Source organism: Symphalangus syndactylus, chromosome 13 (assembly GCF_028878055.3).
Source record: "Symphalangus syndactylus isolate Jambi chromosome 13, NHGRI_mSymSyn1-v2.1_pri, whole genome shotgun sequence".
Taxonomy (NCBI): domain Eukaryota; kingdom Metazoa; phylum Chordata; class Mammalia; order Primates; family Hylobatidae; genus Symphalangus; species Symphalangus syndactylus.
The window spans coordinates 23,200,391-23,321,924 of NC_072435.2; the positions used below are offsets into that span (position 1 = coordinate 23,200,391).

Below are 121,534 nucleotides of genomic sequence, written 5' to 3' on the forward strand. Positions count from 1 at the left end.
GGTCAGGGAAGAATTCGTCCAGTGTCTGGATGGGGCCTCTGTGTCTGGAGGTGCATGTCCTCTCTCCACCCACCCATAGGTGCTGCCCTGACCAGGAGGGGTAGAGAAGCTGTGTGTGGTGTGTGTGTGTGTGTGGTGTGTGGTGTGTGGTGTGTGCGGTGTGTGTGTGTGTGGTGTGTGGTGTGTGGTGTGTGTGGTGTGTGTGTGTGGTGTGTGTGTGTGTGGTGTGTGGTGTGTGGTGTGTGTGTGTCTGTGGTGTGTGTGGTGTGTGTGGTGTGTGCAGTGTGTAGAGTGTGTAGGGTGTTTGCAGTGTGTGTGGTGTGTGTGGTCTGTGTGTGGTGTGTGTCTGGTGTGTGTGTGGTATGTGTGGTGTGTGTGTGGTGTGTGGTGTGTGTGGTGTGTGGTCTGTGTGGTGTGTGTGTGGTGTGTGTGTGTGGTGTGTGGTGTGTGTGGTGTGTGTGTGTGGTGTGTGTGTGGTGTGTGTGGTGTGTGGTGTGTGTGTGTGGTGTGTGTGGTGTGTGTGTGTGGTGTGTGTGGTGTGTGTGTGGGGTGTGTGGTGTGTGTGTGTGGTGTGTGTGGTGTGTGTGTGGTGTGTGTGGTGTGTGGTGTGTGTGGTGTGTGTGTGTGGTGTGTGTGGTGTGTGTGTGGTGTGTGTGGTGTGTGGGGTGTGTGTGGTGTGTGTGGTGTGTGTGTGGTGTGTGTGGTGTGTGGTGTGTGGTGTGTGTGTGTGGTGTGTGTGGTGTGTGTGTGGTGTGTGTGGTGTGTGGTGTGTGTGTGTGTGTGTGTGTGTGTGGTGTGTGTGGTGTGTGGTGTGTGTGGTGTGTGTGGTGTGTGTGTGTGTGGTGTGTGTGTATGGTCTGTGTGTGATGTGTGTGTGTGTGGTGTGTGTGTGGTCTGTGTGTGGTGTGTGTGGTGTGTGTGTGGTGTGTGTGGTGTGTGTGTGGTGTGTGTGGTGTGTGGTGTGTGTGGTGTGTGTGTGTGGTGTGTGTGGTGTGTGTGTGGTGTGTGTGGTGTGTGGGGTGTGTGTGGTGTGTGTGGTGTGTGTGTGGTGTGTGTGGTGTGTGGTGTGTGGTGTGTGTGTGTGGTGTGTGTGGTGTGTGTGTGGTGTGTGTGGTGTGTGGTGTGTGTGTGTGTGTGTGTGTGTGTGGTGTGTGTGGTGTGTGGTGTGTGTGGTGTGTGTGGTGTGTGTGTGTGTGGTGTGTGTGTATGGTCTGTGTGTGATGTGTGTGTGTGTGGTGTGTGTGTGGTCTGTGTGTGGTGTGTGTGGTGTGTGTGTGGTGTGTGTGGTGTGTGTGTGGTGTGTGTGGTGTGTGTGTGTGGTGTGTGTGGTGTGTGTGTGTGGTGTGTGTGTATGGTCTGTGTGTGGTGTGTGGGGTGTGTGTGGTGTGTGTGGTGTGTGTGGTGTGTGTGGTGTGTGTGTGTGGTGTGTGTGTATGGTCTGTGTGGTGTGTGTGGTGTGTGTGGTGTGTATGGTCTGTGTGGTGTGTGTGTGTGTGTGTGTGGTGTGTGGGGTGTGTGTGGTGTGTGGTGTGTGTGGTGTGTGTGGTGTGTGTGTGTGGTGTGTGTGTATGGTCTGTGTGGTGTGTGTGTGTGTGTGTGGTGTGTGTGTGGTCTGTGTGTGGTGTGTATGTGTGGTGTGTGTGGTGTGTGTGTGTGTGGTGTGTGTGTGGTGTGTGTGTATGTGTGGTGTGTGTGGTGTGTGTGGTGTGTATGTGTGGTGTGTGTGGTGTGTGTGTGTGGTCTGTGTGTGGTGTGTCTGCGTGTATCGCTGAGTTTGAGGGAAGGTGCGCCACTGCTCCTGCTCTCCCTCCCTGTCCCCCTGCTGGAGTTGTCAATGGCCCGGAGCTGTGTCTCCCTGGGTGTGTGCACCACGTGCGTGCAGTTGGAGGAGCCAGTGGGACTCTGTCAGCAGAGGGAGAAGTAGTGTCCATGGAGCCTGGCGGAGGCTTGGCACAGAATGCGGAGTGAGCAGAACTGCCAGCCCATACAGCAGCCGCTGTGCAGATGAGACAAAGGCACCCCCCACCTTGCCCAATCAGCTCTCCCAGGTCTGTGGTTTGGCAGGCAGATGGCACCCTTGTGTGAGCTTGAAAGGGGCACTCCTTACCCCAAATGGATGCAGCCCCGCTAGCACACCCCCTGGGGAGGAGAGCCCAGCAGGATTTCAGCCTCTCAGCCAGACCCCCTTGTGCAGTGCACGACCTGCCCAACCCTACATGGCAGCCCTCAATGAATGAAGGAATCTGCAGTGCTGTATGCATGTGCCACTTCTGGAAGGGATGTGTCTCTGTGTGGGGGACAAAGGCATCCATGCTGTACAGTGCTCAGAGACCTGAGTTCAAAGCCCAGCCCCACTCTTTGGGCACCTTGGGTCTCAGGCAAATGATGTGACCTCTTGGAACCTCAGCATCCTCATCTGAAATGAGTGTGTCAATACACATATATGTGGCCAGCAAAGATGACAGCTATGAAAGTTGCAAAGCAAGTGAGGAATTGGGAGCATGTCTGGGGCTGCTGTTACTGCTAGGACAGGGAGGCTGGCTGAAATGACATGCCAGGGACACCCTGAAGGAAGGGAGAAAGGAGGCAGGTCAGAGCAGGATCTGTGGAAAGGAAGGCGCTCCCAGACGAAGGAAACAGCAGGTGCACAGGCAGGAAGGTGGAGCGTCTTGAGCATGAACTTGGAAGGTATGAAGGGAAAAGGAAAGGATGAGAGGAGCTACTGGCAGAGTTGGGGTTTTATTCCAGGTGTGACAGGAAACCAGAATGTGGACAGGGGAGTGGTTGATGCCATTTGACCTGTTTCCTTTTTTTGTTTGTTTTTGAGAAGGAGTCTCACTGTCACCCTGGCTGGAGTGCAGTGGTGTGATCTCAGCTCACTGCAACCTGAGCCTCCGGGGTTCAAGCGATTCTCCTGCCTCAGCTTCCTGAGTAGCTGGAATTAAAGGGGCCCGCCACTGCGCTGGGCTCATTTTTGTATTTTTAGTAGTGACAGGGTTTCACCATGTTTGCCAGGCTGGTCTCGGACTCCTGACCTCAAGTGATCCACTTGCCTCGGCCCAAAGTGCTGGGCTTACAGGCATGAGCAACCATGCCCGTCCCTGTTAGCTTTTTAATTGTGGGGAAATACACCATTTAACCATTCTCAAAGTGTTTGATTCAGTGGCACTAGCGTATCCATGAGGTTGTGGAGCCATCACCACTATCGAGTTCCAGGGCATTTTCCTCGCCACACGAGGAAGCCTGGCCACTCTTTAGCGGTCACTCCCCATCCCCCTGTCCCCAGCTCTGGGCAATTATTCATCGGCTTTCAGTCTGTGGATTTGACTATTGTGATAGTTCATATTAATGAAATCGTACCCTACGTGAGCTTTATGGCTGGACTTTTCCACTGAACATCATGTCTTCAAGGTTCGTGCATGCTGTGGCTTGTATCTCAGCCCTTGGTACCTGTCATGGTTGAGTAATATTCTGTGGCATGGGTAGGCCATCGTTGGTTTGTCCGTTCCTCTATAATGGGTGATTGCACTGTTTCCAGTGTTTGGCTGTTGTGCAAGGTGCTGTTATGAACAGTCAAAGATAAGTTTTTGTGTGGACACATGTTTTGAATTCTTTGGGGTAGACACTGCAGAGTGGAAGTGCATGGTAATTCTAGTTAACTTTTTTTTTTTTTTTTTTTTTGAGATGGCGTCTCACTCTGTCAGCCCAGGCTAGAGCGCAGTGGCGCGATCTCGGCTCACTGCAAGCTCCGCCTCCCGGGTTCACGCCATTCTCCTGCCTCAGCCTCCCGAGTAGCTGGGACTATAGGTGCCCGCCACCACACCTGGCTAATTTTTTGTATTTTTAGTAGAGACGGGGTTTCACCGTGTTAGCCAGGATGGTCTCAATCTCCTGACCTCGTGATCCACCCTCCTCGGCCTCCCAAAGTGCTGGGATTACAGGCATGAGCCACCGCACCCGGCCAACTTTTTTTTTTTTTTTTTTGAGACGGCGTCTCACTCTGTTGCCCAGGCTGGAGCGCAGTGAGTGCAATGGCATAATCTCGGCTCACTGCAACCTCCACTTTCGGAGTTCAAGCGATTCTCCTGCTTCAGCCTCCTGAGTAGCTGGGACTACATGTGCACGCCACCATGCCCGGCTAATTATTTTTGTATTTTTAGTAGAAACGGGGTTTCGTCATACTGGCCAGGCTGGTCTCGAACTCCTGACCGCAAGTGATCCACCCACCTCGGCCTCCCAAAGTGCTGGGATTACAGGCGTGAGCCACTGCCCCTGGCCCAATTCTAGTTAACTTTTTAAGGAACCGCCAAACTCTCTTCCACAGTGTGGGGTCAAGCCACTTCTAAGACTCCCATTAAACACCCACGAGGAAGTGTCCAGTGGGCAGTGGGGTATTCTAGCACCGAGTCAGGGGAGGGGTCCAAGCTGGAGCTGAAAAGGAAAGGTGAGGCCCCATGCAGGAGGGTGATGGAGCTCACTGAGGCTCTGGAAGGTTCACCTTCCAACCCTCTGCCCATCCCCACCAGCAGCAATGTTGTTGACAGTGGTGTGGTCCCTTGACACACACACGATGGAAAGAGGCATATAATAGAAAATAAAACCGAGTGATATTTATTGACTCAATCCCATCCACCCCCTCCATCCCTTTATGCTGCTTGCATTTCTTCACGGCTTCCTTCATCATTCGTTTTTATTTCTTCACAATTGGCGTCAACATGTGTCCCATTCATTTGCGTCCATCTGCTGACTGTCCCCCCTCACTAGCACGTAAACCCCCGTAAAGGCAGGAACCCTGTAGGCTTATTCACTGCTGCATCCTCAGCCCAGGGAGGCTGCTCAGGAGACATTTATTGAATGAAGATTTGCAGAACGAATGCACATCCCGCGCATCATGCCGGCTCCTGGGAAGCTCTATGGTAGCCTCCCGGCAGCTCGCTCAGGGCAGGGGCTGTTCAGATCAGGTTCTTGCAGAGAGGAAACGTAAGACTCCGTGCGCAGTCACCCCAGACCCCTGGGGGGTTCCTCCTGCAGGTAGAGCTCAGAGATTTCCTTCTCCCGGAACCCGAGGCCAGGCATCCTTTCCACCCCTATCGTCCCTCTAGGTCCACGGGGGTGGGCGTGTCTGGGACTTGGCTGGACTGTTGCCATAGAAACAGCTGGAAGACCTGCCCACCGCCAACTCCCGCCTCTCTTCTCCATCACCTTTTCTCTCTCTTTTGAGACAGGGCCTCACTCTGTCAACCCAGGCTGGAGTGCGGTGGTGAAATCACAGCTCCCTGCAGCCTTGATCTCTGGGGCCCGAGTTATCCTCCCACCTCAGCCTCCTGAGTGCCTGGGACTATAGGTGCGTACCACCATGCCCGGCTAATTTCTGTATTTTTTTGTTTTTTGTTTTTTTTTGTAAAGACAGGGTTTTGCTGTGTTGGCGAGGCTGGCTGGTCTCCTGCTTGAGCGATTTGCCCACCTTGGCCTCCCAGAGTGCTGGGATTTACAGGCGTGAGCCACCGCACCCGGACGACCCTTTCTCAGCCTGTATCTCCCTTCTGAAATAGTTAGCAGCAGCAGCAAACACTTTCATATTTCACCTGCAATATGCCAGGCACTGTTCTAAGCTCTTTACACATATTTCCTCAGTTCATCCTCCTGACCACTCAGAGATAACCATCCTTATCCCCATTTTACAGATAGGGGAACTGGGGCACAGGGAGCTTAGATAAGAGCCTGTCAGTGTCTGGCAGCTGCAGGAGGTCCAGTCGGGAGATGAAACACCCTGCTGTGGTTGTGGTTCAGCTATGGACAGAGACACTTCAAACCCGACGCCATAAGAGTGGTGTGTGTGCATGTGCCTGTCGGGGAGAGAGGGAGAGAGAGAGAGAGCACCTAAGATCCCTTGATTATCAGATCTAAATAAAGGAGAGAAATTGGCATTTCGGGGCACTGAGGACCATATGGGTGTAAGTCAGTGGTTCTCCACGGGGGCAGCTGTGGCCTCCTCCCACCAGGGGAACATTTGGCAATGCCTGGAAACATCTTACATTGTCACAACTCAGGGGAATGTGGTGCTCCTGGCATGGAGAGGGCGCTGCTAAACATCCTACAGTGCTCAGGACAGGCTCTCACCACAAAGCAGCATCGGTCCCCGAATGTCAGTGTTGAAAAACCGTGCACTGCCTCTTCCCACTTGCCTGGTCTATAAACTCAAATTCTCAACTTCTCTCTCTCCTCCTCCCTCCCTCTCCTCCCCCTCCTCCTCCTCCCCTTCTTTTCTCCCTCCTTCCCCGTCTCCCTGACTCCTCCTTTCCCACCCACCCCTCATCTGTCTCCCTTCCTTCCCTCCCTCCGCGGTCCCCACTCCCCTCGCCACCCTCCCCCCCACTCCCCGCGCCTCCCTCCAGCTGCCTCCCCTGCCCTCTCCTCTTCGCCGCCCCCATTTCTTTTCCTTCCATCGCGCCTCGCCTCCCTTCTCGCCCTAATGTCTGCACACCCCTCTGGTGTCTGTCGACCCTCCCAATCGCTTCTGCCGCATTCATCTCTTGCCTGATCCCGGTTCTGTCCGCCCATGCTCATTTCTCTCCCCCAGCCGTGCCCGGGCGCTTTTCCATTGCTCTCCCATCGTCGCCCACCGCGCGTGGGGAGGCCAACTTGGGCCCACGCAGCTCAGCTCCCTCCGCCCTTCCGGCCTCCTGGCGCCTGTTGCTCCCCACCCTCTGCCGCCCCCCGCCCGCCCTCCCCAGCCTCTCTGCCCACCCATCCTCCATGTTTCTCACCCTCTGACCGTCTCTCTCCCGCCCAGCGCTCCAACCTCTGCTCTCGTTCTCCCCGCAGCCTGGCGGCCCGGTGCGACCCCCTGCAAGCCCCATGCCGGCCCTCCTGCTCCTCGTACTCCTGGCCTCTAGCGCCGGCCAGGCCGGGGCGCGCCCGTCCAACGCCACGAGCGCCGAGCCCGCGGGCCCGCTGCCCGCCCTGCTGGCGCACCTGCGGCGCCTGACCGGGGCGCTGACGGGCGGCGGGGGCGCGGCGAGCCCAGGCGCCAACGGCACCAGGACCGGCCCCGCGGGCGGGGCGGGCGCGGCGGCCCGGGCGCCCCCTCCCGCCGAGCTCTGCCACGGCTACTACGATGTCATGGGCCAGTACGACGCCACCTTCAACTGCAGCACCGGCTCCTACCGCTTCTGCTGCGGCACCTGCCACTACCGCTTCTGCTGCGAGCACCGTCACATGCGCCTGGCGCAGGCCTCCTGCTCCAACTACGACACGCCGCGCTGGGCCACCACGCCGCCGCCGCTAGCTGGGGGCGCCGGGGGCGCTGGGGGTGCGGGCGGGGGGCCAGGGCCCGGCCAGGCCGGGTGGTTGGAAGGGGGCCGGACTGGGGGTGCCGGGGGCCGCGGGGGCGAGGGCCCCGGGGGCAGCACAGCCTACGTCGTGTGCGGGGTCATCAGCTTCGCCCTGGCCGTGGGCGTCGGCGCCAAAGTGGCCTTCAGCAAGGCGTCCCGTGCGCCCCGGGCGCACCGGGAGATCAACGTGCCCAGGTGCGTGTGCTCTCGGGCGGGAGGACTGCGAGCCTAGGGCGGGGCCCAGCAAGGGAGGTGGAGCCATCCGAGCAGGAGGGGCTGCAGGGATAGGGCGTGGTCAGAGACCCAGGTGGCGGCCGCCGGCGTAGCTGAAGGTGGGCAGGGGCTGAGAAAGTCGCGCCAGAGCCGACCCGGCTGTTGCGGAGTGATGCAGGGAGCGGGAGAAGCTCAGACTCTCATTCATTCGACACATATTTCTTGAGCACCTTCTGTGGGCCAGGAACTGGGGATACACCAGTGAACAAAACAAGGTCTCTGCCCTGGTGGAAAAGCCTGACTTCCAAATCCAAGTTCACAGCCTACAGGCTGTGTGACAGTGGACAAGTTGCTTAACCTCTCTGTTCCTCAGTTTCCTGTCCGCACAATGAGACTAATCATCGTCCCCACCTATTCAGATTGTAATTAACTGAGTTGATTCGTGCAGAGTCCTGGCACACCGTAAGCGCTCATTAACTATCAGTGGCCCAGTCCGTAAGCAGGCGAATGCATGTGCAGTATAATTTTAGATGACTGCTGTGAAGAAAATCAGCGGAAAGTGTTGAGAGAGAGGGCGCTGGATTAGAGGAAGTGATCCGAAAAGACCTCTGAACGGAGACCCGAAGGGAGGGAGAGAACCACGCAGAGATCTGTGGGCGAGAGGTTTTGGGCAGGGGAACCGCGTGCAAAGGCCCTCGGTGGCCTGCAGGGCAGGGAAGCGCCCGTGCAGCTGGCGGCGGTGGGCAGCAGGAGGTGAGGAGAAGCAGGCGGGCCCGCCCGGGTTTATCCTAAGTGTGATGGGGCCACTGCAGGGTCCTGAGCTCGGGCATGATGCCATCTGTCCATTTTTAAAATTATGCGGGCTGCGCGTGAGACTGGATTGTACGGGGCTAGGGTGGGAGTGGGGAGACCCGTGAGGGGGCTGTTGCAATGATCCAGGTGAGAGAGTGCAGAGGTGGTGAGTAGTGGTCTGATTTGGGATATGTTTTGGAGGTTCGACCCGTAGGATTGCTGAAAGGTATGAAAGTGGGGGAAAGAAGAGCCCAGGTGATTTAATGTTTGAGGTCCGCATCAATGGGTAAATGGAGCACCCTTTGTTGCCATGGAGAGGGCTGAAAAGGAACGGGAATGGGGTCCCAGATTCAGGGTGGGGCGAGCCCGCAGGGAAGTGAGAGGGACCACAGAAGCGGTGGGTTCCACACGAGTTAAGGCAGCAGCGCTTCAAGCAGGAAGTGTGGCCCCAGAAAGGGGGTCATTCTAGGGGGCGTGGCCAACGAGAAAGGGGCGTGGCCAATGGCGAAAAAAGCAGGCTGAGTGACAGATGACCCAAGGGCGAGAGCAGGGAGCGGAAAGAAGCCTGGGCCTTCCCGGTACCCCTGCCACCCTCAGCCCCCAGGCCGCTGACCACCTCTCTGCCACCTTTAGAGCTCTGGTGGACATTCTGAGACATCAGGCGGGGCCTGGGACCCGCCCGGACCGGGCCCGAAGCAGCTCCCTGACCCCGGGGATCGGCGGTTCCGACAGCATGCCCCCCAGGACGCCCAAGAACCTCTACAACACCGTGAAGACCCCCAACCTCGGTGAGTGGAACGTGGGATCCGGCGCAGCCTCCGTCTCTGGCCACGCCCCTTCATCCTGTAGCCCCGCCCTCCATGGCGGCTCCACCCCCATCGCCCAGGACAGGCCCTCACCCCTCTACGCCCGCCTTGCACTGCCGGGTCCTGCCCTGCGAAAGGCGGACGGGGACTAGGAACTCCGTAGAGAGCCAGACCCTCTCCTTGCCCTCCTGTGGACCCCCCTGGGTGGGCTCCATGGGCACCTTGGTGATGTAGGTTTAGACATTCTCAAGCCCCTGCGCTCAGTGTCAGACCACCCAACAGCCAACTACACACAAGGGCACAACTACCAAATTCGAATTTGTCAGGAGCCAGACCGACTGGGTTTGAATCCTGACTCTGCCACTGTGTGACCTGGGGCAAGTGACTTCACCTCTCTGGGCCTCAGTTTCTCCATCCGTAAAACGAGAAACATAACAATACTCACTTCATGGGGTTACGGTGAAGAGCAAATGAATTGGCGAGGCAGGTGTTTAGAATAATGTGTAACACAGAAAAAATACTATGTAAGTGTGGGCTACTGCTATTGTTAAATATATACAATTATATATTTAAAATATGATATATTTAATATTATATATCATTTAAATATGATCTATATCACTATAATTTATGATGAGTGCATCAGTGGAGAAGTCCAAGGAGCTGTCAGGGGAACTGAGAAGATGTGGTCTGGTTTGGGGGCAGAAGGGCTTCTCCGAGGGAGAGGTATTTGAGCAAAGGCCTGGAGAAGGAGAGGAGTTACTGGGGCTGGGAAACTCTGGGTGGCAGAGCTTGTGAGGTGGCCAGACTTGAGGCCAGGGAGAGGGTGGTTGGTGACCTCAAAGAGGGCCTTGAGCACCAGGCTGGGCTGAGGAACTCTGCCTCTGTCCTGAGGGTGATGGAGAGCTGCGGAGGAGTTCGAGCAGAGGAGCAACACAGTCAGCAGTGGGTGGAAGAACCAGTCCTCTGGAACCCATGCGAAGGGCAGAGATGACAGGAAAGAGGCCCAGGAGGAGGCTGGGATGATGGTCCAGGCAGCAAGAGGACGAGGACGGAGCTGGGGTCAGGGGTGGAGAGGAGAAGAGACATTTGAGCTGGATCTTGAGGCAGATGGGAAGAATGGCTTCAAGGCAGTGAGAACAGCATGGTGGCATGTGCAAAGGCCCTGTGGCAGGACCATGCTGGGCTCACTGGAGACAGCAGTGCGGCTCGAGGGAAGGGATGGGAGATGGGGCTGCAGACATCCAGTGGGTCCAGGTTTTGAAGCCTCAAACACCTTCCTGGGTTCAACTTTGTCCCATGGGTGATGGTGAGCCATGGGAAGGCTGTTGAGCAGTGGAAGGGCAGTTACTTCGGTGAGGCTGATCATGGAGATGGATGGGCTGGATGGCCAGAGGCTGCTCTGGCGATCCAGGAGGGAGAGGACACATCAGGGCAGAGATTCAGATGTCAGGAGGAACCAAGTGGACATGAATGGGAGGTGGAGGGAGGTAGAAAGGCGACCCCCTCAGATCTCTAGCCTGGGCACCAGGGAGGGGGTGCTAGGAACTTGGGACAGACCACTTACCCAGCCCTGAGCCTGTGCCCACACTTTCCACCTTCAAGACCCCCAGCCTCAGTTTCCCCCATGTGGCCAATGGCATGGGTTGATCTGTGGAGCTCTAACGAGGTCCTGCATGTGGGGCCGACCTTGGGGCCAGAGTCGTTCCCAGAGATCAGAGCCACGGTGCCAGCTGGGAGTCAGCGATGGCAGTGACATCACCTCCCTTCTCGGTCCCCCCAGATAATCTGCACCACAACTACCTGCACCTCAACGTCAACAGCCCCAAGCACCACGCCACCACACTGGGTACAGAAGAGGGCCTGGCTGTGGGAAAGAGCAGGGCTCCTTCCCTTCCCCCTTTGTGTTGGGCCAGCCATGCCAGGTGCCCAGTATAGAGCAGGAGTGAGACCCCTGTGAGCCCAGTCCTCATGGCGCTCATGGTCTGGCCAGGTCACCAAGTGAGCCTGTTTCTTGGTGTGGATGCCGAAAGCGGTCATCTCTCTCCCACATTGTTGAGGAGAAGGTGCATGGAGCCTGAGGCCAGGCACTCAGTGGGTGCTGAAAAACCCTGGTGCCCCCCTCTTGGGGCCCTCTTCCCCAGCATCAAGCCTGTCTCCTGGAGCAGAGGGGGTGGGGTGAGAAGAGGGAGCCCGAACTGCTGGAACTGTGATGGGCTACAGTCTCAGGTTTCTAACTCCCCAAAGAACTGCTGGGTCTGAGGGAGGAAGGGCTGGGGGCCTGGACTCCTGGGTCTGAAGGAAGAGAGGCTGGGGTTCTGGACTCCTGGGTCTGAGGGAGGAGGGGCTGGGGGCCTGGACTCCTGGGTCTGAGGGAGGAGGGGCTGGGGGCCTGGACTCCTGGGTCTGAGGGAGGAGGGGCTGGGGGCCTGGACTCCTGGGTCTGAGGGAGGAGGGGCTGAGGCCTGGATTCCTGGGTCTGAGGGTGGAGGGGCTGGGGATCTGGACTCCTGGGTCTGAGGGAGGAGGGGCTGGGGCCTGGACTCCTGGGTCTGAGGGAGGAGGGGCTGGGGCCTGGATTCCTGGGTCTGAGGGAGGAGGGGCTGGGGGCCTGGACTCCTGGGTCTGAGGGAGGAGGGGCTGAGGCCTGGATTCCTGGGTCTGAGGATGGAGGGGCTGGGGCCTGGACTCCTGGATCTGAGGGAGGAAGGGCTGGGGGCCTGGACTAGTGGGTCTGAGGGAGGAGGGGCTGAGGCCTGGATTCCTGGGTCTGAGGGAGGAGGGGCTGGGGCCTGGATTCCTGGATCTGAGGGTGGAGTGGCTGGGGGCCTGGACTCCTGGGTCTGAGGGAGGAAGGGCTGGGGGCCTGGACTCCTGGGTCTGAGGGAGGAGGGGCTGGGGGCCTGGATTCCTGGGTCTGAGGGAGGAGGGGCTGGGGGCCTGGACTCCTGGGTCTGAGGGAGGAGGGGCTGGGGGCCTGGACTCTTGGGTCTGGGGGAGGAGGAGCTGGGGTCCTGGACTCCTGGGTCTGAGGGAGGAAGCTGACTGACCCTGGCCCTGCCCCCTTTAACCTAGACTGGCGAGCCTTGCCGCCGCCCAGCCCCTCCTTGCACTACTCCACGCTGTCCTGCTCTCGGTCCTTCCACAACCTCTCGCATCTGCCCCCATCCTACGAGGCTGCCGTGAAATCCGAGCTGAACCGCTACTCTTCCCTCAAGAGGCTGGGTGAGTCCTAGCAAGGGCAGCGAGGCGGTGAAGGGGAGGGGGAGGGGCCAGAGCCTGGGTTCAGGACCGTGGACAGTGGCCCAAGAGCCTTCCAGTGGTTTAGATTCTCTCCCAGGATTTACTCCAAGTTCGTTCTAGAATTACCTGAGGTACTTTTGTATCAGAATCACTTCTGATTTTCTTTTTAATGCAACCTTCTGGTCTCCCCTCCCAGGACTTATTACTGTGTTCATCAGGACTTGGACTTGCAATTAATAGAAATACTACTTAAGCTAAAGTAAAAAAAATATGTTGACTTGATCATGGAAAATCTACAGGTCACCAGATTGCGATGTGGCTGTTTTGGGGGCTCAAGAGCTGTCTCTCAGCTCTCTATGCAGCCGGCAGGCCTCATTTTCAGACAGTCTCCCCTCGTGGTGGCAACGATCGCCCTGCAGATGTTCAGGCTGCCGTTCTACCAGCTCAGGGACCCTGTCAGAAAAGAGTCTCTCCCAACAATTCCGGCAAAAAATCCCAGGCCTGGATGCCGTTGGTGCAAGCTGGGTCACATGCCCATCCCTGAACCCATTCCTGTGACTCTCATTGGACCTTTTGCAGTCCGTGGCCCATTTCTGGCGGTGGAGCAGCCTTCAAACATCTTAAACTGAGAGCCTCACTAGGAAACACTTTTTCTTCTTTGTTACCATTATGTTTTCAAGACAGGGTCTCACTCTGTCACCCAGGCTGGGATGTAGTGGCATGATCATCGTTCACTGCAGCCTCTATCTCCCCAGGCTCAAGCATGACCCTCCCACGTCAGCCTCCCGGGTAGCTGGAACTAAGAGCTCGCGCTGCCATGCCTGGCTAATTTTTGTATTTTTTGTAGAGACGGGGTTTCACTGTGTTGCCCAGGCTGGCCTCAAACTCCTGGGCTCAAGCAAGCCACCCACCTCGTCCTCTCAAAGTGCTGAGATTACAGGAGTGACCCACGATACCCAGCCAGAAACAATTTTTTTTTTTTTTTGAGACAGAGTCTCACTCTGTCACTCAGGCTGGAGTGCAGTGGCATGATCTTGGCTCACTGCAACCTCCACCTCCCGAGTTCAAGTGATTCTCCTGCCTTAGCCTCCTGAGTAGCTGGGATTACAGGCGCCTGCCACCACACCTGGCTAATTTTTGTATTTTTAGTAGAGACAGGGTTTCACCATGTTGGTGAGGCTGGTCTCAAACTCCTGACCTTGTGATCTGCCCACATCAGCCTCCCAAAGTGCTGGGATTACAGGCGTGAGCCACTATGCCGGCGTTTTTTTGTTTTGTTTCATTTTGTTTTTTGTTTTTTTGAGATGGAGTTTTACTCTTGTTGCCCAGGCTGTAGTGCAATGGCACCATCTCGGCTCACTGCAACCTCTGCCTCCTGGGTTCAAGTGATTCTCCTGCCTCAGTCTCCAGAGTAGCTGGGATTACAGGCACGTGCCACCACTCCCGGCTAATTTTTGTATTTTTAAGAGAGACAGGGTTTCACCATGTTGGTCAGGCTGGTCTCAAACTCCTGACCTCAGATGACCCACCTGCCTCAGCCTCCCAAAGTGCTGGGATTACAGGCGTGAGCCACCGTGCTCAGCCCAGAAACGATTTTCATATTGTGACCCATGAGACACACACACACACACACACACATATATATTTTTAATTACAGGAAAGCTTTGAAACTTTTTATTATGGACATTTGCAAACATATATGCAAGAAGAGAAAATTATAAAATGAGCCCCATGTTCCCATCACTCAGCCTTAATAATTAGCCACATTTTGTTAATCTATCCTCCCTCCACCCCACTTTTTGGTGGATCTTTTTTTTTTTTTTTTTTTTTTTTATGAGACAAGGTCTCACTCTTTTGCCCAGGCTGGAGTGCAGTGGTGTAATCATGGCTCACTGCAGGCTCAACTTTCTGGACTCAAGCAATCCTCCGACGTCAGCCTCCCGAGTAACTGGGACTACAAGCATGAGCCACCATGCTTAGCTAATTTTTTTGTTGTTGTTGTAGAGATGGAGTCTCACTATATTGCCCAGGTCAGTCTTCAATTCCTGGGCTCAAGGGACCCTCCTGTTCAATCATCCAAAGTGCTGGGATTACAGGAGTGAGCCACCTCATCTGACCTTGGTGGATTCTTTTAAACTAAATCTCATCCTTTAATATTTCTATCACACACACACACACGTCTGAAGTAAGAATTTTATGAACCAACACTTACCCCTGATTCCCTTATTACATAAACACTTTCTGATAGTTCTCTCTTCTGTTCTATTTGATTTCATTTTTCAAAATGCTGCTCACTACCCACAAAATCAACTTCACAACGTAACAGGTCACAACTCCAAGTGTGAATCGCATTGCTACAGGATGAGAGGGGGTCAGTGGTTCCCCAAAAGCAAGGGTTGGTTTCTACTCCCAAAAGAAGGGATAGGCAGAGGCAGAGGGGAAGCAAAAAAAGAAGATGAAGTCCTCCAAATCTACTGACCCAGCATTGTGGGCTGGGCCTGGGAATCTGCATTTTGGCCACACAGCTAGCCTGATGCCCGGGATCCTTGTGGGGGCACAAGGAGCATAGGAGCCGGATGTGAGGAGGTGGGAGGGGGAGGGCTCTGGATGCGCAGGGGACCCACCGCTGTGGCTTTTCCCCCTCTCCCCGCAGCCGAGAAGGATCTGGACGAGGCCTACCTGAAGCGCCGGCCCCTGGAGTTGCCCCGCGGCACGCTGCCCCTGCACGCATTGCGGCGGCCGGGCACCGGGGGCGGCTACCGCATGGAGGCCTGGGGCGGCCCAGAGGAGCTGGGCCTGGCGCCCGCGCCCAACCCCCGGCGGGTCATGTCGCAGGAGCACCTGCTGGGCGATGGTGGCCGTTCGCGCTACGAGTTCACGCTGCCGCGCGCGCGCCTCGTGTCGCAGGAGCACCTGCTGCTGTCCTCGCCCGAGGCCTTGCGCCAGAGTCGCGAACACCTGCTGTCGCCCCCGCGCAGCCCCGCGCTGCCCCCCGACCCCACCGCCCGGGCCAGCCTGGCCGCCTCGCACTCCAACCTGCTGCTGGGGCCCGGGGGGCCCCCAACACCGCTGCGCGGGCTGCCGCCGCCGTCCAGCCTGCACGCCCACCACCACCACGCCCTGCACGGCTCGCCGCAGCCCGCCTGGATGTCCGACGCCGGCGGGGGCGGGGGCACACTGGCCCGCAGGCCACCCTTCCAGCGCCAGGGCACGCTGGAGCAGCTGCAGTTCATCCCGGGCCACCACCTGCCCCAGCACCTGCGCACGGCCAGCAAGAACGAGGTGACTGTCTGAGGCCAGGGCCGGGGCTGGGGGGCTGCGGCCTCCCGGGCCCCCTGTCCCAGCCTGGATACCCCAACACAGGCGCACACATGCCAGGGGCCTGGGGCCCAGATCAGCCCTTGGACAGGAGTCAAAGCCTCCTTCTGGGATGTCCTGGCAGACAAGATTCCTCCTCCTATTACGTCACTGCTTGAGCCAAGGCCTCCTTCCCATGATGTCATCCCAGAGGAAGAGGCCGGCCCATGAGGTCATCGCTAGCAAAAGTGTCTGTGTTCTGCGATGTCATCACAGGGACAAAGCCTCCTTCCCATGAGGTCATCACAGAGGAAGAGGCCGGCCCGTGAGGTCATCGCTGGAGGCCATGTCCTATGGTGTCCTCAGAGGCCTCCTTCTTGTGGTGTAATAACAGAGATGAGGCCTTGTTCCATGACATTCCTTCCTGTGGTGTCACTGCAGAGACAATTTCACCTGGATGATGTCATCTCTAACTCCAAGGCCTCTTTTGGCATCATCGCCATGGGGAACATATTTTCTCCCTGTGTCTTTGCAGTAGAGAAGATGCCTCTGTCCTATGATGTCATCATTACAGACAAAGCCATCTTCCTAGGACACGTCACAGGGGAAAATGCCTCACCAATTGTGTCCTCACTAGACATAAGGTCTCCTTTTCACAACATCAGCACAGGGACCCTGCCTCCTTCCTGTGATGCCATCACCAGAGAAGGTGCCTTGCCCTATGACGTCATCAGAGGGACCGTGCCTCTTCCCGTGATGTCATCACCAGAGATGACCACCCACTCTGGGACGTCTCCAGGAGGAGGCCCCTTCTGCGATGTCGCCCAGACGCTATGTGCTCTGAGATGGCACAAAGAGATGCCTCCACTGTTGCCACCATGTTGTAGAAGGCAGGGCAGGCCCAGAGTCCAGGACCACCCCAGGGAAGATGCCAGAGAGCAGAGAGGGGCCCTGTCCTCAGATGTTGTCTGAAGGAGGCATCACTCGGGAGCCGCCCATGTGGAGGGCCTCCTCCAGAGATGATGGTCTGTGTAGGCGGTTGGCAGTGACACCCCTACCCCCAATGCTGTGATGGCATCACCAGAGCTTCCTCCTCAGAGGCACTGCCCACTCTGGAAGGCCATCGGTATTGATGGTGTCACCAGAGTTACTGCCTTGTCGCACCATGACTTAGCTTGGTTGCTCCCTCCCCAGACTCCAGGGACGTGCCCAGCAGGATCTCTGCCATAGCCTCTGAGGGGAAATGGGGGCCTTGGATCCCACACCTGTGCCAAGACTCCTGGGAGACAGGACTTCCAGATGGCCTTCTGCTCCCAGGAGGCCACTCTGGATCACCAGGGTCCTAGAGTTCTGGCACTCATAGGTGTCCCATAGCCTGGCCTCACTTTTCTTTCTGCCATATCTAGAGACAATCACCTCTGTCAACAAAGTCCTAGCCTTCTACTGGGGGGAGGTGCTTGGGGTACACCTACTCTTGCCCTCACTGACACTGTCAGCATCACACAACACCTGCCACTCATGATGGCACTGCACCCGGGGTCAAGTGTTACCCATGTCTGAGGATGGAATCCTTCCCCAGGATTCCCTATGACCCACAACTATGGTATCATCTTCTTCCAGGATTTACCATGACTAATGGTGTCACCATCTCCCAAGACTCCCCATAGCCAATGGTGTCACCATCCTCCATGATTCCTCACAACCATGGTGTCATCATCTTTCGGGAGCCACCACAGCTGACGGTGTCATCATCTCCTAGATTCCACCATGACCAATGATGACATTAACTTCCAGAATCCACTATGCCTGACAGAGACATCCTCTACTGAAATCCACTAGGACTGATGATGCCACCATTTCCCATAATCCCTCATGATTTTGGTGTCATCACCTCCCAAGACCCATGATGCCCAATAGTGTCATCATCATTTGCAGGGATCCATGGTGTTATCATCTCCAGGGATCCACTTCAACCATGTGCCACCACCTCCCAGGATTTCATTCAACCATGTGCCACTACCTCCCAGTATCCACTTCAACTATGGTGTTATCACCTGCCAGGATCCACGAGAGCCAATGCTGTCACCACCCACTAGGATCCACCATAACCCTGGCGTCATCATCTTACAGGATCCATGAGGTCCAGTGCTGTCACCACCCACTAGGATCCACCATAACCATGATGTCATCCCAGAGTCCACTGCAACCATGTGCCATCATCCACCAAGAGCCATCATCTTAGGAGCCAAGTACCGTGATCGGCTGTATTTCAGTTGTCCTCTGGGGCCGCATGGTACTTACAGTTGTTCTCTTAAGGGGAACCAGCACAACAGACCATATTCCCATTTCCACAAAAAGGACAGGGGTGGGGCCAGCTGTCCCCCTCTGATGACTTCACCCCTACTCTGGCCCTCCTTATGTCACTGCCTCACTCCTGACCGAGGATGATGCCTGCATCAATCCCACCACAGATGTGGCCTCAGCCAACCTCACCTTACCCCCTGGTGAGGCACCCAGGCCCCTCCTGACAGCAGTGCTGCCTCTCACCCAGCCATCTGATTGGTGACAGGGTCAACCCAGCAACCTCTCATTATCACCAGAGGGGAAGCATTTCAACCCTCAGGTGACGCCACTGCCCCCTGCCCAATCCCTGTCACTTGGGCCCCTACCAGGATCAGCACTCTGCTGGCCCCAGCCAAATTCTCCTCAGAGATCCCTGACCCCCGCGGGATGGGTCAAAGCTGGTGACCGACCTGGGGCCTTCAGTGCTGTTTTCTGCTGGCCCCATCCTGCAGCAGGGACACTGGAGAGCAATGGTCCCTGCCAGCACATCTGCGGGGGCCAGGGGTGCTCCTTCACCTCCCTCCCTAACACCCTAACACCCAGGGAGCCTCCGGGGGTGGAAGGAAGTCCCCAGCACCCAATGCACAATCTTCCCTCAATTCTCTTTGTACATAGCCATGTTGCGGGGGCGGCCATTCCCCCACTCTTAAAGGGCTACACGCCCCTCCCCCAGCCCCTAGGGCGAGGTGGGGGGGCCTCTTCTTCCTCCCCTGGGCCGTCCCCCTCCCTCTTATGTCTCCCCGCAAACACTGGCACCTCACACTCCTTGTCAGGAGCTTGGGGCAGACAACTGGCCCTTGGTTCCCACCACACTGAGGAAACAGGGGGGTTACCCAAATCTACCTGGGCCCTGGTGCCAGTTTTTCAACCCCACGGCTTCTAGCTGCTCTGAGGGGCTCCTCCCATCCCTTCCAGGGCCTCCCCAGCCCCACACCGCTCAGGCCGACTGTGACTTCCCCAGAAAGGAGCCAGCTTGAGCACCCGCCCCCTCCCAGCCCCGTCCCCTCTGCTCAACACCTCCGCGGAACACTCAGCTTTCTCCAGCTGCCGGGATTTGGGGGTCTGGGCCTTTCAGCTTTTGTATCCCCCCTCCACTAGCTCTAGCCCAGCCTGGATTCCAGGGATCCCACCCCCAGCCCTGTCCCCATTCAGTCGGCACAGGCTGCCTGACCCTGGGGCCTTGATTTGATCTCAAATAAGCCATAGAGGGGAGAGGTCTTGAGGGTGGGAGCAGGTGTGTACTGACAATTCCCTCCACATGCCTTGAACTGGGACCTTGTCATCTGAGACTTCCCCATGCCCCAACAAATGCAAATGCACACAAACCCATGCATACACAAGCACACACACACACAGGCATCTCCCCTTCTGGTTGGGGGAGCATGGGAGGGGGCAGTTCACAGGGAGAAGATAAATAGTTCCACACCTGAAGACCCTCCAACAGCTTCTGCCTCCCTCCTCATCCCTTCCTCTCTCCACTCCCCTCTCCAACACTGGCCCCTTCCCCTAATTAATTCCCTGGTGAGGACAGCCAGAGGAGCTGCGACTTGGTATTTTTTGGAATAAATAGACATTTTCCTGATCGAAGGTCTCAAGGCTTACTGTGGAGAAAGGATGGATTTCCTCCCACGTTTGTGGGTCACAGTGGAGGCCCCCGGCCTCAAACGTGTAGCTGGGTGTAGTAGGTGGGCAATCTGCCAAAAGATGGCTTTCAGCATTTGTTCCCAGGCCAGGGCCCACCACCAAGCTGAGGGGTCAGGGGATGGATGTGGGGGTGCACTTAGGGTGCTTCCAAGTTCTGGGTTTTGTCCTAAGAAAGCCCTCTGTCCTCTGAGCATGTGAGCATGTGAGCATTTGTTTGTAGATTCTAGAGGTCACCTCCTTATATTCAAATTATTTGGCCGAATAGCATTAAAGTGTAGGGGTTTGGGTGGGGTGTACTAGTTTCGCAAAACTTTATGGCTCACGGTTCTGGAGGCTGGAAGTCCAAGATCAAGGAGGTGGCAGGCCGGCCAGGCGCAGCGGCTCACGCCTATAATCCTAGCACTTTGGGAGGCCAAGGCAGGAGGATCACCTGAGGTCAAGAGTTTGAGATCAGCCTGGCCAACATGGTGAAACCCTGTCTCTACTAAAAATACAAAAAAAAAAAATTAGCCGGGTGTGGTGGCAGGCACCTGTAATTCCAGCTAACCAGGAGGCTGAAGCAGGAGAATTGCTTGAGCTTGGGAAGCGGAGGTTGCAGTGAGCCGAAATCCTGCCACTGCACTCCAGCCTAGGCAACAGAGTGAGACTCTGTCTCAAAAAAAAAAAAAAAAAAGTAAAAAGGAGGTGGCAGGGCTGGTTTATTCTTCCTCAAGAGGGGATCTGCTCAGGCCTCTCTCTCAGGCCTGGTGCTTGGTTGGTATCTTACGCATTCCTTGGTTTGTAGCTGCAGTTCTCTCTGTCTTCACATAGTCTTCCCTCTGTGTGTGTCTGTCTCTGTATCCAAATGCCACCCCCCACCTTTTTTTTATTTTTTTGAGACAGAGTCTCTCTCTGTCACCCAGGCTGGAGTGCAGTGGCGTGATCTCAGCTCACTGCAACCTCCGCCTCCCGGGTTCAAGCGAGTCTCCTGCCTCAGCCTCCCGAGTAGCTGGGACTACAGGCGTGCACCACCACGCCCAGCTAATTTTCGTATTTTTAGTAGAGATGGGGTTTCACCATATTGGTCAGGCTGGTCTTGAACTCCTGACCTCGTGATCCGCCCACATCGGCCTCCCAAAGTGCTGGGATTACAGGTGTGAGCCACCACAACTGGCCCAAACTCCCCCTTTATATGATTACACTGACGATGTTAGATTAGGAGCCTCCCAGATAACGTCATCTTAACTCGCTGGTCTGCAAAGACCCTCTCTCCAAATAAGGTTACAGTCACAGGGACTGGGTAGTTAGGACTCAAACGTCTTTTTTGAGAGACATAATTCAACCCATAAGAGGAGGCATGGCATGGTGATGTCCACTGAAGTGTCCATTTTTATGATAATTAGGAAGCATTTTCCAACTGGACATGGTGGCCCACAACTATAATCCTAGCACTTTAGGAGGCTGAGGTATGAGGATTGCTTGAGGCCAGGAGTTCAAGACCAGCCTGGGCAACATAGCAAGACCTCATCTCTACTAAAAATTTTAAAATAGGCCAGGTGTGGTGGCTCACGCCTGTAATTCCAGCACTTTGGGAGGCCGAGGCAGGTGGATTGCCTGAGGTCAGGAGTTCGAGGCTACAGTGAGCTATGATTGCATCACTACACTCCAGCCTGGGCAGAGTGAGACCCTGTCTCAAAAGTAAAAAATAGCCAGGTGCGGTGGCTCACGCCTGTAATCCCAGCACTGTGGGAGGCTGAGGTGGGAGGATTACTTGAGGTCAGGAGTTTGAGACGAGCCTGGCCAACGTGGTGAAACCCTGTCTCTACTGGAAACACAAAAATCAGCTGGACATGGTGGTGCACACCTGTAGTCCCAGCTACTTGGGAGGCTGAGGCAGGAGAATCGCTTGAACCCGAGAGGCAGAGGTTGCAGTGAGCTGAGATTGCACCACTGCACCCCAGCCTGGGCAACAGAGCAAGACTTTGTCTCAAAAATAAAAAATACAAAAAGGAAGCATTCTCCCTGCCTGCTTCCCTCTCCCACCCAGTGCGTTAAAACATCTGCCCAGTGCTGACTAGAGTTGCCTCTTTGCCTTAGTGCTTAGATGCAGACTGTGGCCAGGAGGGGAGGTTCCTCTATGTACCAATTTTATGAACTTTAGGAAAATTCTCCCTAGATGCAACTAAATGTTTGTCTCTAAGCTTCAGGCTTTCACCTTGCATCTGAGGGTCTGTTTGCACATCACTCTGGAAAAAGAACTGGAGAGACACAGATAAAAGAGAGGTAGAAAAATACCACGAGGCAGCAACTACCCATCCCCAGTTTGAGACTCCAAGGGGCACGGTTGAATTTTATTTTCTGCTATGCCAGTTCACTAATTCAGTCAACAAAATACAGTGAATGGCACAAACAAGGTCCTTGTTCTTGAGGAACAAGTGAACCCATGGAAGTCCCTCAGTTCTCCAACAAACCTCTCTTGGCTTCTGTTCCTGGCAACCAAGTGCACCCTAACAATGACAGTGATTGTTACAGGGGCAAAAAAAAATTAGAAAATCCAGAGAAGGAGAGAACAAAATGGAGATCTCCTGATTTCTCGCTGCTCAGAGTCAAATGCTGTTTACATTAGCTATGTTTTCTTCTAGAAATTTCCACATGAAAACAATTTTTTCTTTTTTACAAATCAGCCTTCCTATATATAAACTGCTCTGTAACCTCTTTTTTCTTCTATTTCTTTTTTTATTTTGTTTTGTTTTTTGAGACGGAGTCTTGCTCCGTCTCCCAGGCTGGAGTGCAATGGCGCGATCTCAGCTCACCGCAACCTCTGCCTCTTGGGTTCAAGCGATTCTCGTGCCTCAGTCTCCTGAGTAGCTGGAATTACAGGCGTGCGCCACCATGCCCAGCTAATTTTTGAATTTTTAGTAGAGACCAGGTTTCATCATATTCACCAGGCTGGTCTTGAACTCCTGACTTCAGGTGATTCTCCTGCCTTGGCCTCCCGAAGTGCTGGGATTACAGGCATCAGCCAGCGCACCTGGCCCCTGCTTTTTTCATCTAATGATAGAAGGACATCATGTCATACATATAGTTAACTTATCTGCACGCAACTGTATATATAGAAAGAGAAACAGAAATTTAATAGTGCAAGTAAGCTGTATAAAAGAGAATGAAGATGCCTTGGATGTTGCCCACATCACCCAGTGTGAAATAATCTCCAAGGTTTATTGTTAGGTAAGAAAGCAAGATATAGAATAGTGTGCATGTATGCTACCATTTGTGTAAAAGGAGGCGGGGACAGAATCTGTATATAAATTTGCTGCACCAAATATTTCCAATTCTCCTCATGGGCACATGGTAGGATTCTATTTCCCTGCCCCCAAAGTTAGCTGTGCCCGTGCGACTTGCCTTGGCCTGTGAAGTGTGGGCAGAAGTACCTTTCCAGGCAGAAGCTTCTGAAAGCCAGCGTGTGGCTCTCCCATGCTCTGTCTTTTCCCTCCTCCATGGGCACTGGCATATTTCAGGTCATAGCTGTTCTGTTGGCCTGAGTCCCAGGCAGAGCAGCCAGGGCCCCAGAGTAAGGATGATGCCAAACAGGGGCTCCACTAGCCACAGATGCACATGTAGCACGAATGAGAAATAAACTCTTTTTTTTTTTTTTTTTTTGAGACGGAGTCTCCCTCTCTCACCCAGGCTGGAGTGCAGTGGCGCGATCTCGGCTCACTGCAAGCTCCGCCTCCCGGGTTCACGCCATTCTCCTGCCTCAGCCTCTCCGAGTAGCTGGGACTACAGGCGCCCGCCACCACGCCCAGCTAATTTTTTGTATTTTTAGTAGAGACAGGGTTTCACCGTGGTCTCAATCTCCTGATCTCGTGATCCGCCCGCCTCGGCCTCCCAAAGTCCTGGGATTACAAGCGAGAGCCGCTGCGCCCGGCCGAGAAATAAACTCTTGTTGCTTTAACAACCAGGGCTTTGGGGCTACTTGTTACTGCAGCCTAGCATAGCCCATTCTGGCTGACAGGGTTGCTTATGGAGAGGGGAACTGGATGGCTGGGGCTTTTTACTTCTAAATCCCCTTTTGCACTTTTGGATTTTTGTATCAGCAAGTGTACTGTCTACTGTTTTGTTTTGTTTTTTAAACAGGGTTTTGCTCTGTTGCAGAGGCTGGAGTGCAGTGGTGCAATCTCAGCTCACTGCAGCCTTGATTCCCCAAGCGATCCTCAGCCTCCTGAGTAGGTGGGATTACAGGCGCCCACCACCACGCCCCCAGCTAATTTTTGTATTTTTAGTAGAGACAGGGTTTCGCCACATTGGCCAGGCTGGTCTCGAACTCCTGACCTCAGATGATCTGCCCACCTCGGCCTCCCAAAGTGCTGGGATTACACGCGTGAGCCACCATGCCTGGCCCTACTTTTTTTTTTTTTAATAGAATTTTTAAATTCCGCAGCAGGAAAATCGCTTGAACTCAGGGAGGAGGTTGCAGTGAGCCAAGATCGCTGAGATAGCCGAGATCGCACCACTGCACTCCAGCCTGGCTGGCAGAGTGAGACTCTGCCTAAAAAATAAATAAATAAAATAACAGAAAAGAAAGAAAAAGAAAAAAGAATTTTAAAAAATATAAATATAGAGATGGGAATCTGGCTATGCTGACCAGGCTAGTCTTGAACTCCTGACCTCGAGTGATCCTCCCACCTCAGCCTCCCACAGCGTAGATTTAAATGCAAATGGTGCAGACTTTGCCTGCCATTCCCCTCACTAAGCATATGCCAAGACACGTGAGAGAGATGGGCGATTGGAGTCTCATTCCTCTCCCTCGGAGAGTGATTAGCTTCCCACTCTGAATCGGAACTCCAGTGCTTCAGTGTATGTATTTTCATTCCTCATGGACGCTGCATGCCAGCCAACGGATTCATTTGTGTTCAACAAGAGAAGAGCAATCTGCTCCACACCCACTGTGTGCGGGGTGGGCAAGTCAAGGATAAGATCTGACATGAGCATTCTGCCTTCAGTGTGTTCGCCTTTGTAACCTAACACTCGCTCAACTGGCAACCCGACTGTGCCAATAAATGCAGCCTCTCAGCAGCTATTCTTAACCCGCATTTGACGGGTGGGCTTGTGAACGTCTCAAATCTATGCCAGATGTTGTGTGCATGCTTTTTCATTTCACTTTTCTTGACTTTATATTTTGAAATTTCAAACGTACAGAACAGTTACAAGAATATGTCAAAGAACTTCTGTGTCATTTTCACCAACTCACCATTTGTTACCATTATATGACATCATTGTATGGTTTTCTTTCCATATAAATATTCATCTTGGCTGGGCACGGTGGCTCATACCTGTAATCCCAACACTTTGAGAGGCCGAGACGGGTGGATTGCTTAAGCTCAGGAGTTTGAGACCAGCCTGGGCAACATGGTGAAACCTCATCTCTACAAAAAAAAAAAAAAAAAAAAAAAAAATATATATATATATATATATATATATATATATATACACAAAAAAAAAAAAAAATTAGCAGGGCATGTTGGCATGCACCTGTAGTTCCAGCTACTCATGAGGCTGAGGTGGGAGGATCGCTTGAGCCCAGGAGGTAGAGGTTGCAGTCAGCCAAGATCACACCACTGCACTCCAGCCTGGGCCACAAAGCCAGAACCTGTCTCAAAAAAAAAAAAAAAAGCTGGACATGGTGGCTCATGTCTGTAATCCCAGCACTTTGGGAGGCTGAGGCAGGTGGATCACCTGAGATCAGGAGTTTGAGACCAGCCTGGCCAACATAACGAAACCCCATCTCCACTAAAAATACAAAAAATTAGCTGGGCATGGTGTCAGGCGCCTGTAATCCCAGCTCCGCAGTAGGCTGAGGCAGGAGACTCGCTTGAATCCGGGAGGCGGAGGCTGCAGTGAGCCAAGATCGTGCCATTGCACCTCAGCCTGGGCAAGAAGAGCAAAACTCCATTAAAAAAAAAAAAAGAAAAACAAAAAGCCAGGCACAGTGGCTCACGCCTGTAATCCCGGCATTTTGGGAGGCCGAGGCGGGCAGATCATGAGGTCAGGAGATCAAGACCATCCCGGTTAACATGGTGAAACCCCGTCTCTACTAAAAACACAAAAATTAGCCAGGCGTAGGGGTAGGTGCCTGTAATCCCAGCTACTTGGGAGGCTGAGGCAGGAGAATCGCTTGAACCCAGGAGGCGGAAGTTGCAGTGAGCTGAGATCGTGCCATTGCACTCCAGCCTAGGTGACAGAGCAAGACTCCATCTAAAAAAAAAAAAATCGTGGTTTTTTTTTTGGAGATATTTGGGAGTAAGTTGCATCCATCACATCCCTTTACCCCTAGAGGCCACTCTGAAGAACAAGGCTGCTCTCTTACGCATCCACAGCATAATTATCACACTCAAGAATTTAGCATTGACCAAGTCCATGTTTGAGTTGCATCAAGTGTCCTGCTATTGTCCTTCAGAGCAGCTTTCAGTTTGTGACACTCCAGGATTGGGTGTTGCATCCAGCTATCGTGCTTCTTGAGGTGACTTCAGTCTTTTTTTTTTTTTTTTGAGACAGAGTCTCGCTCTGTTGCCCAGGCTGGAGTGCAGTGGCGCAATCTCGGCTCACTGCAAGCTCCACCTCCCGGGTTCACGCCATTCTCCTGCCTCAGCCTCCTGAGTAGCTGGGACTAGAGGTGCCCGCCACCACGCCCGGCTGATTTTTTTGTATTTTTTGTAGAGACGGGGTTTCACCGTGTTAGCCAGGATGATCTTGATCTCCTGACCTAGTGATCCGCCCACCTCAGCCCCCCAAAGTGCTGGGATTACAGGCGTGAGCCACTGTGCCCGGCCAAGGTGGCTTCAGTCTGAAACAGTTACTCAGTCTTTGTCTTTCTTTTCTATTTTTATTTTTTATTATTGCACACAATTCATGCAGAGATTAAGGAGATTTTTTTTTAAGAGAAGGGGTCTCGCTATGTTGCTCAGGCTAGAACTCCTGGGCTCAAGTGATCCTCCTGCCTCAGTCTCCCAAAGTGCTGGGATTACAGGTTGCAGCCACCACGCCCAGCCCAGTCTTTGCCTTTCTTAATGCTGATTTTTTAAAGAATCCAGGTAGGCCATATTATAGAATGTCCCTTGCATTTAGGCGCATCTGATGTTTCCTCATGATTAGATCTGGGTTACATGTGTGAGACAGGAAAACCACAGAAGGGACGCCAGAGTCTCAGCGCTTTGGCTGAAGGAAGCCCATGCTCTCATGCTTCCTGAAGTTCACATGCTCAGAGCTCATATGCTCTGAGTGCACTCCACCAAGGCTGGAGTGCAGTGGCACAAACGAGGCTCACTGCAGCCTTGGCCTTCTGAGCACAAGCAATCCTCTCACCTCAGCCTCCTGAATAGCTGGGATTACAGGTGCACACCAACATGCCCGGCTAATTTTTAAGCTTTTTTTTTTATAGAGATGGGGGTCTTATTGTGTTGCCCAGGCTGGTCTTAAACTCCTGGGCTCAAGCCATCCTCCTGCCTCAGCCTCCCTGGGATTACAGGTGTGAGCCACTGCACCTGGCCAACAACAGAAGTCTATTTCTTCACAGTTCTGGAGGCTGGAAGTCTGAGATCAAGGCGTCAACTACCCAAAGTGCTTGGATTACAGGCATGAGCCACCACACTTAGCCTGATGCTATGGAGTTATCTTTTTTCTCCTCAAACTTTCACATGCTGCTTTGGCCTCCACTGATGATTCTCTTGGCTGAATCAATTATTTTTTTATTTTTTTTTCGAGATGGAGTCTTGCCTTGTCATTCAGGCTGGAGGGCAGTGGTGTGATCTCAGCTCACTGCAACTACCTTGCAGAGTCAAGCGATTCTCCTGCCTCAGCCTCCCGAGTAGCTGGGATTACAGGCATGTGCCACCATGCCCAGCTAATTTTTGTATTTTTAGTAGAGACAGGGTTTCACCATGTTAGTCATGCTGCTCTCAAACTCCTGGCCTCATGATCCGCCCGCCTCGGCCTCCCAAAGTGCTGGGATTACAGGCTTGAGCCACCGCGCCCGGCACTGCAGAGACTCTTAAGTTCTGTGCCTGGGAGGGCAGTTGCCACTGCACCCAGAAGCTCGCACCCCAATTCAGAAGGGGCAGGGCTCCCGCTTGTCCCAGCTCCTGCCTGCTCTGTGGAGCTGGAGGCCCAGATCTGCAGTACCGGGTCTGGTGGCTGCAGCTGCACCCAGGAGGGCAGATCCTGCCTGTTCCTGGCACCGCCCCTCTCACCCCCAAGAGCACAGGGAGGCTCAGATCCACAGCCACAGTTTGGGTGACTGCAGCGACACCTGGGGAGCTCTGCCCCAACTCAGAAGGGGTGGGGCTCCACCGGCTCCGTGAAACGTGCAGCCCCAGCTGCACCTCCCTGCTGCAGCCAGCATGATAGCAGCAGCCCCTGCCATCACTACCAACAGATGTTTGGGTTTTCCCTAGTTTTTACTACTCTAAACAATACTTGAGGAACAACTTTTTGCACACCACTTGGTGCATTTCCTTTTCTTTTTTTTTTTTTTTTTTTTTTTGAGATGGAGTCTTGCTCTGTCACCCAGGCTGGAGTGCAGTGGCGCGATCTTGGCTCACTGCAACCTCCGACTCCCTGGTTCAAGCGATTCTCCTGCCTCAGCCTCCCGAGTAGCTGGGATTACAGGCACTCCCACCACATCCAGCTAATTTTTGTATTTTTAGTAGAGACAGGGTTTCGCCATGTTGTCCAGGCAGGTCTCAATCCCCTGACCTCATAATCTGTCCGCCTTGGCCTCCCAAAGTGCTGAGATTACAGGTGTGAACCACTGCGCCTGGCCATTCCCTTAATTTTCTTTAGGATGAGCTCTCAGGAGGTGAGTGGCAGGTGTATTTTGAAGACTTTTGCTAGACAATGCCAACTACAACTCAGGGCCTGTGCCAAGTCCATGTATGTGAAAACGTCCGTATGCTCCCACCCTCCCCAGCACTGGGCATTCTTCTGTTTAAGCTTGGTGTGCATCACCAGTGTCGGCTGTACAGTCATTACAGGAAATTCCTAGTGCACTCAAGAAGTCTCTGCCTTGTGCTCAGGGATTTGCAAAGCAGGATTGACCTGGGCAATGCATTTAATTACTGCTGTGTCTGTCACTAGAGGGAGCACCCGATCCACTTAAGGGCCTATTTTTGCATTGATAATGGCCTCTCCCACCCAGGAGAGTTCCAAGTTCAGCTCCAGAGGCACAGAGGAAAGTAGTTTTTGTCAATTACCTACCCCAGCGTGTGCAGACACCTCAAGCTGGGAAAGTCACAAGTGTCTGCTCAGAAGTACTCAGGAACTAAGGAGCAGAGAACCTGCTACCAACCACCGACTAGCAGACACAGAAACTCAGGAAAGGATGCTCAACCTCACTGGGAAGAAAGGAGATGCAAATAAAAGACGGGACACTTTGACTTGCCCATGATGCTGAATCTTTTGAAGACTGCTCATATTCAGGCTCGCTCCTGTGAGGGGACTTTGACACTGGCAGTTTCCTCTGCCTGGAATGGCCTTTCTCTGGATTCCCACAAAACTTGCTCTCTTACTTCCTTTAAATTCTTTTTTTTAAACAAAGTCTCGCTCTGTCACCGAGGCTAAAGTGCAGTGGCATGATCTCAGCTCACTACCAATTCCACCTCCGCTTCCTGGGTTCAAGTGATTCTCCTGCCTCAGCCTCCCAAGTAGCTGGGACTACAAGCATGTATCACCACGCCCTGCTGATTTTTGCATTTTTATTAAAGATGAGGTTTCACCATGTTGGCCAGGCTGGTCTTGAACTCCTGACTTCAAGTGATCCGCCCACTTCAGCTCCCCAAAGTGCTGGGATCTGGGTTTACAGGCATGAGCCACTGTGCCCAGCCACTTCCTTTAAATCTTTATTCAGATGTTACCGTCTCAATTAGTTACACCGTATTTAAAACTGTCCCCCTTGGCCAGGCGCAGTGGCTCACACCTGTAATCCCAGAACTCTGGGAGGCCAAGGCAGGTGGATCACGAAGTCAGGAGTTCGAGACCAGCCTGGACAAGATGGTGAAAGCCCATCTCTACTAACCATACAAAAAATTAGCCAGGTGTGGTGGCGTACGCCTGTAATCCCAGCTACTCAGGAGGCTGAGGCAGGAGAATTGCTCGAACCTGGGAGGCAGGGGTTGCAGTGAGCCGAGATCACGCCATTGCACTCCAGCCTGGGCAACAGGGTGAGACTCCGTCTCAGAAAAAGAAAACCGTACCGCCACACCAGGCGTGGTGGCTCACGCCTGTAATCCCAGCACTTTGGGAGGCCGAGGTGGGAGGATCACGAGGTCAGGAGGTCAAGACCAGCTTGGCCAACACAGTAAAACCCCATCTCTACTAAAAATACAGAAATTAGCTGGGCATGGTGGTGTGCACCTGTAGTCCCAGCTACTCGGGAGGCTGAGACAGAAGAATCGCTTGAACCTGGGAAGCAGAGGTTGCAGTGAGCCAAGACGGCGCCACTGCACTCCAGCCTGGGCAATAGAGCAAGACTCCATCAAAAAAAAAAAAAAACCTGTCCCCCTCATAACATTCCTGAACCTCCTTAGCCTACACTAATATTTACAGCAATTAATGTCTTTATTCTATTTTTCAGACAGGGTCTCACTATGTTACCCAGGCTGGAGTGCCATGGCGTGATCATGGCTCACTGCAGCCTCAACCTCCTTGGCTCAAGCAATCCTTCTGCCTCAACCCTTCTAAGTAGCTAGGACTATAGGCATGTGCCACCACTCCTGGCTAATTTTTAATTTTTTTGTAGAGATAGGGTCCCACTATGTTGCCCAGGCTGATCTCAAACTCTTGAGCTCAAGTGATCCTCCCGCCTTAGCCTCCCAAAGTGCTGGGACTGCAGGCATGAGCCACTGTGCATTGCCAATATCTTTTAATACTACCACCTTGACTTACCTATTAGCCCAGGACTTCCCCAGTATGAGCATGCAAAGGCCTGCATCCCGGGCTGCCACTCAGTCCCAGGAAGACTTTTAGTCTCCCTGCTGGAATGGAAGCCCTAGGAGGGCAGGGATTTTGTTTTCTATCTTGTTCTCGGATGTGTCCCAAGCACCCAGAACAGTGCCCAGTGTATATCTGGTGCTAAAGAAATACAGGTTAAAGGAGCAAGTCACATCTTGGGAATCCAAATAAGGAGAACCCTGCCGAGGGCCACTAGGCAGAATGGCAAGCACGCATACTCTTTGATGTTGAAAGTTTCTCTAAGACTTTGTCCTTCAGATATGCTCACGGCTGTACTCAAAGATAAACCGATGAGGGAGGATGCTCATGGCAGTGTCTAGCCATGCACTGGGCTCAGCCTTGATGCCCATCAGTCAGAGAGTATGAAGAAACTACAGTGTGATCTTTGACCTTTTTTGTTGTTTTCTGAGAGTTTTTGTTTTTGTTTCGCAACAGGGTCTTCCTATGTCACCCAGGTTGGAGTGCAGTGGCGTAACACAGCTCATTGCAGCCTCAACCTCCTCAGCTCAAGTGTTTCTCCCACCTCAGCCTCCCGAGGAGCTGGGACTACAGGTATGCACCATCATGCCTGGCTAACTTTTTTTTTTTTTTATTTTTATTTCGGCCGGGTAGGGTGGCTCACGCTTATAATCCCAGCACTTTGGGAGGCCGAGGCAGGCGGACTATCTGAGGTCAGGAGTTTGAGACCAGCCTGGCCAACATGGTGAAACGCTGTCTCTACTAAAAATACAAAAATTAGCTGGGCGTGGTGGCGCACACCTATAATCCCAGTTACTTGGGAGGCTGAGGCAGGAGAATTGCTTGAACCTGGGAGGTAGAGGTTGCAGTGAACCAAGATCACGTCATTGCCCTCCAGCCTGGGCAACAGGATGAGACTCTCTCTCTCAAAAAAAAAATTAATTTCTTATTTTTTTATAGAGACAGGGTTGCCCTATGTTGCCCAGGCTGGTCTTGAACTCTTGGGTTCAAATGTTCTTCTTTCTGAGGCCTCCCAAAGTACTAGGATTACAAGCATGAGCCACTGCACCTGCTCTATAATGCGATTGTATTGAGGGACACTTGCTGTGCAGCAGTTTAATTGAAGGCTACTGATCAATGTGGATGGGAAGCGCTGCGGAAAGAAGTGTGGACGTGGAGGGGAGGAGGGGAAGGAGGGCTAGAGCAGCACCTCCAGCCTTCATTTCCCATGCCTCAGTAACTGTGGATTTCCCTCCAAACACATATTTCTTTTGTAATTTAATACAGATGGACAGAAATGAAGATTAATTTCTGAAGCCAGAATTCAAGCCAAAGGGACAATTTAGGTTTCACTGAACAAAAGTAAATTCTTTTGAGACAGAGTCTCACTCTGCTGCCCAGGCTGGAGTGCAGTGGCACGATCTTGGCTCACTGCAACCTCCGCCTCCCAGACTAAAGCAAGTCTCCTGCTTCAGCCTCCCAAATAGCTAGGATCACAGGCATGCACCACCGTGCCCGGCTGGTTTTTGTATTTTTAGTAGAAATGCAGTTTTACCTTGTTGGCCAGGCTGGTCTTGAACTCCTGATCTCAGGTGATCCACCCGCCTAGGCCTCCCAAAGTGCTGGGATTACAGGCGTGAGCCACCGCGCCTGGCCCTGAACAAAAGTGAGTTCATGGGTTACTAGTACTTAGCAAAGAAAGGGCGCCCCTTCCCCATCCCATCCTCTGACAATTCCTGCCTCCCAAAGGATTTGGAAGGCTGCCAATCACTATACCACCTTCTGATTAGTTCTCACATCTGCTCCCTTCCCTCCACTCCTTCCCCAGACGGCCACCACCCTCGCCAAGCCACAGTCCACTCACTGCTGGATTTTCTGCTTCCAATCTGGACCCTCCAGTCCAGTCTCTACCAGCAGCCCTGAGCTACAGTCCCAATATGAGCACCAAATCCAGTCACTCCTCTGCCCAAAACTCTTCAATAGGCCGGGCGTGGTGGCTCATGCCTGTAATCCCAGCACTTTGGGAGCCCGAGGCAGGCGGATCACAAGGTCAGGAGATCGAGACCATCCTAGCTAACATGGTGAAACCCCATCTCTACTAAAAATACAAAAAATTAGCCGGACGTGGTGGCACACGCCTGTAGTTCCAGCTACTGAGGAGGCTGAGGCAGGATAATGGCGTGAACTTGGGAGGCAGAGCTGGCAGTGAGCCAAGATTGCGCCACTGCACTCTATCCTGGGTGACAGAGTGACACTCCATCTCAAAAAACAAACAAACAAAAAAAAACTCTTCAATAGCTCCCTAGAGCTCACCCACACTCTTCACGGTGGCCTTCTGGAGTCTGCAGAGCCTAGCCCTTCCTGGCCACCTCTTCCAACTTGGAACACTGTCCCTCAGATCTCTCTCTCTCTCTTTCTCCCATCCCTATGACTTTGAGTTTCCCCCATCACAGTAACTTTTTAAATTCTTACCAAAAAAAAAAAAAAGTGCTTAGACCGGGTGCAGTGGCTCATACCTGTAATCCCAGCACTTTGGGAGGCTGAAGCAGATGGATTGCTTGAGGCCAGGAGTTTGAGACCAGCGTGGGCAACAGGGCAAAAACCAATCTCTACAAAAAAACACAAAAATTAGCCTGGTGTGTTGGTGCACCCTTGTAGTCCCAGCTACTCGGGAGGCTGAGGTGCGAGGATTGCTTGAGCCTGGGAGGTGGAGGCTGCAGTGAGATGAGATCATGCCACTGCACTACAGCCTGGATGACAGAGTAAGACCCTGTCTCAAAAAAAAAAAAGATAAAGAAAAAGCTTAATTGAGATGTAATTCACGTATCATAGAATTCACCCATTTAAACTACATAAGTCAATGGTTTTTAGTATATATCCACAAAGTTTTGTGACCATCATTACAATTTTAATTGTTTATATTTCAATAGTTTTGGGGGTACAGGTGGTGTTCAATTACATGGATAAGTTCTTTGGTGGTGATTTCTGACATTCTGCTGCATCCATCACCTGAGCAGTGTACACTGCATCCAGTATGTAGCCTTTTATCCCTCATCCCCTCCCAATCTTACCCTCAAGTCTCCAAAGTCCATTGTATCTTTTTTTTTTTTTTTTTGAGATGGAATCTTGCTCTGTGGCCCAGGCTGGAGTGCAGTGGTGCAATCTCGGCTCACTGCAACCTCCATCTCTCGAGTTAAGGCGATTCTCCTGCCTCAGCCTCCTGAGCAGCTGGGATTACAGGTGCCCATCAACATGTACGGCTAATTTTTGTATTTTTAGTAGAGATGGGGTTTCATCATGTTGGCCAGGCCAGTCTCAAACTCTTGACCACAAGTGATCTGCCTGCCTTGGCCTCCCAAAGTGTTGGGATTACTACAGGCGTGAGCCACAATGGCTGGCCCCATTGTACCATTCTTATGTCTTTCCGTCCTCACAGCTTAGCTCCCACTTATAAGTGAGAACATAGGGTGTTTGGTTTTCCATTCCTGAGTTAATTCACTTAAAATAATGGCCTTCAGGACCGGGCGCAGTGGCTCACGCCTGTAATCCCAGCACTTTGGGAGGCCGAGGTGGGCGAATCACGAGGTCAGGAGTTCAATACCAGCCTGGCGAACATGGTGAAACCCTGTCTCTACTAAAAATGCAAAAAATTAGCTGGACGTGGTGTTGGGCGCCTGTAATCCCAGCTACTCGGGAGGCTGAGGCAGGAGAATCACTTGAACCCAGGAGGCAGAGGTTGCGGTGAGCTGAGATCACACCACTGCACTCCAGCCCCGGTGACAGTGCGAGACTCAGTCTAAAAAAAAAAAAAAGAATAACGGCCATCCAAGTTGCTGCAAATGCCATTATTTCATTCTGTTTTCTGTTTTATGGCTGAGTAGTATTCCATGGTGTATATATACCATATTTTCTTTATCCACTCATTGGGTGATGATGGGCATTTAGGGTGGTTCCGTATTTTTGCAATTGCAAATTGTGCTTCTATAAACATGCATGTGTATGTGTCTTTTGCATATGACTTCTTTTCCTCTGGGTAGATACCCAGTAGTGGGATTGCTGGATCGAATGGTAGATCTACTTTTAGTTCTTTAAGGAATCTCCACACTGGTTTCCATAGTGGTTGCACTAGTTTACATTCCCACCAACAGTGTAAAAGTGTTCCCTTTTTACCACATCGATGCTAACATCTATTATATTTTTCTAATTATGGCCATTCTCGCAGGGGTAAGGTATTATCTCATTGTGGTTTTAATTCGCATTTCCCTGATAATGAGTGATGCTGAGCAGTTTTCATATGTTTGTTGGCTGTTTGTAATATCTTCTTTTGAAAGAATTGTCCATTCATGTCCTTTGCCTACTTTTTCATTCGATCATTTTTTTTCTTGCTGATTTGTTAGAGCTCCTTGTAAATCCTGGACATTAGTCCTTTGTCAGATGTATAGCTTGCAAATATTAAAATAATGGCAAAAATCTCGATTTATTTTGTACCAACTTTAATATAAGGTGAGCAGTGAGGATCCAGTTTCATTTTTCTACATGTGGCTTGCCAGTTTCCCCAGCACCATTTATTGAATAGGGTGTCCTTTCCCCATTTTATGTTTTTGTGTGCTTTGTTGAAGATCAGTTGATTATTGTGGCATGAGGGCAGAGGAAAAACATGGTTAACAGAGAGTATTCCCTACCTACCGCAACATGTAGTTCCTTCTAAAATACCATGTTTTCCTTATTTATTATGTTTCATTTTTGGTTCTGTCTTCCTCAACTACAGTAAGCCCTTTGTCTATCTGTTCTCTGATGCATCCCAAGGGCAAAGATCTTTGTCTATCTGGTCTCTGATAAATCCCAAGCACCCAGATTGGTGCCTGGCACATAGTAGGTGCTCAATACATTTTGGTTGAATGTATAACATCTTCAGTCTGTCAGGCGCCCTGCTAGGAACTAAGGACAAGATCCCTGCTCTGCTGGGGCTAATCTTCTAGTTAGGAAGAGTCAAACACACAAGCAGGCAAATAATTGCAAATCCTGATAGATCACGAAGTTCAAAGAGGATGAAGCAAAGAGGGCATGGGAGGGGAGGAAAGAGGAGAGAAGCTCTTGTGAAGAGGTGACGAGTTAGGGTAAACCTAGGAGATGAGAAGAAGGAGGGGGGAAAAGCACGACCGGCACAGGGAACTGCCTGTCCAACTGTCCTCAGGGTAAAAAGCTTGGCCTATTCCAGGAACAAACAGAAAAAGGCAAGGGAGCCTCAGGAGATGCTGCAAGGGCTTATGGGTTTTGGGGGAGTCTGGGATTTATGCAAAATGTAGTGGGGAGGAGGACTCCTGAGTTTTCAGCTGGCGTGGGGCATGTGGGATTTGTGTAAAGCAGGGAGCAAACTATAGCTCAAGGGCCTACTTTGGCCACTGCCTGTTTTTGGAAACACATCCATTAGTTTTCTTAGGAGCTACGAGGGCAGAGTTTAGTGAGTTGGACCAGAGACCAATGGACCACAGCATCGGAAAACCTTTTTGGAAAAGGTCTGCCTTCCGGTTTTCAGGTGATTATTCAGGGTACAGGTGATCCCTCCCACTCCTTCACCCCAAGCCCAATCTATACCAGTTGCTGTTGACATCATCTCATCACTTCCCCTCATTCCTAATGCCACCAGTCCTGCTTGCAACCACCACCATCCCACCTGAACAAATGTAATCACCTCCTCATTGGCCTCCCTGTTTCTGTTCATAAGTCTGATGGAGTCATTCTCTGCTCAAAGCCACCAATGCCTCCCCATTGCTCAAAAAACAGACATACTTTTCACCATGGCCTAGGAGGCCCACCAGCACCCCCTCACCTCTCCCACCTCAGAGCCCTCTACTTGCTCTGCCTCACTCCAACCCAGCCTCACTGGCCTCCTAATGTTCCCTAAAAGCACCAAGCACAATCTCTTTGACACCTGCTGTTCCCTTTGCTCAAAATGCTTTTCCCATAGACCTTCCGACAGCCCAAATGACCTTTCCCCATACAGATCTTCCCTGCCCAGTCAAGGTAAAATGGCAGCCCCATCCCTCCCTCTCGAACCTCCCCCTCCCATTAATTGTTCCTGTCTTTATCACTTACTGATTGTTCTTCAGTCTTTATCACTTGCTGACAGGATGATATAGACTTACTTGCTATCTGGCTCCCGCACCAGGATGTAAGATCCATGAAAGTTGCGGTTTTGTCCCTTTTATTCTCTGCTGTATCCCATAGCATCCTGCCAGCTATAGTGTAGATGCTGATAAAGAAGAACAAATGTATTGAATGAATGCAGGTATCCAGAGGGGCATCATAATAATTAATAATATCCACTCATCATGGTTGTTACAAGGATTAAATGACATCAAGCCTGTAAAGAAACCAGAACAGGGTCTGGCACACAGCAAATAATACATAATAACCATTAGTATTATCATCATTATTGTTATGGCTTTTGGGTGGATTTTTAAGATCAAGATTAATTTAGCCACTAGCTTTGCCTTGTCCCAGCTGGGGAACCCTGAGCAAGTCACTTTACCTCCTGCTCCTTCAGTTTCCTTGTCTGTTAATTGGGCTGGAATCCTCCACACCCAGCAGGCTAAAATTGAAGATCAGCAAAATGCTGATCGGCAAATGGGATGATGGTGACTCTAAGCAGGATTGGTGGCATAGGGGATGGGGGAAGTGATGAGATTCAGTAGATGACGTCAACAGGAACTGGTATAGATTGGACCTGGGGTGAGGGAGCAGGAAGGGATCACCTGTAGCGACTTCTCCACAAACTAGTTATGATGATGACTTTTTATGCTGTAGCTGTTTTTTCTGTTGTTTTGGGTTTGCTTGTTTTGTACATATTGGTGGGGGTCTCTCACTATGTTGCCCAGGCTCGTCTCCAACTCCTAGGCTCAAATGATCTACCTACCTTGGCCTCCCAAAGTGCTGGGATTATGGGCGTGAGTCACTGTACCCGACCATGTAGGTTTTTTTTGTTTTTTGAGACAGGATCTTGCTCTGTTGCCCAGGCTGGGGTGCAGTGGCGAGATCTCAGCTCACTGCAACCTCCTCATCCCGGCTTTAACCAATTCTCCCATCTCAGCCTCATGAGTAGCTGGGATTACAGGGCTGCATCAACACACCCGGCTAATTTTTGTATTTTTAGTACAGATAGGGTTCACCATGTTGACCAGGCTGGTCTCGAACTCCTGACCTCAGGTGATCCGCCAGCTTCAGCCTCCTAAAGTGCCAGGATTACAGGCCTGAGCTACCACGCCTGGCCTTGGCCATGTAGACTTCTTTCACAACTTCCTTATTCCTTCTTCAGAAGCTGAGGCCCCATGAGGGGAAGCTGGTAGCCAGGGGTCTTTTCAGATACCTGTGGCCAAATTAGGCCCAGATGTTAATGCTCTCATCCACGGCTGAAAAAGGCCTGTGGACGCACAGACTGGCAGAGACACCAAGAGGGCACTGCGACCGCACTGCACAGATAAGCAAAGGAAGGCCAACTTCAGCATTCCCCCTCCTCTCTAAGCACCTCCAAAAGGCCTGCTCAGGGAGCTCTGGCCACCGTTCTCAAGCAATTGCCTGACGTTTTTACTGACACTGAGGGCTGGAGACGGTCCCTTTTCCAGGCAGCTATGTGTCCATTTCCTAGAGAAGGAAACTGAGTCCCAGAGAAGGCGGGTGTGGCTGGAGGCCATGGGTCAGTCATAGGCAGAACCATGCCCTGAATAAACGTCTTGGCACTCTCTGACTTCTTTCCCTGGCATCACAACGGATCTCAGTGCCCATTTGTCACAGAAAGAAACTGAGGCTGGCGTCTTCGATGAAGCCTGGCAGAGGTCGGGGTCACACACGGAGGGCAAGGCTGTCCAAGCCTTCAAGGTCATTCTGACTGATCTTTAAGCCTTAGCAATACAGGACGTGGGTCCAAGAGCATTTCCAGCACAAAATGGCGCCTCATAGAAAAATGTAGCCGGAGTTCCAGCGCCCACCTCCACCACGGCTCAAAGGACGGGGCGCGGGCGGCAGCGCACGCTTCATTTGCATATATAAAAATCAACGGATTTCGTTGGCTGGCAGCGGTTTGATCTGCACGAAACTGGGTGGCCCTGTGACCGGTCTCTGCCAGCCATTGGCCCATGCGAGTCTCGTGACCCACCAGTCACTAAAGCGCATCCCTATTGGCCCGAGCGCCTTCCATCACGCGTTTAAAACCCCGAGTCCCGCCTCTCCTCGCCACGCTCCAGCCCCCAGGAAGACCGTTAGTCGCGTGCGCGACTTCCTCAGCGTCAGGGCGCGCCCGCGCGTATGCCGGGCCGTGGCGGCGTCTCATTCAAACGGTCCAATCAGCGGCCGCGTCTCCTTCCCCGTCCCCCTTCCTCTCTTCTTCCCCTTTTCAGCCCCTCCGTTCTTTGAGAACCCTCCCCGACCCCCGCGGGCCCCCATTGGCCGGCCCGCTACCCAGCCCTCTCCGCCACTTCCCTCGCTGCCGACCATAGTTTGCGGGGAAGGGAGCGAGCGCGTCGAACACCAAGGAACGTGCGCGCTGACGTCACGGTAGAGGCTCGGGGCTGAGGGGCCGCGGAGGGCGTGGCCGGCGGGCGGCTATAAAAAGGCCGTAGTGCGCGCGCGGCCGGCTCAGTGCTGCCGGGCACCGGGGCGGCTGGTTGGTGTACGCTGTACGCTGCGGGCGTCGGAGGCAGCGGGGAGCGGAGCGGGGCCGCCGGGGCCTCTCCAGGGCCGCAGCGGCAGCAGTTGGGCCCCCCGCCCCGGCCGGCGGACCGAAGAACGCAGGAAGGGGGCCGGGGGGACCCGCCCCCGGCCGGCCGCAGCCATGGTGAGCACGGGCGGTGAGGCCCAAGAGGGTGGTCGGGGGTGTCCCTCAGGGAGGAGGTGGAGTGTTAGGGGCCTCCGACGGGCGGCCTTGAGGAGTTTGAGGGCTAGCCTGGAGGTTCCTGACCCGGGATGGGCCCGAGGGCCTTCCCGCAGGCGGAGCAGGAGCTCGGGCGGCCCGCAGTCTCCCTGGCGGTGAGGGCTCCGGGCGCTTTGCGGCCCGCCCATGGGTGTTACCAGGAGCAAGGACGCCCCGCCGCCATCTCCAGACCTTAGCCGGGGTTTCAAGGATGCTGTAACCAAAAATTAGTGAAGAAGGGGGAGAGAGTAGATCTCTGGCCTACGTGGAACCACTGGGGCCCAAGCAGGGTTAGGAGCGGTCTTTGAGGGGGGGGGGGGGTTCTGGGGTGGGTGGAGTTATCTGCAAGCCCCCCCCCCCCCCCGTGAACCCGCCCCCATTTCTGTTGGAAACTGCTTGGGCTGGTGGCCTGAAGCATCCTGGGTGAGGGTCTGGGAGTTCAAGGGTGATTGACAGCCTGGGGCCACTGAGTCAAGACTTGGGCAGTTTCAGCATCTTTAGGCCCTGCGGGAAGCCCAGCTCTTAACACTCGCTCACCCTGCTCTCCCATCCGTGCCCAGAACTCCAACGTGGAGAACCTGCCCCCGCACATCATCCGCCTGGTGTACAAGGAGGTGACGACACTGACCGCAGACCCACCTGATGGCATCAAGGTCTTTCCCAACGAGGAGGACCTCACCGACCTCCAGGTCACCATCGAGGGCCCTGGTGAGTTTGGAAGGGAAGAGAAGAGGCTGCTGCTTAGATCCTCCATCTAGATCACCCTACCGGGAAGTACCCATTACAGGCTGGCCTTGTGTCAGGTGCTGGGGATGCATTGGTGGACAGGGCAGGACGCCACAAATGACAATCATGTACTCTTTTCCCATAAGGGTTGAGAAATACCTGGTCGTTGAGTTAGTATATCATGGGATGGTACTCTAGATTTGAAGCAAGGCTTTCAGACATGGCTTTCCTGGACCTGAGGGTGGGTAGGATTTAAGTAGGAATGGGAAGAGAGTCCCAGGTGGTGGGAATGGTGTCAGGGTGGGCCAGGTGATCTCAAACTCCATCCTGCTGTGAGTGTCAGGGATGAGGAAACAAGCCAGATGCAGATCGTGGGGAGATGGGTCATAAAAGATTTGCGGGTCACATGATTTGCGGAGTGATTTAGAATACTGTTTCATGCAAGCTACATTTCTATTATCACCAGAATTCCTACAAAGTCAGGATTTGAGCAGAGCCTGTGAAGGAATGGTCTAGTCCACTGTGGTGATGGTGGTAGGTGGTCAGGAAAGACCTGGTAGTGGTGACAGTTGAGGTCCTTCATGCCTTGCTGCAGGGGGGCATGGGATCATGACAATGGGACGGCTCCCAGAAAGGCCCTGGGGCAGGTGGAGCTGGGTGCTTGGTAAAAACACATGAGGAAAGTTGATGGTGAAGCTGCCAAGATCTTTTAAGGCTTCTAGGCCTCTGCAAGGAGTTTGTAGAGGAAGCTGGTGGAAGGTTTAAAGCAGGGGTGTGACAAATCCCTCCAAAGTTCCTATTGACTGTAGTGAGGAGAGCCGGCCTGGCAGGGGGAAGAACCCAGAGGCCAGCCAGGAAGCTAGCCTTGGAGATGGAATGAGATTCGGGGGAGGACCTAGCAGGCCCATGCTCAGGCTTCTGATGGGCTAGGGGAGGGACAGTATTTTGACCCAAGCAAGTGAGTGAGTGGGAGAAGCGTTCACTGAGGTGGGAGGCTGTGGAGTTGACAGACAGTTGGATCCTTGATCTGAAAGGCATGTAAGTGGGCATCTTATAGGAAAGTGCGTACTTGGGTCCCTGCCACCTGGGAAGGGCCTGTGACTGGAGTGGTCACTTGGGCTGAGAAGGGGTATCCAGGAGGGTGCAGACGAGCTTGATAGTGACACAGGTGGGGGCTGCAAGATGGGCATCATCTCTGAGGTTCTGGGGGAGGTCCTGTGGCCCCCTAGGAACCCAGCCATTCTTGCTCTTTTTTTTTTTTCTCTCTAAACGGAGTCTTGCTGTGTCACCCAGGCTGGAGCACAATGGCGCAATCTCTGCTCACTGCAACCTCTGCCTCCTGGGTTCAAGCAGTTCTCCCAAGTAGCTGGGATTACAGGCGCACACCACCATGCCCAGCTAATTTTTTGTATTTTTAGTAGAGACGGGGTTTCACCATGTTGGCCAGGCTGGTCTCGAACTCCTGACCTTGTGATCCGCCCACTTCAGCCTCCCAAAGTGCTGGGATTACAGGTGTGAGCCACCGCACTTGGCTTTTTTTTTTTTTTTTTTGAAACAGAGTTTCGCTCTTGTTGCCCAGGCTGGAGTGCAATGGCGCAATCTTGGCACACCGCAACCTCCACCTCCCGGGTTCAAGGGATTATTCTGCCTCAGCCTTCCGAGTAGCTGGGATTACAGGCATGCGCCACCATGCCTGGCTAATTTTGTATTTTTAGTAGAGACAGGGTTTCTCCATGTTGGTCCAGCTGGTCTTGAACTCCTGACCTCAGATGATCCGCCTGCCTCAGCCTCCCAAAGTGCTGGGATTACAGGCATGAGCCACCACACCTGGCCTCTTGCTCTTAAGAGTTCTACAGCCTGACTGGGCATGGTGGTTCACGCCTGTAATCGCAGCACTTTGGGAGGCGGAGGTGAACAAATTGCTTGAGCCTAGGAGTGCAAGACCAGCTTGGGCAACATAGTGAGACCCTACTCTTAAAAAAAAAAAAGTAGCCAGACCTGGTGGCATGCCCGTAATCCCAGCTACTTGGCAGGCTGAGATGGGAGGATCACCTGAGCCCAGGAATTGCAGGCTGCAATGAACTGAGATTGTGCCACTGCACTCCAGCCTGGGTGACACAAGAGACCCTATTTCAAAAAAAGAAAAAAAGAATCCTCCAGTCTGATGGCAGAGCTGGCGGGGCACCCACCTACATCACAATCAGACCGTGGAGACTGGACTTTGGGGTGTTGAGGTGCCTTGGGACTCCTGAGTGCCCTGACCCTGTACCCCTCCCTCCACTCCAGAGGGGACCCCATATGCTGGAGGTCTGTTCCGCATGAAACTCCTGCTGGGGAAGGACTTCCCTGCCTCCCCACCCAAGGGCTACTTCCTGACCAAGATCTTCCACCCGAACGTGGGCGCCAATGGCGAGATCTGCGTCAACGTGCTCAAGAGGGACTGGACGGCTGAGCTGGGCATCCGACACGTACTGCTGGTGAGTTCTGGGCTGGGGCTGGGCCTCCTGCCTCCTGCCTCTGGAGGTCTGCTGGTGTCTGAGCCATAGCGCTTTGTTTGGTTTTTCTGAATCAACTCTGAAGTGGTTGAAGGTTTCCACATAAAAATCCAGGCTGCTAGCTTTCCCGGAAAGATGAACAGTGCCAGACCCAGGACACTCAAGTACTGTTGAGAAGTGCCCAGGGGCACCTTACTATGCAGTGAGTGGTGAGTCTGTATTGTAGGATAGTTTTTCTCTCTTTTTTTTTTAAAAAACAAGGATAGGGTAGGCCAGGTGCGGTGGATCACTCAAGGTCAGGAGTTCGAGACCGGCCTGGCCAACATGGTGAAACCCTGTCTCTACTAAAAATGCAAAAATTAGCCGGGCATGGTGGCACATGCCTGTAATCCCAGCTACTTGGGAGGCTGAGGCAGGAGAATCGCTTGAGCCTGGGAGGTGGAGGTTGCAGTCATAGCTCACTGTAGCCTTGAACTCCTGGGCTCAGGTGATCTTGCCTCAGCTTCCTGAATGGCTGGTATTACAAGCATGCACCACCATACCCAGCTAGTTTTTATATTTTTATGGTTTGCAGAGATGGGGTCTCATTAGAGGCTTTTTTGCTAAAGCTGAGCTTACATGCCGTAAAACTCAGTGTTCCAAAGTATACAGTTTAGTGGTTTTTTAATAGCGATAGGATTCATAAACCAGTGTTTCTCAGCCAGAGGTGATTTTGTCCCCCAAGGGGTATTATGCATTGTCAGGAGACCAAAAGGGTTGTTCCAACTCGGGGTTGCCACTAGCATCTAGTGGGTGGAGGCCAAGGGTGCTGCCCAAATCCTGCAGTGTACGAGATGGCTCCATGACACAGAATGACCTGGCTGCGGTGTTGCCGAGGTGGAGGCGTCCTGGTCTAGGCTGGTGCTCCAGGCTGCTTATAGCCTGCTGCCTCCCCACCTTTCCCACAAGCTGAAAAAAAAAAGTTAACCAAATTTCTAATGAGTCCCTGGGGCACATGGCGGAGAGGGTGGGGAATTGGGGTTTCCTGCCATGCGGAGGGAGAGGATTGAGCTCCAAGGTAAACAGACCCCAAACCTTTCCCTCCCACATGCACCGCCTCCCTTCCCCTGGGGTGTCATTGGAGGCTGCTGGGGACATTGGCACCGAGCTCCAGGCCTACTTGCTGCTAGGTCAGCATCCGGGCCTGTCAGGGGCTCGGCCAGCAAGAGAGCCGCAAGAAGGGCAGCCAGACCTGCAGTTTGGGTGCAGTGATGAGAATTAGGGTGGGAACCTGCGTCCTGGTCACCATCAGTGATATCTGCTGAGCCAGGTACTGTGTGTGTGTCATAGTGGCCCCAGGGAGCAAACTGCTGTGGCCAGTTTGCCCAGGCCCACTTCAGAGGATCCAGCAGGGGCTGCTGGAGGCCTGGCTGCAGGTCACACCTCTGCACTCCAATTTACCCCTCAGGACGGGCTGTGAAGGGTGTTGAGAGGAATCTCTGGACCACTCTCGAAGTGCACCTCAGCCAGCAGTCCTGGTGTCTTGCCCTCTTGTGTATGGTCCAACCCAGCTAGAGTCTTAGGCTGTGAACTTCGGATTTCTGATAAAAGACAGTGAGAGGTCAGGATTTATGCTGTATCTGGAAAGATGGGGGAGCTTTAGAGTCCAACACGCAGGTGTAAGTTCCTCACATCCTGAGGCCCTGGGGAAGTCTCTTCCCTCTGTCCGAGCTCCAGGCCTCACTCATTGAACCAGAGGGCCTCTGAGGTCATGCTGAACTGCACGGAGGCAAATTCAAAACCATGATAGGACTCAAGTCTGGGGCTCAGGCAAGTAATGGACTCCTGAGAGGGGCCTTGGCGTTTCCCCTGTCACCCAGCAAGTTCCACAGAGGACCAGGGACATTTTAAACCATGGGCCTTATCGTATCGTGTCCTTTCGGGAACATCTGCTGTGAGGCAGGTCATAGGAAAGTGGCCTCTGAGGGAGACAGGGAGCAAAGATGAGGGAGGATGCAGCATAGGTGGGGCCTGGATCTGCAGCTGAGTTGGGAGCAGAAGGAACAGCCAGAGCGGAGGCCACCCTCTTGTGGAGGCCTGGGGGTCCCTGTAGGTTGCCCGACCCACCGTGACCCTGGGCCTCTTCCCACAGACCATCAAGTGCCTGCTGATCCACCCTAACCCCGAGTCTGCACTCAACGAGGAGGCGGGCCGCCTGCTCTTGGAGAACTACGAGGAGTATGCGGCTCGGGCCCGTCTGCTCACAGAGATCCACGGGGGCGCCGGCGGGCCCAGCGGCAGGGCTGAAGCCGGTCGGGCCCTGGCCAGTGGCACGGCAGCTTCCTCCACCGACCCTGGGGCCCCAGGGGGCCCGGGAGGGGCTGAGGGTCCCATGGCCAAGAAGCATGCTGGCGAGCGTGATAAGAAGCTGGCCGCCAAGAAAAAGACGGACAAGAAGCGGGCGCTGCGGCGGCTGTAGTGGGCTCTCTTCCTCCTTCCACCGTCACCCTAACCTCTCCTGTCCCCTCCCTCCAACTCTGTCTCTAAGTTATTTAAGTTATGGCTGGGGTCGGGGAGGGTACAGGGGGCACTGGGACCTGGATTTGTTTTTCTAAATAAAGTTGGAAAAGCAGCTTCTGTGTCTCACAGATGCCCCAGGACCGCTGCATGGTGCCACGTGGCTCTGGGAGTTTGGCTTCCCTGCACAGGCCCTGGGTCCTTGTAAAGCCTCATGGACTGCAGCAGTGGGTCCATCTAGCTCACCAGCCTTGCTGTTTGAGGTTTGGGTCCACCTCTTTGTTCTGTGGGGGTAGAGCAGTTACAACCCCTCTTTGGAGTCAGATTTCCAATCTCAAATGGGGTGAGGACCTGGAGCTGCTCCTGGTGGCCTGAGTGGCACTGCCCTGTATTTCTCCCTCTAGAATAATGGACACGTTGGTGTGGCAGTGGTATTCCTGCTCAGGACGGCCAGGTGCAAGCAGTCTGGAGTCTGGCTTGAGGCTTGCCTCGTCTGTCTGGTTCTGGACTGGGCCAAGGTTCAGTCCCCTTGAATCATCTGATCCCGCTTTGTGCTAAAGATTGGTTTTTCCCTTGTGGGCAGCAAAGCCTGTTCCCACGTGTATTTCTGCACAACAGATCACAAAGCCAGGGCTTAAAACAACACCCACTTCAGACTTCCTGTTGGAAGTCTGGACACGGCTGAGCTGCTCTCTGCTCAGTGCTTTTGCAGGCTAAAATTGAGGTATTGGTTGTTGGTGTTCCTTAGTCTGGGTCTTCTTCCAAGCTTATAGTGGCTGATTTCAGTTCTTGTAGAACTAGGGTCTTAGCTCCAAGAAGCTGCTGCTCCTCAGTCCCTGGCAGGCCTGATTTAAGGGCACATTCCCTTTGAAGTGCTCACCCGATTAGGTCAGGCCCATCCAGATACTTAAGTGATAATGACTAAATCACAGGGGTAAGATCCCAGCTTAGTCTTGGTTTCTGCCCTCAAGGGGAAGGGATTAACCTGGGTGTGCACACCAGGGGGTGGGGAGACTTGCCATTCTATTAATGGGTTTAGGTTATTTAGACCAATGTCTCATTAATTTAAAAAGATAGGCCAGGCGCAATGGCTCACGCCTGTAATCCCAACTTTAGGGGGTGAAAGGATCACTTGAGGCCAGGAGTTAAAGACCAGCGTGGGCAACACAGTGAGATCCCATCTCTACAAAAAGTAAAATACATTTACAATAAAAATCTAAAAGTTCTGACCCATAGGAGAGTGGAAAACTCAAAGGCTGCTTTTGTCCTGAAAGAATTTGCCTATTCTGATAAAACAGCTGAGGTTGAAATGGCACCCAGCCTCTGAAAGGGGTCTGACCCCTCCTTGAGCCCTTGCCTCCAGTGACAATCCCCCAAGCTAAGGGAGAAAAGGAATCAAAAGTCTGCACTCCTACCTGCCTCTAGCAGTGCAGGGTGCGAAGGAAAGACAAAGGAAGAAAACCCTTCACATTTTCGGATCAAATTCACGTCACTGGCCGTCCAAGAAATCTTAAGCTCTGCATTTATCGTCAAGCATTTCTGCATGAGAGAAGCAAACAGTCCTTGCTGAAGGAAGGTGCCTGCATCCTGGGCCTGGGGAACCCACTGAAATAATTTAACGAAGTGCATAATAAAAATAATATTTGCTCTTAGCCCCTGACAGAGTTCCTAAATCCCTTGGAATCTCCTGGGTATTAACAGGAGCAGTCTTTGTCCTAATGAAGTCATCTGTGATGGGCCCCTGCGTAGCTTCAGCAAGGGGTTGGTCACTAGAAATACCAAGACAGAATTAGACAGTTGGGAATTTCAGCCTCACCCACACCTACCAACCTCTGGGAAGAGAGGGGCTGAAGGTTGAGGTCAATGACCGATGGTCAATGATTTGTCTAATATGCCCATGTAATGAAATCTCCATTAAAACACTAAACAAGGCTGGGCGTGGTGGTTCACGCCTGTAATCCCAGCACTTTGGGAGGCCAAGGCGGGCAGGTCACCTGAGGTCAGCAGTTCAAGGCCAGCCTGGCCAACATGGTGAAACCCTATCTCTACTAAAAATACAAAAATTAGCTGGATGTGGTGGTGCATGTCTGTAATCCCAGCTACTTGGAAGGCTGAGGCAGGAGAATCGCTTGAACCTAGGACACAGAGGTTTCAGTGAGCCGAGATCGTGCCACTGCACTCCAGCCTGGGCGACAAAGCGAGACTCCATCTCAAAGAAAAGAAAAAAATCAGCCAAGCATGGTAGTGTGCGCCTGTAATCTCAGCTCTTCCGGAGGCGGAGGTGTGAGGGTCACTTGAGATCGGCAGGTTGACGCTGCAGTGAGCTATGATCGTGCCACTGCACTCCAGCCTGGGTGACAGAGGGAGACCCTTCCTCAAAACAAACTGGGCACGGTGGTTCACCTGTAATCCCAGCATTTTGGGAGGCCGAGGCTGGTGGACCACTTCACACTGGGAGTTCAAGAGCAGCCTGCCCAACGTGGCGAAACCTCGTCTCAACTAAAAATATAAAAATCAGCCAGTCATTGTGGTGCATGCCCATAGCCTCAGCTATTCAGGAGGCTGAGGCAGAATTGCTTGAACCCAGGAGGCGGAGATTGCAGTGAGCCAAGATTACACCACCGCACTCCAATCTGGGCAATAGAGTGAGACTCTGTCTCAATACTCCCGCCACTCCCCCCAACACACACAACAAAATGTATAAAGAGTTCCTACAAATGAATAAGAGAAAAACGCAAAAAAACGAAGAGAAAAATTGGCAAAAACACTTGAACAAGCACTTCACAACACAGGAAATCCAAATGGTTCCTCAACACATGTAAAGGTACTCAACATCATTAGTAACTGGAAAAATGCAAATGTAAACCAAGACTGATGCCATTATACTCCTAGAAGAACAACAATTAAATCTGAGAATACCAAGTGTTGGCAAGGTGGCAGAGCACTAGGAACTCCTATAGACTCCAGTTGGAAGAGTGAGATGGTAAAGCCCATTTTGAAACTTTGCAGTAAAGGCAAAAGAACTCAACTTATTACTCAACAACCTTTTTTTGTTTCGGTTTGGTTTTCATTTACATCCAGGTTCCCTTTGTTTCTATTTCTTCACAACCATCTACGCCGGGGTAACTCCCTCCTCTGTCTCAAGCACAAATCCCACTCTAGAAATTCACATTCTCATTTCTTTGTTTTTTTTTGAGACAGAGTTTCACTGTGTCACCCAGCCTGGGGTACAATGGCACAATCTTAGCTCACTGCAACCTCTGCCTCACGGGTTTCAAGCGATTTCATGCCTCAGACTCCCGAGTAGCTGGGATTACAGGCGTGTGCCACCAAGCTGGACTAATTTTTGTATTTTTAGTACAGACAGGGTTTCACCATGTTGGCCAGGCTGGTCTTGAACTCCTGGCCTCAAGTGATCCGCCCGCCTCAGCCTCCCAAAGTGCTGGGATTACAGGCGTGAGCCACCATGCCCAGCCTCACATTCCCATTTCTGACTCTATAGGACACAGGCTGTTTTCTTTAAAAAGATGGGGTATCACTATGTTGTCAAAGATGGACTCAAACTCCCAGGCTCAACTGATCCTCCCACCTCCCACCTCAGCCTCCCTAGTAGCTGGGACTATAAGCACGCACCACCATGCCCAGCTCTCATGTACCTGAACATACACAACAGATTTAAAACATTTGTCCTGGCCAGGCCCAGTGGCTCACACCTATAATCCCAGCACTTCGGGAGGCCGAGGCGGATGGATCACAAGGTCAGGAGATCGATACTATCCTGGCTAACACAGTGAAACCCTGTCTCTACTAAAAATACAAAAAAATTAGCTGGGAGTGGTGGTGGGCGCCTGCAGTCCCAGCTACTCAGGAGGCTGAGGCAGGAGAATGGTGTGAACCTGGGAGGCGAAGCTTGCAGTGAGCCAAAATCGCGCCACTGCACTCCAGCCTGGGAGACAAGAGTGAGACTCCGTCTCAAAAACAAAAACATTTGTCCCGATTACAAACAGTATAAACATGCTTGTATATTCAAGAAACAATACCACACAGCACAAACATAATAAAAAATAAGCAAGTCACAAAAGATACTACAGCTTGAATGCCTTCATACACAATTCAAAAATAGGCAAAAATAAATTCTCCTGCTAAACATACATATGTTGGTGGTAAACTATAAAAGAAAACAAGGAGGCCGGGTGTAGTGGTTCATGCCTGTAATCCTAACACTTTGGAAGGCTGAGGCAGACGGCTTGAGCTCACAAGTTCAAGACCAGCCTGGGCAACATGGCGAAACCCTGTCTGTACAAAAAACACAAAAATTTTCTGGACGCTGTGGTGTGCACCTGTAGTCCCAGTTACTCAGGAGGCTGAGGTGGGAGGATGGCTTGAACCTGGCAGGCAGAGGTTGCAGTGAGCCAAGATCGTGCCACTGCACTCTAGCCTGGGTGATAGAGCCAGACCTTGCCTCAGAAAGAAAGGGAAGGGAGGCCGGGTGTGGTGGCTCACACCTATAATCCCAGCACTTTGGGAGGCTAAGGCGGGCAGATCACAAGGTCAGGAGATCGAGACCATCCTGGCTAACATGGTGAAACCATCTCTACTAAAAATAAAAAAAATTAGCCGGGCGTGGTGGCGGGCACCTATAGTCCCAGCTACTCGAGAGGCTGAGGCAGGAGAATGGCGTGAACCCAGGAGGCGGAGCTTGCAGTGAGCCAAGATCATGCCACTGCACTCTAGCCTGGGCGACAGAGGGAGACTCGTCTCAAAAAAAAAAGGAGGGTAGGGGAGGGGCGGGAGGGTTTCCTAAAAGTGGCCAAGGTTGAATACTTGGGTGGTTTTGAGGGTCTGGTAATCTTCCATTTCCTGATCTGGGTATTGGTTACATAGGTGTTTTATGATTTTTTTAAGTGTATAAATATATTTATGCACTTTTCTGTGCTGTATTTCAGAATTTTTAATTTTGAAGTTTTTTTTTTACAAGGTTACTTTCTTGTTATTCAGGCTGGAGTGCAGTGGTGCCAACATAGCTCACTGCAACTTCAAACTCCTGGGCTCAAGTGATCCTCGCATCTCAGCCTCCCAAGGAACTGGAACTACGGGTGCACACTACCATGCCCGGCTAATTTTTTTGTACAGATGAAATCTCACTGTGTTGCCCAGGCTGGTCTCAAACTCCTGGGCTCAAGGGATCCTCGCATCTCAGCCTCCCAAAGTGCAAGGGTAACAGGCGTGCGCCACCGCGCTCAGCCAAAGGTTACTGTTAAGTCAAAAAAGCAAGGTGCAATATGCCGTGTATGGGACACTACCAGTCATGTAAAGAAGCGGGGAGCAAAAGAATACATATATAAATTTCCTTGCATTTGCATAGAATTTCTCCAGAAAAATACACAAGAACCTGGTAACATTGGTTGTCCCTGGTCAAGAGAACTGGTTGTCCCAGATACAAGAATGAAAGGGAGCTATTTCATTATAGAAATTTTAATCTTTAAAATGAGAAAAAGAAAGCCAGGCACAGTGGCTCACGCCTGTAATTCCAGCACTTTGGGAGGCCAAGATGGGTGGATCTCTTGAGGTCAGGAGTTCAAGACCGGCCTGGCCAAGTGGGGAAACCCTGTTTCTACTTAAAATACAAAATTAGCTGGGCACGGTGGCACATGCCTATAATCCCAGCTACTTGGGAGGCTGAGGCAGGAGAATCGCTTGAACCCAGGAGGTAGAGGTTGTAGTGAGCCGAAACGGCACCACTGTACTTCAGCCTGGGGGACAAGAGTGAAACTCTCTCTCAAAAAAAAAAAAAAAAGAAAAGAAAAGAAAAAAGAGAGAGGCTAATATTCATCACATGGTATTCCAACTCTGCTTCCTTGAGACAAATAATGTTTGCATGTTGTGACATCCAGAGGCATTAGATGCATATGCAAGGAAATACACATGCATCTTATTGTTTAAATCTTTAAAAATATTTAACAGGAATGTTGGCATATCATTTACACTATTTGCAGGTTGCTTTTTTTCACTTAATATATTTTAGATATTGGCCCAAAACATAAGCTTTTTCATGTTTTAAAAATTCTGGGTGGGGCCAGGCACAGTGGCTCACGCCTGTAATCCCAGCACTTTGGGAGGCTGAGATGGGAGGATTGAGCCCAGGAGTTCAAGACCAGCCTGGACAACATAGTGAGATCGTCTCTCTACAAAACAATTTTAAAAATTAGCTGGGTGTGGCAGCACACACCTGTGGTCCCAGCCTCTCTGGAAACTGAGGTGGGAGGACTGTTTCAGCCCAGTTCAAGGCTAGAGAGAGCCTGGAAAACAGAGTGAGATTCTCTTTAAAAAATATATAAATAAATAGAAATTCTGGGCTAGGTGCAGTGGTTCACACCTGTAATCCCAGCACTTTTGGAGGCCAAGGCAGGAAGATCACTTGAGGTCAGGAATTCAAGCCCAACCTGGGTAACACAGTGAGACCTTGTCTCTACAAAAATATTTAAAAATTAGCTGGGTATGGTGGTTCACACCAGTGGTGCCAGCTACTTCGGAGACTGAGGTGGGAGGATTGTTTGAGCCCAGGAATTCAAGGCTGCAGTGAGCCGAGATTGTGCCACAGCACTCCAGCCTGAGCAACAGACCTTTATCTTTTTGTTTGTTTGTTTTTGAGACGGAATCTCACTCTGTCACACAGGCTGGAGTGCAGTGGCATGATCTTGGCTCACTGCTACCTCCGCCTCCTGGATTCAAGCGATTCTCCTGCCTCAGCCTCCCAAGTAGGTGGGACTACAGGCATGCACCACCACACCCGGCTAATTTTTAGTATTTTTAATATAGATGGGGTTTCACTGTGTTAGCCTGAATGGTCTTGATCTCCTGACCTTGTGATCTACCTGCCTCAGCCTCCCAAAGTGCTGAGATTACAGGAGTGAGCCACCGCACCCAGCTGAGACCCTGTCCCTTTAAAAAAAAGATTTGTGGCTGGGTGCGGTGGTTCACACCTGTAATCCCAGCACTTTGGGAGGCCAACGCGGGCAGATGACCTGAGGTCAGGAGTTTGAGACCAGCCTGGCCAACATGGTGACACCCCATCTCTACTAAAAATACAAAAGTTAGCCAGGCGTGGTGGCGGGCCCCTGTAATCCCAGCTACTTGAGGGGCTGAGGCAGGAGAATCGCTTGAACGCAGGAGAATCGCTTGAACCCAGGAGGCGGAGGTTGCAGTGAGCTGAAGTCGCAGTGAGCCAAGGTCATGCCATTGCACTCCAGTCTGGGCGACAAAGCGAGACTCTGTCTCAAAAAATAAAAAATTGATGATTGGCAGGGCAGGGGCTAGCGGGGACATGAGTGGGAGTGGCTGCTTCATGGATACTGGGTGTCCATTTGGGATGGCGAAATGTTCTTGAATAGGATAGGGGTTGTGGTTACAAAGCTTTGTGAAAACTAAAAATCACTGAATTGTGCACTATAAAAGCGTGGACTTTATGTTATGTGAATTATACCTTTTTTTTTTTTTGGAGACAGTCTTAATCTGAGCCTAGGGACCAGCTAGGAGCTTCAGGGAGGAGAGAGGCCTCAGAAGATTGCAGACTAAGGAGGCTGGGGAGACTGGACAGGGCCAGATCCGAGGCCTTGCTGGCCCTAGAGAAGGGTTTGGGCTTTTATTCCTCATGGGGGCGGGGGGGCGTCGGCCAAGGGAGGATGACAGGTCTGATTTATCATTTGTAAAGATCAATGTGCTACTGTGTAGAGAACAGCCTGGAGGGACAGCAGGGGAGCGGGCGGGTGTGGGAGGCCAGTGGGAGCAGGGGCCGCTGGAGGTGTGATTCAGACATGCTAGGGATGGCTGAGCCTGGGGGAGGGCCAGGTGTTCAAGAGGAACAGAGGAGAGGGGTGCTGGGGAGCCTCTGGGGGATTAGCCATTGAGGGGTGTGTTTAAATGAGTGGCTTCATCAATGCAGCGCTGATGGCCATCAAAAGGGGCCCGCAGCCTGTGTGTGCTGATGGAGAGACAGCCCAGTGCGTTAGGGAAAAGGAGCAAGGTGGAGGTTCCTGTTGACACCATCCAATCTGTGTAAGACATTAAAAGATGAGGCTGGGTGCGGTGGCTTACGCTTGTAATCCCAACACTTTGGGGGACCGAGGCAGGGGATTGCTTGTGCCCAGGACTTCAAGACCAGCCTGGGCAACACAGTGAGACCCTGTCTCTACAAAATATCTTTTTAAATTAGCCAGGCGTGGTGCTGCACACCTTAGTCCCAGCTACACAAGGGGCTAAGGCGGGATAATTGAGAGCCCAGGAGTTAGAGGCTGCAGTGAGCCGTGATTGCACCACTGCACGCCAGCCCAGGCAACAGTGAGACCCTGTCTCTTAGGCAAACAAAAAGATGAGATCGGCATGCGTATGTGTGAAGTTTCCAGAAAGGAGAAGCACAGGTGGCTAACTTAGGGGCTGGGATTCTGAGATTTCTTCCCCTGCATATTCTTCTTTCATTTGCAGTTTTTCAAGACCACATGCATATTTCATAATGAAAGATTTTAAAGTAGGTGATTTTATTCCAGTAACTGGCTACAAGAGAAACAGGGGAATCGATACCATTCCTGGGCAGAACCAAGCAGCCTGGGCCGGAAATGCAGCTGAGGACAGAATGATATTCAGAAACACAGGCAGGAGGCTGGGAAAGCTCACAGCCCCACAGGACGGCGGGGCAGACCTGGAGCCACCAGGCATTACTGCACATGGATCTGGCATGTCTTCCAGGTGCTTGGGAAACATGAGCATTAGTTTGTGTGCAAATTAGTCACAGGCATGTGAAGACATCTGTGATCATCTGAGTTCATCTGATCAAAATATTTATAAAAATAGTCATTAATTTATTCCTACAATCAAGATTTGTGGGCACAGTCAAGCAGGTTTTGCACATTTAATCTTCTCATCAACCCTGAGTGGGTCTACTGACACACATGTTACAGATGAGGGTACGAAGACACAGAGAGGTTGAGGAAGTTGCCCAAGGTTGCACAGCCACAGAGCAACGGAGCCCTGACACAGTAGATGCCAGCATGTCCTGTGAACAGAGCATGCCTCAGTCCTGAGTCTCTGCTGCTGTGGGGAGTCTGGAGTCCCCAGCGCTCTGCACAACCTTGGGCTTGGCAGCCTTCCAGGGTGCGCCCTATATTCACTCACCATGCAGCTACTGGACCAAGAGCTGGAGAGACAGCAGTGAACACTGAGACACTTGCCTTATGGAGGGTTGTGAAAGGCACTCAAAATGGCCTTTTACGTATGGGAAACTGAGGCACGGTGCTACTAAATGAGCTGCCCAAGTCCCCACAGCTGGGCATAACTGGCAGAGCTGGGACTGGAACCCAGGCAGTTTGATTCCTGGCTTCTGTGAACCATTAGCCCTGAGCTGGGAATGCTGCCGGGCATCACTCTTGGGGATAGGATGACCTGGGGGAGGTTCTTGCAGCACTCTGGATGTGTCCCCACTGCCTGGGCCTGTTGTTTCTGATGAGGGCAGCTACTAACTTTATCAGGGACCTTCTGTATGTGACAAGACGCTTTTCTTTTGTTCTCCAAATTTTGTCTTTGGCTTTCAGCATTTTTACTATGGTGAGCCTGCCTGCTTTTTTTTTTAATATCATGTTTTTGGTGTAACTGGTTTTCCAATTTCCAGGCCAACAGACACGACTTGTGTGAATAAAGCTTGAATAGATGGCCCCATCCAACATCTCCCTCTCCAAGATGAGGTCTAGAGGGAAATGGTGTATCCACGTTTGCTCAGCACACTGGGGACTCCAAACTCTCTGGGGCTGAGACCATCTCCCTCCCTCCAGCCCTCTCCTGGTTCCTCCACCCCAACCCACCAGTAGCATTCAGATACCAGATGTGGCCTCCCCAGCCCAGCCACACAGACGGGCTGGCCACCTGCAGGAACAGAGGTCCACTAAGCTGGGCTATGTTACAGACAAGATCAGGGGAGGCCACACAGCAGGGAGGATTCAGATAGGGATAGAGGCAGCCAGCAGGACTCCACAGGGGGTGGGGCCTAGAGGGGCAAGGCTCCAGGACAGGAAAGGAGGTGGTTAAGGACAAGACTTTATGAGCAGCAGCAGCCACATCTGAAAGCCTCAGGCGCCTGTAATCCCAGCAATTGGGAGGCTGAGGCAGATGGGTAATTTGAAGTCAGGAGTTCCAAACCAGCCCAGGCAAAATGGTGAAACCCCATCTCTACTAAAAATACAATACTGAGCTGGGTGTGGTGACACCCACCTGTAATCCCAGCTACTCGGGAGGCTGAGGCAGGAGAATCGCTTGAACCCAGGATGTGGAGGTTGTAGTGAGCCAAGATTGCGCCATTGCACTCCAGCCTGGGCAACAGAGACTCCAAAAAAAAGTCTCCGGTGACCAAACTCTCAAGACCGGTGGGCCTCAGCCTTTATACATTCAATATCCACCATTCATTAAGCGTCTTATTATATGCTGGTGTGCTAGACAAACCCCTTGCCCACCAGCACAGGACAAACATGACACAGATAAACCTGCCAGCTTGCTTGCTGGAAATCAGTGCTGTGGAGGACAACTGAAGCAGATGCCAGGGGAGAGGCCGCACGAGAAGGGACCATCTACTAAGGTGAGCAGTGAACTCTCCTTATGAAGGCGGAGTCCCAGCGGAGTGAGGCCAGCCAGAGGTGGGCCTGAGTGGGCCTGGGACAGTGGGGGGTCCTGAGCAGGTACCAAGTCACCAGCAGAGTGAAGCCAGCCAGGGGTGGGCCTGAGTGGGATTGGGATGGCAGTGGGTCCTGAGCAGGTACCAAGTCACCCTACTCAGTTCTAAGGCAACCCCTCTCAATCTCAATCTGAGTTAATAGACCCAACTAAGGGAAGGAGAGTATATGGTAATCCACAGCAGACAGGGGCTGGCAAGAAGTGGTCAGATTTGCTCTCCTTTGGGCTGGGCAAGGCTGGAGCAGACAGGACTGCGGTCGGAAGGGCAGTAGTCTGCCCCAAAATGCAGGGCTCCCAGCCCTCTATGACCCCAACCAATGGCAAGTCGAGGCCCTGACAGTCCCTTTACCCTAAGTCACAGAGCCATGGGTGGTGTCAGAGTCCTTCTTTGAATTGGGTACCCAGGATGGCAGGAACCAGGGGTGCCCTGGATGCTGGATCCTTGGTCCCTGGCAGTGGCTGACAGGTGCCCAGGAAACTTGAGGATCAACAGCATGACTCTTTCCCCATCCAGGCCTCACTGAATCACGGTGTCTTCTAGGCTGGAGTGCAGTGGTGGGGCTCATGGGCTCACTGCAGCCTCACACTCTTGGCTCCAGTGCCCCGCCCACCTCAGCCTCTACTCAACCTCTGAGGAGCTGGGACCACAGGTGGCGCACCACCACACCCAGCTAGTTTTATTTTAGAGTTGGTGTCTCATTATGTTGCCTAAGATGGTCTCAAACTCCTGGCCTCACAAGCTGTAATAAACACTAGGGAGCAAACAGGCCAAAGAAAACAGGAGGGCTGGGCAATCAGGAAAGCTTGGGTGGCCCAGGAGGGGCCACTGAGCTGAGACCTGAGTGACAAGCGCCAGCTCAAAGAGACTGGGGAGGGATGGGGACAGCCGGAGGGCTGGGAGTAGGGGGACAATGCTAAGGCTGTTCAATGCCTGCTGGCTATACCCTGGGGCCACCACCCACCAAGTTGCCCATCTCAGAGACAAGGTTGCATCAAGCCCAGCCCATCCCCTCCGAGCGCGGCTGTGCGCACTCCGTGGATGCGGAAGTCATCTCATCTTCCTCACGTGATGCCTGCCGTCCCCCAGGGCTTGGGATCACCCCAAGTCCCCAAACTGTGCTACAGCACCAGGGCCCAGGGCCTAGCCCTCAACTCGCACCCTTCTGGGCTAGAAAAGGCGTTTATTCTGAATGGAAGCCACTGCCCCAGCTGGGATTCTTCAGGCCACTTCACAATGGGACAGTAGGTCTTGATCACAAGTCAGCAAGCTTTTTCCGTGAAGACAGTGACCCTTGCCCCCACCAGGGCCAAGGCAGCTACCCCACCCCTCCTGCATGGCCAGCCACTGACATCACCTCCAGATGGACAAGGTGACAAGCAGAGTGTTGATGACATGGCCTGAATGACAATACACAGGGCCAGAGCTCCCCAGAGCGCTTCAAAAAGGGAGGCCCAGTCGAGGCAGGTGAGAAAGCCAGCTGACTCTTTATTGCTTTGGGGGCAGGGGGCTCAGGAGCTCTTGGTGGGGCGGGTCCGCTTCCTCTTCACCATCACAGGCTTCTGGCTGCGCAGGATGGCGCTGGCCCTGCGGATGGCTGCCTGGGGGCGGGAGGGCAGAGCAAGGCTCAGCTCGCACACTCCACAAGCCGCCCATGCTGGGGCTGGGGAGTAGGTTGAAAGCAAGAATCCAGCCCGTATTGCAATCAGTAGTGGGAGGCCCTTCCCCACAGCACTGGCCAGTCTCCCCCACCCTGATCCCCAAACCCCAGCTCACCATGCGCAGGTCGGGGCGGTACTTGTTCTTGCGGATCATGTGTCTGATGCTGCTAAGCGTGGCGCGAGCATTCTTGTTGATGGTGGTCCGCACATAGGAGGTGGCAGGCTTCCGCTGGCCTGGTTGGGGGTCGGGGAGGCCCTGGGATCAATCCACCTAACCTGCACCTTTAGCGCACCTCGCAGGTGTGGACGGTCTCACACTGAGAAGCTAAGCACCCTGGGCCCATGGCAGGTGCCTGGGCAGGCAGCAGGTAGCTGTTTCCCCACCTGTCCATTTAACAGAGGCTCATTCATCATCCCAGAGTACTGAAGACACAGCTTCTGTCACACTCATAGCCCAATACTGTCCACCATGAAAACACTCCTTTCTCATGCCAGGAAGCTGCCGCTTCAGTTAGGATCGGATCCAGGTCCGGCCAGAGCCCACGCTCCTGGCAATAGCTTCCCAGGAACCCCAGGCCCATCCCCACAGCAGTGGTTCAACATCAGCTTGGCTGAGAGGCCCAGCCTCACTCAGGCCAGTCCCTTAGTCTAGGAAGGGCCACCCATGTATTCGGCAATCCAAGGGGGGAAAGCTGAAAGCTTTCAGGACTCCCCAGAACGGGGTCCCCAGGCGCCAAGCAATTAGCTGCTCCCTGGACTACGTGTCCCTAAGACAGGAGGATCACTTGTTGCCGCCACTGAATAAAAGGACCCTTGGCTCTGAGGCAGTTCCAATCAAGAACCTGAGAAAAACTCGCTCTAAGAAAAAGAAAACAGAGCCCTGGCAAGAACACATGTGAAGCTGGACTCCTCCATTAGAAACCCTCGACTCACATGAACATTCAGGGAATCCCCAAACAGGCCTGCACCTGACAGCACAATGTACGGAGTGAGGTCCTCAAGACCTCTTCTCTAACCTACACAGGCAAAATGGGAATCAAATGGCTGCGACCAACCCAGCCTGTCCCCTCCTAAGTGTGGTAGCGACGGCCCCTCCCCTGTTGTGCCTCAATTTTCCCACCTGTGGGATGAAGCCATCCATCGCCACGCCGACTTGCTTTGAGAATTTCATCTGAAAACATCAACCCCGTGCCTTAACTCTCAACAACCACCGAGGAAGTTCGGGTACTTTTTCGTTTCTCCACTTTACAGGTGAAGACCCAGGCTCAGACACGCGCGGCTCACAGAGCTGGCAAGTCGGCCGAGAGGGAAGCCGGTTCCTAGACCAACACCCTGTCGCCAGGGATGCCCGCCGCGATGGCAGTTACCACTCCTCCTGCCTGTCAGTAAAAAATCACAGCTCCCTGACCCGGGAAAGGGGCCGCTCTCTGGCCCAAAGCACACAAAACTCACCGGATCTTCGCTTAATGACCACCACGACGCCTTTGCCGTCGGCTGCCGGCTCCACGCCCACAGTCTTGCGGTGAATCAGTCCGTTGTAGCGGAAGGAATTGCGGGCCTTCAAGTTATTGGGCTCCTGGGAAGGAGGCGGCACAAGGCATCGTCAAGAGGGGACCCGGAGACATGCGAAGGTCCCGCCCTCTGACCCCGAGTCAGGGACCCAGGACCCTCCTCCCGCAGCAGCGACGCATCCGGGCCCCACTTACAGTGCTGTAGGTCTGTTTATTCCTCTTGATCAGGAAACTGGAGCAGTTCCGCACGACCATCCATTGCAGATGCGCAGACATGGCGGCGGCTGCGGGGAAACGGGCACATGGAAAGCGTCAGACACAGAGAACTAAACCGGCGTTGGGCCACGGGCCCCGCTCGGACAGCAGAGGACGAGAGCGACTGGGAACTTGGGTGAATGGGAGACCTCTGAGGGCAGACAGCGACCTAGAACTCTTTGTCAGGCGGGACTGAGTAACCTAAGGCGGCGGGACCGACCTCAGGCAGCCGAGACTAACTGCGACGAATGAGAGTGAAGGGAAAATAATTTGAAAATTCACAACGACTTCAGGGGGAGGGGTTGGGGTCCGCCAATAACCATTGAGGCTCAAGGGGAGAAGGCAGGCAGAGGATTGGGAGGGAGTGCGCGGCGGGCGCGAGATGGCGACCACACCAGAAAGACGCACGCTCACCTCCTCTCGCAGCAGCGACCTGAGACGGAAAGAGGAAGGCAAGGGGCGGGGCGACGCCTTTAATACCGTAAACGCATTTCCGCTTCCTCTCTGGGCGGGCGCGACGGGAGTTGTCCGTCCCCACCTCCGAGGCGGCTCGATGATGTTCGGCTACTTCCGCCGACCAATCGCTCAACGCTCGGGAATATTCGGAACTATTCGGTTAGAGGGCCGAGAGCGTATTCCGAGGACCGTTCGGAAGTTTTCGGAACTCTACCGCTGGATTTCCGAGTGGCTCCAATTCGAGAGGTCCTGGGACCGATACCTCAGCCTTGTCTCTCCGGTATTGCTCACCCAGCGCTTGTCACTGTGATTGGCATATGATGGGCGCTCAACAAACATTTGTTTTATGAATGAACTGTTGAATGCGTGAACTATTTAAGCCTAGCCCCGGCACCTTTGGATATTTCCGGTCTTCGTAAGCCCTCGCGATGATGGCCAATGAGGGCGCCGAGGCCCGTTCGGGTATTTTCGGAACCCTCCGGAAACGCTCTTGGGAGAGGTGTGTATGTTCGGAAATACTCCGTCTTCATTCGGAATCCCTCGGCTAATCCCGGCAGCCCCCTTGCAGTTCGCCCTCCCCAGGGTTTTCTTGAAATAAAACTCTTAAACTGTTTAAGCCTGGGGAGAACCTACACGGAAACTTCTCGCAGACTGCCACCCCAGGGGAGCGCGGATGCCCTCTAAGGGAGAGTTGTTTGGAGGGAGGGAGATTTGCATGTGGCTGCTCTTGGCTCCCTTTAGGATTCTATAGATCTGCCAGTCCTCTTCCCTGCCCTCCACCTGTGACTCCAGCCTATGGTGTGCCTGTCACACCCCATCAGCTCCCTGGGAGGTTATGATCCGTTGTCAGGGCCACCCTAAAGGGGCAGGAGCCTTGCCTGATATTTCTCTGTGTCCTCGGCCTCACCCACGCGGCATGGTGCTGGGGAGGCCTCAGAGACTCCTACTGAACAAAAGGAATGAGGGTGCCTGTGTCACCTCCCCAGGGCTCCTTAACTTGCGGTTACACCTGGGCACTCCTTGGGGCAGGGGCTTCGTCTGGTCCATAGGACTATCCATAGGACAGTCGGGGTTCGCCCAGCTTCCTCCACGGGTGCGCTCTGGACCTGATGGGTCTCGTCCGTCTTTGTGTCCGTGGCTTCATTCGCTGGGCACACAGGAGACCCCAGAAGAGACGCGCTGAGTGAAGGAAACTCAGCTTCCGCGGAGCCCGGAGCTTCCCCTCTTAGATCACCCCGACTGCTGGTTCCCGCGTCCCAGAGCTCCTTGGTGTCTAAGGGCCTTGTCTGATCTGCACTGTCTGATCTGCACAGGCTTCGGGAGGCGGACACTGAGCAGAAACAACGCCACGCCCGGCTCCGAGTGTCCCACGCTGCCACCACTAAAATGCCCTGATTTTTGGCCATGGGTGACCTCCCTGGGTGGCACGGGCCCTAGGCACCCTTGGCTGTGCGCCTGGCTACCACCAGCTCAGGACTCTGAGCAATAGCCCCTGCACGGAAACCACGGCCAGGGTAACCCCGGCCGAGCCGGTTCGCGCCCAGCCCGGTTCAGGTGACCAGGCGGGAGCTTGGCACACCTGGCGCCGTCCCCTGACCCCGCCCCGCGCCGGGCCGCACCCCTGAACGCTCTCTGGGCGCCAGCGGCGGCGGTGCAGGGCCATGGCGGCGGCGCCAGCGGTGTGCGCCTCTCAGGGGACCCCGCCGGGTGCACCGTCCGCGCCGGCGGCCGCGCCAGCACCCGCGGCCGGCCTGGGCCGCTGCCGCATGGCGCTGCTGCTGGCCGTGGCGCTGGACGTGGCGGGCATGGCGGCGCTGCTGACTGGCGTGTTCGCGCAGCTGCAGGTGCGCGGCCGCGACTTCGGGGACCTGCTCATCTACTCGGGCGCGCTGCTAGTGTTCCTGAGCCTGCTGGGCTGGATCCTCTGGTACACCGGCAACATCGAGATCTCGCGCCAGGAGCTGGAGCGCGACTACGGCCTGCGGCCCTCGGCGCTCGCCCGCCTGGCGCGCAAGCTCTCCCGCCGCTGGTCGGCGCCCGCCGCCGCGGGCCAGCGCCCCACGCCCGGCTCCCGGAGAGCGCGCCGAGCCGCCCGCGCGCCCCCGCCGCCCGCCGCCGGCTCCCGCCGCGTGCGCCTGCAGCTCGCCACGCTCGAGGCCGGGCCCGGGGCGGCGGGCGCGGGCAGCGAGTGAGGCCCAGGTGAGGGGCTGGCGGGGCAGGGCGGGGAGACGGAGGGACCGAGGGAGGGACGGGAATGGAGACAGACGGGGGAGCAATGGACAGATGGAGACAGAGAGCGGCCACGGGGAGGTAGAGTCCCAGGGCGGGGTGGAGACCGGGACGGGAAGACTGGCGGAGAACCGCAGACACAGCAAGCACAAGTGCATACGTGGGGGAGGCTGTGAGACCCTGCCCCTGGCGATGGGAAGTTTGGGGGCCGAGTCACACAGTTAGGCCCCCCGCACGGGGAGAGCCCCAGCCTCCAGGTACACCAGGCCCCATTTTTTGTTTTGTTTTGTTTTGTTGTCGTTTGGGGTTGTTTTGAGACAGGATCTCTCACTGTCACCCAGGCTGGAGTGCAGTGGCGTGATCTCAGCTCACGGCAGCCTCGACCTCCTAGGCTCAAGCAGTCCTCCCACCTGAGCCTCCCAAGTAGCTGAGAATACAGGCACGCCCCACCTTGCCGGGCTAATTTTTGTATATTTAGTAGAGACGGGGTTTTGTCATGTGAGCCAGGTTGGTCCCCACCTCCTGAGCTCATGCGATTTGCTCTCCTCAGCCTCCCAAAGTGCTGGGATTACAGGCGTGAGCCACTGAGCCCAGCCCAGGCCCCATTTAATCCTCTCGATGTAACTGGTCTCCGAGGTCACTACAATTACCATCCCCATTCTGCAGTGGAGGAAACTGAAGCGCAGAAAGGTGCCACATTTGCCCAAGGCCACACAACACTTAGATGGAGGAGCTGGGATTCTCCTGACCTGTAGGCCTAGGAAAGGAGGAGCTGGGATTTTCCTGACCTGTAGGCCTAGGAAAGGAGGAGTAAGAAGGACCAACAGCAGGAGAAGTGAAGCCACCACACGTTCACTCCCCTTTCCCCTCTACCTTCTATCTCTTTCCTAAACACACCTTTCCAGCTAGCCTGCCTCTGCTCAAAGACCTGCTGTGGCTCCCTCTTCACTTTTAGTTAAACTGAAGCCGGGCGCGGTGGCTCACGCTTGTAATCCCAGCACTTTAGGAGGCCGAGGCGGGCAGATCATGAGGTCAGGAGATCGAGACCACGGTGAAACCCCGTCTCTACTAAAAAATACAAAAGATTAGCCAGGCGTGGTAGCGGGCGCCTGTAGTCCCAGCTACTCGGAGAGGCTGAGGCAAGAGAATGGCGTGAACCCGGGAGGCAGAGCTTGCAGTGAGCCGAGATTGCGCCACTGCACTCCAGCCTGGGCGACAGAGAGAGACTCCGTCTCAAAAAAAAAAAAAAAACTGAAGCACTCACTGGCCTGTGGACCCCCTTTTGGCCCCATTTCTCCTGCCTCTTTGCACTAATGATGTCTCTCAGTCCACAGATGGCCAGTTGGTCCCTGTTCCTGCTCTTCTCTATATGAGGAGTGCCCTTGGCTGTCTCCACTCCACCCAGAAAACTTCTCACGTGTTTAAGATTTAACTCAATTTCTTGGCCTTCTCTGGGTCTTCACATTTTCTGAGCGACCCCTCTTGCTGCTTGCATGGCCATGTGCTGTGTCTATGTTGTTACTGTCTCTCCTACCCGACAGGGAGAGCCTTGAGGGTAAGACCTAGGTCCCTAGCGTCCTTGTTCCTAGCATTGCCCAGCAAAAAGTGTGAAATCAGGAAAGGCTGATGGTTGGGTAGGGAAGTGGAAGGATGGATGGATAAATGGATGGAAGAATGGATGGCTGGATGGGTGGATGGGTAGATGGATGGGTGGATGGATGGATGGATGAGTTGTTTGATGGATAGATGGGTGAATGGATAGATGGGTGGGTGGATGGATAGGTGGATGGGTAGATGGATGGGTGGATGGACGGGTGAATGAATAGATGGGTGGGTGGGTGGATGGGTGAATGCATGGGTTGGTTGATGCAGAGATGTGGTTGGATTGATGGATGGATGGGTTGTTTAATGGGTAGATGTGGGTAAGTGGTGAATTGCGGAATGAACCATGAATGGATATGGTTGGAGAGGGAGCCTTGCCTGATAAAGGGGCAAGAGCCTTTCCTGATATTTCTCTGTGTCCTCGGCCTCACCCATGCAGCATGGTGCTGGGGAGGCCTCAGAGACTCCTACTGAACAAAAGGAATGAGGGTGCCTGTGTCACCTCCCCAGGGCACCTTAACTTGCGGTTACACCTGGGAACTCTTTGGGGCAGGGGCCTCGGCTGGTCCATAGGACTATCCGTAGGACAGTCAGGGTTTGCCCAGCCTCTGCGCGCTCTCTGGATAGATGGGTGAATGGGTAGTTGGATAGATGGTTGGGGCTGAATGATAGGTACCCAGATGAGTGGATGAATGCATTTATTGGCACACGGATGGATGGGTGACTGAATCCATCTCTCAAATAGGGGTTTGGTAAACGAATTAAACCCTATTATCCTAGGACATTCTCTGTAGGTAAATAATTAACTTTTTTTTTTTTTTTTTGAGACGGAGTTTCACTCTTCTTGCCCAGGCTGGAGTGCAATGGTGCAATCTCGGCTCACCGCAACCTCTGCCTCCTGAGTTCAAGCAATTCTCTTGCCTCAGCCTCCCGAGTAGCTGAGATTACAGGCATGCACCCCCACACCAGGCCAATTTTGTATTTTTAGTAGAGACGGGGTTTCTCTATGTTGGTCAGGCTGGTCTTGAACTCCCGAACTCAGGTGATCTGCCCACCTCGGCCACCCAAAGTGCTGGGATTACAGGCGTGAACCACCACGCCCAGCTAGAATTAACTTTTCTCCTATGCATCCAGAATGCTACCAGTTATATATTATTCTTTGTGAGATTTGGAGAAATAGTCACCCCAATCATATGCTGCATACTGTGGTTCGGTGAAGGAACTGGGATTAGAAAGCATGAACATCTGCTTGCACGGGTGAAGCGTAAGCTAACATGAAGCTTGGCATAAAATGCAAAAATATGCACCTGTAGTTACTGTTACCTTTGGAAATCCTGGCTGAGCACAGTGGCTCACGCCTGTAATCCCAGCACTTTGGGAGGCCGAGGTGGGTGGATCACCTGAGGTCAGGAGTTCGAGACCAACCTGGCAACCATGGTGAAACCCTGTCTCTACTAAAAATACAAAAATTAGCCAGGCATGGTGGCGGATGCCTGTAATCCCAGCTACTAGGGAGGCTGAGGCAGGAGTATCACTTGAATCTGGGAGGCAGAGGTTGCGGTGAACCAGGATCGTGCCACCGCACTCCAGCTTGGACAACAGAGCAAGACTCCATCTCAAAAAAAGAAAAGGAAAGGAGACGAGGGGAGGGGAGGGGAGAGAAGAGAATCCTTTATGTAGCTTAAACGTCTAACACAGCTGCATAGGCCTCCACTCTTGGAGCCTCCACCAAAGACTCAGACCACACTGACTTGAACGTAGGCCCCAATCACAAGGAAAATGGGTCTGTCCAAACCCAGGACTCTTGCTTACTGGGGAGAGCGAGCAGCTTCCAGCACATGAAAGACAGAGAACCTGAATTTTAGCAGAGGGACCCACAGGTTCTGGCTCTGGTAGCCCCCACAACCTCCGAGACCACCGTGAGTAGCCGGGCAGAGCCACCCCTATTGCTCTGTTGTTCAGGCTGGAGTGCAGTGGTGCAATCACAGCTCACTGCAGCCTCAATCTCCGGGGCTCAAGCAATCCTCCCACCTCAGCCTCCCAAGGAGCTGGGACTACAGGTACCAGAGACGGGGTCTTCCTATGTCTCCAGTTTGACCCAGGCTGATGTCAAACTCCTGGGCTCAAGTGATCCTCCTGCCTGCAGCCAGAATGCTGGAGTGAGAGTGTGAGATGAGGACTGCCATGCCCGGCCTCCCTTTGTCTTCTCTGTGTCTGCCTGTCTCCCTCTCTCTCACTCTTTGTCTCTGTGTTTCTGTCTCCCAGGTCTCTTTCTTTGTCCCTGTGCTTCTGTCTTTCCCCTTCTGCATGTCTGCGTTTCCCCCTTTCTGGCTCGCATTCCCCGTCTTCTACCCGTGGATTTCAGGGCGTTAAAGGCACACACGCATGCACACACTCAGCAAATGGGGGCATGCAGGGAGGAAGGAACAAGTGTGTGAGTCCATGTGAGCGGCAAGGGCGGGTGGATGGGGCTCCCTGCCTCTGCCCCCCAGGCAGAGAGCCCGGAACACAGGGATGGGAGGGGTTCCTGAGCAGTCACTCACTCCACCCTCCCTCCTGCAGACAACCCCTCGGCTCCAGCTGTCAGGACCGACTGAGATGTGCAGCTGCCCCAACATCCGTGGCCAGCCGGACGCTCCCTGTCCCCCCTCCCTCCTGACTTGGATAAAAAGCAGATTTGCCTTAGCGCTGCATGTCTGTCTGGGAGAGGGACCCTGCCGGGGTGGGAATGGAGAGGAGGTGGCTTGCTTCCTTCTAGCACCCAGGTGGGCCTGGCCACACCTGAGGTGAGGCTGCCCCTGCCCTGGGGACACCGGGAGCCCTGGGGATATAGGAGCCTAGCCTTATGCTGGCCCCTTCTCCTAGGGGACCAGGGAGGGGGCAGGGGATAAGGATCTCAGCCCAGACCCCTCCACTCTCCCCGACATCCCTGTGTGAGTTTGGGTTCTCTGAGAAGCAGACACGGAGGCAAACCGGACTTGCAAGCTATGTATTGGGGAAACACTTTTGAAGGGTAGCTTGGTGCAGGGAGAGGGAGGGAGGCATGGGTAGGACTAGTCTTAGACTGCAGCGCACCTCCAAGAAAATTGCCACTGGGCCCTGGGGAGCTGGGAGCTGAAGTCACAGTTCATGAGGGAGGCCCCTGCCCTTCAAGAAGGCGCCTGTACCCAGAACCCCCACCCCTTGCCTCGCCATGCTCAGTTATTGGTGGAGAGCAGCTCATGGTCATCTAGGTGCATCTGGGGTGGGGGCAGGGGGCACCGTCAGTCACTGGCACTCCGTGTAGGAGACTGAGGGGCACGTTTCCACGTCTGTGGTGTGTCCCTCTCCCCGCCCAGTCCAGGCACCCCTCAGACCCCGCCACCCCCACATACCCTCAACTCCCTCATTTCAGACTCGCACTCCAGCACTCGTACACCTCTATCCCCTCAGTCCAGGGCCCCCATGATCACAGCCCAGGACACCCCCATGAGCGCAGAACCCCCTCAGCTCAGATCCTCCCCACTTACCTCCCAGATCTCTCTCATTCCAGGGTCCCTCTCAGCTCACACCCTAAGCCTCCTCCAGGGGCCCCCTAAGCCTCCATCCCCAAGCCCCCTCCAGCCCCCACCTGTTACCCCAGCCTCTGTGTGCACCGTGCCCCCTGCTCCCCACGCCTCTCAGAGAAGAGAACATGCATCTGTCCACCATATCTGTATTGAGCATTCCCCCGGGGACTCCCCTAATCCTCCTCTTCCTCGTCCTCCGTCTCCTCACCCTCCTCCGTCCCTTCCCCCTCAGTGCCCCCCTCCACATCCTTGGACTCTTTGGACAGGGCGACTGGCACGCTGCCCACGGACGGCGTCTTCTTGGTCCCTCGGTGCTTGGAGAGCAGCGAGACGGACTTGGACATGTCACACGGACCCGCCAGGAAACCGGGCATATGCAGCACGTCCCGGCGCTTGGCCCACCTGCAGGGAGCGGACGGCTCAGCCCCCGCCCTCCGCCGGACCCTCCCCCTGAGGGTGCAGGCGCCCGCCCTATCCCAGGCCCACTCGCCAGAACAAGCAGATGCTGCAGCTCAGGAGGAGGAGGGCGCTGCACGTCCAGACCAGCGTGTACATGTGCTTCCTCCGCATGTTTTCTGGACAAGGGAGGCAGGGTTAAGACCCGGGGCTCCCGACCACCAGACACGCGCCCCAGGGACCTGGGACTAGGAGCCCTCACCGTCTGGACGCTGGTGGTAGCAGACCCCATCGCGGTAGCAGCACCGGAGGCGCAGGCAGAGGTTGGGGCTATCGATGGCCGCCTGGCCCCCACAGCTCTCCCGATCCCATATGTCACCCTCACAGCCTGGGGACCAACCACCAGTGGCTTGCTTCATCACAGCACCCCACTCCGAAGGCCTCATACATGGGATGCCAAGGCCATGCTCCCGGGCTGCCTTCCTGGTGCTTACTCTGTGCAGGACCCCAGGGATCCAGGCCCAGCCCCTCCTCCCTCAGACCCAGGAGTCCAGACACCGCCCCCCCACCGCCTCAGACCCAGGAGTCCAGATCCCCCCCTCCTCCCTCAGACCCAGGAATCAAGACCCCCCCCCCCTCCCTCAGACCCAGGAGTCCAGATCCCCCTCTCCTCCCTCAGACCCAGGAATCAAGACCCTCCCCTCCTCCCTCAGACCCAGGAGTCCAGATCCCCCCCTCCTCCCTCAGACCCAGAAGTCCAGACACTCCCCCCCGCCTCAGACCCAGGAGTCCAGACCCCCCCCTCCCTCAGACCCAGGAGTCCAGACCCCCCTCCTCCTCCCTCAGACCCAGGGGTCCAGGCCCCAGTCCCTCCTCCCTCAGACCCAGGAGTCCAGACCCCCCCCCTCCCTCAGACCCAGGAGTCCAGACCCCCCACCCCCAGACCCAGGAGTCCAGGCCCCAGCTCCTCCTCCCTCAGATTCAGGAGTCCAGGCCTCCAGTCCCTCCTCCCTCAGACCCAGGAGTCCAGGCCCCAGCTCCTCCTCCCTCAGACCCAGGAGTCCAGACCCCCAGCCCCTCCTCCCTCAGACCCAGGAGTCCAGGCCTCCAGCCCCTCCTCCCTCAGACCCAGGAGTCCAGACCCCCCCCAGACCCAGGAGTCCAGGCCCCCCCCAGACCCAGGAGTCCAGGCCCCAGCTCCTCCTCCCTCAGATTCAGGGGTCTGATGTGGGCTCCCCTCCCTGGGTGACCCAGTATTTCAGCGGCTGCTCACTCCATGGGTAGAAGAATCCCTGGATTCCACTTCCGTCTGCGAGAGAAAGGGCAGTGTTAGGGCTGTGTGGGGCCGGGCGTCGTCCTCTGCTCCCCGCCTCACCAGCCCCTCACCTGCCCAGCCCTGCAGCAATAGGAGCAGGCCCAGCGCTGGGATCCCAGAGCCCAACATGTCACCTCCCCAGACCCCTGGGGCCACTGTGGGAAGAGGCCTCACAGGACATCCCCCCAGCAACCAGCCCCACCCACCTGCCCACAAGGCCCCAGGATTCTGAGTTCTGTTGCTAGGGAGTCCCCACAGTAACGGGGACGAAGGGAGGTGGGGGGACTTCCCACCAGCCTGGCCGTGCCTGGTCTAGGGTGTTGATTCTTTAGGGACCTGGTGGAAGAGTGGGGGCGTCTCAGGTTTAGAAGAGCCTCCTTGGCAACTTATGGCGGGAAAGAGAAGTCTGGAAGGGCGTGGGAGTCTGGGGGCATGTCTCCATATCACCCGGGGCGCCCTGAGGGGTGGGGAACTGGGAGGCCTTGCTAGGGAATTCCTTTCCTTAGGAAACTGATACCTGAGAAGGTGGATTCGGGTGGCCCGAAGACTCAGGAAACCCCGTTGCTAGGGAGTCTTTCGCCTTAGCAACCAGGGGAAGGGGAGCTGTGAGACACAGAGGCCTCACTGAGCCCCATTGTTGGGGAAGGTCCCCAGGGCAACAAGGAGACCTGGGAGGGGGATGAGACGGGGCCGGAGCCTAATCCAGGGGTCTCCTGGTCCAGGGGTCTTGAGAAAGGCTTTTCATCTCAGGCCTGCGGTCTAGGGAATGTTTAGCAGGGAAGGTGATAGGGCTGGGGGCGGTGGCTCACGCCTATAACCCCAGCACTTTGGGAGGCCGAGGTGGGCGGATCACCTGAGGTCAGGAGTTCGAGACCAGCCTGGCCAACATGGGGAAACCCCGTCCCTACTAAAAATACAAAAATTAGCTGGATGTGGTGATTACTTGCCTGTAATCCCAGCTACTCGGGAGGCTGAGGCAGGAGAATTGCTTGAACCTAGGAGGTGTAGGTTGCTTGAACCCAGGAGGTGGAGGTTACAGTGAGTCGAGATCATGCCACTGCACTCCAGCCTGGGTGAAGGAGTGAGACGGTGTCAAAAAAACAAAAACAGAAACAAAACAAAACAAAACAGGGAAGGGGACAGGCCATGTGGGCCGCTGCTGAGTTTGAGGGGCTGGTGGGCCAGAGCTGCTCGGAGACTGTCATGGTGGCTCCTGGACAGGGAGCCCCCATTTCCCTCCTGGATTTGTTTCCCCGTCTGTGAACAGAGGTTAGAGAGTGGTGGGAGGGAGTCAGCCAAACGGAGATCCTGAAGCTTCCTCATTGATTCCCCCCACCACTCCCTAGTGACTGGGAGAAAACTTGGCTTCCAAGAAGAGGAAGCCGGAATGGGGGGCTGGGTTGGGACCATAATCCCTAGTGCACCCCAACTCATCCACTCAGCTTTGCAGAACAGTGAGGAGGGAGTCTCAGCTCCCCGGCACAGTCTCTGGGCTAGAAGTCCTGCATCTGAGGGAAAAGGCGGTTGGAAACTCAGACACCTGCATTAGAGGGAGGAGGGGCTGGAGCCTGGACTCCAGGGTCTGAGGGAGGAGGGGGTTGGAAACTCAGACACCTGCATTAGAGGGAGGAGGGGCTGGAGCCTGGACTCCAGGGTCTGAGGGAGGAGGGGGTTGGAAACTCAGACACCTGCATTAGAGGGAGGAGGGGCTGGAGCCTGGACTCATGGGTCTGAGGGAGGAGGGGCTGGAGCCTGCACTCCTGGGTCTGAGGGAGGAGGGGCTGGGGACCTGGACTCCCGGGTCTAAGGGAGGAGGGGCTGGGGGTCTGGATTCCCGGGTCTGAGGGAGGAGGAGCTGGGGACCTGGACTCCCGGGTCTGAGGGAGGAGGGGCTGGGGGCCTGGACACCCGGGTCTGAGGGAGGAGGGTCTGGGGGTCTGGACTCCTGGGTCTGAGGGAGGAGGAGCTGGGGACCTGGACTCCTGGGTCTGAGGGAGGAGGAGCTGGGGACCTGGACTCCTGGGTCTGAGGGAGGAGGAGCTGGGGACCTGGACTCCAGGGTCTGAGGGAGGAGGGGCTGGGGGCCTGAACTTGTGAGTCTGGGTGGATGGTCTAGGAGCCAGACCCCATTTCTCAGGAAGCCCCGTGGGGTGACTCTCTGTGTTACCCATCTCTCCTGTAAACATCCTGGTGGGTACTGAGTGGGCCCCGGGCTGCCTTCGTCAGAGATGACACAGGTTAGAGGGGGCTCTGCAGGGGGCCGGGGGTGGGGGTCACAGGGGTTGTGGGGCTGAGGCCGGGCAGCTGCTGACCGTTTCCTGTGTCAACATCATCTGGACCCACTTCCCAATTCCCGGGATTCCTCAGGGATCAAGGAGGGGGTGGGGGGGCGGGGCTGCCGGCCTTGGACCGCGGCTTGGGACTGGGGGGGCCCCGCCGTCACGGCCCTCACCGCTAATGACAGGTTTGGGCTGCCTCTGTGGCCGGCCTGCCCCGTCACCCCCCAGAGGCCAGACAGGACCCCCCAGGGACTGACAGACGGACACACACACAGCCTGGGACCTGCTGACCTCACACCCTGCCGGCTCGGCTTCCCCTCGGGGCCGCGCAGCAGCCAGGACTCCCTGGCCATCCCCCGCGTCCCCGTGGCTTCTCCCCAGTGTCTGTGACCACCCCAGGCCCTGGCTGCCCAGTCTGTTTCCGAGCCTCCAAGCTGGTCTGTAGCTTCCACTGGGTTCTGCAGCCCTGGCTGCCTCCTGGGGCCTTTGCTGCCCCTGTCTCTCCAGCTCTGTTTGTCTCTGTCATGTCACTTTCTTGGGACTCCCCAGTCCTGCCTCTAGGTCTCTTTTCCGGTCTTCATCTCTTGCTCTGTCTCTCTCTCTTTCTCTTGTTTTCACAGAAGTAGCCCAGTGTGTCCCCCCCTGGCCTGGGCAGACCCAGGACTTGCCAGTAACTCCCAGCCCTGTCACTCTGCACCCGCCCCATCTACCTGTACCTCCTGCAGCCACACTGCGGGGATGGAGTGTGAGCCCACAATCCAGGGCTGGGGACCCAGACGAGACAGGAAGCTGGCAGTGGCTGGGACCCCGGATTTGTCCCAGACCCATGACCTTCCCCACACATGCTCCCCAAAGTGCAGAAGGGCCACAAGATCCTCCTCTACCTTTCTTGAACTAGAATTTAGGGCCTGGACTCCTGGGTCCAGGAGGGAGGAGGGGCTGGGGGTCAAGACTCCTGGGTCTGAGGGAGGAGGGGCTGGGGGCCTGGACTCCTGGGTCTGAGGGAGGAGGGGCTGGGGGCCTGGACTCCTGGGTCCAGGAGGGAGGAGGGGCTGGGGGCCTGGACTCCTGGGTCTGAGGGAGGAGGGGCTGGGGGCCTGGACTCCTGGGTCTGAGGGAGGAGGGGCTGGGCCTGGACTCCTGTGTCTGAGGGAGGAGGTGCTGGGCCTGGACTCCTGTGTCTGAGGGAGGAGGGGCTGGGCCTGGACTCCTGTGTCTGAGGGAGGAGGGGCTGGGGGACCTGGACTCCTGGGTCTGAGGGAGGAGGGCCGGGGGGCCTGGATTCCTGGGTCTGAGGGAGGAAGGGCTGGGGCCTGGACTCCTGGGTCTGAGGGAGGAGGAGTTGGGGACCTGGATTCCTGGGTCTGAAGGGGGAGGGGTTGGGGGCCTGGACTGCCGGGTCTGAGGGAGGAGGGGCAGGGGGATTGGGTTCTGGTCCCTGTAGGTGGACGGGGCTGGCATTACCACAACCCTTTTCTTGCTCCCCAGCTGGCCCCAGGCCAGTCCCCCATACCCTCGGGCTAGTCCATCCCCCAAGCTGGTGGCCTGAGTCACCTTGGCTGGCCCCGCCAGTCTGGGGGGGGGGCTACGTCAGCTCTCCCCTCACTGACGCAGCCTTGGGCCCCCCACACTGACTCAGCCGGAAGCAGGCCCCCTGAGGGGCGGAGACCCAGTGGTCAGAGGCCTGGGTCCCAGCAGGAGCCAGTGCTGGGGAGGGCCCCTGGGGGGCCCTGAAAGGGGTGGCTGTGACAGACCAAAGAGAGGGAGAGAGAGCTCTTACCTGAGGCGATGAGGTCATGTCCCACTGTGGGGGGGCTGTGACCTCACCTCCTTGGGGACCTGAGCAGTTGCCCTTTCAGTGGTGCTGGATTGGGAAGGGGAAGCCTCCAACCAGCCCGGCACAGTCTTGGAGGCTGGCACGAGGGGGTCTGCACGGAGCCTCAGAGCCCCCACCACCTCCGTGCTCTCAGTCCCATCCCGTCCTTCCCTGCCATCTAGGTCTGGGGGCTCTCGGGGACATGGCTTGGTATCTCTGCCCCTCGCTTGCTCTGTCGTGAATCCCGGGCCTCATCTGCCACCATGCCTGGGGCTGGCCCGCTGTGTGCCTGGGTAGGCATAGCTGCCTCCACCCTGGCCTGCGGGTCCCTTCACCCCTGCACTCCTCTCCTGCCTCCACCTCTGTGCAGCGACATCCAGGGCTCTGGCCCCTGGCCCCAGTTCTGGTCACTGTCTCAGTGTCCCCACCGTCCCGTCTTCACCCCATCTTGCTCCTTTCTCTCCCTCATCCTCCTGGTCTCTCTCGAAGGCAACATCTTTTTCTCTGTGTTCCTGGTGTGTTAATAAAAATTCACGAGAGGAGTAAGAATGGTTAGCGCTGACTTTGTGCTTCACGTGAATGCGCCCGCTTTATCCTCATCGTGGAGTTTAGGCGGATGAGGGTGCATCATTAACCCCCCTTCACAGATGAGGAAACTGAGGCACAGAGTGGGAGAGTCACACATGGAGGTCTTGCATCTATGGAGTGTCTCAGCGCCTCTTTCTCTTGGTCCTCAGTCTCCGTCTCTCTTCCTCCTTCCTGTCTCCACCTGCCTCTTTGAGAAAGGCTTTTCAAAAGGCAGGGCGTGGTGGTTCACACCTGTATTCCCAGCACTTTGGGAGGCTGAGGCGGGAGGATGACCTGAGTTCAGGAGTTTGAGACCAGCCTGGGCAACATGGCAAAACCCTATCTCTACTAAAAATACAAAAAATAGCCAGGCGTGGTGGGTGCCTGTAATCCCAGCTACTCGGGAGGCTGAGGCATGAGAATCACTTGAACCTGGGAGGCGGAGGTTACAGTGAGCGGAGATCACACCCCTGCACCCCAGCCTGGGCGACACAGCGAGACTCTGTCTCAAAAAAACCAAAAATGAGGCCAGGCACGGTAGCTCACACCTGTCATCCCAGCACTTTGGGAGGCCAAGGCAGGCGGATCACGAAGTCAGGAGTTCGAGACCAGCCTGGCCAACATGATGAGACCCCCCCCACCGTCTCTACTAAAAATACAAAATTAGCCGAGTGTGGTGGTGCACACCTGTAATCCCAGCTACTCAGGAGGCTGAGGCAGGAGAATCGCTTGAACCCGGGAGGCAGAGGTTGCAGTGAGCCGAGATTGTGCTATTGATCGCGCCATTGCACTCCAGCCTGGATGACAGAGTGAGACTCAGTACCAAAAAACAAACAAACAAAAAACAAACAAAAAATGAGAAAGGCTTTTACTCTCTGCCTCCATTGCTGAGTCCCCAACATCTCAGCGTCTCTGTCTTTCTGATATCTCCGTCTCCCCATTTCTGTCCCTGGGGCCTCTCCGTCCCTGTCACTCTGCCCCGTGTCTCTGTTTGCCTGGTGCCTTTCTTCAGCTGCTGCGTCCTCTGTCTCAGAGTCTTGGTGTCTCTGTTTCTTTCCCCTCGGGGTCTCTCTGGATCTCCCCAAGTCCCTCCTACTGTCTTCCTCCTGCTCTCTGATCTCTGACTCCCAGAACCTCTCCCTCCGTCTCCAGGGCTGCCCCTCTGGTCCTCTCTGCTTCTCTGGTGTGTCTCTCTGGCTGCCTCCATCTCTGTGGATCTCCGTCTCCCTGTCTCTGTCTCAGTCTCTCCTTCACTCTGTGTGTGTCTGTGTGTCTCTCTCTCCTTCCCTTCCACTCCCTCTTCCTCCTGCCTCCACCTCTCCAGGCCCCTGTCCTGTCCCTCCGTCCGGCCTTTCTCTGCCTTTCCGTCCTCCTGCCTCCCCACCTCTCTCTGCTAGTCCTGGTCCAGCCGGACCCCCACCCACAGTCGGGCTCCAGCGCTTCAGCCTGAGTGTCTGCTCCGGCCCGTGGAGGTGGAGGGAGGGGACGCCAATGACCTCACCAGCCCCTCTCCGACCACCCCCCCTTTCCCTTTTCAACTTTTCCAACTTTTCCTTCCGTGCCCTCCTCCGAGCGCGGCGGCGTGAGCCCTGCAAGGCAGCCGCTCCGTCTGAATGGAAAAGGCAGGCAGGGAGGGTGAGTCAGGATGTGTCAGGCCGCCCTCCCCTGCCGCCTGCCCCCCGCCCGCCCGCCCCAGCCCCCTATATAACCCCCCAGGCGTCCACACTCCCTCACTGCCGCGGCCCTGCTGCTCACGGGTACATGCCTCCCCTCCCCAGGCCGCGGCCCAGCTGACCCTCGGGGCTCCCCCGGCAGCGGACAGGGAAGGGTTAAAGGCCCCCGGCTCCCTGCCCCCTGCCCTGGGGAACCCCTGGCCCTGTGGGGACATGAACTGTAAGTTGGTTCATGGGGAGGGTGGAGGGGACAGGGAGGCAGGGAGGAGAGGGACCCACGGCGGGGGTGGGAGCAGACCCCGCCGAGTCGCACAGAGAGGGACCCAGAGAGAGGCAGCCGGGGAGTCAGAGCCGGGGAGGAGAGCAGCTTCGGAGACAGGAGGCGGCGGAGGAGATGGGCAGAGAGAGACACAGACAGGCGCGGATGGAGGCAGCCAATCAGAGGCGCCGCAGGAGGGACGGGCCAGACAGGGCCCCGAGAGGGAGCGAGACGCGGAGACCGAGCAGGGGCAGGGACAGAGGGACTGGTGCCGGGAGGGAGGTGACCCCCATCAGCCCAGGCCCCAGGGAGCCCGCGGGGACCGGGAGACTCCCTGGGATCCCGGCAGAGAGGCTCCGGAGGGAAACTGAGGCAGGGTCCGCGGAGACCGGAGCAAGCCAGGGAGTAGCGACCCCAGCCAGGGGGAGGAGAGAGACTGGGCGCGGGCGGAAAGCGGGGAGAGCCGGGCAGATGCGGCCGACGGACGCGCGGACAGACCGACGGCTGGCGGGGCCAGGGGGCGGGCTGGGGGTGTGCGAGGCGCGGGCGGCCGGGGAGCGCTGATTGGCTGGCGGGTGGCCGGGTGGGCGGGGCGGCCGGGGTGGGCTGCGGGGAGCGAGCCCCCGACCCCCGCGCCCCGCGCGCCCCCCGCGCCCCCCGCCGCCAGGTCTCCCGCTCCCGCGGCCCGGCCGGGCCCGTGGCTCTGCCCCTCTCCGCCCAGGTGCGCTGCGGCCCGGCCTTCTGCCGCCCACCCAGAGGGGCTCCTGGGAGGACGTCTGAGGGGTCTCCCACGGGAGAGGTCCGTGTCTCCGGGGCTCCGTCCTGGATTCTGGCTCCTTCCCCTGCTCCCAGCCAGCTCGGGCTCCCGCGGCCCGGGGAGGGGGCAGGTTCTGGCCTGTGCCTCCCCCACCATGCCCCGCCCCGGGGCCCAGATTCCGGCGTCCGGGGGCGGACGGGAGACGCCCGGCCCGTCTACCCGCCCCGGGCCGCGTCTGCTCCGACGGGCGGGGCAGCCAGAGCCAGGGAGGGAGAGGGAAGCCCGCCTGGCCCTGCGACCTGCCCGCGGGCGTTCCACCCTGGGACTTAAGACCTCCAGCTCCATCCTCCCTAAGGCCGGGAGTCCAGGCCCCAGACCCAGGAGTCCAGACCCCAGTTCCTCCTCCCTCAGACCCAGGAGTCCAGGCCCCAGCCCCTCCTCCCCTCAGACCCAGGAGTCCAGGCCCCAGTCCCTCCTCCCTCAGACCCAGGAGTCCAGGCCCCAGCCCCTCCTCCCGCAGACCCAGGAGTCCAGGCCCCCAGCCTCTCCTCCCTCAGACCCGGGAGTCCAGGCCCCCAGCCTCTCCTCCCTCAGACCCGGGAGTCCAGGCCCCAGTTCCTCCTCCCTCAGACCCGGGAGTCCAGGCCCCAGTCCCTGCTCTCTCAGACCCAGAGTCCAGCCTGAGCTCCCTGCCTTATCCTGCCCCCAGGTGTTTGCCGCCTGGTCCTGGTCGTGCTGAGCCTGTGGCCAGATACAGCTGTCGCCCCTGGCCCACCACCTGGCCCCCCTCGAGTTTCCCCAGACCCTCGGGCCGAGCTGGACAGCACCGTGCTCCTGACCCGCTCTCTCCTGGCGGACACGCGGCAGCTGGCTGCACAGCTGGTAGGAGAGACTGGGCTGCGGCCAGCACAAGAGTGAGAGGCAGAGAGGAACTGAGAGAAGTCTGCGGGCAGGCCACTTGGAGGGGTTCTGGGTTCTCAGGTGGCAGAGTGAGGGAGGGGAAGAGTTGGGGGCCTGGCGTGGGGGATGGAGGTTGCCCCGAGGCTGGGCAGGGGCCACCTCACAGCCTTTTTTCCCTGCCAGAGGGACAAATTCCCAGCTGACGGGGACCACAACCTGGATTCCCTGCCCACCCTGGCCATGAGTGCGGGGGCACTGGGAGCTCTACAGGTAAGGGCAAGGGAGTGGGCTGGGGACAAAGTGGGAGGCAGGCAGTGAAGGGGGCGGGGAGGATGAGGGGCACAGCAGGCACTGGCTGGGTGTTCTCTGATGTCCTGGCTCTGTCCCCAGCTCCCGGGTGTGCTGACAAGGCTGCGAGCGGACCTACTGTCCTACCTGCGGCACGTTCAGTGGCTGCGCCGGGCAGGTGGCTCTTCCCTGAAAACCCTGGAGCCCGAGCTGGGCACCCTGCAGGCCCGGCTGGACCGGCTGCTGCGCCGGCTGCAGCTCCTGGTATGTCCTGGCCCCAAGACCTGACACCCCAGACCCCCACCCCTGGCCCCAAGATCCTGAGTCCTTGAAGCCTGAGACCCCAGACCTAAGTGCAACAGCCCCGCTCTGAGACCCTGACACCCTAACAGCCCTGCTCTGAGACCCTGACCCTGCAGCCCCAAGTTCCTGTGGCCCCGAGACCCTGAGGCCCTAGACCCCCAAATCCTGCCCAGAAACTTCAAATTCTCACCCCAAGACCCTGAGACTCCATCATCCATGACCTCAAAGTCCCCAAATCCCAGCCCCTAAGACCCAAGACCCCACCCTGAAGCCCAAATCCTTGGGAATTCAAATCCTCACCTCAAGACTTGGAGACCCTGGCCCCATGACATTGAAAACCGTGGACCTGGCCAGGCGTGGTGGCTCACGCCTGTAATCCCAGCACTTTGGGAGGCCGAGGCAAGTGGATCACCTTAGGTCGGGAGTTCAAGACCAGCCAGACCAACATGGCGAAACCCTGTCTCTACTAAAAATACAAAATTAGCCAGGTGTGGTGGTGCATGCCTGTAATCCCAGCTACTCGGGAGGCTGAGGCAGGAGAATCGCTTGAACCTGGGAGGCTGAGGTTGCAGTGAGCCGAGATCGTGCCATTACACTCCAGCCTGGGCAACAAGAGCAAAATTCCCTCTCTCAAAAAAAAAAAAAAAAAAAGAAGGAAAAGAAAACCATGGACCTCCAGACCCTGAGATCCTGACACCTTAAAGATCCCAGGCCCTAAGATATAAGACCCTGACCCAAAGCCAGCCTTGGGACCCCGGGCTGTACAAAACCCAAGACCTCCAGGACCTAGACCCCGAGCTCTGAGGCCCTCTGTCTCACTCCCAACATCGAAAACCCTGACACCTCAGATCCTGAGCCTGCGCCTGTACGACCCCAAGACCCTCACTTCCAAAGCCAGTCCCAAAGCCCTGAGACCAGAAGACTTCAAAGCCTGGTTCCTGGGCCTAACTCCAAAGACCCTGGATCTCAAGTTCCAACTTCTAGCTCTGAGACTCCAGCCCTCACCCATGAGAACTTGAACCCAGAGACCCCACCTCTAAGACTTCAGCCCTGAGATCCAGGGCCTGACCCTAGACTTGAGCCCACAGACCCCAGATACTGTCTCTAAAACCCCAGCTCTGGTGGGGCGCAGTGGCTCACTCCTGTAATCCCAAGGCATGGGAGGCCAAGGCAGAAGGACCTCTTGAGGCCATGAGTTTGAGACAGCCCGGGCAACATAGCAAGACTCTGTCTCTTAATTATTATTATTATTTTTTGGAGACAGAGTCTCGCGCTCTGTCGCCCAGGCTGGAGTGCAATGGTGCCATTTCGGCTCCCTGGAACCTCCACCTCCCGGGCTCAAGCGATTCTCCTGCCTCAGTCTCCTGAGTAGCTGCGACCGCAGGTGCACACTGCCATGCCCGGATAATTTTTTTGTATTTTAGTAGAGACGGGGTTTTACTGTGTTGCCCAGGCTGGTCACAAACTCCTGAGCTCAGGCCATCCGCCCGCCTCGGCCTCCCAAAGTGCTAGGATTACAGGCGTGAGCCACTGCGCCCGGCCTCTTAATTTTTTTTAACAACAACAACAACAACAAAAACCCAGCTCTGAGATGCTAGCCCTGGCAACTCTAACAGCCCCAGGCCCGATCCCTCACCTAGAACCAAGATGCCAGCCCCAGCCCTGACTCCAGACTTCACCCCCAACCCCCACACTTAGCTCTAGAAGCCCATCCTGACCCCAGCCTCAATTTTCTGAACCCCACACCCTGAAGAGCTCCCGGCCTAAACACTTCACCCCACACACCACAGTCCCCCAGTGAATATGCAGCCCCGATTCAGCCGCAGCTGCACATCAACCCTGCCCTGCACCCCCGTTGCACCCTCTACCTGTGGCTGACCTTCTCTCCTCTCCCCACAGATGTCCCGCCTGGCCCTGCCCCAGCCACCCCCAGATCCGCCGGCGCCCCCGCTGGCGCCCCCCTCCTCAGCCTGGGGGGGCATCAGGGCCGCCCACGCCATCCTGGGGGGGCTGCACCTGACACTTGACTGGGCCGTGAGGGGACTGCTGCTGCTGAAGACTCGGCTGTGACCCGGGGCCCAAAGCCACCACCGTCCTTCCAAAGCCAGATCTTATTTATTTATTTATTTCGGTACTGGGGGCGAAACAGCCAGGTGATCCCCCCGCCATTATCTCCCCCTAGTTAGAGACAGTCCTTCCGTGAGGCCTGGGGGGCATCTGTGCCTTATTTATACTTATTTATTTCAGGAGCAGGGGTGGGAGAGAGGTGGACTCCTGGGTCCCCGAGGAGGAGGGGACTGGGGTCCCGGATTCTTGGGTCTCCAAGAAGTCTGTCCACAGACTTCTGCCCTGGCTCCTCCCCCTCTAGGCCTGGGCAGGAATATATATTATTTATTTAAGCAATTACTTTTCATGTTGGGGTGGGGAGGGAGGGGAAAGGGAAGCCTGGGTTTTTGTACAAAAATGTGAGAAACCTTTGTGAGACAGAGAACAGGGAATTAAACGTGTCATACATATCCACTTGAGGGCGATTTGTCTGAGAGCTGGGGCTGGATGCTCGGGTAACTGGGGCAGGGCAGGTGGAGGGGAGACCTCCATTCGGGTGGAGGTCCCGAGTGGGTGGGGCAGCGACTGGGAGATGGGTCGGTCACCCAGACAGCTCTGTGGAGGCAGGGTCTGAGCCTCGTCTGGGGCCCTCACGGTCACCCAGACAGCTCTGTGGAGGCAGGGTCTGAGCCTTGCCTGGGGCCCCGCACTGCATAGGGCTGTTTGTTTGTTTTTTGAGATGGAGTCTCACTCTGTTGCCTAGGCTGGAGTGCAGTGCAGCAATCTAAGCTCACTGCAACCTCCACCTCCCGGGTTCAAGCAATTCTCCTGCCTCAGCCTCCCGATTAGCTGGGATCACAGGTGTGCACCACCACGCCCAGCTAATTATTTATTTCTTTTGTATTTTTAGTAGAGACAGGGTTTCATCATGTTGACCAGGCCGGTTTCAAACTCCTGACCTCAGGTGATCCTCCTGCCTCGGCCTCCCAAAGTGTTGGGATTACAGGTGCGAACCACCACACCTGACCCATAGGTCTTCAATAAATATTTAATGGAAGGTTCCAGAAGTCACCCTGTGATTAACGGTACCCGTGTGGGACAAAGCTGCAAGGTCAAGATGCTTCATTATGGCTGTATTCACCATAGCAAACTGGAAACAATCTAGCTATCCAACAGTGAGGGTTAAGCAACATGGCACATCTGTGGATGGAATGCCACGCAGCCGCGCAGAGCAGGGACTATCATTCAGGGAGGCTAAGGAGAGGGGCTTGCTTTGGATATAGAAAGACATCCTGACATTGGCCAGGCATGGTGGCTCACGCCTGTAATCCTAGCACTTTGGGAGGACGAAGCGAGTGGATCACTGAAGTCCAAGAGTTCAAGACCAGCCTGGGAGACGTGGCAAAACCCTGTCTCAAAAAAGAAAGAACGATGTCCTGACATGAAACAGCAGGCTACAAAACCACTGCATGCTGTGATCCCAATTTTGTGTTTTTCTTTCTATATATGGATTAAAAAAAAAAAAGAATCCCAAAGGGAAACACGCCAAAATGTTGACAATGACTGTCTCCAGGTCAAAGGAGAGAGGTGGGATTGTGGGTAACTTTTAGTGTTTATGATTGTCTGTATTTTACAGAATTTCTGCCATGACTGTGTATTTTGCATGACACATTTTAAAAATAATAAACACTATTTTTAGAATAACAGAATATCAGCCTCCTCCCCTCCAAAAATAAGCCCTCAGGAGGGGACAAAGTTGACCACGGATTGAACCTCTCAGGGCTGTGCACTAAGTGTGGGCTTTTTACTGACACAATTCTCCTAGGCTCTTGAATACGCCCAGTTTTACAGGTGAGGGAACTGAGTCTCAGACAGGGAGTGGGGCCTCTGTTGCACAAAGTCACACAGCTAGGGAGAGGTGGAAGTGGGATTCGGCGCCATGTCTGGCTCTTTCCTAAAGCTCTCTCTGCGAGTCTGTGTTGAGGAATCCTTGGCCACAGGCGCACACATGAGATATGGAAAAACAGGTTCAGTAAGGATTTGGGTCTTACCCAGGGCCTAGAGAAGGGTCAATGGCAGAGTAGGGATGATAATTCAAATGCTTTAGTTACTTTTCCCTTTACAATAACCCAGACAGACTTCCAGGGGCCCCGTGTTGTCACTAGTTTGAGTTTGGGGTTGGGGGTGCCCATCCTGGGCCCGGAGTTTCGATTCACCCATCTTAGCCCTCAAGACTCCTGGCTGGCCGGGCGCTGTGGCTCATGCCTGTAATCCCAGCACTTTGGGAGGCTGAGGCGGGTGGATCACTTGAGGTCGGGAGTTCAAGGCCAGCCTGACCAACATGGAGAAACCCTGTCTCTACTAAAAACACAATCCAGCTACTCGGAAGGCTGAGGCACGAGAATCGCTCAAACCCAGGAGGCGGGGGTTGCGGTGAGCCGAGATCACGCCACAAACAGCCCTATGCAGTGCGGGGCCCCAGGCGAGGCTCAGACCCTGCCTCCACAGAGCTGTGTGGGTGATCGGGCCTCCGTGGAGGCAGGGTCTGAGCCTTGCCTGGGGCCCCACACCGCATAGGGCTGTTTGTTTGTTTGTTTTTGAGATGGAGTCTTGCTCTGTTGCCTAGGCTGGAGTGCAGTGTGGCAATCTAAGCTCACTGCCTGGGCAACAAGAGTGAAATTCCGTCTCAAAAACAAAAAACAAACAAACAAAAAACTCCAGGCTGTATCCCTGGAGGAGAAGAGAACCAAGGTCCCCGGAGAGTTCCTGGAAGAGGCCCCTGTGTGTCCGATGAGGTCACAAAGCCCCTCCACCAGAGGCTCCTCCCCCAGACCCCTGCTGTCCACCCTGGCAGGGCCATGGCAGAGGCCCGTGTCTCCCAGCCTGGGGCATCCCCACGCTCTGTAACGCTGAGCTCCAGGCACCCGTGAAGCCCCAGGGGTCAAGGCTGGTGGGCCGGGGCTGGGAGGCCTGCACGCCTGGGTTCTGGGTCCCTAAACCAGTACCCATCCACCACAGCCACCATGATCTGGCTTCGAAACAGGAGGTGCCTTGAGCCGCCCCAGGGCACCCCGAAGTGGGTCCCCGTTCTGGGGGAGCTGCAAAAGACCCTCCAGAAGGGCGAGTACCTGCCCCTCCGTCCGCTGCCCATGTTCGAGAGTAACTTTGTTCAGGTCTCCAGTTCCCAGTGCCCCGGGGCTGAGAGGGACAGAGGGGAAGCAAGGCCTCCCATGCTGGGGGATCTTGAGAGGGAATGGGATTTAGCAGTCCCTATGTGGGGGACGATCAGGCTGCGGCTGCTGGAGGAAGGAGTGGTCCCAGCCCCTCTCCCTGGCTGTCCCAGGTGACCCATCAAGGGGGCCCAGTGTTTGTGAATCACAGAACCAACCGGCTGGCCATGGGCGTGGCCGCCTCCCTGCCCGGCCTGGTGTTGCCTGACATCTTGCTGACCGGCCAGCCCGCCGAGGACAGGGACTGCTCCGGCCTCGTGCTGACCAGGTGCCGCATCCCCCAACCCCTCGGCCGCCCCCTCCACCCCTCCTGCTCTAGACGCTCCGCTCCCCCTCTCCCAGGATGATCCCCCTGGACCTCGTCCACCTCTGCGTCCATGACCTCTCTGCCTGGCGCCTGAAGCTGCGCCTGGTCTCGGGCCGCCAGTACTACCTGGCCCTGGACGCCCCCGACAATGAGGTGGGCTTCCTGTTCCACTGCTGGGTCCGCCTCATCAACCTGCTTCAGGAGCCGGCTCCCACCTGGGCCCCCAGGACCATGCGCACGGCCCCCCTGGATGAGCCCCTGGCCAAAGCGCCTGCCTCCACCTGGCACCTGCAGGTGGGATCCCAGCTCCACAGACCAGGGCATGGCAGGCCCCAGGAACCCTCCGGCCAGATCCAGAGGGGACTGGGACCAAGAGCCCAAAGTCTAGGCCGGGGGCCTGGACCCCTGAGTCAGGGAGGAGGAGCTGGGGGCCTGGACTCCTGGGTCTGAGGGAGGAGGGGCTGGGGGTCTGGACTCCCGGGTCTGAGGGAGGAGGGGCTGGGGGCCTGGACTCCCGGGTCTGAGGGAGGAGGGTCTGGGGGTCTGGACTCCTGGGTCTGAGGGAGGAGGGGCTGGGGGCCTGGACTCCCGGGTCTGAGGGAGGAGGGTCTGGGGGTCTGGACTCCTGGGTCTGAGGGAGGAGGGGCTGGGGGCCTGGACTCCTTGGTCTGAGGGAGGAGGGGCTGAGGGCCTGGACTCCTGGGTCTGAGGGAGGAGGGGCTGGGGGCCTGGACTCCTGGGTCTGAGGGAGGAGGGGCTGGGGGCCTGGACTCCTGGGTCTGAGGGAGGAGGGGCCGGGGGCCTGGACCCCTGAGTCAGGGAGGAGATGCTGGGGGCCTGGAATCCTGGGTCTGATGGAGGAGGAGCTGGGGGCCTGGACTCCTGGGTCTGAGGGAGGAGGTGCCGGGTCTGGACTCCTGGGTCTGAGGGAGGAGGGGCTGCGGGCCTGGAATCCTGGGTCTGAGGGAGGAGGGGCTGGGGTCCTGGACTCCTGGGTCTGAGGAAGGAGGTGCCGGGTCTGGACTCCTGGGTCTGAGGGAGGAGGGGCCGGGTCTGGACTCCTGGGTCTGAGGGAGGAGGGGCTGGGGGTCTGGACTCCTGGGTCTGAGGGAGGAGGGGCTGGGGGTCTGGACTCCTGGGTCTGAGGGAGGAAGGGCTGGGGTCCTGGACTCCTGGGTCTGAAGGTGGAAGTGCCGGGTCTGGACTCCTGGGTCTGAGGGAGGAGGAGCCGGATTGCCGGGTCCTGGGAGCAGGAGGGGGCCTAGGCCTCTGGCTGGGTAGGTTATGGAGATGTGGAAGCCCGGGCCCCTGCTGCCTCCCTCTATCTCTGCAGGAGCAGCCCAGCAGCAGACATGCAGGTGAGCAGGCCCTGCTGTTCTTCCGGACCTCTGGGTTCTCCCCCTCGCAGGGACAGAGCTGCACCCTTCGGCTCTTCCCCCTCCCTTGGTGGGGCCCTCCACAAGCTCCTGGGGTAGGTCCTGGTGCCCTCCCCTGGGGTCCCTGACCCAGGATATCACCTCTCTTCCCAGTCAGGGTTGCTGAGCACAACTTTCCTTATAAGACGGTGGCCGCTCAGAGACAGAGGAAGGCCGAGGTGAGCCGGCCGGGCAGTGTGGGCCCGCGGGGCTGCCCCTGTCTAACCATACCTTCCCTGCCCACTCCAGGCATTCAGGCGCAGTTTCAAGTCTCAGGCCGTGGGCGACTCTGTGCCCCTCATCTGGTCGCAGCTGGAGCATGCCGATGTCAGGAAGAAACCTGCAGAAAAGAAGTGGGCGTGGGGTCTTGTTGCCGGTGGGTGGGTGGGAGAAGGTGGGAGACCCCAGCCCAGATGCCACCAAAGTCCCACGGTATTGCTCCTGCAGGTCCCACTCAGACCCCTGTCCCGACAGAACTCACACCCAAATCTGCTTTTCTGGTAAGATCAACCCACCCCACCCCCTGCCACACTGTGTGGCTCTGGTTCCTGCCCCAAAGGGCTCAGACTGCTCCCCCATCCAGAGAAGACCAGCATCTCCATCTGGACCATCTTCAGCATCATTTCCAGCACTGCCAACCAGACACGGTCCTCTCCAAAGGCCAGCCTTATACCCGGGGCAGGGCCCAGGCCCCAGAGCTGAGGGAGGAGGGGCTGGATGCCTGGACTCCTGGGTCTGAGGCAGGAGGGGTGGGGGCCTGGACTCCTGAGTCTGAGGGAGGAGGGACTGGGGGCCTGGACTCCTGAGTCTGAGGGAAGAGGGAGCAGGGGTCTGCCCTCCCGGGTCTGGGGTCTCCATGCATCCTGACCATGCATCCTCTCCCCCCTGTCCACCTACAGGCCTGCACATCTGCATCTGATGAGGCCACAGGCCAGGGACATGTGGTTGAGAGCCCTTCACACTGTGTCTCAGCCGACAGCCCTGATTGCTTCTTTCTGGGCTCCTGCAGCTCCCTGGACCCGTGCCTGCGGCATCAGGACATGGAAGACGTCACGGACTCTGAGGGCAGCACTTTGTTGTCTGCTGCCTCCGGCTTGGCTCCCTATCCCTCTGCTGCTTGCCTCTCCACACCCCACTCTTCCATCCCCAGGGGCAGGGAAAAGGCCAGGCCTATGGGCTCCCACCAGGGGCCGGGGTCGCCACCCTGCCAGAAGGCCCCATCTGGCCCCGTCACATCTTTTGAGGCACCATTCCTCGTTGACCAGTCCCAGAAGCTCCCAGCTGTACCCGCTTCACCGTGGAAACCCCCACCTGGATTGGCTCCTCCCCAGAAGGCCCCAGCTGCATCAGCTCCTCCCCGGAAGGCCCCCGCTGTACCTGCTCCATCCCAGAAGGCTCCAGCCATACCTGCTCCATCCCAGAAGGCCTCAGCTGCATCAGCTCCTCCCCAGAAGGCCCCAGCTGTACCTGCTCCATCCTGGAAGGCCTCAGCTGCATCAGCTCCTCCCCAGAAGGCCCCAGCTGTACCTACCATTCCCCAGAAGGCTGTGTCCCCCACCGCTCCAAAGAGGAAATCTCTGCTCCTCCCTGCCCCATCCCAGAAGGCTCTGCCAACCTCACCTACCCAATACCAGATAGCGCTGGGCCCGCCTGCCTCACGGGGGAAGCTCCCTGGCGATTTTGACGTGTTGCCAACAGGAATTCCTGGAAGAGCCGTGCTGGAGAGAAGCCAGTCTGGAGGGAAACCAGAGCCGGCGGTAACGGTGCGCACCCAGGAGACAGACGTGGTGGAGATGACGACTCAGGCCAAGTCCCCGGAGTCGCCCTTCACCGTGACCAAGATGGAGTCCAAGGACATCCTGATTAGCCAATCCGAGGAGGTGACCCTGGAGGCCCTCAGGGGTGACAGGAAGTTGGAGGACCGGGCCCACTGGGCGAAGCTTAAAGAGAGGTCCCTGGACCTGCCTGGCGTGAGATCCAAGGAGTTGGAGCAGCGGAAGAGATGGGTCAAGACGAAGGAGCTGGCCGTCGAGGGCCCCTCCCAGGAGCACAGCAGGCCCTTCTCTGCGGAAGCGCCCACCCTCGCCAAGGTCATGATCATGGCCAACTCCAAAGAGCAGCACTCGAAACCCGCTTTGGTCTCACTTCCCTCCTGGCTCTTGGTGACATCGCAGGCGTCTGCCACATCAATGATGGCTTCCATGCCCTCCCGCCCAGGCCAGCTGTCCTCACTGGAGGGGAAGCCAGTGGTGGTCAGAGGGCAGCCAGAGTCGCACACCTGGTTGAAGGAGGGCAAGCGGCAATGGGGCGAGATGGAGGAACCACCCTGGGACCCCGAGGGGCCACCCAATGTGCCCTTTCACTCCAAGCCCACCTCTGCCAGTCTGAAGAGGGGAGGAATCTCCCAGGCGCCTATCCCCCTGCCCACCGCCCGGTGGGAGGACTTCCTGCCATCGCCCCTCTCGGAGAGCCCCATCTCAAAGATGGAGGCCACAGCCAGGGCATCCCAGCAGCCCAAGAGGGCGTTGCAGGAGCCTGTGAGGATGCCAGCCCAGCACCCCCTGGCCACTGTGGGGTCGTCTTCAGAAATTCTTTTGCCCATGCTCTTAGAACTTGAAACTCTGAGGAACACGGCCACCAAGGCAGAGGAGATACAGGAGGAATCAGGCGTCTTTAACCTTCCACCCAGGTAGCGGGGGTTAGCAGCTAGCATTTACTGTGAGCTCTGCTATTTATGAGATAGAGATGATCACTCCTTCCTTTCACTTTTTTTTTTTTTTTTTTGACAGGGTCTCACTCTGTCACCCAGGCTGGAGTGCGGTGGTATGATCTTGGCTCACTGCAACCTCCGCCTCCTGGGTTCAAGCAATTCTCCTGCCTCAGCCTCCTGAGTAGCTGGGATTACAGGCATGCGCCACCATGCCCAGCTAATTTTTGTATTTTTAGTAGAGACGGGGTTTCACCATGTTGGCCAGGCTGGTCTTGAACTGCTGACCTCAAGTGATCTGCCCGCCTCAGCCTCCCAAAGTGCTGGGATTACAGGCGTGAGCCACCACGCCCGGCCCCCTTTCACTCTGATATATAGTGAGTGCCAACTCTGTGCCAGGCATTGTTCTAGGCAGTGGGGATACAGCGTCCGACCATGGGGCTGGTGGTGGTGGGATGTGCTCCTGACTTCTAGCAGGTAGAGACCAGGGATGCTGCTCAGCATCCTACAGTGCACAGGACAAGCCCCACCACAGCCCAGGTGGTCTAGGGAGCCCTCATTGAGCTGGGGTTGTTTGTGTGAAGACCTGGAGGAGAGGACGGAGGAAGCCATGAGGACAGCTGGGGGGAAAGCATCCCAGTGGAAGGAACAGCCACTGCAGTCCCTGAGGCAGGAGTGTTTGTAATATGCTGGGCCACGGGGATCCTGGGGTGGGAAATGCGGGCAGAGGCGCAGCAGGGGGGCGCCCATCATGGAGGACTTTGCAGACAATTTTAGGGACTTTGGCTTTGACTCTGAGTGAGCTGGAGGGTTTGGAGCAGAAGAATGATGGAGACTGACTTATGTGTGAAGAGGCTGCCTCTGGCTGGGGCGTGGAGGATGTAGAGGGGGCAAGAGTGGGCGCCTGGAGGACAGAAAAGGCCACAAAGACCCCATTTCCATGAAATGTCCGTAACAGGCCGACCCGTAGAGACAGAAAGTGAATCGTTGGAGGCCAGGGGTCTAGTGTGGAGGAAGTGGGAGTGACTACTCATGGGTTGGAGGTCCCCTCCCCTCCCCTCCCCTCCCCTCCTCTTCTCTTTTCTGACGGAGTCTTGCTCTGTCGCCCAGGCTGGAGTGCAGTGGCGCAATCTCAGCTCACTGCAACCTCTGCCTCCTGGGTTCAAGCAATTCTCCTGTCAGCCTCTTGAGGAGCCGAGTAGCCGGGATTACAGGCGCGCACCACCACGCCCGGCTAATTTTTGTATTTTTAGTGGAGATGGAGTTTCGCCATGTTGGCCAGGCTGGTCTCGAACCCCTGACCTCAGGTGATCTGCCTGCCTTGGCCTCCCAAAAGTGTTGGGATTACAGACGTGAGCCACCGTGCCCAGCCAGGTTGGAGGTTTCTTTTTGGGTGATACAAATGCCCTGGAACTAGATAGGGGTGGTTGCATGACATTGTGAATGTGCCAAATGCCACTTTAAGGAGTACATTAAAAAATGGTGACAAGTTTGGGCAAAAGTGCAAGACCTCATCTCTACAAAATATGAAAACCAAAAAAGTTGGTGGTTCACGCCTGTAATCCCAGCACTTTGGAAGGCCGAGGAGGGTGGATCACGAGGTCAGGATTTCAAGACCAGCCTGGCCAGGATGGTGAAACCCCATCTCTACTAAAAATACAAAAATTAGCCGGGCATGGCGACGGGTTGCAGTGAGCTGAGATCGTGCCACTGCACTCCAGCCTGGGCAACAGAGCGAGACTCCGTGTCAAAAAAAAAAAAGTTAGCTAGGCATGGTGCCACGTGCCTGTGGTCCCAGCTACTCTGGAGGCTGAGGTGTGAGGATTGCTTGAGCTGGGAAGTTGAGGCTGCAGTGACCCACCATCGTGCCACTGCACTCCAGCCTGGGCAATAGAGTGAGACCCTGTTTCTTTTTTTCTTTTCTTTTCTTTTTTTTAGAGATGGGGTTTCGCCATGTTGGCCAGGCTAGTCTCGAACTCCTGACCTCAGGTGATCCATCCGGCCTCCCAAAGTGCTGGGATTACAGGGGTGAGCTCTATTGCCAGGCTAGAGTGCAGTGGTGTGATCATGGCTCATGGCAGCCTTCATCTTCCTGGGCTCAAGTGATCCTCCTGCCTCAGCCTCCAAAAGCCCAGCCAAGTTTTTGATTTTTTTGTAGAAAAGAAGTCTCACATGTTGCCCAGGCTGAAGCGCAGTGATGCCATCACAGCTCACTGCAGCCTCAAGGTACCCAGGCTCGGGTGATTCTCCTGCTTCAGCCTCCTGAGTAGCTGGAACCACGGGCACGCGCCAACACGCCTGGCTAATTTTGGTTTTTTTTTGTAGAGATGGGGTTTCACCATGTTGTCCAGGCTAGTTTCAGACTCCTGGGCTCAAGCAATCCTCCCGCCTCTGCCCCACAAAATGCTAGGATTACAGGCATGAGCCACCGCACCTGGCCGGGATTCTTAATTCGTACATTTGGCTGTCAGTGTGAACAATCCTGAGTCAGGCCTGATATTAACCAGGCAGGAGGGAGAGAAGCTTAGCAGGGATCTAGAGGTGAAACCACCTGCCCAGATTCCAGTTACTTGTCTGCCCATAGAGCCAAGACTCATTGATTCCGCCTCAGATTTATTGTGCATTTACTACTGCCAGGCTCTGCCCCAGGCAGATACAACAGGGAGCCAAACACACAGCAAGACCCGCCCTGGGGGACGCTCTCCTAAGCCAGGCATCTGCAGCTCTTAAAGCCCTGGGTACCCCTCTCTCCCCACCCTGTCCCCCAAAGCTCTCTCTGGCTTGCTTTCTCCCTGCAGCCTGCAGCACTCCCAGCACTGAGTAGCCGGATGCGGGGACTTAATCCCAGTCGGAAACTGTCCAGAGGAGCCCAGCACTGCCAGGTACCCTTTAAGACCCTGGAGATCTGCCTTAGACCTGGGGGCGGGGGGGGGGAGGGGGTCGAGGTGGGAAGGCGGGAGGGAAGAGGGGGGCCGGAGGGGGGTAACGGGGGGAGGACGGGGGGGCGGGGGGGTTCCCAGGAGCCCAGACCCCACCGCCGCTCTTTCCTCTTAACCCCACAGGCCCCCAGGGTTCTATGCGCACCGACTGTAAGAAGCGGAATGTTGAAAGGCCGCTTGGGGGGATTTGCCCCGTCTGGTAGATACCAGAACTATGGATATGCCTTTATATATTGGGGGGCGTGGGGGCGGGGGCGAGCCCGTGGAGCCGCCCAGCTTCGCAGAGATTAAAGCTTGAGCCTGAGACTCAGCGAGTCCCACCTCAGTGCCTGTGTGCACGCGCTGGCCCCCGAGGGGGCGTCGGGGCAGCAAGGGGTGGGGTGGGGGCGCCCCTACCAGTCCCGTGGTGCACGACGGCTCCCATTGGCTGGGGCTCGGGCTTCCTAGCCAATCCGGCCGCGGAGTGCGTTTCTCCTGAGCCGGGTGGGACCGCACCCCGCGGACTCAGAAGCGAACGGCACCCGAGGACCATCGCACAGCAGATCCAGTGGCCGCCAACGTCAGGCTGGTGAGGGCACGACGGGTCGGGTTCAGGGGCGGGGGTCAGGATGGGGGGACGGGTCGGAGCGAGGGCGCCCCCTCGGCCCCACGGAGTCCCCGTCCCGTCCCGCAGGAGTTGCCTCCTTCGTGGATGTTGGATGTGGAAGCCCAGGAGCCCCCCAAGGGGAAATGGTCGACGCCGCCCTTTGACCCGCGCTTCCCCAACCAGAACCAGACCCGTAACTGCTACCAGAACTTCCTGGGTGAGATCTGCTCAGCCAGGTTATGCGGGGAGGAGGGTGTGACAAGGGAAGGCAGGGAGGGGCACCCCCACCCTAAGTCCCGCGGAGGCCGTTAGAGTGGGAGGCAGGGCGGGTCTGGGTTGGTGGGGGCGGGGCCGGGTTGGTGGGGGCGGGGCCTGGGCGAGAAAAGGCGGGGCTGAGCCTGGAGGGGCGGGGCGAGGTTGGTAGGGGCGAGGCCTGATCTGGAAGGTGTGGGGCCGAGTCGTGAAGGTGCGGGGCGAGGTAGGTAGGGGCAGGGTCTGGCTAGGAGTAGCAGCGTGAGGGAGGTAGGGGTTGGGGCCTGGCTGGGAGGGGCGGGACGGAGGCCTCGAGGGGAGAGGGAGGCGGGGCGAAGCAGCGAAGGACTGGGGGGCACGGAGTAGTGGAGGGGCGGGTGCTGTCCTGGAATGGGCGTGGCTTGCCGCGTGACCCCCGCCCCCCACAGACTACCACCGCTGCCTCAAGACCAGGACCCGCCGCGGGAAGAGCACGCAGCCCTGCGAGTACTATTTCCGCGTGTACCACTCGCTGTGCCCCATCAGCTGGGTGAGTCGGCAGAGGCAGCGCCGGGCCAGGCGTGCTGAGGGCTCGGCCGAGGCTGAGCCGGCGTCCCGCTCCCTGCCTTTCTGCTTCTCAGGTGCAGAGCTGGAACGAGCAGATCAAGAACGGGACTTTCGCCGGCAAAATCTGACTGCCCGAGCGCGGCTTCCTCTGGAGATGCAGTGACCCTGCATCTTTTTGTCTCGCGGAGCCCCGGTCTCGGTTATCCACCCCTACCTCCCAGTGTCTAAGCCACGAGTAATGTTATGCTGTTGCTGATGTTTCTTCTTAATGCCCAGCCAGCGATGCGTCGTGGTGGTGGTGGGGATCCTCCCCGTGCCTGTGTCCAGGCTAACACTGCTTTTTCCGATAAGGGGCAGGTGGAGCACTGCTGCTCCATCAGGTAGAGACGGTAGTCAGGGCCCTAAGATAGGAAGCCGAGTGCCTCCCGTCCCCCTTCTCCCTCTCCACTCCAGCAGGTAGATGCCTCGTGTTGACAGCTATGAGCCAGCCCAGGGTCCCCAGTTCTCAACACTGTCCCACCCAGATGGCTGCAAGGTGCTCCTGCCTCTCAATTACCACCCCTACCTCTCACCTCAGTCCTTCCCCCACTCCCCTCCTGCCTGGACCATCTCCCCAGGCTCCTTCCCCAACCCACCCCTGATCCATCCCATCTCGGGTCCTGAGGGGTCTTCTTTGTACCACCCAGCGCTGACTCCATCCCTTTCTCCCCTGCTCTCCGGGCTCTCCACCACTCTCCCTCACGACCCCGCTCTCACCTGGCTCACTTCCCCTCCCAGAACATCGAGATCCCCATCATGTGAGTCAGCTTATTCCCAACAGAGTCCCCTGGTGTCCACCCTTTCGGCACCTGCACCCACAGCCAGGAGTAGCAGCCTGCTCAGTTCTCCAATGCATTAGGCTCACCCGGCACCCCCACTCCGCAGAGGCCGCTGTCAGTCTCTCTCACCACACACATCGCCGCAATTTCTCCCGTGACCCCCGCCAGACTGCCAGCAGCCAGAGGACGCTCAGAGCTCCCTCGGAATCATCCTTTACTCCTTCCCCATCCCGGCAGTAACACGGAACCGCATTCTGGTTCCAGACACCCTTTGAAGTCTTGCCTCTCCCCAGGCCAAGGAGTGCCGCTTGACAGAGCCCTAGGGTTCTAGCCTGGTCCTGCTGAGGGAGCCGTGAGACCAGTCGGCCTGGGGTGCTGGTTTTCCCAACGGGTACTCCCAGAGCTATCAGCCTCCCAGAGGGGCTCTTAGGAGGGGGAAGCCCCATGCTCTGACTGAACGGTCCTATGAGGCCCTGTGCAACCCCAGGGTTCAAAGGTGACTACAACTAATCATGACAACTTGCAGGGTGACTCTAGACAAGCTTCTTGACCTGTGTGAACCCAAGGTTCCCCAAGGCAAACCAAAATGGCTCAGGGCCCCATTATCAGAGGTGGGGCTGGGTGAGCTCAGAGGACTGACTCCATCCTGCTCCCTGCCCCATGATGACCTGTCCCTCACCTGCCCTCCATGCTGCCCAGGACACACCCTAGATGGGCCATCCCCCAGGATGACGCCACCTCTGAGATCTTGGCCTCCTGGCTTCATCTCTGACCACAACCCAAGAACGGGGTGAGGGCACAGGGTGTGGACTCAGCTACAAGAGGGCTTCCTGTTCATGCAACGTCCCCAGAGCCTTGACGAATGTACAGAGGTGCTGGCAGAACCACGGGGGCAGGACCCCTCTCTGAGTCACAGAATGGAGCTAAGTTGGTGAGGTCACCCAGGTAACATCCCGAACACAGGGTGCCACACCTGTGCAGCCACAACAGCCTCCTGACCTCCCCAGAGCCGTGTCTAGAACCCATTTTTGCCCTGTTGGCCAGCCTTCCTCCTCCCTCCTCCTCCCATCATCCTATCTTCACTGCTTCCAGACCTCATCTCAGCACATTCTCACACTCCCGACCCCCTCTGCAGCCACCACTGCCCCACTGATGCCTGAGCCAGGGGCAGGGGCAGACCTGCCCGGCCTGGCCTCCAGCCTGGTGGACCATCACCTGTGCGAACTCTGAACACCTCCTCCAGGTGCTCCGGCTGGATTTCCCTGGTGTGCAGTAGCTGCCTCCTGAGACCCCTAATGCCAGCCGCACAGTCTCAGCAACCTCCCAGGTCAGAGAAAACCAAGGCCACTCTACCTATTCCCGCCCCCACCCAGAACATCTGCATCCTTGTTCGCTCAACCTCCTCCTCCCCCACTTCTTTCTCCTCCTCCAGCCCCATCTCTTCAATCCTTCGATCATCCACTTTCCCCTGCCTCTGCAGTTCTTCCCTCAGAACCTGTTCTGTCCTCCCAGCCTCCAGACCATGGATCCTGAAGGCCACCTGCTCTGCCTCCCCTGCTCACTGTCCCCTGGATCCTAGGGGCTGCAGCTTCGCCTCCTCTCTCTGGGTTTCCCTCTTTCCCATCCTGAAGGTGGCACAGGCCGAATGGTTCTGAGAATGAGTTCAATCTAGGCCCTGAAGCTACTAACCATGTGGCCTGGGACAAGTTCCCTAGCCCCCTCTGCACTGTGGTCTTTTCATCTGAAATATGGTAACAATGACATAATAATGACACCCCACTTCCTAGGGTTGTGGGGAGGACGGTGACGTGAAACATATAAAGCAGTTAGAACAGTGTCTGGCCCCGCTCTTCTCAGTGCGTGGGGTCTCTAGCCACAGAGACTCTGAGTCACTCGAATCAGCATGTCGGCCCAGCTCTGGTGCCTCACATTGTGCTGGACAGTGGGACTGACTGACCGGACAGACAGCCCAGGGATGACCCCATAAACCGGCCCTGGCGTTCTTGGAGGCATCTGGTTACTAGCTTGCAGCATAAAGGGCCAGAGAGGGCCCCACAGGGAGACACGGGGTCAGCGTGGGGAGTCCTTGGCCAGGGCCCTGCCTGCCTGCCAAAGGCTGAGAGCAGTTCTAGTGCCACACACCCAGGTCAGCGCTGGTTGTATTTCCTGTTTCACTAAACTTCCTCCCACCTTCACCTACAGCCACCAGCCTTCGATTCCTTGTTTCCCTTGCTCTGGCCTCCATGTGTATGATGGGGTTCTCAGGCCCAGGCTTCGACCAGAGGACCCTCCACCACACCGTTTCTTTCCTGTCCTTCAGCTACCTTGGTGAACTCATGACCCCAGGCCCCGGCTCCACCAGGATGTCCCCCAGGTCCTGCCAGCTGGGAAGTGCCAGCATGAACGCCTCAAACTTTGTGGAAGCCAGGGTCCCCTGCAGCTGAGGGACCCCAAGCAGACACACCTGCCCTCCCCAGGCCAGCTCCTGTCTGCATGGGGGAGATGACTGAGAGCGCCCAAGCCCCTATGGCTGTCCTGACCCTCCATGCTGCAACAAGGACAGGGAATGATCACTGTGGCCTGGCGTCTCCCCTCCCCCACCACCCGGTACTGCCCAGCTCAAGCCAGAAGCTGACTTTGGCCCCCATGGGGCCATTAGGCAAGGTCTGGAGACATTTTTGGATGGGGCAGAGGGATGCTCCTGGCATTGAGTGGGTGGAGACCAGGGAAGCTGCTCAACATCCTGCAATGCATAGGACAGGCCCTGCCCAGAAACACCAGCTCAGCATTGCAGCAGTGCGGAGGCCGGGAAACCCCAATCGCCAGTTTCTAACGCCCTCACCATTTTTATTTTTATTTCTATTTTTTTTGAGACGGAGTTTCACTCTTGTCACCCAGGCTGGAGTACAATGGCGCCATCTCAGCTCACTGCAACCTCTGCCTCCCGGGTTCAAGTGATTCTCCTGCCTCAGCCTCCCGAGTAGCTGGGATTACAGGCATGAGCCACCACACCCAGCTAATTTTGTATTTTTAGTACAGACATGGTTTCTCCGTGTTGGTCAGGCTAGTCTCGAACTCCTGACCTCAGGCAATCCGCCTGCCTCAGCCTCCCAAAATGCTGAGACTACAGGCATGAGCCACCGCACCTGGCTCGCCACTGGTTTTTAGCCCTTTTTGTTGGGGGTGGGATGGGGGTGGAGGAGAGGCAGATACAGAAACTTGTGAGAATGTGTTGAACGCTCTGAACCCCCTATAAAAAACGTGCTTATAAGTATTACTCTCAACATTTAAAAGATTTCAGAAGGTTCCTGGAAGTTCCAATGTCCACCCATGAGTACTCAGCTAAGACTCCCTGCTCTGCTGTCCTCTTTGTCTAAGAGCTGTGGCAACAGCACCTGAATTTCAGAAACAAAAGGCGGGGCACAATGGCTCACACCTGTCATCCTAGCACTTTGAGAGGCGGAGGCAGGAGGATCGTTTGAACTCAGGAGTTCGAGACCAGCCTGAGCAACACAGTGAGACACAATCGCTACAAAAAGATTTAAAAATTAGTTTGACGGGGTGGCGTGCACCTATGGTCCCAGCTACTCGGGAGGCAGAGGCAGGAGAATTGCTTGAATCCAGGCGGCCGAGGTTGCAGTGAGCCAAGATGGCGCCACTGCACTCCAGCCTGGGCCAGAGCGAGACCCTGTCTCAAAAAAAAAAAAAAAAAAAAAACAGGAAAGAAACAGCCCTGAACGGCAGGGCTTCAGTTCACTCAGAGACAAATCCTTGGGGACTGCCACTGGAGCCATCTCTGCCGTTTGATGACCTGGAGCTCTCTCCATCCTTATTTTTAACATGAGAAAGAAAACAAACAGGGTTTAGCAGGATTTGCATCAGAAGAGGAATTTTCTCCCTGCAAAAGAAATAGAACAGGCCATATTATCCAATGTATCTCAATGAATTTTAAAGTAAACAAGGTTTGACCCGTTCTCAACTGCCCCCTTGTCCCTGCCTCCCAGGGCCACCGCTGAGGTGCTCGTATGGGACTCGCTGTGGCCCCTCCTCCCCTGTTGCTCTCTCTCCACCAGGGCCAAGGAGAGCTTCCTGATACCTGCAGCCTGGCCTCGTCCACCTCCACAGTAAGCTTGTTCAAGGCTGGCAGATGTGGAGGTGCACATGGGGGACCTGAAGCCAGCAAGTGACCTGTAGCTGCCCAAGTGAGATGGGCTCGGTGGCCCCAGTGAGAAGTGTCTGTGAGAAGCTGGAGGTACCTGGGATCAGGGAGTGCTCATGGTCAGCCGCTGTTACTTCCTTTTGCAAAACGAGATGGCAGGGAGAGCTAAGACGCCCTGGCAAAATCCAGATCCTGGATTGGACCTGAAGAAACAAGATTCATCGTCCTGGTCTCACACACAGCAAAGCCCAAGATGCCACAGCTGAGGAAGGTCCTGTCAGCGCCGCCTCCCCCAGGCCCAGCTCTGGTGTCCTGGGCAGCCCCCACACCCTCACTCAGCTGGGCCCCCAGCAGTCTCTCTCTGTTTGGAGTGAGTTGTGGGAGGGGCATCTCATTGAGAAGCACGAGAAGGGAGAAGGGCCCTCCAGTCCCCATGTGGCCTGGACAAGTCACTCTGCTTGCTAAACCTTGTTGAGCTCACCTGGAAGATGGGAGGACCCACTCCTAGGAGATCATGGGTCTGAAGGCATTTTTACAAGCACAGCCTGAGTGGGGATGGGGCTCCAGCCTCAGTCCCCCAGTCCATCACCCTCCCAAATCCCTCTCCCGACAGCTCTCAGGGCCGAATGCCTGGGTTGCCTCCTCCCCCTCACCAGCACAGCTGAAGGTCTCACCCTCCTCACATCCCTTCAAAACATAAGCCAAAACAAAAAACCGCCAAGGGTGCTGCTTATAACAAGGTTTTAATAAAATAAAAAGTTCAAGTGCTTCCAATCCCCCAACATACCCCTTTCTGGTGTGGGGGAGGGGAGGGAGCTCCCCACCCCAATAGCACCAGGATAGCACCATGAGAAAGATGAGGTCGCACCCGGCCTCCCTGAGACCCACGGGGGGTGGTGAGGGGAACATGCCCCCAGACACCCCCCAACCTTCCCCCACCACAAACAGCTGCGGAGCGGAGAGCGAACCCAGTCCCCTCGTGAGGGCAGTCTCTGGGGAGTGCCACCCCTACATCAGTTCCACCTCCTCCTGAGGCCTGTACTTCTGGGGAGATGCCGTGGGGTGGCCCCTGCCCCTTATGGCTTTGCTCCCTGGTGAGGAAGGGGCTGAGGGAGGCGGATAGCTCCTGCAGTCCTGAGGCTGGGGCAGGGGTGGGGAGGGCAACAAATGGCCAGGGCTCCCTGTGGGAGTGGGGGTGGCTCAGGGGTCAGCAGTCACAAAGGGTCAGGGGTCAGATCCCTGGGGGTGTCCACACCAACCCCATTCCAGGGTCAGAGCTATGCTGGAGTCAAGGGTCAGCTCCCTCCCAGAGGTCCAAGGACTCCTTCTGGAGGTCCTGGGGAGTAGCTAGGAGAGAGACCCTCTCTCCCTGCTGGGCCTCCCCGTCCGGCCTGTCACAGCTCTTCACCGTCGACATCCAGGTCGATGGAGCCGTGGCTGACCACCAGCCGTAGGCGCTTGGGTGGGGAGAAGGGGGCGAAGGCGAGGGCCTGCTTCGGGATCAGGATGGGGCCTGGGGTCCCAGCAGGGGCTGGGGTGGCTGGTGGGGCTGGGGCCAGGCGACGAAGGTCCACACGCACCACGTAAGGCAGCCCATAGCGCCGGGCCCAGTGCCAGTCCTGCTGGGGGGCCCAGCGGGCATGGGGGGGCTGGCCCAGGGCCACCAGGGCCTCTCCTCGCAGGCGGCAGTGGGGGCCACAGCCTCCCCATCGGTGCAGGGAGACGCGGGCGGCGTGGTGGGTGGATAGCACTGGGGCCCTCCGGGGCCGGGGGCGTCGGCGCTTCCGGGGCCGCACTCGGGGCTGGGGCTGAGGCAGCCACTGGAGCCAGAGGGGTGAGGTGTCTGGGCGGGCACTGCAGGCTGGCAGGCGCAGGGGCTGGCAGGCGGCTGTGAAGGCCCAGGTGGCAGGGAGAGGAGGAACAAAGGAGAGGGGAAGTCAGTGAAAGCTGGGCTGGTCCTCCTCTGGACAAGGAGGCAGCTCTGCCGTGTGCTCCCCGGAGGAATGATGCGGGCAGAACTGCTCAACAGCAACGCCTGCCAGGGACTGAGGGTGGGAGGGAGGGTTCCAGGCTAGGCAGAGAGCTCAGAAGAAAGACAGATGACCAGGAGCAGACAGGGGAGGGGCTGCCGGGATGGCAGGGAGGGGTGCTCACCGCAGAACGGGTCCTGGCGCAGTGGGGACGGGTGCACGCAGGCCCGAGGGCCCAGCAGGCCCTGTCGGCTGCCGCTGTCCAGGCCTTGCTGTAGCCGCCGCTTGGTCTCACGTAGCTGGTACTTGTCCAGGGACCGTGGTGGCAACGCAGGCTCCCTAGGCCTGGTTCGGAAAGCTCCTTCACCTTTCCTGGGAGACCGGGTGGAGGGGAGATGAGAGGCTGGGGTTGGACACACTCAGGGATGGGCCCCGAGGGTGCGTTTCTGGGCTCAAGAAGCCCAGACGCCCCGAACCCACCCGCCTCTTGCCCGGTCCCACCTCTCACAGGTGTGGCATTCACAGTGCTCGTTCTTCTCGCCGAAGAAGCCCTCTCCGTAGAAGCACGTCACCTCGTCCCCGGGCTCGATGTCCCGCAGCACCTTCACGCAGGCCGCGTTCCCGTCTGCAGGCACAAACTGAGGGCCAAGCCCACTCAGTGCCCTGGCCCAGGGCACAGGGGAGGGCTCACCCATTCCCCACGCCTGGCTGGGCACCCTGGCCCTGAGCGTCCTCTCCTGGAATGGGGCAACAGCTGAGCCCCTAAAAGTGGCATTCCGAGGCGGCTGCCTTGCCCAGGGCCTGTCCTGTCCTTTGCCTGTAGCCCCTGGACAATCCACCCACTGGCTGGTTTCCACCCCTCCTGCAGGACGATGATCTAACCTGACCTTCTGGCAGCGTGCAGTGCCAGCAGTGGTGACCGCTCCCTCCAGCCTCTGTGGCCCCGTGCCAAGCCCCACCTCCTCTGCCACACCCAAGCCCATCCCCTCCTGAGCTGCCTGCCCCCCGCCAGACTGTGCCTTGGCAGCTGAGGTCCGAGCTCTGCCTGCCATGGACTGCCCCCGCTTCTCTGAGGCCCGCCTCCACTCCACAGCCCAATCCGTGTGTGCTCTGGCCCTGCCTTTGGGATCATTCACCCAGGAGCTGCCCCACAGGCTCCTCCTGGGCCCCACACAGCTGCGCCTCCCTCCCTGTTCCCCGTCTAGGAGAGGGCATGGCCACTGTCCACCCAACTGTCCATCTACCCATCCACTGAAGCCTGACATTTACCTGGGAGTAGGCCCTTGCCACCTGCCTGCCTGACGGCCCCCAGACCAACCGGCCACTGCCTCCTGAGTGTGCCACCTCCTGCATCCTCATCCTCCTCGCCTCCGAGACCCCTACTGGAGTCAGCTCCTCATCACCTCTTTGTGGCCACCCTGCCTACAGCCTCTCCCCTTCCTGCCAAGCCTCCTGCACACGGGCCTCCAGGGTGACCTAAAAAGCTCCCCATTATACACCCTGGGGAGCTTCCATGGCTTCCTGGCCCGGGCCACAAGGCCTTGCTGCCTGACCAAAGCCGTCATTGGGCACCCCCAGCCCTCTGGTGTGCTGTGTCCTGCTAGGCGCCCTCCTTTGCCCCTGATTTCCTTTAACACCTAGGGAAATTCTGCTCTTCCGTCGATGCCCAGCATGGCATCGCTTCTGTGAAGCCAGATGGTTCTAGGTTGCCGGAGAGCTGGCCACCCTCTCCTGTGCTCAAGGTGGCTGGCGCACACCCGCCCTGCAGAGCCTCTCCGAGCGCCGCCTTTTGTTTCCATCCCCCCAGTGTCTGTGTGTGGTGTCAGACCAGGGCCACGCATTTGCTGTCCAAAACCCTCCGCATACTTGACCAGCCTGCAGAGCTCCTGGGCAGATCCTCACCAACCCCATCTGAGATGAAAAACCAAAGGCCAGGGGTGGCATAGCCAGGACCCCAACTCAGTTCTGACTCTGGAGCCGAAAATCTGGGCCCCTTTGTCATGCCTCCTGGGGTGCCCCATCGAGGTCTGTGCTCCGGAGGGTGCACCCTCAATGCCTGCCTGGAGCCCACCCTCCTCATTCCTTCCGCTTCCGGGCTACAGGACAACCAGCGGCCTCTCCTGGGCATGTCTGGACAGCGTCCTGAGTCCTGGCCCCTGGGACTCTCTCACCTCCCTGCTCCTGCCACCACAGCTGCCTGCATTGTTCCCTGCAAGGCCAGGGGTTCCCACCACAGGGCCCTGCCTCCCTGCCACACTCTCTGCCCAAATTGGCACAGCTCCCAGCTCGGTTTTCAGAGAAGAAAGATGGCCAGCAGCTGGCCACCAGGGTTCCAGCACAACTGCACAAACAGCCGGGCAACGCTGGCCAAGCTGGAACCCCTTCCCCCTTTCTGGTAGCCTTGTGAGCAAATAGCCACTCTGCTCCTTCCAGGACCCGTGGGAAGCCATGGAGGCATGGGGCAGCATTTGGCTCTTTCTTTTTTTTTTTTTTTTGAGACGGAATCTCGCTCTGTCACCCAGGCTGGAGTGCAGTGGCACGATCTCGGCTCACTGCAAGCTCTGCCTCCTGGGTTCACACCATTCTCCTGCCTCAGCCTCCTGAGTAGCTGAGACTACAGGTTCCTGCCACGGCGCCCGGCTAATTTTTTGTGTTTTTTGTAGAGACGGGGTTTCACCGTGGTCTCCATCTCCTGACCTCGTGATCTGCCCACCTCGGCCTCCCAAAGTGCTGGGATTACAGGCGTGAGCCACCGCGCCCGGCCATCGTTTGGCTCTTTACTGACCAAAAACCCTTTCCCCAGGCCACAGGCACCCTTTCTTCCCGCGTGCCCACTCCGCAAGCCCCAGGGCCTTACCTTGCAGTTGGGTTTGCAGTCTGGAGCCAGTCGGGGCAGGAGAGAGAAGAGAGGTGGATGAGCTCAGCAGCTCAGTCACAGAACCCTCCCACTACATCCCTCCAGCCCCGCCTGGCTCCATCCCGTCCCGCCCATCCACCTGCCTGACCCTCACCATGGTTGATGAAGGCGGCTGGGCCCAGCCACAGCTGAGCACTCCGCTTGCGGGTTGAGTACATGATGCTGAAGTCGTTCTCACCGGCCCTCAGCAGCCCCTCATCTGCCTCCCGCAGCTCTGCAATGCAGCCCACCAGCAGCTCCAGCTTCTCATTCTTTTTCCTGCCAAGAGGCCAGGGGGCGGGGCTGTGGGCGATGCCTGACCTCCTGCAGGTGCTCAGGGGACTCTTGGGCCTCCCGCACAGAGGCATCCAGGAAGCAGGGACTCCTGTGCGTGGGTGCTGGCTACTGGCGATCCGTCTTCCAGATCTCTCTCTTCCCCTCCCACCTGGGTGGGCTTCCCTGCTCCAGCCCACAGCCTCACAGGACCCTTCTGCTGAAAGCCTTCAGGACAGCACGCACACAGCAGATACAGCCCCCATTCTCTCCCCTTGCTCTCATAGCACCTCCTGCCCCCAATTCCCTCCTGCCTGGACTACCCCCTACTCGCCCCACCAGACCCTCAGGCTGGTGCTTCCCCTCTCAGTGTGAGCCTCGCCCTGGGAGCACTTGCTCATTCCTCACGGCTCCCCTGCAGCGTGTACCAGCTGGGACCAGTGACTGCATGTTGACTTGTCTGCCACCTGTCTCCTCACCAGACTGTGAACCCCGCAGGGGCTCCTCACTGCACTCAGGGGTGTTTAACACGTGGTAGGGGCTCAGGTCACGATGACGTAAGGACAGTGCAACCCTGAGCAGAAGCCTAGTTCTTTCCTGGAAGCCCCAGGAACCCTGGGGTCACATCTGGGGTCTCCTGCTCCAGCGGCACCACGGTTGCCACAAAGGTCTTCTGGGATTAGCCCCACCACCTTCCTAGGATGCCCGGAGGACCAGGCACCTCTCTTTTCCCAGTTGGCTAGTCCATGAACAGAGGGTCTCTCTTGTCCCCTCTGAGCCCTGTCTCCTCCGAGGAGACCCGGAGGGAGTCCTGCCCTCTTACCAAGCACGAGTGGACACGATCTTGGCCCCGTTGGTCTCCATGGAGTAGCGCGTGCAGGGCAGGATGGTAAAGCCACTTTCCGGCAGGAAGGCACGGAGGTAGCGATAGACCTGGTGAGGATGAGGGTGGGGGTGAGGAGGCGGGGCAGGGGCATCTTTGGCCCTCTCTCTCCAGGACTCTAGGCCTGCTGTGCCACTGACTCACTGTGTGGTCTTGGGGGCCTCATGTTCCCTCTCGGGGCCTCAGTTTCCTCATCCGTCAAATGAAGAGGTTGGACTACATCTCAGAGGGGCCCCCCAACTCTCCTCTCTTAGGATTCTCTGAGCCTTGCCTCAGATGGTCCCAAGGGCTAGGAAGTCGGGGGCCCCAGGGGCTGCGCTGAGGGACTCTAGAGCGTCTGCCAGGCGGGACCAGGCCCGGTGAGCGGGGAGGACACGCGGTGAGGCGGGGGAGGGGAGGGCGCCCTCACGTGGGTCTTGAGGGCAGCCTCCTGCCGGGGGGCCCGGCTCTGGAAGTAGCGGGCCGTCCAGCCTCCCAGCGTCAGGGCCCGGTACGCAGCCTCCAGGTCCCGCTGCCTCAGGAAAGTTTCCAGCGCTGAGCGCAGGTGCTGCTGTCGCCGCAGGGGGGGCACAGGGCTGGGGGAGAGGGCATGCCTGGGTCCCAGGGCCTTCCCGGGCCCCAGCCCCAACCCCCACTTGGAGCTGAGGGGAGGACCAGGCTGAGGAGAGGGCTGAGGGGCAGCAGCAGTGCAAGGGGAGGGGTCCTGACCCCTCGGGCCCACCCTCGCCCCCAGGCCGCCTCACCTGACGTTCATCTTATGGGTGCGGAAACCGAGGTAGGGGTCCAGGACGAGGCTGGTGGCCAGGTCGTCGTTCTCGCACAGCTCTCGTGCTGTCACTCTGTCGGGCCCCATGGTGCCCTGCGGACCATGCTGCCTCTGGCGGAGCGCAGGAGCAGGTGAGGGCAAGGCAGGCGCGGGGAGCCTGGCTCGGTGCTGACTCCACTCCTGCACTACTCAAAAGCCATGGGGGCCGCTCATCTCATCTGCAAAATGGGGAGAAAAGCAGTGCTGACTTCACCAGGCCGCTGGCGAAGATGGAACGCCAACAAGCACTTCTGAGAGGAGGGAAACCCCAGAGCCATGTCAGACATCACCTTAGCATCTCTACCCCCTCTTGCTCTGCAGCACAGACCCCCCTAAACATACAACAGGCCCCCTCTAAACATACAACCCCCACATGCACACACATGCATGGGCACCCGGCACACCCATGCACACTCAGACTGACACACACAGATTCTCCTGCCCATGTGCACAGAGACCCCCCTACACACACACATCTCTGTGGGCCCAGGGAAGGCTGACTGATTGGCAGCTGGGATCACCCTAAAGGCTTAGCACCATGGGGAGCCGCTTCACCTCTAGCCCTCAAGGAGGAAAAGTCAAAGCTTCCCGCCAGCCCGAGGTCCCGCCCTCCACCCCCACCTCGACCCAGCCTCGGTCTCCGCCCCCTGCCTCCCCGGCAGCCTTCGGGACTGGTCAGGAGCCTCCGGGTGAAGCCCCAGGCAGCCTGGAGGCGGATGACGGGAGGGAGGGCAGGGGAGGGATCCCAGCACCTGCTCCCTCTCCAAGGATTCCAGGGGAGGGGGGCTCAGAGGACAAAAGCCGGGGTGGGGAGGGGAGCCAAGGAAGACTCTGGGGAGGCAGCACAGGTCAACATTTACAAAAACATTTTTTTAAAGCGGAGCCAGGAGAGAATGGAGAGATGAAGAAAACCACCCAAATCCCTAACCTGGACGGAGGGCCAGCCTCGTCCCCGCACCAGGGCGCCCCAGGCTCATCTGCGCCCAGGAGAGGAGGAGATGGGGCAGGGCAAGGAGCGGGAGCTGCAGAGACGGCTGTAGAGGGGTCGGGGACAGACTGCGAGGCTGCGGGAGAGAAAGAGGGGGCGCTGCGGGAGGGCGCCAGGGACAGCGGGGAAGCTGGAGAGGGGGCTGGGGGCAAGGACAGAAACGCACAGAGGTGGGCACGGCAGGGGGCTGTGGGAGGGAGAAGGCTGCAGCCGGGCCTGGGGGCGCTCAGAGGGGTGTGAGGAAGGGATGAGGGTGCCAGGGAGGACAGAGAGCGGGGAGAGGCCCAGGGACCCAGGGAGGAGCCAGACGGGAGACCTGGGTTGGGGGGCGGTCCAGGGATGGCGGAGAAGATCCTGGGTGTCCAGTGAGTGAAGGGCCTCGGAAGGCGGACAGGGGCCCAGGGATCCAGACGGGGCTTGGTGGCGTCCTGGGGGATCCAGGAAAGGGAGACCCTAGGGAAGGGCCTGGGGGCCCAGGGAGGCGCCTGGGTAGGCGGTGAGAGCCCAGGGCAAGGGACCTGCAGGGTCAGAGGCCGACCTCAGGGTCCAGGGAGAGCCAGAAGAGGGACAGAGGGGTCAGGGAGAGGTTCTAGGGCACAGAGAGACCTAGAGGGTTCAGGAGGAGGCCTGGAGGGTGAGAGGAGGTCGGGGATTGACCGTGGGAGTGCAGGGAGGGCCCGGGGGTGACAGAGGGGTCAGGGAGAGGCCCTGAGGGTGCAGGGAGAGGCCTGGGGGTGCAGGGAGAGGCCTGGGGGGTGAGGTCAGGGAAAGGCCCTGGGGGGTGCAGGAGGAGGTCTGGGGGTGCAGGGAGAGGCCTGGAGAGTGACAGGAGGTCAGGGAGAGGCCCTGAGGATGCAGGGAGGGCCGTGGACGTAAGAAGGGGGTCAGGGCCCGGGTGAGGAAGCACAGGAAGGAGGCTGCAGTGCCGCGGAGCCCGAGGCCCGGCGAGGGGCCGGGAGACGTGGGCGCCTGCACAGGAGGAGGGGCCGGGCGGGTTGGGGGGCAGTCGGGGCAGGGGGCGACTGGGGAGCCAAGGCGGCGCGGGGCTGGGGCCGTGAAGGGGCTCAGAGATCGGGCCCCGCGCCGCCCCTCACCCGCTTCTCCTCCTCCTCCTCCTCAGGCGCCCGCGCCGCCGCCGCCGCCAACACCTCCCACTGCCTCCTTCGGCTCTCGTCAAACACTGTCGCCGCACCTCCCATCTGCTCTCCGGGCCCGCCCCGCCAAGGCCACTGAGGCTTGCTATTGGCCATAGCCACCGCCACTCCTCCGTTGCTACGAAGCTCACGGCGCTCCCATTGGCCAAGCCCCACTCTTTCCCTCCCCGCCCGGCTCTCGTCAATACGCAGATGAAACCCCGCCACGCCCCCGCCGCCGTCAAACACCGCGAACTGTTGTCAGTGGTTCACATCGCTGTCCTTTAGTCGCTGCCATGGAGACTTGTCCCGCCTTCTCTTACACTGCGGCCCGAAATCGACGCACTCATTGGCCGAAAGCTCAGTCGCTCCGGGCGAAACTCGGTTTGGGTCAGGTTATTCAGGTCCAAGTGGAAAGAGGGCGGGCTCTGCCAGCTCCAGTAATCGCATATGATTGGCTGGCCTTGGGACGGCTCCTCTTTCCATTGGGTAAGGCCTCCGTCCATCACCATAGAGTCGCGGCCTCCCTATTCTATTTCTCCGAGGAAAGCTTCAGCCACAGGAGGGAGAAAGCCGGGGCGGGCGGGAGAGAGGCGGTGAATGCGCGCGCACCGCCATCCCTCTCCCCTCCCGCCCCGCGAGGCCTGCGGTTACCAAGGCGACGAAACTTTATTGACAGCTCTGTCAGGCTACAAAGGGCTTCTGAGTCTCTCTCCCCCCCAGACCACCGTCTCTCTCCCTCCCTCCCCGTTTACACTGTTGCGTTTTGGGAGTATCCACAGGCACTCTGTGGGACCTTCCCGCGATATGAACGGGGTCGGATGGAGGGGAGGCTGAGAGAGGAGTGGGGACTTTTGAGACAAGCCCTGACTCCTGGGGCGCTCCCCTGGGGCACCCCCTAATTGGGATCACCCCCCTACCTCAATCCTAGAGGCAAACGTAACTAACAATTCATCATAATTACGCCCAGAATAATAAGCTCCACACTCAGAACAGGCGGTCTTTGTTTGCTTGTTTGTTTCGCCACAGCCATCCTTCCCTTAACGACACTGATAGCATCTGGGCAGTGCGTGCTCAGGCGATGTCGTCATCCTGCGAACATCCTAGAGCAACATCACTCACACCTACGTGGCAGGGCTGCTGGCACCTGGGCTGTAAGGTGGCCAGCGGCTCCTGGGCCACACAGCTGTGTAGCATGTTACTGTCCCGTAACACAATGTAGGCGCTTCTGTGTCTACACACAGAAAAGGTACCGTAAAAATTCGGTATGATAATTTTATAGGATCACTGTCAGACATGCGGTCCACTATACAGCTATAAATCGTGGGCACTTAAAACAATGCATGGTTGCCGGGCGCGGTGGCTCACGCTTGTAATCCCAGCACTTTGGGAGGCCGAGGCGGGCGGATCACGAGGTCAGGAGATCGAGACCACGGTGAAACCCCATCTCTACTAAAAAATACAAAAAATTAGCCGGGCGTGGTGGCAGGCGCCTGTAGTCCCAGCTACTTAGAGAGGCTGAGGCAGGAGAATGGCGTGAACCCGGGAGGTGAAGCTTGCAGTGAGCCGAGATTGTGCCACTGCACTCCAGCCTGGGCGACAGAGCGAGACTCCGTCTCAAAAAAAAAAAACAAACAAAAAAAAACAATGCATGGCACAGAGTAGGTGCTGTTTCGGTGTGCTGTTTTTGGTGTTTTGATGTGTGTGTTTGTGTGTGTGTGTGTGTGTGTGTGTGTGTGACAGAGTATCGCTCTGTCGCCCAGGCTGGAGTGCAGTGGTACGATCTCGGCTCTCTGCCTCCCGAATTCAAGTGATGCTCCTGCCTCAGCCTCCTGAGTAGCTGGGATTACAGGTGCCCACCTCCACGCCCGGCTAGTTTCTGTATTTTTAGTAGAGGCGGGGTTTCGCCATGTTGGCCAAGCTGGTCTTGAACTCCTGACCTCAGGTGATCCACCCACCTCAGCCTCCCAAAGTGCTGGGATTACAGGTGTGAGCCACCATGGCTGGCCTAGGCACTTTGTTAATATGTACTGAATGAATGTATGAATGACCAACCAATAAGGATGAAGCTGACAGTCTCTGCATTGCTCTGTGACTTTGAGGAAGTGACTTGCCATCTCTGGGCTTCGGGTTCCCATCTATAAAACAAAGACCATACACTTGTTTGGCTTCCAGCTTTCCACCCTTTGTTCATGCTATTTCTTCTCCAACAAGGACTATCCCCTAGCCCCACGCTTTACCTCCCTAATCTCTCGTGAGCTCTGAAATACCCCCTAACTCAGGCAGGCACCACTACAGCTAAAGTCAACCACACCTTTCTCGGGACCATCACTTTGACCAGGACCATGCCGGCAGAAGGGAACTGGGGCTGGAGACTTGCCATGGAGCAGCCAGAGGAGATAGAGGTGGACAGAGGTGGCCGTACCAGAGCAAGGTGATGCCTACTGTAACTCTCTGGTCATCAGTGGCGAGAGACAGCTGACCAGCTCCAGAAGAGAAAAGCAGCCTTACCCAGGGAGGGGAAAATGGCAAGCATAAAGGACTTCATAGAAACCTCAGCTAACTGGAAAAGTCGTACAATGTGTATGAAGTACAGTCCTTCTACTAGTGGGTGGGTGTACACTCTAGAGAAACTCTCCGACTTGGAATAAAGAGATAAACGCAAGAATCCTCGCTATCGTGTTTGTAACAGTGAGGAACTGGAAATGGTTTCCATCACCTGAAGAATGGAAACATGGATCCTGGTATATTGATACAGGGGAACACCATAGGTCAGTGAAAGTAGATGCACCAGTGTCCCATATATCATCCGGGACAACCCCTAGTTGCAGAAGTCTACAATGCCATTGACATGAAGTTTTAAAACACATACAATGGCTGGGCACAGCGGCTCACGCCTGTAATCCCAGCACTTTGGGAGGCCGAGGCCGGTGGATCACCTGAGGTCGGAAGTTCAAGACCAGCCTGGCCAACATGATGAAACCCTGTCTGTACTAAAAATACAAAAACTTACCCGGGCATGGTGGCGGGCGCCTGTAATCCCAGCTACTTAGGAGGCTGAGGCAGGAGAATTGCTTGAACCCTGGAGGCAGAGGTTGCAGTGAGCCGAGATTGCGCCACTACATTCCAGCCTGGACGACAAGAGCGAAATTCCATCTCAAAAAACAAAACAAAGCAAAACAAAACAATGGTTGCATGTGGATACATGTTGCAAAAGTATACACATGTGAAGGGCATGACTAACACAGGATGGGGAGGGAAGCGGCAGCCCCTGAGGGTGGGGAGGGAAGAATGCAGTCGGGAAAGCTACACAGGACATTGGTATTTGGAAATTTTGTTTAAGCCCTGCGGTGGAATCCATGAGTTCATTATATTTTTCTTTTTTTCTCTATTTTTTTTAACTACACCTGTAACAAAACTGCATTTCTTTCTTTCTTTTCTTTATTTCCCCTTCCTTCCTTCCTTCCTTCCTTCCTTCCTTCTTTCTTTTCTTTTCTTTCTTTTTTCTTTCTTTTTTTTTTTCTTGAGACAATATCTCGCTCTGTCGTCCAGGCTGGAGCCCAGTGGCAGGATCTTGGCTCACTGCAAGCTCCTCCTCCTGGGTTCACGCCATTCTCCTGCCTCAGCCTCCCAAGTAGCTGTGACTACAGGCGCCCGCCACCATGCCCAGCTAATTTTTTGTATTTTTAGTAGAGACGGGGTTTCACTATGTTAGCCAGGATGGTCTCGATCTCCTGACCTTGTGATCCACCTGCCTCGGCCTCCCAAAGTGCTGGGATTACAGGTGTGAGCCACCGCACCCGGCCTCTTTTCTTTCTTTTTTAGTTATTTGATTTTCAATCCCACTGACATGAGTTCATCAGTTCATTATATTTACTGTCTGTTCTTTTTTCTTTCTTTCTTTTCTTTTTTTTTTTTTTTTTTTTTGAGATAGAGTCTCGCTCTGTCGCCCGGGGCTATCTCCGCTTACTGCAAGCTCCGCCTCCCGGGTTCACACCATTCTCCTGCCTCAGCCTCCCAAGTAGCTGGGATTACAGGCACTTGCCACCACGCCTGGCTAATTTTTTTGTATTTTTTTTTTTTTTCAGTAGAGACGGGGTTTTACCATGTTGGCCAGGATGGTCTCGATCTCCTGACCTGGTGATCCGCCTGCCTCGGCCTCCCAAAGTGCTGGGATTACAGGTGTGAGCCACCATGACTGGCCTACTGTCTGTTCTTCTCTGTTTTTGTTCGTTTGTTTGTATTTGTTTTCTTAGAGACGGAGTCTCATTCTGTCGCCCAGGCTAGAGTGCAGTGGCGTGATCTCGGCTCACTGCAACCTCCGCCTCCCAGGTTCAACCAACTCTCTGCCTCAGCGTCCCAAGTAGCTGGGATTATAGGTGCCCACCACCACTCCTGGCTCATTTTTTTGTATTTTTAGTAGAGATGGGGTTTCACCATCTTGGCCAGGCTGGTCTTGAACTCCTGACCTCGTGATCCACCTGCCTCGGCCTCCCAAAGTGCTGGGATTACAGGCATGAGCCACCGTGCCTGGCTACTGTCTGTCCTTTTCTGTAAGTCAGAAATATTTCATAATACAAATAAAAATTTGACCCACCAATTCCACTTCCAGGGTTTTATTCTTACTTCCAGGGTTTTATTCTTTTTTTTTTTTTTTCTTGAGATGGAGTCTCATTCTGCTGTCCCGGTGAGCCAAGATGGCGCCATTGCACTCCAGCCTGGGCGACAACAGAGCAAGACTCCATCCTAAATAAACAAATAAATAAATAAATAAAATAAAAATAAAACCTTCAGACCTCCTGAGAACTCACTCATTATCATGAGAACAGCATGGGGGTTCACCAAGATTCAATTTCCTCCACCTGGTCCCGCCTTTGACATGTAGGGGTTATGGGGATTAAAATTCAGGGTGAGATTTGGGTAGGGACACAGAGCTAAATCGTATCACTCAGCATTGTTTAAAAAACAGAAAAGTAGGTCGGGCGCGGTGTCTCACGCCTGTAATCTCAACACTTCAGGAGGCCGAGGCGGGCAGATCACCTGAGGTCAGGAGTTCAAGACCAGCCTGGCCAACGTGACGAAATGCTGTCTCTACTAAAAATACAAAAATTAGCCGGGCGTGGTGGCGGGCGCCTGTAATCCCACCTATTCAGGAGGCTGAGGCAGGAGAATCATTTGAACCCGGGAGGTAGAGCTTGCAGTGAGGCGAGATTACACCATTGCACTCCAGGCTGGGCAACAGAGCAAAATGTCGAAAAAAAAAAAAAAAAAAAACAGAAAAGAATGTCCAACAATAGGAGATGGTTGGACCAATTCTAGCGTCTCTCAATCTCTCACAACATGGAATAAAAGGAAAGCTGTTACTGAATTCTTACCACACAGCAGCCACTTTGCAAATAGCCCTGTGAGGGAGGGGCTGTTACAATGCTCATTTTACAGATAAGCAAAGTGAAGCTTACAGAGATGATGTAACTGGCCCAGAGTTAACATCCAAGTCATGGGACTCCAGAGTCTGGTGCACTTTGCACTCTCAAGCTCCGGGCTGCACCGCCCAGAAAGAAACCAGCTGCTGAAATCTGGCGGGGTGGGTGTCAGACTTCAGGTGGCGTAATAAAATAAGAAGGAATGACTCGTGCTGGGACACGGATGGCCCCTGAAAACATCATGCTAGGTGAAGGGAGCCAGAGACGAAAGGCCACATTCGGGACGACGCCATTTCTATGAAATATCCAGAGTAGGTAAATCCATAGAGACACAAAGCAAATTCACAGTTGCTGAGGCAAGTGACTGCTAACAGGTAGGGGCTTTCCTTTTGGGATGATGAAGAAGTTCTGGAAGTAGATAGTGGTGATGGTTGTACCTAATACCACTGAACTGTACATTTTAAAACAGTTAAAATGGGCCGGGCGTGGTGGCTCACGCCCATAATCCCAGCTCTTTGGGAGGCTGAGGTGATTGGATCACCTGGGGTCAGGAGTGTGAGACCAGCCTGGCCAACGTGATGAAACCCCGTCTCTACAAAAAATACAAAAAATTAGCCAGGCACGGTGGCAGGCCCCTGTAATCTCAGCTACTCGGGAGGCTGGGGCAGTAGAATCACTTGAACCCAAGAGGCGGAGGTTGCAGTGAGCTGAGATCTCACCATTGCCCTCCAGCCTGGGTGACAGAGACTCCGCCTCAAAAAAATAATAAAATAGTAAATAAAATAAAATAGTTAAAATGGTATATACATATTTAGAGACTCATATAAGTGTCTCTCTGTCACCTAGCTGGAAGTGCAGTGGTGTGATCATAACTCATGGCATGGCCTCACGACATTGCTCACGTACCAACCACCGAGTTGTACACTTTAAAATAATTAAAATGAAAATTGTAATCAATTAATGAATTTTTGAGACAGGGTTTCACTCTGTCACCCAGGCTGGAGTGACACAATCATAGCTCACTGCAGCCTTGCTCTCCTGGGCTCAAGCAATTCTCCCATCTCAGCCTCCCGAGTAGCTGGGATTGCCGGCACATGCCACCACACCTGGCTCATTTTTACATTTTTTGTAGAGATGGGATTGCCCTATTCTGCCCAGGCTGGTCCGGAACTCCTGGCTTCAAGCAATCCTCCAGTTTCAGCCTCCCACACAATGGGATTACAGATGTGAGCCACGGCATCTGGCTGTAAAATGGTGAATTTGATGTTTTTTTGGGTTATACTACACACACAAAAAGAAAAAAAGGTGGGGTGTGAGGAGTCAAAGTCACCTTGGGAATGTGATTAAAATACAGATTCCAAGGCTCAGCCTCAGTGGGGACCTGGCCAAATATTCAATAATTTTTGTTTGTTTGTTTTAAACAGGGTCTCACGCTGTCACCCAGGCTAGAGTGCAGTGGTGTGATCCTAGCTCACTGCAGCCTTGGCCTCCTGAGCTCAAGCCATCCTCCTGCCTCAGCCTTCTGAGTGGCTGGGACCACAGACATGCACCACCACATTTGGCTAACTTTCTTATTTTTTGTAGAGATTAGGTCTTGCGGCCGGGCGCGGTGGCTCACGCTTGTAATCCCAGCACTTTGGGAGGCCGAGGCGGGCGGATCACGAGGTCAGGAGATCGAGACCACGGTGAAACCCCGTCTCTACTAAAAATACAAAAAAATTAGCCGGGCGTGGTGGCGGGCGCCTGTAGTCCCAGCTGCTTGGAGATGCTGAGGCAGGAGAATGGCGTGAACCCGGGAGGCAGAGCTTGCAGTGAGCCGAGATTGCGCCACTGCACTCCAGCCTGGGCGACAAAGCGAGACTCCATCTCAAAAAAAAAAAAAAAAAAAAAAAAAAAGAGATTAGGTCTTGCCATGTTGCCCAGGCTGGTCTTGAACTCCTGGTCTCAAGCAATCCTACTGCCTCAGCCTCCCAAAGTGCTGGGATTACAGGCATGAGCTATTGTATCTGGCCCTATAAGTATACTTATTGTATACTATATATTAATTTATATACACACACGGACCTATATAGCTGTATCTATATACATATATGATTGCATACACACACACACATTATTCTCCTGCTCAAATTTTGCAATGAATTGATATTTTGTGGTAGCCAGATCCCAAAATGGCCCGCAATGACCCCCCATCCTCCACTTCTTTTTTTTTTTTCTTAAGACAGAGTCTCGCTCTGTTGCCCAGGCTGGAGTGCAATGGTGCGATCTCAACTCACTGCCACCTCTGCCTCCTGGGTTGAAGGGATTCTCCTCTCTCAGCCTCCTGAGTAGCTGGGATTACAGGCGCATGCCACCAAGCCCGGCTAATTCTTGAATTTTTAGTAGAGATGGGGTCTCACCATGTTGGTCAGCTGGTCTCGAACTCCTGACCTTGTGATCCGCTCACCTCAGCCTCCCGAAGTGCTAGGATTACAGGCATGAGCCACCACGCCCGGCCACCCATCCTCCACTTCTGGGATTCATATCCTTGTGTAGCTCTTTCCACCTCGAATAGTGCTGAGCTGTGTAACCAACAGGATATTGCAAAAATGATGGTGTGTCAAAAGTTAGATCCTAAAAAAACTCTGTGGCTTTCACTTTGCTCTCTCTGGGATGTCCATGTCAAGAGGACGTTGCAGGCTGGGCACGGTGGCTCACACCTGTAATCCTAACACTTCGGGAGGCTGAGGTGGGTGGATCACCTGAGGTCAGGGGTTCGAGACCAGCCTGGCCAACATGGCAAAACCCTGTCTCTACTAAAAGTACAAAAAAAAAAAAAATAGCCGGGCATGGTGGCGGGTGCCTGTAATCCCAGCTACTTGGGAGGCTGAGCCAGGAGAATCACTGAACCTGGTGGGCGGAGGTTGCAGTGAGCCAAGATTGCGCCACTGCACTCCAGTCTGGGCCAAAGAGCGAAACACTGTCTCAAAATATATATATATATATATAGAGAGAGAGAGAGAGGACATTGGAGCTGCCCTGCAGAGAGGTCCATGTTTTGAAGAACTGAAGCCTCAAGCCAGCAGCCAGAGAGGAGCCGAGGCCTCCCGCTAGCTCGTCAGCCATGTGCTTGGGCCACCCCGGCAATAATCCTCCAGTGTCCATCAAGTCTTCAGGTGGCTGTGCAGCCCTGGTCCATGTCTTACTGCAACCTTCCAAGCACCCCAAAACCAGAATCACTCAGCTAAGCTGTTCTGAAATTTGTGACCCATAAAAACCAGGTGAAGTAAATGTTTATTGTTTGCTGGAGTTGCTGTGGCTAATTACTACACACCTAGATTAAAATCTAACTTTCTAGGCCTGGCACAGTGGCCCATGCCTGTAATCCCAGCACTTTGGGAGTCCAAGGCGGGTGGATCACGAGGTCAGGAGTTCGAAACCAGCCTGGCCAATATGGTGAAACCCTGTCTCTACTAAAAATACAAAAATTAGCCGGGCATGGTGGTGGGCACCTGTAATCCCAGCTAGTTGGGAGGCTAAGGCGGGAGAATCACTTGAACCCGGGAGGTGGAGGTTGCAGTAAGCCGAGAACGCACCACTGTGCTCCAGCCTGGGTGACAGCCAGACTCTGTCTCAAAAAAAAAAAAAAATCTAACTTTCTTACAATGGCCCCCCGGCCCCGCCCAGTTTGTCCCCTCATTACCTCTCTCACCTTATGGGAACTATTCTTCCCACCGCTCACCCTGGTAAGGTCCCACCACGTCTAGCTAATTTTTTGTATTTTAGTAGAGATGGAGTTCCACCATGTTGGCCAGGATGGTCTCGATCTTCTGACCTCGTGATCCACTCACCTCGGCCTCCCAAAGTGCTGCGATTACAGGTGTGAGCCACTGCGCCCAGCCAATAGCAGAGCTTTAAATCAGTGCAAGTCGCTTCTGAGAATGGGGCCCCTGGTGGCTACACAGGTTACCTCCCCCTGGCTATCACTACATATCTCTTTATTTATTCGTTTATTGCTGGAACATAAGCGCCAGGAGGGCAGGACCCTTGTCTTGTTCAGAGTTGAGTCTCAATATCAAAAAGCAGTGCCTGGCATATCATTGGCATGAGATAAAGATTTGCTGAATGAGACTGGGCACAGTGGCTCATGCCTGTAATCCCAGCACTTTGGGAGGCTGAGGTGGGTGGATCACCTGAGGTCAGGAGTTCGAGACCAGCCTGGCCAAAATGGTGAAACCCTGTCTCTACTGAAAATACAAAAATTAGCTGGGTGTGATGGCAGGCGCCTGTAATCCCAGCTACTAGGGAGGCTGAGACAGGAGAATTGCTTGAACCCAGGAGAAAGATGTTGCAGTGAGCCAAGATTGAGCCACTGCATTCTAGCCTGAGTGACAGAGCAAGACTCAGCCTCAAAAAAAAAAAAAAAAAAAATTGCTCAATGATTCAGTGACTAACCACAACAATGCAAGAAGTCAGATCCTGAAGAAAAGAGGGAATATTAGGTCAAAAGAGGATTGTTATCCATTGAATGGAAGAAAATATTTGGAAATCATTATAGCTGATAATGATCGCCTTATAATCCAGAATAGATAAAGAATCCTTGGCCGGGCGCGGTGGCTCACTCCTGTAATCCCAGCACTTTGGGAGGCCGAGGCGGGCGGATCACGAAGTCAGGAGATCGAGACCACCCTGGCTAACACAGTGAAACCCCGTCTCTACTAAAAATACAAAAAATTAGCCGGGTGTGTTGGCGGGCGCCTGTAGTCCCAGCTACTCGGGAGGCTGAGGCAGGACAATGGTGTGAACCCGGAAGGCGGAGCTTGCAGTGAGCCGAGTTGGCACCACTGCACTCCAGCCTGGGCGACAGAGCAAGACTGTGTCTAAAAAAAAAAAACAATGCTTAAGCCGGGCTCAGTGGCTCACACCTGTAATCCCAGCACTTTGGGAGGCTGAGGCGGGTGGATCACCTGGGGTTAGGAGTTCGAGACCAGCCTGGCCAACATGGTGAAACCCTGTCTCTACTAAAAATAAAAATAAAAATAAAAATTAGCCTGGTATGGTGGCAGGCACCTATAATCCCAGCTACTCTGGAGGCTTAGGCAGGAGAATCACTTGAACCTCGTAGGTGGAGGTGGCAGTGAACCGAGATCATGCCACTGCACTCCAGCCTGTGTGACACAGTGAGATTCCACCTCAAAAAAAAAAAAAAAATTCTTGGGCCGGGCATGGTGGCTCACGCCTGTAATCCCGGCACTTTGGGAGGCTGAGGTGGGTAGATCACGAGGTCAGGAGATCGAGACCACCCTGGATAACATGGTGAAACCGCGTCTCTACTAAAAATACGAAAAAATAGCTGGGCGTGTTGGCGGGCGCCTGTAGTCCCAGCTACTCCGAGAGGCTGAGGCAGGAGAATGGCGTGAACCCGGGAGGCGGAGCTTGCAGTGAGCCGAGATTGCATCACTGCACTCCAGCCTGGGCCAAAAAGCCAGACTCCGTCTCAAAAAAAAAAAACAAGTTAAATTTAATTTTTAAATTATTTATTTATTTATTTATTTATTTTTTTTGCGACGGAGTCTCACTTTGTTGCCCAGGCTGGAGTGCAGTGGTGCGATCTCGGCTCACTGCAAGCTCCGCCTCCCGGGTTCCCGCCGTTCTCCTGCCTCAGCCTCCTGAGTAGCTGGGACTACAGGCGCCCGCCACCACGCCCGGCTAATCTTTTTGTATTTTTAGTAGAGAGGGGGTTTCACCGTATTAGCCAGGATGGTGTTGATCTCTTGACCTCGTGATTCGCCTGCCTCGGCCTCCAAAATGCTGGGATGACAGGCACGAGCCACCGCGCCCGGCCCACTCTAAGCATTTTACAGTATAATTCGATGTCATTTAGCACATTCACAACGTTGTGCAACCTTCGTCTCTATCTAGTTCCAAAACAGTTTCCTAACCCCATGAGGAAACTCCAGTTAAACAATCATTTCTCATCCTCCCCTCTTTCCATCCGTTTCAACCACTGACTTGCTTTCGGTCTCCATGGACTTGCGTCTGGGTGATCTTTGCACCACATCTCCCAGCTGACCTGACCGGGGTTCTCAGAATTGCACATGGTCTGTGATTCTTCCACTCTCCCCGTCTCCTTTCTCCAGTGTCACACCCAGACCCACTCACGTCGCAGTCTGAAGTCTCTCCCAGCCACTCCTGGTCTTTCTCCTCCTTTTTTTTTTTTTTTTGTATTTTTAGTAGAGATGGGGTTTTGCCATATTGGCCAGGCTGGTCTTGAACTCCTGACCTCATGATCTGCCCTCCTGGGCCTTCCAAAGTGCTGGGGTTACAGGCTTAAGCCACTGTGCCTGGCCTTTCTCCTCCTTTATCCTTCAGCAACCTCATCCCCAGTCAATCTCTTGCATTTCTTTTCTTTATTTTTTATTTTTTTTGAGACGGAGTTTTGCTCTTGTCATCCGGGCTGGAGTGTAGTGGCACAATCTTGACTCACTGCAACCTCCACTTCCTGGATTCAAGCGATTCTCTGGCCTCAGCCTCTTGAGTAGCTGGGATTACAGGCGCCTGCCACCGCACCCAGCTAATTTTTGTATTTTTAGTAGAAACGGGGTTTCACCATATTAGCCAGGCTGGTCTCGAACTCCTGACCTCAGGTGATCCACCCGCCTCAGCCTCCCAAAATGCTGGGATTACAGGCGTGAGCCACCGGGCCCGATCAGACAGGCATTCTTTTAGGGTCTTACGTGGATAACCCCAACAAACCCTCACAATTGCATGAGGGCAGACCATCGTGATCCTTGTTTTGCAGACAAGAAAACAGAGGTCCGAGACCCGTCTATCCCTAGAGGTGTACATCCCCTCCCTGGGGAAGGTTCTGAGACTTCTGTGTTCCTAGACGTCTACATCCCCTCCCTGGGGAAACTTCCAGGCAGGGGACGTAGACATCTAGGGATACAAAAATAAAAATAGGCCAGCCACAGTGGCTCACACCTGTAATCCTAGCACTTGGGAGGCCGAGGCGGGCGGATCACCTGATGTCAGGAGTTCGGGACTAGCCTGACTGACATGGAGAAACCCTATTTCTACTAAAAAAATACAAAATTAGCCGGGTGTGGTGGTGCATGACTGTAATCCCAGCTACTTGGGAGGCTGAGCAGGAGAATCACTTGAACCCAGGGGGCAGAGGTTGCGGTGAGCCGAGATCGTGCCATTGCACTCCAGCCTGGGCAACAAGAGTGAAACTCCGTCTCAAAAATTAAAAAAAAAATAAAAAAATAAAAATAAAACTAAAAACCAGTCCCCACCACCAACCAGAAGCAGTTTCCTCAATATGAAAGTGCAAGGTCATCTTTCTCAGAGGAAAAGCACACCCTCTTCCCCTCGGCTGAGCCAGGCCAGCAGCCCTAGCTTCTGGAAGGATCCTTCAGGCTCCAGACACCCAACCTACCCGTGGCTGGTGAGTGGGGCCTAATTCCCAACTTGAAAGTAGCCTGGGCCGGGTGCAGTGGCTCATGCCTGTAATCCCAGTACTTTGGGAGGCCGAGGCGGGTGGATCACGAGGTCAGGAGATCGAGACCACCCTGGCTAACACGGTGAAACCCCGTCTCTACTAAAAATACAAAAAATTAGCCGGGCGTGGTGGCGGGCGCCTGTATTCCCAGCTACTCGGTAGGCTGAGGCAGGAGAATGGCGTGAACCCTGGAGGCGGAGTTTGCAGTGAGCAGAAATTGTGCCACTGCACTCCAGCCTGGGGAACAAAGCAAGACTCCGTCTCAAAAAAAAAAAAAGAAAGTAGCCCGGCAGGCCGCAGCCCTGTCCCCTGTCCTCCCAGGGAGGGCCCAAGCGGGTCACATAAGCACCGTGGGGACACCAGTGAGCCAAACTCATCTTTGTGCCAGGACACCGAGTTGGGTGTGGAGGCTCAGAGCGGGGACAAGTCTCCCTTCGGATCACTTGGGCTTTCTCATCTTTATTATTATTATTATGTTTTTGGAAGAGAAGTGGGAATCAGCCAGGTGGCAAACACAGGGCAGGGCAGGAGAACAGTGTTGAGGACCGACGGAGGAGCAGGTAGTACGGACCCCTCCCTCCCCTGGGCTCCCTCATAGCCTTGTGTGACTTCCTTTAGGGGAGCTGTCACCTGCTGATCATCTGTGTTGCCCACAGACAGGGATCCCCCTGAGAGCAGGGGATGGCTCAGATTCATGTCTGGGTAAACGGAGACCTCCAGAAAAAGAAGCGAAAGGAGGAAGACGAGACCCAGAGGAGAGGCGTTTGGTGGCAGAAGGGGTGAGGGGAACTTGGAGAGTTTTGCTCTTTATCAGCCCCACTGGGACGGGATTTATTTTTTATCTTATTTATTTATTTTATTTATTTTTGGAGAGGGAGTCTCACTCTGTCACCCAGGCTGGAATGCAGTGGTGTGATCTCAGCTCACTGCAAGCTCCGCCTCCTGGGTTCAAGCGATTCTCCTGCCTCAGCCTCCCGAGTAGCTGGGACTCCAGGCGCCCGCCACCACACCCGGCTAATTTTTGTATTTTTAGTAGAGATGGGGTTTCACTATGTTGGCCAGGCTGGTCTCAAACTCCTGATCTCGTGATCTGCTTGCCTTGGCCTCCCAAAGTGCTGGGATCACAGGCGTGAGCCACCGTGCCTGGCCAGCCAGCTAGCTAGTTTTTTTTGTATTTTTAGTAGAGATGGGTTTTCACCATGTTGACCAGGCTGGTCTCGATCTCCTGACCTCAGGTGATCCACCTGCCTCGGCCTCCCAAAGTGCTGGCACTACAGGCATCAGCCACCTTGCCCGGCTGACCCTGGCTGTTTAAAAAATAAAAAATAAAGGAATGAAACACTAATACGTGCCACAACATGGATGAATCTCAAAAACATTACACTGAGCATAAAATACACCAGACGGGCTGGGCGCGATGGCTTCCGCCTGTCATCCCAGCACTTTGGGAGGCTGAGGCAGGGGAATCACTTGAGGTCAGCATTTTGAGGCCAGCCTGGCCAACATGGTGAAACTCTGTCTTTACCAAAAAATGCAAAACTTAGCCAGGTATGGTGGCAGGCACCTGTAATCCCAGCTACTCGGGAGGCTGAGGCAGGAGAATCACTTGAACCCGGGAAGCAGAGGTTGCAGTGAGCCGAAATTGCGCCACTGCACTCCAGTCTGGGTGACAGAGGGAGACTCCGTCTCAAAAAAAAAAAAAAAGAAAGAGGGCCGGGCGCAGTGGCTCACACCTGTAATCCCAGCACTTTGGGAGGCCGAGGCGGGCGGATCACGAAGTCAGGAGATCAAGAACATCCTGGCTAACACGGTGAAACCCCGTCTCTACTAAAAATACAAAAAATTAGCCGGGCGTGTTGGTGGGCGCCTGTAGTCCCAGCTACTCAGCAGGCTGAGGCAGGAGAATGGCGTGAACCCGGGAGGCGGAGCTTGCAGTGAGCTGAGATCGCGCCACTGCACTCCAGCCTGGGCAACAGAGCGATACTCCATCTCAAAAAAAAAAAAAAAAAAAAAAAAGAAAGAGGCGATGGTTGCATAACATTGGGAGTACACTAATGTCGCTGAGTCGCACTTTTTTTTTTTTTCTTTTTTCTGAGACAGAGTTTTGCTCTTATCGCCCAGGCTGGAGACCAATGGCACAATCTGGGCTGACTGCAACTTCTGCTTCCTGAGTTCAAGGGATTCTCCTGCCTCAGCCTCCGGAGTAGCTGGGATTACAGGTTCCTGCCACCACACCGAGCTAATTTTTGCATTTTTAGTAGAGATGGGGTTTCACCATGTTGGCCAGGCTAGTCTCGAACTCCTGACTTCAGGTGGTCTGCCCTCCTCGGTCTCCCAAACTGCTGGGATTACAGGCATGAGCCACCGCGCCTGGCCGAGTCGTACACTTTAAAATGGCTAATGTTATGTGGATTTTATGTCCATTAAAAGAAACGAGGTGGCATACTGAGGGAGGAGGTGGCTGGGACTGTTGTGTCTAAGGGAAGAATTCTGGGGGCCTGGACTCCTGCATTTTGGGGAAGGAGGAAGGATTTGGAGCTTGGACTCCTCGGTCCCCAAGGGTGGAGGCTCAGATCTGAGTCCAGGGGAGGATAGGGCTGAGAGTTTGGATGTTGAATACACAAAGCTGGAGGAAGGAAATTAGGGTCCCCCGAAGCTAAAGTGCGGCCTGTTAGGTTCTAAGGAGACAGGACACGGTGGTTTGGGGATAGACAGCCTTTAGGAAGTGGCAGTCAGATCGAAGGACCCAGGCAGTCCTGCAGCCTGGACTTTGCCTCTGCAGGATGTCTGCCTGAGCCCCACCCCGAATGCCAGCCCTTCTTCCCTGAGCGCACCCAGCCCCAGCCCCAGGACTGACAGCCCTAGGAAGCTTGGAGAGGTGAGCATCCTGGGGAGGCTCTGGAGGCTGGGAGGT

General features: G+C 55.6%; 10 protein-coding genes and 2 long non-coding RNA genes across 18 annotated transcripts; 7 read left to right on the forward strand and 5 right to left on the reverse strand.

The window, feature by feature from the left end:
- Nucleotides 1-4,583: 4,583 nt before the first annotated feature.
- LOC134732247 (uncharacterized) lies at nucleotides 4,584-6,823 on the reverse strand. Its single transcript, XR_010115209.1, has 2 exons — nucleotides 6,768-6,823; nucleotides 4,584-5,846 (listed from the first exon to the last, which is right to left on the reverse strand). It is a non-coding gene; the product is annotated as an uncharacterized lncRNA (long non-coding RNA).
- On the forward strand, nucleotides 6,728-15,707 carry SHISA7 (shisa family member 7). The gene is made up of 4 exons (XM_055237689.2): nucleotides 6,728-7,529; nucleotides 8,973-9,127; nucleotides 12,221-12,370; nucleotides 15,042-15,707. The coding sequence occupies exons 1-4, from the start codon at nucleotides 6,859-6,861 to the stop codon at nucleotides 15,680-15,682; spliced, it is 1,617 nt and encodes a 538-aa protein (XP_055093664.1). The 5' UTR covers nucleotides 6,728-6,858; the 3' UTR covers nucleotides 15,683-15,707.
- An 81-nt stretch (nucleotides 15,708-15,788) lies between these two features.
- On the forward strand, nucleotides 15,789-19,611 carry LOC129460102 (uncharacterized). Its single transcript, XM_063615386.1, has one exon. The coding sequence runs from the start codon at nucleotides 15,950-15,952 to the stop codon at nucleotides 16,655-16,657; it is 708 nt and encodes a 235-aa protein (XP_063471456.1). The 5' UTR covers nucleotides 15,789-15,949; the 3' UTR covers nucleotides 16,658-19,611.
- A 2,248-nt stretch (nucleotides 19,612-21,859) lies between these two features.
- LOC129460114 (uncharacterized) lies at nucleotides 21,860-38,974 on the reverse strand. Of its 2 annotated transcripts, none has more exons than XR_010115200.1 (3): nucleotides 37,530-38,974; nucleotides 36,760-36,866; nucleotides 21,860-22,702 (listed from the first exon to the last, which is right to left on the reverse strand). It is a non-coding gene; the product is annotated as an uncharacterized lncRNA (long non-coding RNA). The 2 variants fall into 2 exon arrangements; XR_008650163.2 differs by having other exon boundaries at nucleotides 37,369-38,037.
- Nucleotides 38,975-39,229: 255 nt separating this feature from the next.
- UBE2S (ubiquitin conjugating enzyme E2 S) lies at nucleotides 39,230-45,350 on the forward strand. The gene is made up of 4 exons (XM_055237709.2): nucleotides 39,230-39,443; nucleotides 40,079-40,226; nucleotides 42,531-42,721; nucleotides 44,871-45,350. The coding sequence occupies exons 1-4, from the start codon at nucleotides 39,441-39,443 to the stop codon at nucleotides 45,195-45,197; spliced, it is 669 nt and encodes a 222-aa protein (XP_055093684.1). The 5' UTR covers nucleotides 39,230-39,440; the 3' UTR covers nucleotides 45,198-45,350.
- Nucleotides 45,351-54,126: 8,776 nt separating this feature from the next.
- On the reverse strand, nucleotides 54,127-59,856 carry RPL28 (ribosomal protein L28). Of its 2 annotated transcripts, none has more exons than XM_055237729.2 (5): nucleotides 59,788-59,856; nucleotides 59,314-59,402; nucleotides 59,060-59,183; nucleotides 57,723-57,841; nucleotides 54,127-54,284 (listed from the first exon to the last, which is right to left on the reverse strand). In XM_055237729.2, exons 2-5 carry the CDS (start codon nucleotides 59,392-59,394, stop codon nucleotides 54,153-54,155), a joined length of 456 nt encoding a protein of 151 aa, XP_055093704.1. In that variant the 5' UTR covers nucleotides 59,395-59,402; nucleotides 59,788-59,856; the 3' UTR covers nucleotides 54,127-54,152. The 2 variants fall into 2 exon arrangements, with proteins under 2 accessions (XP_055093704.1, XP_055093705.1); XM_055237730.2 differs by lacking the exon at nucleotides 54,127-54,284 and adding an exon at nucleotides 57,415-57,547.
- A 101-nt stretch (nucleotides 59,857-59,957) lies between these two features.
- On the forward strand, nucleotides 59,958-72,061 carry TMEM238 (transmembrane protein 238). Of its 2 annotated transcripts, none has more exons than XM_055237727.2 (3): nucleotides 59,958-60,328; nucleotides 61,143-62,028; nucleotides 71,819-72,061. In XM_055237727.2, the coding sequence occupies exon 2, from the start codon at nucleotides 61,491-61,493 to the stop codon at nucleotides 62,019-62,021; it is 531 nt and encodes a 176-aa protein (XP_055093702.1). In that variant the 5' UTR covers nucleotides 59,958-60,328; nucleotides 61,143-61,490; the 3' UTR covers nucleotides 62,022-62,028; nucleotides 71,819-72,061. The 2 variants fall into 2 exon arrangements, with proteins under 2 accessions (XP_055093702.1, XP_055093701.1); XM_055237726.2 differs by lacking the exon at nucleotides 71,819-72,061 and adding an exon at nucleotides 66,223-66,345.
- TMEM190 (transmembrane protein 190) lies at nucleotides 67,282-69,460 on the reverse strand. The gene is made up of 5 exons (XM_055237725.2): nucleotides 68,991-69,460; nucleotides 68,878-68,913; nucleotides 67,867-67,992; nucleotides 67,699-67,783; nucleotides 67,282-67,610 (listed from the first exon to the last, which is right to left on the reverse strand). The coding sequence occupies exons 1-5, from the start codon at nucleotides 69,046-69,048 to the stop codon at nucleotides 67,382-67,384; spliced, it is 534 nt and encodes a 177-aa protein (XP_055093700.1). The 5' UTR covers nucleotides 69,049-69,460; the 3' UTR covers nucleotides 67,282-67,381.
- A 1,671-nt stretch (nucleotides 72,062-73,732) lies between the features above and the next one.
- Nucleotides 73,733-81,471, forward strand: IL11 (interleukin 11). 2 transcript variants are annotated; one of them, XM_055237224.2, is made up of 5 exons: nucleotides 73,733-75,474; nucleotides 76,980-77,152; nucleotides 77,354-77,440; nucleotides 77,561-77,722; nucleotides 79,661-81,471. In XM_055237224.2, the coding sequence occupies exons 1-5, from the start codon at nucleotides 75,195-75,197 to the stop codon at nucleotides 79,829-79,831; spliced, it is 873 nt and encodes a 290-aa protein (XP_055093199.2). In that variant the 5' UTR covers nucleotides 73,733-75,194; the 3' UTR covers nucleotides 79,832-81,471. The 2 variants fall into 2 exon arrangements, with proteins under 2 accessions (XP_055093199.2, XP_055093202.1); XM_055237227.2 differs by lacking the exons at nucleotides 73,733-75,474; nucleotides 76,980-77,152 and adding an exon at nucleotides 77,171-77,251 and having other exon boundaries at nucleotides 79,661-80,156.
- A 1,165-nt stretch (nucleotides 81,472-82,636) lies between these two features.
- On the forward strand, nucleotides 82,637-90,647 carry GARIN5B (golgi associated RAB2 interactor family member 5B). Its single transcript, XM_055237124.2, has 11 exons — nucleotides 82,637-82,980; nucleotides 83,151-83,305; nucleotides 83,380-83,638; nucleotides 84,678-84,702; nucleotides 84,874-84,938; nucleotides 85,009-85,112; nucleotides 85,207-85,259; nucleotides 85,343-85,419; nucleotides 85,659-87,448; nucleotides 90,265-90,348; nucleotides 90,529-90,647. The coding sequence occupies exons 1-10, from the start codon at nucleotides 82,831-82,833 to the stop codon at nucleotides 90,284-90,286; spliced, it is 2,700 nt and encodes an 899-aa protein (XP_055093099.1). The 5' UTR covers nucleotides 82,637-82,830; the 3' UTR covers nucleotides 90,287-90,348; nucleotides 90,529-90,647.
- Nucleotides 90,648-90,788: 141 nt separating this feature from the next.
- COX6B2 (cytochrome c oxidase subunit 6B2) lies at nucleotides 90,789-92,033 on the forward strand. The gene is made up of 4 exons (XM_055237545.1): nucleotides 90,789-90,973; nucleotides 91,079-91,208; nucleotides 91,672-91,772; nucleotides 91,864-92,033. Exons 2-4 carry the CDS (start codon nucleotides 91,097-91,099, stop codon nucleotides 91,915-91,917), a joined length of 267 nt encoding a protein of 88 aa, XP_055093520.1. The 5' UTR covers nucleotides 90,789-90,973; nucleotides 91,079-91,096; the 3' UTR covers nucleotides 91,918-92,033.
- A 5,457-nt stretch (nucleotides 92,034-97,490) lies between these two features.
- Nucleotides 97,491-105,778, reverse strand: KMT5C (lysine methyltransferase 5C). Of its 3 annotated transcripts, XM_063614926.1 has the most exons (10): nucleotides 104,898-105,751; nucleotides 104,522-104,657; nucleotides 103,532-103,772; nucleotides 103,198-103,363; nucleotides 102,729-102,838; nucleotides 101,748-101,911; nucleotides 101,594-101,613; nucleotides 99,238-99,374; nucleotides 98,921-99,108; nucleotides 97,491-98,654 (listed from the first exon to the last, which is right to left on the reverse strand). In XM_063614926.1, exons 3-10 carry the CDS (start codon nucleotides 103,639-103,641, stop codon nucleotides 98,161-98,163), a joined length of 1,389 nt encoding a protein of 462 aa, XP_063470996.1. In that variant the 5' UTR covers nucleotides 103,642-103,772; nucleotides 104,522-104,657; nucleotides 104,898-105,751; the 3' UTR covers nucleotides 97,491-98,160. The 3 variants fall into 3 exon arrangements, with proteins under 3 accessions (XP_063470996.1, XP_055093519.1, XP_063470995.1); XM_055237544.2 differs by lacking the exon at nucleotides 104,522-104,657 and having other exon boundaries at nucleotides 105,676-105,778; XM_063614925.1 differs by lacking the exon at nucleotides 104,522-104,657 and having other exon boundaries at nucleotides 104,898-105,758.
- Between the last annotated feature and the right edge of the window lie 15,756 nt (nucleotides 105,779-121,534).

What these genes read in the sequence shown, in the direction of transcription:
- IL11 (XM_055237224.2), top strand. Translation starts at nt 75,195, where the DNA reads ATGGAAAAGGCAGGCAGGGAGGGTGAGTCAGGATGTGTCAGGCCGCCC. An exon ending in GCCCTGTGGGGACATGAACT is followed by an intron (nt 75,475 to 76,979) that starts GTAAGTTGGTTC and finishes TCCTGCCCCCAG; the next exon opens with GTGTTTGCCGCCTGGTCCTG. An exon ending in GGGCACTGGGAGCTCTACAG is followed by an intron (nt 77,441 to 77,560) that starts GTAAGGGCAAGG and finishes CTCTGTCCCCAG; the next exon opens with CTCCCGGGTGTGCTGACAAG.
- GARIN5B (XM_055237124.2), top strand. Translation starts at nt 82,831, where the DNA reads ATGATCTGGCTTCGAAACAGGAGGTGCCTTGAGCCGCCCCAGGGCACC. An exon ending in TCCGGCCTCGTGCTGACCAG is followed by an intron (nt 83,306 to 83,379) that starts GTGCCGCATCCC and finishes CCCCTCTCCCAG; the next exon opens with GATGATCCCCCTGGACCTCG. An exon ending in AAGAAACCTGCAGAAAAGAA is followed by an intron (nt 85,113 to 85,206) that starts GTGGGCGTGGGG and finishes TTGCTCCTGCAG; the next exon opens with GTCCCACTCAGACCCCTGTC.
- RPL28 (XM_055237729.2), bottom strand. Translation starts at nt 59,394, where the DNA reads ATGTCTGCGCATCTGCAATGGATGGTCGTGCGGAACTGCTCCAGTTTC. An exon ending in ATAAACAGACCTACAGCACT is followed by an intron (nt 59,184 to 59,313) that starts GTAAGTGGGGCC and finishes CCTCCTTCCCAG; the next exon opens with GAGCCCAATAACTTGAAGGC. An exon ending in GGTCATTAAGCGAAGATCCG is followed by an intron (nt 57,842 to 59,059) that starts GTGAGTTTTGTG and finishes ACCCCCAACCAG; the next exon opens with GCCAGCGGAAGCCTGCCACC.
- TMEM238 (XM_055237727.2), top strand. Translation starts at nt 61,491, where the DNA reads ATGGCGGCGGCGCCAGCGGTGTGCGCCTCTCAGGGGACCCCGCCGGGT.
- COX6B2 (XM_055237545.1), top strand. Translation starts at nt 91,097, where the DNA reads ATGTTGGATGTGGAAGCCCAGGAGCCCCCCAAGGGGAAATGGTCGACG. An exon ending in CTGCTACCAGAACTTCCTGG is followed by an intron (nt 91,209 to 91,671) that starts GTGAGATCTGCT and finishes CGCCCCCCACAG; the next exon opens with ACTACCACCGCTGCCTCAAG. An exon ending in CGCTGTGCCCCATCAGCTGG is followed by an intron (nt 91,773 to 91,863) that starts GTGAGTCGGCAG and finishes TCTGCTTCTCAG; the next exon opens with GTGCAGAGCTGGAACGAGCA.
- KMT5C (XM_055237544.2), bottom strand. Translation starts at nt 103,641, where the DNA reads ATGGGGCCCGACAGAGTGACAGCACGAGAGCTGTGCGAGAACGACGAC. An exon ending in ACCCATAAGATGAACGTCAG is followed by an intron (nt 103,364 to 103,531) that starts GTGAGGCGGCCT and finishes CCTCTCCCCCAG; the next exon opens with CCCTGTGCCCCCCCTGCGGC. An exon ending in ACTGCAAACCCAACTGCAAG is followed by an intron (nt 99,375 to 101,593) that starts GTAAGGCCCTGG and finishes CTTGGCCCTCAG; the next exon opens with TTTGTGCCTGCAGACGGGAA.
- LOC129460102 (XM_063615386.1), top strand. Translation starts at nt 15,950, where the DNA reads ATGTCATCACAGGGACAAAGCCTCCTTCCCATGAGGTCATCACAGAGG.
- SHISA7 (XM_055237689.2), top strand. Translation starts at nt 6,859, where the DNA reads ATGCCGGCCCTCCTGCTCCTCGTACTCCTGGCCTCTAGCGCCGGCCAG. An exon ending in CGGGAGATCAACGTGCCCAG is followed by an intron (nt 7,530 to 8,972) that starts GTGCGTGTGCTC and finishes TGCCACCTTTAG; the next exon opens with AGCTCTGGTGGACATTCTGA. An exon ending in CTCTTCCCTCAAGAGGCTGG is followed by an intron (nt 12,371 to 15,041) that starts GTGAGTCCTAGC and finishes CTCTCCCCGCAG; the next exon opens with CCGAGAAGGATCTGGACGAG.
- UBE2S (XM_055237709.2), top strand. An exon ending in GGTCACCATCGAGGGCCCTG is followed by an intron (nt 40,227 to 42,530) that starts GTGAGTTTGGAA and finishes CCTCCACTCCAG; the next exon opens with AGGGGACCCCATATGCTGGA. An exon ending in GCATCCGACACGTACTGCTG is followed by an intron (nt 42,722 to 44,870) that starts GTGAGTTCTGGG and finishes CTCTTCCCACAG; the next exon opens with ACCATCAAGTGCCTGCTGAT.
- TMEM190 (XM_055237725.2), bottom strand. Translation starts at nt 69,048, where the DNA reads ATGTTGGGCTCTGGGATCCCAGCGCTGGGCCTGCTCCTATTGCTGCAG. An exon ending in GGGATTCTTCTACCCATGGA is followed by an intron (nt 67,993 to 68,877) that starts GTGAGCAGCCGC and finishes GTTGGTCCCCAG; the next exon opens with GCTGTGAGGGTGACATATGG. An exon ending in TGCAGCATCTGCTTGTTCTG is followed by an intron (nt 67,611 to 67,698) that starts GCGAGTGGGCCT and finishes CGCTCCCTGCAG; the next exon opens with GTGGGCCAAGCGCCGGGACG.